The 144179-nt window shown below is 37.2% G+C and overlaps 8 protein-coding genes across 15 annotated transcripts; 1 reads left to right on the top strand and 7 right to left on the bottom strand.

The window, feature by feature from the left end:
- Positions 1-2040: 2040 nt before the first annotated feature.
- Positions 2041-26427, bottom strand: epha2b (eph receptor A2 b). The gene is made up of 17 exons (XM_067370462.1): positions 26251-26427; positions 25604-25671; positions 23782-24430; positions 14607-14762; positions 14100-14435; positions 12779-12903; positions 12481-12667; positions 11772-11871; positions 11224-11279; positions 11004-11129; positions 10052-10237; positions 9478-9539; positions 9144-9353; positions 8829-8978; positions 8542-8735; positions 7986-8141; positions 2041-3930 (listed from the first exon to the last, which is right to left on the bottom strand). The coding sequence occupies exons 1-17, from the start codon at positions 26330-26332 to the stop codon at positions 3822-3824; spliced, it is 2952 nt and encodes a 983-aa protein (XP_067226563.1). The 5' UTR covers positions 26333-26427; the 3' UTR covers positions 2041-3821.
- Positions 26428-53060: 26633 nt separating this feature from the next.
- spen (spen family transcriptional repressor) lies at positions 53061-86042 on the bottom strand. Of its 4 annotated transcripts, none has more exons than XM_067370982.1 (15): positions 85795-86042; positions 82918-83238; positions 77347-77973; positions 69737-69897; positions 69401-69601; positions 69150-69301; positions 68910-69035; positions 67474-67587; positions 64822-64935; positions 64623-64723; positions 56851-64531; positions 54816-55163; positions 54506-54700; positions 53519-53677; positions 53061-53309 (listed from the first exon to the last, which is right to left on the bottom strand). In XM_067370982.1, the coding sequence occupies exons 1-15, from the start codon at positions 85875-85877 to the stop codon at positions 53178-53180; spliced, it is 10515 nt and encodes a 3504-aa protein (XP_067227083.1). In that variant the 5' UTR covers positions 85878-86042; the 3' UTR covers positions 53061-53177. The 4 variants fall into 4 exon arrangements, with proteins under 4 accessions (XP_067227083.1, XP_067227084.1, XP_067227086.1 ...); XM_067370983.1 differs by lacking the exon at positions 85795-86042 and adding an exon at positions 85478-85685; XM_067370985.1 differs by lacking the exon at positions 85795-86042 and adding an exon at positions 84423-84736.
- A 1998-nt stretch (positions 86043-88040) lies between these two features.
- tmem82 (transmembrane protein 82) lies at positions 88041-92227 on the bottom strand. Its single transcript, XM_067370987.1, has 7 exons — positions 92093-92227; positions 91881-91967; positions 90018-90090; positions 89698-89875; positions 89189-89606; positions 88403-88584; positions 88041-88313 (listed from the first exon to the last, which is right to left on the bottom strand). Exons 2-7 carry the CDS (start codon positions 91963-91965, stop codon positions 88233-88235), a joined length of 1017 nt encoding a protein of 338 aa, XP_067227088.1. The 5' UTR covers positions 91966-91967; positions 92093-92227; the 3' UTR covers positions 88041-88232.
- Positions 92228-92605: 378 nt separating this feature from the next.
- Positions 92606-95541, bottom strand: sult1st5 (sulfotransferase family 1, cytosolic sulfotransferase 5). The gene is made up of 8 exons (XM_067370988.1): positions 95419-95541; positions 95021-95173; positions 94812-94940; positions 93543-93640; positions 93331-93457; positions 93127-93221; positions 92825-93005; positions 92606-92741 (listed from the first exon to the last, which is right to left on the bottom strand). The coding sequence occupies exons 2-8, from the start codon at positions 95157-95159 to the stop codon at positions 92629-92631; spliced, it is 882 nt and encodes a 293-aa protein (XP_067227089.1). The 5' UTR covers positions 95160-95173; positions 95419-95541; the 3' UTR covers positions 92606-92628.
- Positions 95542-97659: 2118 nt separating this feature from the next.
- On the top strand, positions 97660-104403 carry szrd1 (SUZ RNA binding domain containing 1). Its single transcript, XM_067371964.1, has 5 exons — positions 97660-97790; positions 99317-99366; positions 99449-99718; positions 102554-102706; positions 102802-104403. The coding sequence occupies exons 1-4, from the start codon at positions 97740-97742 to the stop codon at positions 102666-102668; spliced, it is 486 nt and encodes a 161-aa protein (XP_067228065.1). The 5' UTR covers positions 97660-97739; the 3' UTR covers positions 102669-102706; positions 102802-104403.
- Positions 104404-106623: 2220 nt separating this feature from the next.
- Positions 106624-123862, bottom strand: atp13a2 (ATPase cation transporting 13A2). Of its 4 annotated transcripts, none has more exons than XM_067370954.1 (29): positions 123728-123862; positions 120582-120679; positions 120327-120494; positions 120122-120180; positions 119572-119641; positions 119407-119486; positions 119240-119317; positions 118232-118301; positions 117924-118058; positions 117752-117818; positions 117508-117639; positions 117237-117398; positions 116647-116757; positions 116486-116532; positions 115977-116165; positions 114371-114577; positions 113862-113969; positions 113263-113419; positions 113028-113139; positions 111750-111874; positions 111383-111567; positions 110493-110585; positions 110292-110371; positions 109940-110092; positions 109224-109320; positions 108198-108421; positions 107950-108101; positions 107339-107511; positions 106624-107252 (listed from the first exon to the last, which is right to left on the bottom strand). In XM_067370954.1, exons 1-29 carry the CDS (start codon positions 123744-123746, stop codon positions 107085-107087), a joined length of 3519 nt encoding a protein of 1172 aa, XP_067227055.1. In that variant the 5' UTR covers positions 123747-123862; the 3' UTR covers positions 106624-107084. The 4 variants fall into 4 exon arrangements, with proteins under 4 accessions (XP_067227055.1, XP_067227057.1, XP_067227056.1 ...); XM_067370956.1 differs by lacking the exon at positions 123728-123862 and adding an exon at positions 122795-122960; XM_067370955.1 differs by lacking the exon at positions 123728-123862 and adding an exon at positions 122690-122801.
- On the bottom strand, positions 123612-128770 carry LOC137009066 (succinate dehydrogenase [ubiquinone] iron-sulfur subunit, mitochondrial-like). The gene is made up of 8 exons (XM_067370958.1): positions 128577-128770; positions 127766-127899; positions 127251-127336; positions 126949-127085; positions 126642-126758; positions 126433-126534; positions 126219-126341; positions 123612-124460 (listed from the first exon to the last, which is right to left on the bottom strand). Exons 1-8 carry the CDS (start codon positions 128637-128639, stop codon positions 124380-124382), a joined length of 843 nt encoding a protein of 280 aa, XP_067227059.1. The 5' UTR covers positions 128640-128770; the 3' UTR covers positions 123612-124379.
- Positions 128771-135151: 6381 nt separating this feature from the next.
- On the bottom strand, positions 135152-143797 carry tmem240a (transmembrane protein 240a). Of its 2 annotated transcripts, none has more exons than XM_067372030.1 (4): positions 143521-143797; positions 143146-143252; positions 141168-141376; positions 135152-135556 (listed from the first exon to the last, which is right to left on the bottom strand). In XM_067372030.1, exons 1-4 carry the CDS (start codon positions 143575-143577, stop codon positions 135402-135404), a joined length of 528 nt encoding a protein of 175 aa, XP_067228131.1. In that variant the 5' UTR covers positions 143578-143797; the 3' UTR covers positions 135152-135401. The 2 variants fall into 2 exon arrangements, with proteins under 2 accessions (XP_067228131.1, XP_067228132.1); XM_067372031.1 differs by having other exon boundaries at positions 143146-143336; positions 143521-143607.
- Between the last annotated feature and the right edge of the window lie 382 nt (positions 143798-144179).

The following is a 144179-nucleotide window of genomic DNA, read 5'->3' as shown; positions in this document are numbered from 1 at the left end:
GAAATTTGAGCTCGCAAAACTTTGCAGTCTGAATGTAAAAAAAAAGAAAAAGAAAAGAAAGACATAATAGCATTACCGTTGTTCATGTTGTCCTCGCCGACTATCCATTCACGAACAAATGACTCTTATGAGCCAATGCATTTTAGTGAATCAAAAACATACAGCTTGAAAATTCGCTAACGCTACTTATCCATTCACAAACAAATGACTCTTATGAGCCAGTCCTTTTTTAGTGAATCAAAAACATACAGCACGAAAAGTGTAGTCTAATTCGCTAATTTCTTTAAGTTCTTGTAATTAGTGGTTCAAACGGACCAGTTCACTGAATCGAATCTCTCTATGCTGTTAAAGGGTTATAGTTCACCCATAAATTAAAATTCTGTCATTTATTACTTACCCTCATGCCGTTCCAAAACCGTAAGACCTTCGTTCATCTTTGGAACACAAATTAAGATATTTTAGTTGAAATCTGATGGCTCCGTGAGGCCTGCATAGGGAGCAATGACATTTCCTCTCTCAAGATCCATAAAGTTACTAAAAACATATTTAAATCGGTTAATTTGAGTACAGTGGTTCAATATTAATATTATAAAGCGATGAGAATATTTTGGTGTGCAAAAAAAAAACAAAATAACGACTTATAAGTATATAAATATATAAATATAGTGATGGCCAATTTCAAAACACTGCTTCAGGAAGCATCGGAGCGTTATGAATCAGTGTGTCGAATCAGCTGTTCGGAGTCATGTTATTTCAGCAGTTTGGTGGTTTGACAGGCGATCCGAATCATGATTCGTTATGCTGATTCATTATGCTCCGAAGCTTCCTGAAGCAGTGTTTTGAAATCGGCCATCACTAAATAAGTAGTTTATTCTCGTCGCTTTATAATATTAATACTGAACCACTGTACTCACATTACCCACTTTATGGATCTTGAGACAGGAGATGTCATTGCTCCCTATGCAGGCCTCACAAAGCCATCGGATTTCAAATAAAATATCTCAATTTGTGTTCCAAAGATTAACGAAGGTCTTACGGGTGTGGAACGGCATGAGGGTAAGTAATAAATGACAGAATTTTCATTTTTGGGTGAACTAAATGAGTCAATCAACATCAGACTCACTTGCTAAACTGTCATAATTACAAACATCGCATTGTACAAGCCTGTGTGGCCTAAGTGACGTCAGTGGAACAGGAAAGTGTTTTCAGAGGTGAAGCAAGATATTAAATTTTAATAAAAGACAACATTAGGCTATTCTTTAGAATATTGTATCAATAAATCACAAAATTCACAACATTTTTTTTTTTTTTTGATTCATCAGCATCAAACATGCACACTGAACCACATGAGGCACATATTATGTAAAATTAAAGGCCACTGATGCAGGTACATCTGAACAAAAGATGACGAAGATGCCTAGACAATGACAAACATGCAGACATAAACGGATGCAGGACACTTTGTTCCCCTGCTGTACCTGTTTGACTTCCATGATGGCATTTTAATTCTTAAGCAAGCTTCCTCTGTCCGATTATTTTCATATATAAATATTTACATTCCAACCATGACATTTTCCACCTTATCAAAAGGGTGCATTAGTGGCATTGTTACCTACATCAGTCAACAGCAGCTGATAAATTCAATACTCTGGGTGCCAGACAAAAGCCTCTCTTAATTTGGGTTCAGTGAGGCTGCGGTTATAGACAGGAGGGGCTAAATTGAGAACAAAGTAAATTGTCCTGCATGGGTTATAAGGTTCATTGGTTTCTGTCATAGTTTACAGATGGACTGCAAACCGGCAACTAATTAAATAGGGGCTGCTCTGACCAATTAGATAATGCAGTCATGCAAAGCTTCTGGCTTCCTTGAGTACATTAGAGCTGTATTGACTTGCTCACTGTGGCAGTGGTTAATGTACTACAATGAAGCTCTAATTGGGAGCAGCAACTTCATTTCCATTCTATTGTGCCTTTTTATTGTTGTGGATGAAGAAACAAATAAAGAAATCATAGTGACATTGAATTTAAAGGCTACAAAGATTTTATTGTGACTGAAAGACAAACTTCCATTACAAATAAATCCCAATTCAGTGTCATTAAAACAATAAATAAAGTAAAAAATAAATAGACTATTAAATAAAGTACAAAACAATTGGCCAAATCAAATTTTTTTTTTTTTTTTTTTTTTTTGTGTAGAAATATGCCCATGAGTGGGGTCTGTATGTTTGTACTGAACTTTTCAAATTTCAATAGTTAGAAAAATGTCAGAACTAAGATAGCAGATCAAAAATGACAAATTTCCCTTTCCAAAACGTCCTGCCATTATTACAGTTTGCCAGTATCAACGTCCCATTTGGAAAATATATGAAACAATATCAACTGCAAACAAACACTAAATATGTCATTTCTAAATATGGAACAACTCAAATGCATTCAACATCTAGAAATAATCAGAATAAAGTGAAATTAACAAGGAACTGCAATATAATCCAATACGAGTTAAGGACTCTGATTCTTTCCTCTGTAAAAAACAAAATAGTCTTGAAAAGTAGAGTTAAACATTGAAACAGTTTTTGCATCTGCCCCCATCTGAAACCATATTGAGGTCCTGGAAGTCAGAGGAAATAATCAAGGAAAGTTGAAGCATTTCATCCCAGCATATCTTGGATCAGCTAATCATAAACCAGATCTTCTGAAGATAGTCTCCGCAATTCACAGCTCCAGGCGACTTTAATCCGCTGACACCAAATGAATAACAGACCTTGGTGTATCATCCACATATCTGTTAAACATAACTATCTGTTTGATCTATTTCTTAGTTTGCAAAGACTGTCACTTCAGAAAATCAGAGCCGTGCATTTGTTTGCAGAACACCGCCGGATTACATTTTCCCATTTGATTTAGAATGACAATCTGTTCCAGAGCAATTTTTTCGGTCGCTCTTTGTTCCTTCGATCCTTAATGTCATCATTTCTGTAACCTTTCATAATGATAAGGGATGAGACAGCTGCTGAGATTTCTGATTTAAGTGCTATTTCATGGCGGTGCCTCCGCTCTTCTTGTTTGCAGAGAAAACACAGGATTTAAGGAACGCCTTGCTGTTCCGTTCATCTAAACCAGACTTTAAACTTGATGGTCCAAAGCATATAGCGCTGAGAGTGCAATTGTAATGAAAATGTCATCGTGCGAGACATCAAATCATGGCCAACTCAAGCATGATAGAAACCAGAAAGCATTACAATCACCTTGATCTCAGCGGAACATCACTAAGTCTTACGTTAAACCCATAACCGCCAGCTTTGAGTCTACATTTCTGGTATAGAATGACCTGTTGGTCTGTTTTTCTCTCGTAATGCTGAAGTGTTCAGTCAAGTACAGAGCAATACAGTGCCAGTTCTCCTTCAACACCATTGGAGGAGCAACGTATAAAATCTGAGAGTAAAGTGACCGCTAACTAGCATTGATCACTCTCTGATAAGAATTAAGCATGCATATGAAACTAAACAAAAAATTAAAAAACAAAACTAAAGAAATGACTATATTTTCTTCTAAAAAATAAACATATGCATATGGTAAAAATAGATCTAATATACAAGGTTTGATGCGTACATCAATAGCTTTTTGATTGTTTTACACTTCCTCCATTTTTGAGAAGTACATCAAATGCTACAAGTCTCCACAGCGGTGAGAGTCCATCTCGCTAGGCTGGAGGGTTAAGGCCAGGTCAAGGGCTGTCCCTGCAGTCCAATCCTGAGGCAGCTGAGAGTTTATTCAGTCCATAGCCAAAGGGTTTGGTCCCTTCGGTGCATTTTAAAGACAGTTCACACTGCAAACACACTCAGGGTGCTCGTCTGGTCCTTAAGCCCCAAGATGCTGTAGGCAATCCTCTTCAGATGGCCCGGCAGACGGACTCCGATGTTACGGATATCCCTGGGAAACAGAAAAGAATGTGAGAATGTGAGGGCAGGGTTATTGAAATTTTTTATTTAGTTTATAGTTTGTTTTATCTTCAATTTGACTTTTCATTTTATTTTTTGTTAGTTCTCAACAGTTTTTGCTTAATTTTGTTTTTTAGCCAAAGTTAATAACGGCTCCAAAACTGAGTTTTCACAGTTTTGCCATAAAAAAAGCCATTTTTGGTTCCTCGAACCTTTCTGTGAACAGTTATTAAAAGAACCATTTTGTTTTTAGTGTAAAGTACATTTTAAAAATGTAAAGAACATTTTTTCATTATAAAGAACCTTTTGTGGAATGGAAAGGTGGGTGTTAAAAGATCTTAGGCCCCGTTTACACTAGTGCGTTTTCATTTTAAAACGGTCGATATTTGTCTACACTGGGGTTTCCACAGTATTTCAGTCTATGCTACATGACCAAAAGCGCATGTCACGTGACCGTTCATGCACACTGGGCATGTGCATACAAGTGTAAACAGTTGCCTCTTGTGCATGTAGGCAGCTGCAGTTTTTAAAAAAAGCAGAGTTTAACTGCACAATTTCTGCTAAAAATGACAAAAAAGCCAGTAAAAATTGCAGTTCAGTCTCCATGTTATTGTTTACACGGTCGTCAAGGATACGCAGAGCGAACGTGGGTAGCCACGCCATCATTTCAAAAGTCTCCATTTTGGTCTGTTTATACTGAAACGTATAAAGAGTGTTTTCGAAAAGTCTCCGTGTTCGAGGTTTGAAAACGCCTGTGTAGTGTAAACGACAGGTTTAACTGTAGCAAAACTTGTGCGTTTTAAAATGAAAACACACTAGTGAAACCAGGGCCTTAAAGGGATAGATCCCCCAAAAATGAAAATTTGATGTTTATCTGCTTACCCCCAGCACATCCAAGATGTAGGTGACTTTGTTTCTTCAGTAGAACACAAATTATGATTTTTAACTCCAACCGTTGCTGTCTGTCAGTCAAATAATGGGAGTGAATGGGAACTTGGATCAATAAGAGTCGAAAAACCTTGCTTAGACAAATCCAAATTAAACCCTGCTGCTCATGACGACACATTGACGTCCTAAGACACGAAACGATCGGTTTGTGTGAGAAACCGAACAGTATTTATATAATTTTTACCTCTAAAACACCACAATGTCCAACTGCGTTCAGCACTCGCTTAGTGAGGTCTGATCGCGCTCTGACAATGACAGCGATGTCTCGCGCGATCAGACCTCACTAAGCGAGTGCTGAACGCAGTTGGACATTGTGGTGTTTTAGAGGTAAAAAATTATATAAATACTGTTCGGTTTCTCACACAAACAGATTGTTTCGTGTCTTAGGACATCAATGCGTCGTCATGAGCTGCAGGGTTTAATTTGGATTTCTCTATGCAAGGTTTTTCGACTCTTATTGATCCAAGTTCCCATTCACTAACATTATTTGACTGACAGACAGCAACGGTTGGAGTTAAAAATCATCATTTGTGATCGACTGAAGAAACAAAGTCTCCTACATCTTGGATGTGCTGGGGGTAAGCAGATAAACATCAAATTTTCATTTTTGGGTGAACTATCCCTTTAATGGATCCATGGATGCAAATAAAGAACCATTATTTTTAAGAGTATATGCTCAATTTTATAATAATGAATGTATGAAAAACTAAATCTAAAATGAATTTATGTTCATTTTCGTTCAGCCTGGTTTCACAGTCAGGGCTTAGATTAAGCCAGGATTAGGTTTTAGATCAATTAGGGCATTTAAGTAGCTTTCATAAACATGACTTAGGGGGGAAAAAAAAAATTACCGGTCTGCATCTTGAGACAAAACAATGGCACTGACATATTTTAAGATATGCTAGTGCTTTCAGTTAAAACAGCTCAAACATGCATTTTAGTCTGGGTATACCAGGGGAATGTATTTTAGTTTGGTTTCAAGTTCTGTAATTCATTATTCGAAAATGTTTATTCTTTAGTGTCTGTTTTAGTTTAGCATCAGTTTTAATTTTATGTTTAGCCAAAGTTAATGAAAAGCTTAATAATAATCTATGTATCTAAAATTAAAAATAATTTAGGTCCTTTTTCATATGTTAAGCTGGTTTATATATTTCTTTTCTTTTCTTATCTTTTCAATTTTATTTTCCTTTTTTTTGGAAAATATTCATATAATTTTTTGCTTTAGTTTTCATCAATGATAACACCACTGTGGGAGGGTACTTGAAAATGACACAATCTTATCTCTCAAAAAGTAATTCTGAAGCGGCATTTGAAAGATAACATTTTATCCAAGTCCTAATTACATTTTTAATTAGCGCCTTGATGATTTAACAAGTATTCCCTTCACACATCATGAATCCGAGCTGGCCTGCACAGCCAACACAGGACTTGTAAATAGTTTCTGGTTTTAAAGAGTGCTACCAGATGACACCAGATGGAACAGTCGGCCATAAAATAAAAGACAAACACATCAAAGACATTTCTGGTCCTCCACACAAAGTTCAGCGAGCTTCTAGGCTAAAAACACCCACGGGAGCTGAGCCAGAGGTCTTGGAGCTACGCTGTTACTACACTCCCAACCCCTTCATCAGTCAAACTGCCTCCTCCGTGAGGTCCAGCACTGTCGTCTCTACCTCCACATGTACATCAGCTCTCTCGTTCACCATCCCTACACTCTTTCATCTCATATCCTGACTTTTAAGTCCAATGCTGTTGATGTGAGGGGGAGTAGCCGCATAGCCTCATGGCCCCAGCAGGCAGAAACAGTGGTTCCTGGCTGCAGTGGAAGCACAGGCCTCAACTAACGCTGTTGGGAATGGGAGGGATGAGAGTGTCTACCGAAACAGTGGGAGGAAGGGAGGGATGGCAGAACAGGGGAGGGGGAACAGCATGCCACAATCCACCACATCGAGGCCACTAAAAACGAAGGCTATTCTTTCTTTGCTGCCACAATGTTTTCCGCTCAAACTTGAAGCAAAGAGTTGCATTTTAAGCTGAGAAGACGCTGAGAAGTTTTTAAGTTTTTAAGTAAAATCTTACCGCCTAACTTGATTAAAAGTCTTAAAAAGGTTAAATTGTTATTACAATAAATGTGGTTTCCGCACTCGCAGTAAATCAAAAATGGTCTGCGGTTGTGCGAGATTATCCTTGTAACCGAAGCATAAATTTAAGCCACATTCAATTACCGGATCCCTAAAACAAAAACATGGAAAATATTTATATGTTCTAGGAATTATTAAAAGTTAAAAGATACCATCTTATTTAAATACGATCTTGTCCCGACCAATCAGCCTCAGTGTAGGCTGCATGCCACAGGAAAGAGAACGCTCCAAACACTTTAAATTCCTTCACAAATTCCCAGAACTCTCAAATTATGTTCATCTGGGGCCATTTTACTCAAAAGACTATTTTATAAAATGTCAGAATAGTAGCCCAACTAATTTTGTATTATGTAAGAGGGAAAATTGAAGGAATTTTGCAAAATTGGATACTGTATCCAAACAGTGGCACTTTTAAAAGTATGTAAATATCAGCTAAATTATTATTATTTTTTAATAGTGAGATTATAATAATAATAAATAATAAATGTATTTATTTTTATTTGTGAACATTCATTTATGAGTACATGGTGGAGACAGATCTTTTTAACAGCTAATTTATTTATAAATGAAACTAAAAAGAGACTATTTACAAAATATTTCAGAATTTAAGTTCAATAAGTATAAAACATCATTTATGGGTGAAGAGACATGAAAAAAATAAAAAAAATAAAATCTTTGTTATACTGAAAAGTATATACTGTATTTAGAGACTCATTTTGAGCAAATTCAAAACATTCCAAATCATGTTAACTATAGAAAGATTAATAATTTACTTTTAATCCTAGTTTCCTACTGACCAAGTTAAGCACCAGGATATGACACACCAAGCAAAGCAGAAATCAATTCTGCAGAAATGCACTTTGGACTGTATGCGTGATCTCATCTCATTGTTCACAGCTACGCTTCCCTTGTATAGCGTGCTAAAGGTCTGGAATGATGGCAACTTAGCGTTACTCACTCGCTTTTCATCTGCAGCACCTGTTCCATGTTGACGATCCCGGCTATGCTGAAGTTTTCACTGTACTGGCTCATCTTGATGGACTCTAGCCACTCCGCCACAGACCTGAATGGAGAGCCATCTGAGCCACTGGTGCTGGGAAGCCGAATGGAAACTCTGACAAAGACAGAACACAAATACATTCAGCAAACCACACAGTGAAACCTTTTTTGCCTTTGCTTTGTTGTAAATGTTGGGTGGGAGAGACACACTTCGAGAGGAAAACCTGTCTGTTCAGTTCAAGAATCTGATAAAGAAATGAAACTGTCAGATTTTCCCTCTTGCACACATACAGTGTGATAAACATCAGAAGATGCCAAAACCATTCAGAGGTACCATTGGTACGTGGTGCATGTCTAAACTTTCCCAAGGAATGGGTTTGTTTGAACTACCACTTGACTTTCTTGCACAAAATTGTGTAATAGATGGTGCATGCCTCAACTTCTCTCTGCCGTTCGGGTCTTGTAAAAATTCATACGAGCCTTTTAAGAATTCAGAGCATGTGTTGAGCTCTTACCTAGGGTCAAAATCTGCAATGGCCTTCAGAGAATCTGGGCTCTTGAGGAGTTTGTCTAGTAGACTGACAATGTCACCAAAGCGAGGCCGTTTGGAGCGATCTTGCAGCCAGCACTGTAACATCAGCTGATACACGGCAGAGGGACAGTCCATCGGAGCAGGAAGGCGGAAAGCCTCATTAATGGCCTTCATTACCTAGAAAAAAGATAGTCAGATAAGACATTTTGCTCCAAGGAAGACCCTTTGAGACAAACAGCAGAGTTATTGTTCATAGCCGGTGTGGTGTACCTCATGGTTACTCATGTCCCAGTATGGCCTCTCTCCAAAGGCCATGACCTCCCACATAACAATGCCAAAACTCCACACATCACTTGCTGACGTGAATTTCCTGTAAGCTATGGCTTCTGGAGCAGTCCAGCGAATAGGAATTTTACCTCCCTGTTAGTAAAAAAACATATAAACAAGTGTCAGGCAATCCCTTGTAATTTCCGAAAATCCTGAAATAATAACCAGGTTGTAGTAATGGTAAAATAAAGACATCTGGAGTTAAGTGCAGCTTCAGAGAACATTCGAACCACACATTTATTTGCAATGTGAACTTACGCTGGTGGTGTAGGTTCCTTCAGGGTCATCCTCCAAAACACGTGATAAACCAAAGTCAGACACCTTGCACTCCAGATTGCTGTTGACCAAGATGTTTCTGGCAGCCAAATCCCTGTGTACATAGCTCATGTCTGAGAGATATTTCATTCCAGCCGCAATGCCACGGAGCATACCAACCAACTGGAAGGACGACATCTCGCCATCATGGTCCTGTGAAAAAATTAAAGATTCATTTCTAGTTTTTCTTGATAATTTGGACTAAACTATTTGCTATGTTAAAACACCGTCATCTGTCATCATTTTTCTGTCTCAGTGAAGAACTTGACAAACATACCTTCAGGTATTTGTCAAGTGCTCCATTTTCCATGTACTCAGTCACAATCATGGCATGCTTGACTGCAAAAAACAAAAAAAAAGAGGCTTTACTACATAACAAGTAAAAGCAAATTCTACTGAAATATATTCAAATAAAAGTATAAAAGTAAAAGCAAAGTAACGACACAAAACTATTTGACTATTATGACTATTTGACTATGACTAAGTCTAAATTCTCTACCTTTTCATTCTCAACTATTTAACTATTATATCTCTTATTTTTATTTAATTAAAAAAATAAATATATATAAAATAATATTATTAATTTAATGCAAATATTTTATATTTATACTGTAGTGTAAACTATTTTTATTTTATTTTTGTTCCTGAATTAAACAAAAAAAAAAATGCAAAAATGTGTGTGTGTGTATATATATATAAAATTACTTATGTATCAAATTGACATAATATAATCATTAATCAAATTATTTTTAATAAACAATTACATATTAGTTTTATACAATTTTTTTTAAATGATAAAAATACATTTAAAATATTTTTTTAAAAAATGTAAATAAAAAATTAAAACTCACATTTGGTGACCACTCCCTCCAGTCGGATGATGTTCTGATGTGAGAACTGTCCCATGATGCTGGCCTCACTAAGAAAGTCCTGCCTCTGTTTCTCTGTGTAGCCTGGCTTCAGTGTCTTTACTGCTACCGCTGCTTCCTTCCGACCAGGAACTTTTAGAATTCCACGATACACCTCTCCAAACTCACCTACAGCACAGCAACAAAAAACCACCAAAGTGAGAGACATACAGGCATCAGATAAGCAACATACCAAAGGGCAACTCCTTAATCGTGTCTCATGACAAATAGGGGTTATTTAAAAACATGAAAAAGACACTTGGAAATATAATCAGTGTGCATCTAAATGCTAAGGCCATGGAGAATCCTACCAATGGTTAGCGAGTAGATTCATGAGAGGGGGTCAGAAAGGGCATGAGAATTTGTGTACAACAAGCAGGACAAGGGCCATGTCCTGTGGGCGGCTTGAGAGGGGAAACGTGACCACGGTGCACTGATCTTCTCATTTAAAGTTGACGTTTGAGATATAGCCTATAAACACTTTAGGACTTAGTACTAATTTAGCGGTTGTTTGTTTTATTTTTAAGTCATGATTAATTAACTCAGGTTTTTTTTATAGCAGTACTCCTCCATATGGGATATGAAAAAAAGCTCTAGAGCGGGTTAAGAAAACAACACTAATTCAATTTGAATGACATTGGGAGGGAAAAAAATGTCTCTGGAGGGAAAGAGTTACTACACTAAAAATATTCCAGCTCTAACATGTAAAGCTTGAATTAGACAATTTCTGATGTTCGCCTTGTTTAAGCTGTCACTCCAATGAACTGAAAAAAAGCTGTCACTTTCAATGAACTGTAACATAACTTCAAATCAATGAGTGTTGAAAGTGCCATCTCCCAGAATGCCTTCAAAACAACCCCACGGCGGGTTGTCAAACTGCCACGGATGTACAAACCTGCTCCGATGACTTTCTGCTTTGTGACGTGACTAGGATGGATCTCGCTGGCAAACTTCAGCACTGCAGTGTTGGGGTCTTCGTAAGTGTGAGGATCAACGTAGGTCTTCAACGGCTTCAACTGGTCTGGGTTGACAAGAATATAGGCAGAATTTAAGAGGAGGAAAGGAACAGGGTTTTAAAAGAAGAAAGCTACCAAATGAAATTCAATGCCACTAACCTGGGCTGGAGAAATAAGTGTCCTCTGGCCCTTGCCTGGTGTGAGAGTTTCTTCGGCTGTAGAAGAAAAACAACTCAATGAGGGCTTTATTTTTCAGCAAACCGACAAATTTCTTTTCAGACTTGAGTATGAAGAGTGGCTAGCGCTGGACTGGCTCCTTTCAGTCGAGGAGTGCTTAGAAAAAAAAAGCGGTCTGTGTTTGCCAAGTGGTGACAGAGGTCTGGGTTATCACTGGGAACTAGAAGGGCTCAGGTCACCTTCACAGAACCGCTACAAACCCGCTGCCTCTTATCTTACACAATATGCCTCTCTGATTTAGCTCCTTTCAAACATGCCTCTTGTTAAGATACACTTAATGAGCAGTCAGCGGACAGTCAGCGAATTGATTCTTCCTCAAAACTGGTAAGGAGCAATTTCAGTAAGAGTGTGAGAGCGGTGAAAAGGAAACAGTGAATGGATTTTTAAGGAGAAAGAAAAGGAACGGCTTGAAGGAGTGACTAGGGGAGAGGTACAAAGCTGGGTGTGTGCGTGAAGTGCTTGTTTCTAACCGTTTTCGCACAAGCAGGACCACTACTACGATGAAAAGCATGACACCTCCCCCAATCGCTGCCCCGAGGATCACTGCTGTGTTTCCTGGTTTTTGAAGAGCTGGGAAAACAACAACAACAAAGCAGCCAGGCAAATGAATCACTCAAGAATAAAACAGCACACTCCATAAAATAAAAGAGCAAACAAACATTCTCTCTCACTTTGGTACATGTATGTTGTTCAGGCTAAAAAGAAACAAAAAATAAAATAATCTTTTAATAATAATATTGATAGAATTGGATTATAAAAATAATTTACAATGTATATTTCTCAAAAACTATAACATTTTGAATTTTAGAATTTCTGAAAAATATTTTTATTAAATATTAAAGACCCCATGAATTCGCTTGACAAGCAGCCTGTAGTATTAAGGGGCGGGATATTCTCATTCTAGAAAACATTTGATTGGATATATATCTGCGTAGTGCAGAATGAGTCATCAGCATTTTGGTTCATTTTCCAATAAGAAAAAGACTATAAATTTTAAATAGTTCTGTTAAAAGTTTTTTCAATGTTTAGGTGTGTACGAGCATATAAGTCAAATCCAAAGAATTAAAAGCCACAAAAATATAATTTTGATCCCATATAGTCTTTAAAAAGTGCAAAAAAGCACTAAATAAATAAATACATAATTGTAAATATAAAAGCGAACATTTTCATTTTGTTTACCTTCGGGGAGTGTTGAAAACTCCTGTTCCACGCTGTAGCTGCCCGAGTTTCCCTCTGAGCTCAAAGCTTGGACTTTAAACAAGTAGACAGTGGAAGGAGACAGATTACTGATTTGCACCGAGTTCTTTTCCAGCACCAGCACAGTGTAGGTAGTGACCTTTCCACTGGCCTTCTCCTCATCATTTTCCTGTAGACATGACAATGAAAGGAAGATGATGAAATGGAGAATAACAATGCCACTATCACAGATCAGGATTTGCAGTTAAATATTAGGGATGAAAAGGATATTGTTACTGACCTTCTTGCGATACATCAGTTCGTAACGTGTAGCAACTGGCTTGGCACGGTGAGAAACAGACCACTGAAGCGACAGGCTGGTGGGGCTACTTTCCACAAGGTGCATTGCAGTCACTTTTGGGGGATCTGGGGGTAAAACGGCAGTTAAGTGTGAGTCTGTGAAGTAGGTTTTTTTTTCATTCTGCACACTCAAAACTTTCAAATCTGATCTTTAGGGCTAACTGCACTCCAAAAGTGAATGTCACATGGTTTGCTATTTGAGAAAAGACTTGAGGGGAAAATGAGTTTAATTGGAAACAGCTCGAGTAAACACTGTGCACTTACTATGGCGTCGTGAAAAAAATCTTGAAATCCGATCTGACCGGAGTCACCGTACAGACTATAATTCACAAAATATCTGATTTTAATCGGATTTCAAACCACAAATGGAAGTGGTTGGGTTTGGGTTTGTAAACATTAGATTTTGTGGGGGGGGTTTGCCATTTAGACTACAAAATACTAAAAAGATTTGAGTAAATAAAGAAAAAATTAATCAGATTTTTGCTGCATGTTTGAACATTGCAGCAAACTAAAGTATTTATAATATATTCTTAATTTTTGATTTCCAAACAGGACAAAACAGAACGAGAGAAAAAATTTTCAAATTATTTTTGCTACATGTTTGAACATTGCCTAAAGTATTTATAATATATTCTTGATTTTTGATTTCCAAAAAGAATAAAACAGAATGAGAGAAAAAAAAAAATCAAATTTTTTTTTGCTGTATGTTTGAACATTGCCTAAAGTATTTATTTAATCAAAAATACAGTAAAAACAGAAATATTGTGAACCATTATTACAATTTTAAATAACAGTTTATATATTCTATATTCAATATATTTTAAAATGTAATTTATGCATGTGATGGCACAGCTGAATCTTCAGTGTCATTCTAATATGCTACTTCGATGCTCAAGAAACATTTCTTATTATTGTTAAAAACAGTTATGATGCTGCTTAATATTTTTGTGGAAAGTGTGATTTTTTTAGGATTCTTTGATGAATAAAATGTTCAAAAGAACAGCATTTAAATATAATGTTGTAACATTACTAATGTTTTTACTGTCACTTTTGATCAATTTAACACATCTTTGCTAAATAAAAGTATCACTTTCTTTTTTTATATAATATTTATATAAAATATTTTTATGTAAAATTAAAAAAAAAAGTTGTATAAAATATTTTACTGACCCCAAACATTTAAACAGTAGTGCAAATTCCCACAAAGTTGAAAACAAAATCAAAGTACACTACTTAAACTACTTAAAGTGATCAATACTAACCTGTATAATGTAAAGCGGTGTTGATGCTGCTAATGGCTCTCTTATTGCTGAACTGAGACACTCCGCTCCGTGCCTCTACTGTGAAGCTGTAGTTCAAATGGGGCTCCAGTTCACTCACAGTGACTCTGGTTTCCTTCAAGTCAGAGTTGCTTGGGTCAAAACGCACTTTCTCGCCACAAGTCTGACACGTCCTCCCCTCACACCGCTCACAAACCACAGTGTATGTGATATCACTGCGGCCACCGGTGTCTGCAGGGGGCCTCCATGACAATTGAAGCCTGCCTATTGACATCTGAGCTGTGGTGGCCAGCAGATTCTGAGGAGCGGAAGGTAAACCTGAGTAGACAAAGAGCAAACAAGCCTTTTATTTACCTGCTCACCTATACAGGTTTAGTTAATCCCTAAAGTAAAGAGTGACAGAGAAAGGATACTGTAGGTAAATATAAAATGACAGGAACTAGCTCATGACAGCAATGAATGTTCAAGTCAGACGTTTTGACTTCTCACCAGAGCAAGCGGCTGTCTCGGGGTCCTCGGGTGCTCGATAAAAGCCCTCCTTGCAGGAACAGCTGATGGCGCCACGGCCCGAGGGCTGCGTATTTTCTGGGCAGGGTTTGCAGGCCTCACTGGACACTGAAGATTTGAAGAAGCCTGGCTGACATTCTACCAAAAAAAGAGCAAAAAAACACACATGCATGATGACTTGGATGCGGATGAGAGGAAACTGTGTGCAATTAAACTGTTCACATCGTATATGTCAAGTGATCATCTATGTATGAACACAGTAAATGAACCTCCTTTGAAGATGTTTTTTTTTCCCTCTACAGCTTTTTTTTAAAGCTCTGTGCAAGAGTGCGCAAAGTTGACAGAGCAAGACTAAGCACACTCCTACTCATCCTGTGTGAACCATCCCCCTCATTCTCTACAAACAGGACCAGTCATCCCACATTCCAGCCCGGTACCTCTGCTCTCAAAACTCAACCATGAGAGAAAACTGAACAAAATGAATAAAACCAACAAACAGGATGAATGCTGCATCTAACAAAGGATTCAATACAAAAGTCTTGTGGATTTTTCATGAATAGTTTGCATTAACAAATATTGACATTCAGTGGCTCAAAAAAGTGTTTGGAAACTTAAGTCACACTTAAAAATATATGTATATATTTGCATAATATATAATAAAATATCACAAAATGTGGCATTTATTTGCAGCACAATGACTTAAGTTTCAAATTATAAAAAATATATTGTACAAAATGAAGTATTTGGATATGCTGTAGCTATCAAACCTCATTGAAACATGTCCAGAGTTAATGTGATGAACTACACCTGTGGTTTCTCTTCTAGGTAGGACACCTGTGTAAACTTGAAGGGAAATTACATCATACATGTACTAATAATCGCCTTGAGATAATTTGGTTAAATGTCATTGAAATAAAAAGTGAGATCACACATATTTAAGTCTGACAAAACTGTCCCCACATAAAAAAAAAAAAAAAATGTTGCTTATTTACTGTATTCTATTTAAAAAAAAAAAAAAAAGAATTAATAAAACAAAAATCTGAATTTGCATACATTTAGTCAATCAGAAGTTTAAATGTACAAACAGGAAAAAAAGAAAGGTGTCCACGGAATCTGTCTAGAAACATTCCAAAATGCCCAGCTCATGTCCTTCCGCTGTCCAGAGTCTCATTCACAATCCACCGCCACCCTGTGTACACACACACACACACACACACACACACACACTGCTTCCTTTCTGAAATTTGCTCTTTCGTTTCTTGGTGCATGCAGCCACATACAGGACCATTTATCTACTTTCAGTAAGAGGTGATTTCTGGTTTTTAGTTTCAAGTGCAAGTTTTATCAGTCAAAAGACAGGCTGAGACACACGCAAGGCACAGATTATAGCAATATTACACAATCATGTACACCATATGTGTCTGATCAGGGGAGATATTTATATTTATGTTTTAAAATACTGCCAGAGGCGTAATACTATAGAGATTATTAAACATTTGCCCAGTAGTTTTAGTATTATATATATAAAAAATTAATTTATTATTTTTTTTATTAGAGGGATAGTTCAATAATTAAAATTATCCCATTATTTACTCACCCTCAAGCCATCCTAGGTGTATATGACTATCTTCTTTCAGACCACAATTGGAGATATATTTAAAAATATCCTGGCTCTTCCAAGCACTATAATGGTAGTGAACAGGGGGCGTGTTTTGAAGCCAAAAATAAATGCATCCATCCATCATAAATATAATCCATATGGCTCCAGGGGGTTAATAAAGGCTGTCTGAAGCGAAGCGATGGGTGTTTGTAATAAAAATACACATATTTAAAACTTTATAATGTAAAATAACTACCTTCCGCCAGATGACTGTACACATACTGCGCAAGTCGACTTGCACCAAATGAGTAACCTCTCATACGATGTATGATGCTGGATTTAGGAGTAGCCTAAGCTTAGTCGCCTCTCGCAATTTAAACAAAATATGGATTTTTTTCTTACAAAAACCCATTGCTTTGTTTCAGAAGGCCTTTATTAACCCCCTTGAGCTGTATGGATTTTTTGTTTTTTATGATGGAGGGATGCAATTTTGGGGGGGCTTCAAAACACTCCCCCATTTACTACCATTACAAATCTTTAAAGAGCCAGGATATTTTTAAATATATCTCCAATTGTGTTCATCTGAAAGATGATGGTCATATACACTTAGGATGGCTTGAGGGTGAATAAATCATGGGATAAATTTCATTTTTGGGTGAACTAACCATGGCAATGGCATTCATGCATTTTAAGTGTGGCGAATAGTGTCCAAGTACTTTCTGCAGTCGTTGTATTTCAGTAGCACAGTGACCACAAACCAAATCATTGTTTCCCTTTTCTAATGGTTTGTTATCTGAAGATTTGCCAAACAGTTATAATTACAGAGTAGGGTGCTTCCTCCTTCCTGAATGCTTTGTATCAATTGAGGCCTTGTTTTGGGTTGAGCCACTTGCTCTCCCTCACAGGAAGGGGGTTAACGGTGGTATACATTACCTCTAATATTTGAGAGCATGCATTCTCTTATTTCAAAAGAAAACTTGCAGCATGAAAAGAATTCAGCACGGCAGCGTAGATCGAGCCAATGTGTTATTTATTCCTTCTTTCAAGTTGACTCCTCATCTTGTTTCTGTGCCAGCTGTTGTAGAGACTTTACTGCAACTCATTAACGCACCCCTCTGCGGAGGTGGGGATAGTGTGGGATAGACAGGGGGACTGAGGGAGAGACAGAGAGAGGGATAACGAGTCCTGGTGGGATTTGAAAGGAAAGGGGGGAGTAGGGAAAGAAAAAGAATTGTCCTATTCACAGTGAAGGGGGCCAAACAGCTGCTGCTGCGAACCCCGTTTCATATAGCCCCCCTCTCAGCTCTCCACTCGTAATCTCCAAATTCTTAAGTCCCCTCGCTTGCCTCATGGCCACATGTGAGGGTCTAGCACAACATTCGGCAGCCCATTCACTCCGGACAACAGGCACAGAATGCCACTCGGGGTAGCGAGAGAGAAAACACTTGTTTCGAATAGTGTAGATGCCACATGACGCGTTAATACGCTGGCTGGCTTCTTAACAGCCACGGACAAAAACCTGACAGCGTTTTGGAGGGCTGCTTTAATCCTTTCATGCAAAAAGTTTACAAAAGAATTTGAATGACTCAAAACTTTTATTCAAAACACTTTGTATGTTACGAATCAGATCTACCGACTTTGCAAGCCAAAGTAAAACAAAATAGGTGTAGGATTTACCAATTTTCACTCAAAAAATGCTAGTAAATTTTACTTTTAATTTCACAATTCACAAATTATTACAACAACTGCAACACACAGAATTAAATGCAAAACTTGAATTGAATTTTGAATTGAATGTGCTCCAATCATTTTTGTTTTAACTCTATTGTTACAGTGCATAGTTGGTTGCATTCTAAAGCTACCATGGCTTTTTGAGTCAACGTTTTACTTTCCAAAATCCTGCAGGAATGTGGTTCAGCACGAGGGTCTTTGTCTTCGCCTTTTGGACACAACAGGAAGCAGGAAGCACAAGGCTGACTCGTAGCTTCCTTCCTAAGGCAGCCAATCAAAGCATGCAGGGACAGAGAAGGCGAATGTTGGACACGTTCTGGAAAGGAGAACTAGCTCAATCGCAAAAATCGCAACGAGAGGTCAAAGGAGAAAGACGACTTATGGCTTTTGAGGAACGTTGATTACATTTATGTAATACAAACTTCCCAGCAGAGATGCATAGATGTGTCGGCCGTCTCTCATTGGCCCCATTTCGCTATCTGGCACCGAGGGCCCAGGCCATGAGAGCCTCTGAGTGACTGTTTGTTTATTGTGAGAGTAGCTGGATCCTGCTCGCCGATGACCTACTGGGGTCTGTGAGCCGTATGGGTTGAGTGGAGCAGTCAGAGCGAAGACTGATGAGAGGGTGACGTTAATGGACGGATGTATGGATGGATGAGTTGACCGAGAAGGGGAAGGAGGGCTGAATGAATGAGTGTTTACATGGCGGCGGGACAGCGCGAACCCCTCCAGGACAAGAGTTTGATGGGGGAGTTTCGAATGAAGAAAAGGAAAGAAAAACAAAAGGCCTAGTCATTTAAACCTAGGCACAGAGGGGCTTACATGTAGCCCTAGGCAGAGTTGAGTTAAAGTGTGCTGCTCCGCCAGGTGTTGATGGCCAAGTAAAACAAACACCGCAGCAGAGTGAGTGCGGACAGCGGCCAGGGGCTCGTTTCACAGGGGAAGAAGTTCAATTCAAACAGAGAGCCACTGAAAAAATAAAATATGTACACATAAGAAAATGAAGATAAAGATAGCATGGTGCAATCATAAACATTGGTTTTCTGTGGCCTACAATGAGGTGAAGACAAATTGTAGCTAGATCTAACTAATCTTTTTTTTAAAAAAAAAATGTTGAATGTGAAATGTGAAATATTTTTACCATTTCAAATAACTTTTCTATTTGAATATATTTGGAATAAAAAATAAGATTTTTGGTTCCAAATTTTTATCAATTTTACTGGTAGTCCACTGTATGAAGAATGTTTGGGTATAATTTGTCACAGTTTACTTTATTTTGCTATCCTCACTTACATAAATAAGCTATAGTGTCCTGCACCCACTAGTAAAAATTTTATTATTTATTTATTTTTTACAAAATGCTTATATTTTATTAAATAAAAATTTTGATCTAGTTTTTTAGGAATACACAATATGATTTGTATTTATTTATTTAGCTAAATATAACAAGAACATGTCTGGTTTCGGATGATAATAGTGATAATAATGATCATATCAGTCAATATTGGATTTTTAAAAGTCAATATTGGATATTTAATTGTGGATGCTATGTTTCTGCCTATTTTTAGATTTTGTTTTCAACAAAATAATACAAAAATCTAATGCAACTAAATTCACATCCTAAACTTTTTTGCATAAAAGGATTAAAGCAGTCCTTTGAATTGATGTAAAAAAAAAAAACTAAAACTAAAACTAAAATAAATAGTTCTTGTCAGACAAAATAGCATTTATTTTTTAATGTATTTGCAATTAAGTAATAATTAATATATTGAATAATTTTCGGTTAATCATTATAGGCTAGTATTTTAATATCAGTTCATCCTTAAAAATGCTTGATTTTGGAAGGTTAATATGCATATTACCACATAATAGCTTATATTTTCCACAGAAAACATTTGTACCATCTCTGAATGGTCAGTGGAGTGGTTGTTATGGTCAGATGGGACAAAGCCAGAGCTTTGAGTGTGTGTTTGTATGTATAGGGGGGATGCAGTGGTAACATGAAGCCAGCAGGGAGGGAATGGTCTCTAGGTGTGGTGAGAGCATTAGTGCAAAGGATTATCAGCCCAATGGAACAGTTGTAAGAGAATTACATCTACGCTTTACAATTCCACTCACTCTTTCATCTAGTCGTTAACAGACACAATAAATGCTCTAATCCCTCTCTTTTCACACTTTTCACTCATTCTAAAGGGAAGAGGGCAAGAGGAAGAGAAGATGACAGAGCACAAAAGGACACAAACATTGAGACCAATCCAGAAGATTTGTTAATTAAGAAAGGAGTTAACTAAGAAATCTAAAACATGAATCCAGCGACTGAATGGGCACATCTAGTGTTCTGGTTTGCTCTCATTCTGGCCCACTGTCCAAACTTTGAGATGTCAACACGTATGGGTAAAGTCTGGTTTAGGCCAAAAAAAAAGTGAAGCAAAAACATAAACAAAATTCCTTAACAAGTGGAAAATGAATAAGTGAATGAAGCCAGTGACAATAAAAAACCCTGAGCGGACGAGTTGGAGGGTCACCGAGGATTAGCATGCCTCCGGTTTCCGCTATAGCTTGTCCTGTTTCGGGGACGCAGAGCTGACATAGGGGCAGGAAACTGCTGATCTCACACACTGGCAGCACAATACACTCAGCGCATGCACACTATCCTGAAGTTAACTCCTCTCCTGTAAGTGCTTCAATGTATATAAAGCATCTAACCTAAATTTTCCGCCGCATCGGTCCACCAACTGTGTCACTGAACTAAAAAAGAAGCAAAATTATATACACAAAATTGGCAGAATTGTATGCAACTGATTTTCTTACATTACTAAGGTGGAAAAAATCCACACAATTCCCTCCTTCTGGTGACTCACTTTATCATAGAGAACTTCGCCCACCTCCTTCTACATGGTCATCGTGAACATTTCAAAGAAACTGAGTAACTTCCAGTGAGTATAGTTTCATTTAATTAGTAAGTTTCAGCAGTCATTATACTTAAATTAACAGAAGAACCATGTCATCTACTCTAGTTTCATTTGATGTTGGCACATGAAGTTGACAGAGGATCAAAGAAGTCAAACAAGCCCATTTGGAAGTGCTCATCATTATCTAAACTTGCCCAGGCAATACTGCAGTGGAAGAACCAGGAATTAATTGTTGCGGTTGACTGCTAGTTAAGTAAGATTAGGAATCCCAAAGGTGGACATAAACGGTTTCTGTAGCTTAATAGGTATTAAGAGAGCGAAATAGGCAAAAGAAGAGAGCATAAGTATCATATAAAGCAGAAAATAATTACACCTCAGGGTACAGATCATCACAGCTTTCATCAACTTCGTTTAGGATTCTGGTGGAACACTGCTAAACTATATTTAGCGCAAATAAGCTTGCACAATCATTTTTCACTTTTGTTCATTTGTAACCTAGCAAACTCCAGATATCTCACTTGTGGAGGATTTCTGTTTTCCCCTTCAGTGCTGTCGCCCAATGGCTTGAGGTATTTGAGCGCTCTGTGGACTTTCTCAAGCAAGGAATTCCAAAATTTCACAACCTTTTGACCGTACACATAAATGCATGTGAGTCTGAGTTAACGTTTATTTAAAACACTTTTGCATGTAAACTGGGGATGGTCTAAAACCATCTATTTGTCTTTGGGAGACAGATTGGGATAAGCAAATCTGTTTATTTACAAGACACCATTTGAAATCTCCCAGAAGAGTTACAACAGTGTTTGCAGGGCCGTGTGAAAGTGGATGTTTAAACTTTCAATACATGTCACTTCCAAGACCTGCAGTCAAGGCCAAAAATAACATATTGTCATCAGAACAGCCAATAACAATAAATATAAACCATGCCTAGTTGGTTTAATTTGGGAAAACTCTAGGGATCACAATCAGTTTGGGAGAGGCTATAAAGGTGGGACAAACTAAGAGCAAGAAAGCGAAAAAGAAGGAAAAAAAGACCAGAGTAACAGGATAGGAAGAAGATCCATCCAAAACCAGTACTTATGGCTCTTGAGGACACACACCCAAGTCAATTACTACCCAGCCAGTCACTCACCACACATTATACACGCACAGCTCTAACTTGGTCACCCATAACTCTCAGCTTTAGCTTGTTCCAGTGCAGAAAACGCCTTATTTACAGTAAAGCACAAGGTTTCTTCTACAGAAATGTTGCTATGAAAGATTCAAGATCATTCGACTTCATCAGGGTCTCATTTTTACTATAGATCAACAATATGGAGGCCAGTAGCAGTTTGAAACATTCCAGAAACTATAACTATCCAACTCAGGCAACCTCAGTTTACTGTGAGTGACAGGGTGTGTGTATGAATTCCTAGTGCAGTCTAGCACAGGTCAGGCAACAGACTTTGTGTGGTCAGCAAAGGTATGTGCACTTTTATTCGTTATGACTGAGAAAGGCTCTGTTTTATTAGTGGAAAACAGAATCAGCGTCAATACTGATTAAACCACAGTGCTGCGTGCATGTCTGATATTTACATTTTTAAGAAATCTCACCACTACTGGACAGTTTGCCATCCTTTTTTAAGAACGAAATGTTGTTTGACCCCACCCACGCATTTACCCATAGTTCTCTGACCTGGCTATTTGACAATGATTGCCTTTAATCAACAGTACATCCATCAACATGAGTCAGCTCTGGCCTGGAGCTCTCCCCAGGGAATTCCTCAAGCAGGCAGTAGTTGGGAAGGCTCCTTAATAAACCTAGCAGGAATGCATCAGCGGAGTGAAAGAGGCACTGGACCTGTGGAGGGGGGTATGTCTCTGAACACAGCACTACATTGTTCTGCTACCTTTACATTCCATTCTCCACCTTTCCACTACAATCTCCTCCCTCTCCAAAGTCTGACACTTTATCTTTTCCCATTCTAAACCATGCACACACACCTGTTCCCACAATTCCTAGTCTATAAAACAAGGAATGTGTGCGAACCAAAAAAATGCATGTGCATGATCTTGGCAATGGTAATCTGCTACAATTAAGAAATTCTAACCCAGATTGCCTATTTGAGACTTTGCTATAATTCGTGTTTCATTTTCCTGCACTTTACCTGTCACTGCATGTGGCTGAATTGTGAAAATATGTTAAAGTGTTGAGGTTAGAGGACGTTTAAAACTGACTTATTCTAAACAAGTTCCAACATGCCAGTGCCTCTCATTTCTGCAGTCACAAAGAACTTTAGGACTGTCACATGGTTGATCTCGCTCTGGTGTGGTAGGGACAGAAACATAAGGAGAAAAAAAAAAAAAAAAATAGGTGACATGCCTAATACCAAGAGAAACTGTCACATCCTCAAAGCCAGATTTAAATCTGTCTTTGAAAGGTTCTGCCTAAAGCACAATAGATTTGCAATAGATGTTGACGTCTGAACTTGTGTTTCAAAGAATGCTGGGGGTTATTGGAGTCAAGCGCACAGTGACAAAGTGCAAACAGGTTTCAAAGCACTTGAAAGTTTAACAGTCACAGCATGAACAAAATAGCTGATGAGTAACTTAAAATGTGAAAAAGTGTTTTTCCAAAAAAGAATTGCAAGCATGTATGTTAAAGATGCTGGTGGGCAACTTAAAATGTGAAAAAAACCTGACTTCTTATGATATTACTTAGTCTTTTTTAATATATATCCACAATAATACAAAACATTTTTATAAAATAATAGAGTAATTCATATAATGATGTACTATGAATGAAATGTTAATCACTATTCTTGTGGAAGTTTAGTCAATATTCAAATTCCCAACCCAAACCAGAAATCTTAACTGACAACAGCTGGTGCTGGCTTCGATCTGTAGAAACCAAACAAAGAAACTTATGTCTTACCTTGGCAAGCATCGTTCATGGCTTCGAACCCGGGTCTGCACTGGCATTGGCTCACAGGTACCACCCATTCTCCATCCGTGGTACAATAAATGCGAGGTTGGTCCTCGCTTACGGCATTTTCGACACAACTTCCAGGCACCTCCCGCAGGGCTTGGTTCTCTCCCCCTGCCACTGTCTCAGGGAATGCTGCCAAGCTCTTCACTGTGGCTGGACATGTTTTATAGTAAACCCTGACAGAGTAGATGGCTACGCAGGCCCCAATGTCCTGGAAGGCCAGGTAGAAGCCCTTGCGAGAAAGATTATCCACTACTTTTGTCTCGATGTTCATCTTCATCTCCCCGAGGCTGGATATTTCATCTGGAGCAATGGTGGCCACCTTGCGGAACTGTCCTTTGCGAAAAGCAGTGCCGATGTCTGCGTCAGCCTCGGAGGCGTACAAGTTAAAAGTCTCCTTGCAGATAAGTGAGTCTGCATTGAAAGAGTTGCAGTCACGAACTACGAATCGCAGCTCCACGAAGACCCTAGAAGCAGTGGGGTTGCGCTGGATGAACGTAGTACGAAGCCAATTGTCTTGTTCTCGTTCCTCCACGTTACATATATAATAGTTATACAACAGAGAGCCGTTCACAGCCCGCTGGCCAATCTCCCACTGCAACGTGAAATAATAAATAAAATGTATGTTAGCAATAAAGTCAAAACCAAGATTGTGGAAAAAAATTTCAAAGAAAAGATGCCAGCGAAGGCTGAGGACAAAAATAACATGAAATGTCCTGACCATGGAATTTTAAGTAGTAGTGAGGATGCTGGTCAATTACCCACCAACTTCTGGCAAAGAACAATGCAGCAGTCTTTCTGCATGACTGATGTAATATGCTGTAACATATCTGTTCACATGCAGTGTACATGTGTGTTTTTAGCTCTTATTTCATGTGTCACCATGGTATTAATTACAGGAGAGGTGCATTGTTTTCGTAGTGTGTGGCATGGCAGTAAAACTGTCTCTACAACGAATGCTTCCAAATAAAAGGAACTTTGTGGTTTAAAGCATTTCATACGCTTGAAAGGCATTAAACTCTTAAATAAACAGCAGCTCCTTAAGAGTGCAATTAACTTTCTATAAAATTGAACATGCTGACACCTTGTTCACATTCTTAATTTCTCAGCTTTTTCCAGGACAGTCTAAAGGAAACAATGCTTTGCATTTAATTACTTTGTATGCATTTGTTTTTTCCACATTTTAAGATGAAAACCTTCAGTTTTAGACTGGCTATTGATGGAAGGAAGACTTATCAAGTCTGCACTTGCCATCTCAAATCATTCCCTGCTGGAAAACCCAGTAGCCCTTTTGGAACAAGGTTACACTAAGCTTGTCAACCAGCTATCATTCAATGCCCAGCTTGACTATGACCATTTGCGTTTGTTGCAAGTCCAAATTGGTCTACCAGCTACAATGTTCTAAAACACATCCTTTTGATTTTAAAACCAATTACGCTTCTAAATTCTAGTTAACATTATAGCTTCAGTTCACGTCACAAAAAGCACCATATGCGCCAACCTTTAAAAGTTAATTACACCCTCAGTTTTACAGTCCCTAACACAGGGCTTTAAAATCGCACGAGACTACAAGTGTTCAGCAGGCAGAGAAGTATTAATCCTTCAGGAATGTTTTTGAGGGTAAAGTCTGAATTATCCTTAAGCAATAACGATAATAAAGAAATAATAAAAACCTTTCATTTTAAAATTTGGTGAAACAAACGAAACGAAAAGAAATGCTGCCAAACTAAATCTAAAGGCTCGTACTGTACAAGAGGAGTAAACTCACCCCACGCTCAACAGGCGATGTCAACCAACCCAACTCTGCTCCCGATGCCATCATATCCAACAGCACCTCTGTGATAATAAAGAAAAAATATTATATATTTAATATTTGTGTTCGGATAGACAGTAACAGTAACGCATAAAGCAACAATAAAGTACCCTGAATGCATAAGCATCACAGGTTCCTACTAGAAACAAACGAGGAAATAATGTTTAGCTACTACTGCTGCAAATAAAACACATTTCAGTTCATAATGACAATAATAGGCTAACATTTCATAATAACAGTTTATAATAAAAATTCGTAATTATTTCTCGTCGCTAAGGCTCTTCGCTTATGATTTGCGTTCACGTATGATAGGCTACATTAAATGCCACTTATAAAGTCTAAAATAACCTGCTAAAATGCTATACATTTTCAACATTAAAAAGTATTTCAATTCACAAAAGGGTGGAAAGCACAATTTTGCATCGACGAAGCTTGTTAACATTTAAACTATCTTTTTTTCTCTCGCACAGGTTGATTTAGCATTACACTTGCGTTGCTGCAGTTTTTCCCAGTCATTTTAACGTTAAATACACGGCACAGGATTGAACCTTTAAACCTGAGTAAGAAGTTTTAGAAAGTCTCAGAGAGCAAATTTCACGTACCTTCCTTTTTCTGAAGAGAAATAAATACAAAGTTCATAAATACAGTGACAAATAAAATTCGCTTAATCCGTCTGTAATCCATTTTGCCTTCTGAGTGGACAGTGCTGTTGGCTGCTCCACGCTCAATCCAGTTGCTGTTCCAGTTGCGCTCTCCACAGACTCATTGAGAAACGCGGAGAGTCATGAACCCCGCCCGCTGGAATGTGATCGACGTCTTTATAGCAAGGAGGGGTGGTCACGGGCATTGACATGTATGAGTTCTGTCCTGGGACCCCGCCCCTGACCTTTCTTTTTAACGAGTAACTTACCTGTAAAGTTTATAGTGGACACAATTTTTAACTTTTTTAAGACATCAAATGACTAAATCTCCTCCTTAAATTGATTTGTCATGTGATATGTCAAGGATCTTGATCTTCTCAGCTGTAGGCTACCTAACAATTAAAATCATACAATTGCTTACATTAACTTTTGAACTGATATTCAAATTATTGTATAGACTAATATTTTTTAAATGAGTAACATTTATTTTTACATTAATGTGTACTGCTAAAAAAAATCCCCAGCAAAATAAAAGATTAAAAATGTATCAACTGTAAGCAGAATTGGTAAGAGCTTGAGTACAGGACTTAAATCCTGACAAAAGTGTCCCATGGCAACTCTTAGGAATTTTGGAGTCAAGCTCCCTGTGTTTGAGACCCCTACTTAGCTGCTCCACTGACAGCCACACAGTGGAGTCACCGACAAAAAGTGCACAAGTGAAAGGACTTACTTGACAGAGAGCATTTTACGACGGTAAAAAAAAAAAGTTCATTTAGATAAAAAAACAACAGATGGCATAACATACACTGTAAAAAATGGCCGTGATTTTAACAGTAAAAGACTGTAAAAATGCTGCAGTGAAAAACTGTCAATTGGTTTACAGAAAGTTTCCGTACTATATACAGTGAATAACTTTAATAGATCTAATGGTACATTTAAAATACCGTTAAATTCACAGTTTTTGGAAGTGAAAAATAACAATTCATTCCCACAATTCCCAGCGTGACACTTCACATTTGATATATTTTCATTGAAATAACTCTTTTTCTTCTTAGTTTTTCTCATTTTTTCTAATCAGTTTTGTACATTAGGGTTTTATGTTACATCTAATGTTGTTAAATTAATGTTTATTGCATTTTTAAAATTTCATGCATGTTACCATGATGGTGTTTAGCGTGTGTGTGAATGACACTGTGTGCTCCTTCTATATATTAATATTGTCCTCTTCAGTTTGTGGAAAAGCTGCTTGTGATGAACTTTTATTCATCATGTGACTCATATCACCACTGTGTTTGGTGACTGTCAGTGTATTATAAAGGTGCAAAACAGATATTAGTACTTCATTAGGTTGGTAAATTAACATTATATCAGTTAATGAAATACGTTATTTTACCGTAAATTTAACAGATTTTTTTTTACATTGCTACTGTATTTTTTACGGTAAAGTTCTGGCAACCACAGCTGCCGTTTTTTTACCGTAAATTTTACTGGGATTTTTTTTACAGTGTACATATTACATATTACTAATTAAACTCTTAAATAGCAATTTTGTTCAGTCTCAAAGTATTTCTCTAAGACAAAAATGCTCAGAATACTGTGCAACCCCTAATTTTGGAGTTCATTGCTGCTGTCATTGCACCGCTCTTGTCAAAATATTCACTTTCCACACCTCTGACGACACCATTCCCACAAAATCTTTCACACCGGGGGCTGCTCCCAACATTTCAGAGATTTTTTTTGGTTTACAATGCCATCTCCTTAACTTCCCCCACACTGCTATTCTCACCTCACACCCTTTTTTCACACATTCATATGAACTTGATTTGAGAATGAAAAGTTGCACTAAAAAGCAGAACTAGTTACTTTTGCACAATCATTATTTAAACACTGTGTGTAATCACTTTGAAATCAATTATTTTAATTACATCTTCAGGGCCTTTATGTGAACTAATTAAGTATTCTTATTTTATGTTCCTTGTGATGCAATTTATGTTCTTACATAAGAGCAATTTAAAATGATAAAATGTACACTAGTACACTAGTTACTGGTACAACTACTTACTACACTGTAAAAAAAATCCCAGTAAAATTACGGTAAAAAAACGGCAGCTGTGGTTGCCAGAACTTTACCGTAAAAAATACAGTAGCAACGTAAAAAAAAAATCTGTTAAATTTACGGTAAAATAACATATTTCATTAACTGATATAATGTTAATTTACCAACATAATGAAGTACTAATATGTTTTGTATCTCTATATTACACTGACAGTCACCAAACACAGTGGTGATAAGAGTCACATGATGAATCAAAGTTCATCACAAGCAGCTTTTTCACAAGCTGAGAAGGACAATACTAATATATAGAAGGAGCACACAGTGTCATTCACACACACAAACATTAATTTAACAACATTAGATGTAACATAAAACCCTAATGTACATAACTGATTAGAAAAAAATGAGAAAATCTAAGAAGAAGAGTTATTTCAATGAAAATATATCAAATGTCAAGTGTCACGCAGGGAATTGTGGGAATGTCAATTCACGGTTTTTCACTGTAAATTTTACAATGAATTGTTATTTTTCACTTCCAAAAACTGTAAATTTAACTGTATTTTACCGTAAAATCACATTAAATGTACCGTTAGATCTATTACAGTTATCCACTGTCACCGCAGCATTTTTACAGTCTTTTACTGTTAAAATCACGGTCATTTTTTACAGTGTAGTTAGGGTAGATTTTCCATCCCCGTCCACCGACAGAGGGAGATTTTGAGGACTCCTGAAGCTGGCTCGCCAAATCGAGGTAGAATTTCCCCTACACACCTGACTTAAGTTTACCTGGGTCAGTTAAATAATATATACTCTAGCAAGTCTCCTAATTGACATCGGCTGAGTCGGTCAACGTCTTGACCCTTTTGAACACTATCACTTGGGAATAAGGTTTCTAATGTTCCCGAACTTGCTGCGCAGCAATAAACCAGGCAGACTCCAGACTATGCCTTAGAATATGCTTCAATCACAGCTGGAGGACCTATTATCTATCACAGACAATCCCACCAGCAAAAAGAATACAATAGTTTATATAGGATAGGAGCATGGCAAAGCATTCTACAATATGATTGGTTCTTCATAAGTCAAACCCTTCTGTTACTAGGTAAAGCAAGATCTGCCCAAATCATGTGTTTTTTAATTCATTGGTTGTTCAATATTATCGCGCTATTATATTCAACTGACAAGCTCTCCCTAAGTTTCATTTCCCCTTTTGTTATATTCAGTTGTGATTCAGACACACACTGACTTTGGCCCAAGTTTTGGGGACATTTAGATTTCAAAAGCATATAAATGTTATTCCTGCAAGGAAAAAGAAATGTTAGTTATCATTAATTTAAAAATTCCATCAAGGTGGCAATAACATCATAAATCTTGAAACTTAACAGTCATGAATGGATGCAGAAAAGGGTTGTTTGAAAATGTGGGGGAAGTTGTGAAGGGAGTGCTGTTTAAGGACAGGTGGTAGTCCACTCAACAGCAGAGAAGCAAACAGCAGGTCCATTGTTCCTAGCCCATCAACATACAGCAGCAAGTGTTGCTCAAAGACGCATGTGTGAGCTAATGTATATCTCAGTGAATCACCTCTGTGGTTACACTGAGACTTCCTGCTCTTAAAGGGATAGCTCACCCATTAAAGAAAATCCTGACGTCATTTACCCACCCTCATGTCGTTCCACCAAACCTGTAGGACTTTCTTTCTTCTGCAGAAAACAAAAGAAGCTCATTTTGAGAACAAAAAACATGTACATGACAAAAGAATCTTTATTTTTGGGAGAACTATCCCTTTAAAGTCTGGAATGTTGTTGTATAGTCTATATACCGGGAACCAGCATTATAATCATTAATTAAAACTACTACAATAACCATTTTACTTGAAATAAAATAAATGTTAACTGAAATTAAATATAAAAAAAAAAATTATTTCAGCTAGTAGCAAATGCAACATTTCAAATATTTGTTTAGTTTAAGTACTAAAATAACTTAAAACTAAACTACTGATTCGAAACAAAAGATTCATAAAGCTTTGAAGCTTCACGAAGCAGTGTTTTGAAATCGCCCATCACTAGATACTGTTGAATAAAGTCGTATTGTTACTGGTGCACAAACAGCATTCTTGTCGCTTCATAACATTAAGGTTGAGTCACATGATGTGTCTTTAGTAGCTTTCTGGGCATCTGGAAGTGTAAATTATCTTACTGTCAATGGAGGCCTCAATGAGCCATCGGATTTTATCAAAAACATCTTAATTTGTGTTCCGAAGATGAACGAAGGACTTATGGGTGTGGAACGACATGAGGGTGAGTAATAAATGACAGATTTTTGGGTGAACTAACCCTTTAATAAAAACTATAATAGTATGTAAATCACAAAGGGAAATTCTCAATGAATATTCCATTTTAGCACTGAAACTGACAATGAATAGAGTGTTACATTTATATGGCTTTCAGTTTGTTATGGTAACGACTGAATCGGTATTGACACATTGTGTTTAATCACATGATAAGAGTCATTAACTGGTAAATTCGCCTACCAGGTCAAAAGTTCAAAAAGATGATTTGTTATTGCGACACAGAGTGCTTGGTAGAATATTTACTTCGATCACGGTCAGAGTTCATTTTACTGCAAGATCACAGACTATGCAGGACACAATTCTGAAAGATGCTCAGAGCAAAGACCACACACAGCTGAGCCACATGAAGGGGCTAAAAAGGGGTTTTGCTTGGGAACCATCACCACAGAAAGTTTATGATTCGACTTTAGCGATAACATACGTAATCATAAAACAGAGGTCTTGAATGAGGACAACCTAGAGCACTAAACGTTAGGTGTGGCCACTTTTGCCCTTAACGACAGGCAGGATTGAATAGAGAGATCAACGATTAGTCCAAGTTTGTTTGGTTGAATTGGCGTGAGAGAGTCGTCACTAGTATCTATAGTGCACATACGGCCAACACTTTAAATGTAGTTTCAGCATCTTAGTTGAGCTGCAATGTAGACTCTATACCGTATGTGGTCACAGATGGAGATAATGATGGGAATAGAGGAGATGCCACTGCGGCCCTAACCCTAAAATTACTGCAAGACTGTGTGGTCGGTAGAAAGAGACATAAAGAGAAATTCCACTCCACTGACCAATTTTCCAATGCTTCAGCATCTCTGAAATGCAGTCCGTTCTGTTGATTCGGATAAAGGGGGCTGAAGATGGGGTCTTCACCACTCTTTCCTTTGTATCACAACTTCTTCAAGGATCAAATGTTTATTTTCATAGGTATAATGAGAGTCAGAACTGTGTAATCATGAAAATGAAATTATTATAAATAGCACATTGAGCAAAGCAGGTTAAATTAAAGCAATACGCCATGAGAAGTTGTGCATTACAGTGATTTAATACAAAGCAGAGTGCCTAAAACTTGGTTACTGAACGCACAGACTCAAGTGGCTTATTTTTTTTATAAAATGGTGGCGACAGCATGAAAGAGAACCATGTTCAATAAAGAGTTGCAGTGTTCACTGATAAAATGCCTTATTTAATGTATTGTTTGCATAATTATCCATCGTTTTCCTTACACTCACTCATACCTTTAAATCAAGATGACTTGCAATACAACTTTTCATAACTAATAACTGTTATTATGTTTTTATTGTTATATTGTTGTAATTTTAGTGAATTTTAGGAATCATTGTGTCAAAAGCATAAATATCCAGCAGGCTGTTTGCAGTTATATCAAAGTAGCAACCTGGCTAATTAAAGTGTTTACCCAAAGATGAAAATTCTGCTAAATCAATGGTTACTAAAATGGTTTGGTTACCAACATTCTTCAAAATATCTTTTGTGTGTGTGTGTGTGTGTGTGTGTGTGTTCCAGAGGGGAAGAAAGAATATAGGTTTGTAGGTAAAAACATGAGGGTGAGTATGACAGAATTTTAGTTTTTGGATGAACTGTCCCTTTAAAAATTATAAAGTGCATTTACATATGGGTCACTGACAAATAAGGTTTTTAAAAATGTAAAAAAACATAATGGAGATATAATTAATTTTGACGTTTTATTAAGTGACAACAAGAGATGTGGTTTTTAAATCAATTAACACTGCTTTTGACATGTTTTACAAGATGGACAAAATTTGTCACCAAAAAGTCATTCGGTTTAACCAAAATTTCAGTTTTACCGAATGACGATATTTTCAAACAGGCTGATATCTAGCAAGCTAGCTAGTTATCTTGCTAGCAAGCTAACAAAAGGACAATCAAACATTTTATATTTAGTACAAGTTTTTAAAATATTACAACATTTTCAATGTTTTATAGCGGTTGTACCAAAGACAATAGAATAACACAAGATGTGTCACTCGTTTTGTTTTGAATGGGAGAAAGTGTAACGCGCAATATGGCGGAATAAGTCCCGCCTTCTAAATAAGAGCCAATCGCCGATTGGTAAAGTCATCACGTCACTTCAGCGGCCGTTAGAATCACCGGTTTCTATAGAAACAGTCAGACGCGCGCCTCCAAAGAATCGCGCATTTAGGTCTGCGCATGCGCATTAGCTTGATCCAGCCTGAAAAAAAACAGTTTTTTTGTCATGATTCGAGCGTTTAGAAACTAAATTTATGAGCCGGTTGTTGTTAGATTTCATTGTTGATTTCAAATATGAAATTTAATCGTAAGTTTGGCGAACAGTTTTGGAGAATTTGATGTTTCCCCATTCAAAGTGATTGCATGATGCCCAGGATGCCCGAGAGGCATTTCAAAGATGGCCGCCGAGTGAAATGACTTGTTTTAAAGGGACTTTGGTTGTACCAAATGACCTGATGTTTCAGGTCATGCGTATGAGCAAGTGAAAATTTGAATTTTTCAAATAGTTAAAAGAGAGTTAGTAACTTTGCTTCATGATCATATGGTCCTTTGCAGGTGTCTGAATGATGTCACATCCTGTCACATGATATTGACTGCATGACATGATCCAAAATGGTCCCTTAATATAGGTTACTCCGAATGACAATGAAATGAATTTTTCCAGACATTCTTTCTCATAACAGAGCAATGACTTCTACACATAATTTTAATACCATTAAAATTAATACCATTAAATTTTAATCACAAATGAAATGGCTGTATTGGCATTTGGACGGTTAAACCGAATTACCTTTAAACACTTCAAAATCTTTAAAATACCTTTATATGTAGCAAAATACAATTAAAACTTCTGGATTCAATAAAATTTAGTTAAACTACCCTACATACTTTGGATGTCATATATTGTTTTTTATTATTATTAAGGCCTTTGGACAAAAAAAAAAAAAAAATTACCCATCACATCATTGACCCATACATAGTCATTTAACAGCTTTGAATATATCTCATCCAATCAGAATTGAGACTCAGAACCATGCATTTCTATTTCACAATACAGTACAGTTAGAGCAAATAGTCTAACTGATAATCTGATGCAACATTCCTGTAGATTACTGCAATTTTAATTCTTGCGCTTGGTACCATAAATCTCATTTATCATTTCACTGACACACCCAAACAGACCAAAGAGTCGAGACCGGCAGGGAAATGAGCCGCCACTGATAGTTGGGCAATCATGTGATCAGACAACATAAAGCAGTGCACATATTCACTTGAATGAATAAATGCTTTCTGGGCACCAAGGGCCTTTATAACAACATTCCAATGCTCTGACTTGGAACACAACAATATACCTCCTGTTTAATTAGATATGCTCAAGGCTCAGTTAACACAAGACCAGCAAAAGGGATGTTCTAGACGTTCATTGGAGGTGAATGACCTTGTCACTGGGGAATTCATCCACCAACAAAGTTATCTATGCGAGGGAATGGTTTAAAACGTATGTGCGCAAGAGATGGAGAGATTGAGAGATTGAGAATACAAATAACGACAAATGCAGTACACTTAACTCTAACATAGTTGGCATAAATCACATCGGGGCTTATTTACTGTATTAATGACAGTCTTGTTGAATGGCCACCTGTTGATTCAGTGCTCATGACCCACCCAACATTGAGTGTGTTCAGTCATGCGTCATATCAGATGAGCCCGGCAGCAGGAAGAGATAGAGCAGCAAATAATATGCACGGGTTCGTGTGTCCTAACTGCGTGATTGAATTCTTTGCAGGACTGTTTGTGTGCACTTGTGGTCGGCTAAGTAGTTACGGCTTCATTGCGCTGTATTGAGTGAGCAGACAGCAATAAGGCACCTGTTCCAGCAGTCTGAGCCCCAGGAGGTTAACATTGGTTTATTGAGGTAGGCTTTAGGAACGTCAGGCATGTCACCCCCCCCCCCCACCCCCAACCAGCTGACTGGCCCTTCCTTCCTCCCTCACCCTATAATGGGGCCAGAGCCAAGAGAAAGTGGAAGGCAGCTGTGTAAATTACTGATGGAGGGGGTAACTCATAATGTAGTGGTATCACATAAGGAAAAGGAGGAAAAAGGAGGATCAAAGTGGAGATTAGTCAAAAACGAGATAAAAAGGATTACAACAGATGGAAATGTGTTATCCATTTGATAAGAACAAGGGACCTTAAGTTTTCAAAGTAGCAGCTCAAGGATAATGTATTGTACGGTTATGTAGGTCATGGAAGCCTCATTACTGATGGGAAGACAACAATTGAAACCAATGAGAGATAGCTTGGGTGCCGCACAGAACAGTGTAGTGTGTCCAGCAAGAGTCTGAAACAAAAACAGTAATTCAGCAATACTTTGAAATATTTTACAAAACCAATCCAAATGTGAAAATGATTACAAAGTTCTCTATGTCAACACTTTCTGAGACAGATTGCAAAGGGCCAATGACATATGACAGTCCATGATAAAGAAAAGGAAAAAAATCTGACATGCCAAGTTCGTAGAAATGTACTCTTTGTATTTAAGTTGGTTTCATATGGCTTTGGCTTTTCATAAAGAACATTTTAATGTCTCGTGTCATGTGGTGTAACCATCAAGTAAAGAAATAACATATTTTCCTTATAGCTCCAATACATGCACTATACTTAATGGTTTAATGGTACTTAATATGGTACTTTTAAGGTAAAAAGCTTTTTTTTTTTTTTTTCTTTTTTTTTTTACAAATATCATGAATTATTAATTAAAAAATAAAAATTTTGGGGAGTCGCACCACATGACATCCACAGAGGGGAAAAACAGTATATTTTTGAATAAATTAATAAGTTGGACAAAAAATAAACAAATCAACTGACCCTAAAACATGTCAATCTAAAAAAAAAATAAAAAAATCAGTGACCCAAAAAGTCATCATGTTGACAGCTGGGCAAAGAAGCTCCTCTGTTTTGACAGGTAAGTAGTGGTTTGGAATTGAAGGCTGCAAATCATTTCCTCATTTGTTGACAGATGTCACATCTTACACAGTGCTGTGAATCTGTGACCCATCATCTTCTCATGGGGGCTTTAAATGAGGTACGAGAACATGTCTGTCCTTGCCGGCCCGACTTAAACACCACCCTCAGAATGATTCACCAGATGACAGCAGCCCTCTTCAATTTAAACACATTGGCACATGGTGACCATTTAAAGATGCCTTTCCCTTTTCCAACCCCCTACCTACAAGTACACACACACACAAAACAGGTGAACAATAAACACTGTTTACTACAACCATTAAAGACTACTAAAGAGCACTTCAATACTATATGTGACCCTGGACCACAAAACCAGTCATAAGGGTCAGTTTTGTGAAATTGAGATTTATACATCACCTGGTAAATCTAAATCTGGTAAAGCTTTCCATTGATGTATGGTTTGTTAAGATAGGACAATATTTGGCCGAGACACAACTATTTGAAAATCTGGAATCTGAGGGTGCAAAAAAAAAAATCTAAATATTGAGAAAATCGCCTTTAAATATACTTAATATCCTAATGTTTTTTGGCATAAAATGTTTTTTTTGACCCATGCAATGTATTGTTGGCTATTGCTACAAATATACCTGTGCAACTTGTGACTGGTTTTGTGGTCCAGGGTCACATATGAATAATTATTCTTTTATACTCTACAATATTGAATGGGTTAGAACATTTCCACAGTGTTCAATATTTTTATTAAATACTCGATTTTCTTTTTTTTTTTTTTTTTTTTTTTTGATGTACTATTTAGTAATACTCACAAATCTTAAAAATCACAGTTCTTGTTATTATTATTTTATACTGAGCTGGTCAAAAAGTGTGAATCTGCCCTATGCAAACTTAAGAGGAGAGATTTTTTTAACTGTTCACTTCACGATTGCTGAAAAAGGTTTGTGTAATTCTTGTGAAGAATACTCCATACAAATAAAAAAATAAAAAGAATCAATTAAAAAATAAATAAATATAATAAATCTCTAAAAGGATGATGTGCTTATTTTGCAAATCACCCCACTCATTCTAGAATGATTAATTCTTTGCAAATATCAAGTCATCTGGTGAACATTCCTGTATTTCTTCATGTCGCAGACAAAGTAAATATTGCAATGTCAGTCTTTTCCAATATCGTGCAGCCTTAATGCACACTTGAAAATGTATGGCGCTGAACAGAGGATGCCATATCACAGAACTTGTCTCTTTTTCTTATGAGTGCTTTAGGCCACTGTGCAGTACATGTGACGGTTAAATTAGTGGTGATCCTGTAGCACTCCTATACTACATCTCTTCCTCTTTTTTATGCACTATTTCTCTCTCTCTCTCTCTCTCTCAGCTCCTTCTGCTTGCTCTTACATGTTCCAAATGTTCCACCTTAACCACAAATAAATGAGGTGTGTTGGTAGGGTGTGTGTGAGAGACTTTGAACAGGCAGGAACAACTTATGCAATACAAAATGTTGCATTGTTGTCCTGCATATGATTCTTTCAAGATCACACATGCCCTCTGTATCTGAACAGCAAGTCTCAATTTGAAGAAGACTTCTATTTACCTTTTATCAAAGTATTAAGCTTTATTTTGTTCTAAACCCAGTTGGGAAATGAACTTTTTTAAATTACAGAATGTGTTCATCCATTTTAAATTGGTCTTTTTGCTGTATCGTTTCAAAAAACCTGTTAACAATTTAAAAAGTCAACAAAGGCTTGATTTTGTAAATACAGAAAAACAATTTTCCTGCAAAAAAAGTTGACAAAACGTCAAAATAAATGCCAGACAGTGTATGTAATGAAATTCACTCCCTTTAAGCTAAATAGCCTGGTAGGTAAATACGCCTACACTAGTCTTACTGTCAAGCGCTCTGAATAATACATCCTTGCTGGGACTGCATTTATCTTATGTTGTTTCAACCATTTCAACAAGTCAGAAAAAGCTTACTGTCTGGCTTGTGGATTTTCCTTTTTCAAACTAGGAGTAATCCATTGACTTTAATGGATTAATTTCACAGGGCAACAGATATGCCCAAATGCTGCCTCACCCAAAACTCGGGTATTGTGGGAGTTCTGGGTTAGTCAAATCCATGTTCTAAACTAAACACAAACTCCACACACATGGAGCATTGTGTGATTATGCTTAAAAGAATATTACAGGTTCAATATAAGTTAAAATTGCCCCACTCTAAAAAAAATCCCAGTTCACTTATTTTTCACTTCCAAAAACTGTGAACTTAACGGTATTTTACCGTAAAATTACATTAAATGTACCGTTAGATCTATTACAGTTATTCACCGTATATAGTACGGAAACTTTCTGTAAACCAATTGACAGTTTTTCAACGCAACATTTTTACAGTCTTTTACTGTTAAAATTACGGTCATTTTTTGAATTTACCTTGGCATAGTTAAATAACAAGAGTTCAGTACATGGAAATGACATACAGTGAGTCTCAAACTCCATTGTTTCCTCCTTCTTATATAAATCTCATTTGTTTAAAAGACCTCCGAAGAACAGGCGAATCTCAACATAACACCGACTGTTACGTAACAGTCGGGATCATTACAGTATTTCACAATTGCTAAAACACTAAACCCCATTTTCTGAACCCAATGCTCAGTGGCCTAAACCCATTTGTCGAATCAGTCACTTTGTAGGCAAAACCTTAAACAAGTTCAGGTAGTTAAGACACTGTTTGCAAATCTCATCCACTCTTTTTGCAAAACTCTAAACACATTCTTACTCACTAAAACACATTTTGCACTGTGTTGCAAAATGGTAAATACATGTGGCAACATCCTTTAAACACAATGACTCAAAATTATTCACACTTATTTCTAATGATGTGATCAAATCAACTGTATAAAATATAGTTCAGTTCAGAGTGCACAGGTGACACAGGTGCTGAATGATGATACCAACATTAGATGGAAAAATCTGAAAAGTAGAGGAGGAAGAGTATGTGTAAGAGGATGATGAGGAGAAAGAGCAAGGGGTGTGGAGACAAGGCTGTCAAGGCTGGATCCGGCACACGTTTTTCACTTTGCCTGGCAAGAGACGACATTGCCTGTGATGTGGAAAATGTCCTCAACAATATTCAATACAGTTTTTTACAGACGCTAGGACACATTTCTCAATACTTAGGTCACTTTTGCAAAACTCTTCACACAGTTCTCCTAACCAACTTTCATCTTGGCAAAGCAGTTCATTTCACATTCAAAATGCACTACAACTACCAAAACACTTAATTCAGGTCTCAAATCAACTCATTCTTCCAGAACACTAGCAAACGTTGACAGCCGACAAACACACACTGTCACCCACAAAACAATGACCTGAAAAACACTAACAACATGTAGCATTATACAATGTTTTCTTGTGTAAAACAAGGACACATCTCTGTTTATAATTCACTGCAATATATGTTACTGGAATGAATCAGACATGATGCAGAATTCGTCAATATTTTATGTCGTTTATTTATTTTTATAATTTTTTATAATTCCAAAATACAAGAATTTGTATACACACCATCCACTGATACAGATAAAATTCAATTGATTTTATAGCATTTAATTTTAAGATTTAAAATATATTTCATTACAGTATTTCACAATTGCTAAAACACTAAAATCCATTTTCAAAACCAAAGTTGCAAGTGTACAAACCACTTTATTGATTGAATCACACAGTTTGCAGAACTTTAAACACTTATCATGTGGTTAGACACAACAAGCAAATCGGAATCACTCTTTGTGCAAAACTGTAAACACATTGTCATTCACAAAGCACATGTAGCATTGTGGTGCACTTAACTCAGAATGGCACAACACAGCCCCTGAAAGTGAAACACGAGCAACACACTGTTGTCATCGGTAACACACAAGCACTCAAAATTGAACACACCTATTTCAAATCAGTAATGTGTTGCACCTAATCAGTAATCAGGATATAAAGCCATGTCAAATCCAAATGGCATGTGTGATTTTCACAATGAAGGGCAGTAGAGAAGGAGCAAGTGGAAGTGGAAGTGGAAGTGGAAGTGGAAGTGGAAGAGGAAGAGACAGAGGAGGAGGAGACGGAGGAGGAAGAGGAGGAGGAGGAAGAGACGGAGGAGGTGGAGGAGGAGGAGGAGGAAGAGACGGAGGAGGTGGAGGAGGAGGTGGAGGAGGAGGAGGAGGAGGAGGAGGAGGAAGAGACGGAGGAGGAGGAGGAGGAAGAGACGGAGGAGGAGGAGGAGGAAGAGATGGAGGAGGAGGAGATTGTACATATTTGGTGACATTTCAATGCATTAGGCCTGTCTGTACAATTCTAACAAGAGGTTTTATTTGATAGAACTGAAAGACTGCCACATGCCGGTGGAAGGAGAGGTATGTTCTCACAACAGCAGGAGACCATTATTGTCAATATGGTCCTTCAAAATAATCTCATTCGTCTGCGTGAAATACAACAGCGAGTTGAGGAAGACAACGTGAATTTTTAAGGAATCAACAGAGTCTCTCCACAATTGACCGTGTCCTGAAACGCAACCTGATAAGTCTCAAACAAGCCTACAGAGTACCATTTGAGAGAAATTCTGAAAGGGTAAAAGAGCTACGATATCAATATGTACAAGTAAGTAATCATGTCCAGCGATTATACAGCACTATTGAGTTACTGTACATCCTTACTGTGTTGAATGTAATGTAGCACATGTATACAGAGGCATGAAGCCTGGAATGCTATGTCATTTACGTTACTTCAAAAATTAATTTTCGTTAATTTCTATAGAGAATGTTTCAACTGGATTCCATGGAGAGGCCTCATGAGTGCATCTTCTTGGATGAAGCTGGCTTCAATCTCACCAAGAGGAGAAGGAGAGGCCGCAACATTATTGGTCAACGTGCCATTGTAGAGTTGCCAGGGCAGCGTGGTGGCAACGTGACCATATGTGCTGCCATCAGCAGCTACGGGGTTATTCACCGCCATGTGACATTAGGGCCTTATAACACTGCCCATCTTCTAACATTTCTGGATGCTCTACAGGAAGCACTACTGAGACGTGAACGGAGAGGTGATGAGCAGGCAGAGCATCCCATGTATGTGGTAATCTGGGACAATGTGAACTTTCACCGTGGTCCTAGAATTCATGAGTGGGTTGAAAATAACCCACGTTTTATAAATGTGTGCCTCCCACCATACTCGCCCTTCCTTAATCCCATTGAATAATTTTTTTTTGCATGGAGGTGGAAGGTCTATGACAGAAATCCTTATGCACAGGAAAATCTCCTTCAGTCAATGGATGCAGCATGTGACAACATTGGAGTGGAAGCAATTCAAGGTTGGATTCGGCATGCTAAAGGATTCTTTCCCCGTTGTTTATCAAGGGACAGGATTGCCTGTGACGTTGATGAGGTCCTGTGGCCTGACCATGCCCAGAGGCATGATGCTGAGGCAGAATGATTTCAAGACATTGCTTACTATCGATCTGTTGCATATTTAGTTTGTGACTACATTTTATGCGTGCAAGTACTTGATAATAAAACATTTTTTTCCTTGCTCTGCCCTGAGTGCAGTGTTTTGCATTTATCTCTGTAGTGTGTAATGACTGCTGTGTAGTGTTTATGCATTAGCTGGATGTGTGTGTTATTTGAAAACAGTGTTTGGTTTTGGGTAAAGATAACATAGTTCTGAAGCAATTGTTTGATATAGTAAGACAAGTCAAAGATTTTGACAGTATAGCTTAAGTTTGGTGATTTGTGTTTAAGGTTTTGAGAAAGCAAGAGAAACATTCAAAAAAAGTGTTTTAGCAATTCAGAAATACTGTAAAATATTACTGTAGGAATGTAGCAAATTGCTGTCTTATTCAGTTTTGTATTATGTTATTGTTTTGAACATAAGTTTAACAGTTTTGAAAACAGTATGTAAGCATGTGCAAATCGGCCTGTACGTACAAAGAGTTTTGGCAGTTGTTGTGTCTGAGTCTGAGAAAAGAATTCATGAAATTTGAGAGATGTAGTCATTGAATGCATTTTGTGCCAAAGCAATGATAATTGATCCTCAGTTTAGCCCATATAGACTTCTGTTGTGCTCACTGTGTGAAGAGTTTTGCAAAAGTGACCTAAGTATTGAGAAATGTGTCCTAGCGTCTGTAAAAAACTGTAATATTCAACAATATTATTGATCTGACAGTACTGACATTATAGGATGAGAACTGAACTAAGCTAGCCTAGATGATGACATCACTGTTTTCTGCAGAACTGCTTTATAGAGAAAAAATAATTACAGTAATTTACATAATAATTGATGGTCTTTACAATGTAAGTAAATCATCACTGAACTGACTTCAGCTGAACAATGACACTATTTTCTTTTAGAGCTGTACAGCCAAAATTAACCCTCTTTGCATTGCTGATTATCATGTACCTGTTATCACTGTAAAGCTGCTTTGACTATACTAGACTAGACTAGTATCTGTGTAGTATAAATTGCAATTGACTTGACTTGATTTAGGCCGGACCCAACATGAAGACGTGATGCTGAAGCAGAATGAATCTCTCACTGACTCTGAACTTTGTTTTTTTTTTTGTGTACTGTATCATGCTTTTCATTTAGAGTTTTCTTTGACCTTTTAGTTATTTGCATTTAGACTGCTGTATGTTTGCAGTATGTAAGTATTGAATATAAAGACATTCAATACTACATAATATTGAATATAATACTGTACTTGCATTACATACAGTATACTTTAAATTCACATTACTTGGTATTTCTATACATTTTATGTAATGGCAAAATGTGTTTACTGTGTTACAATATACTTTTTTTTCTGTAACCTCATGTTCTGGATGTTGTGTTTTCCATTTTTTAATGTGTCTAATGGATGATCTGCAGTGTTTATATATTGTTTAATGTGTGTATGATCTGAAAGCTTTGTTTGATTTTGCCATAAGAGTCAGAGGTTTTGTGAAATTAGTTTGAAGATTGGATTTGTGTTTAATGTTTTGAGAAAATGAGTGATGGTTTCAAGAAATGTGTTTTAGCAATTGTGAAATACTGTAATCTGTACGCCCCCAATATTTGCATATGCCAGCCCATGTTCCCAACATTATGAAAGGGATTACACGTCTGGATCTGCACAGGTGAATCATCAGACTAGGTAAGCAAGCAAGAACAATAGTGAAAAATGGCAGATGGAGCAATAATAACTGACATGATCCATGATATCATGATATTTTTAGTGATATTTGTAAATTGTCTTTCTAAATGTTTCGTTAGCATGTTGCTAATGTACTGTTAAATGTGGTTAAAGTTAACATCGTTTCTTACTGTATTCACGGAGACAAGACTGTCGTTATTTTCATTATTAAACACTTGCAGTCTGTATAATGCATAAACACAACTTCATTCTTTATAAATCTCTCCAACAGTGTAGCATTAGCCGTTAGCCACGGAACACAATCAAACTCAAGCAGAATCAAATGTAAACATTCAAATAAACACTGTTCTTACGCAATAAGACATGCTGCATGACGAACACTTTGTAAAGATCCATTTTGAGGGTTATATTAGCTGTTTGAATTTTTTTTATGTTGTTTAAGGCAAGCGCGAGCTCTTGGGGCGTGGAGCACGGGATTTAAAGGGCCACACACCCTGAATCGGCTCATTTATAATGATGCCCCAAAATAGGCAGTTAAAAAAATGAATTTAAAAAAATCTATGGTGTATTTTGAGCTGAAACTTCACAGACACATTCAGGGGACACCTTAGACTTATATTACATCTTTTAAAAAAAGTTCTAGGGCACCTTTAAGCTCAATCGATAACACTTGTGGTGTAGTTTGATTACCACAAAAATGAATTTTGACTTGTCCCTCCTTTTCTTCAGTCAGAAAAGCACTTACAATGGAAGTGAACGGAGGCCAATCCATAAATGTTGAATATTCAGTGTTTCAACAGTATAACCACAAGACATAAACAATAGGCAAGTTATGTTAGAGTGTTAATGTCTGTAACAATGAGAAAAACTATACAGCTCAAAGTCAAACGCAAGTTTACACAGAATTATTGTAAAATTATACGCTTCACATTTGTTTTTAAATTCTTTAAAGCTGACCCAGTTCACTTCCATTGCAAGTGACTCACTGCAACCTTGATTTTTGCATATGTTTTTTTTTTCAAAGAAAATTAAGGATGAGTCAAAATTATTTTATGTGGTAATCAAAATGCCACAAACCGAGCTTAACTTGTATTGAAACCAGAATACCAAAACCAGTCTCAGAAAGTACATCCAGATTCCATTCTGCACTATTCCTTCTTGATCTGATCCCAGTTCAGCTCAAACTGACCCAAAGAGAAACATTTTTGCAGTGAGATATAATTATGCACAAGGCCCATCTTTACTTGTGTCTGAGATTATATTTCAGCCTCAGAGCAGAGGAGATGATGTCACAGGGGAGGTAACCCATTCGCATGGTTTAAGTCACCTGGTGAATCCTATCGCAGCAGCATTGACCTTTTCCAGTCTTTTTCTACGCAAAAAGCAAGCTGACCCCAGTGCCACCCGATCCAGCACTGAACACATCCTGGCCATTGTGTTCAGTTTGAAAAGAAGAGCAGCATCAAATCCTAATGTTTTCTTCAGACTATTCAGCAAGCAAGCGAGACACAACAATGTGGCTTCTGGTCATACGTCATCTGTTACAGCATTTTCGCGTGATCCACAGTGAGGTCTCCTTTTTCCTATGACTAATTCAGAGATAAAAATGGAACATTGCCCATTCAAACAGCTTAATTTCAGTCTGCCCTAACAGAAAGGTCAGAAGGCTCTCATATTCAAATCTTTTTGTTGCTTTGTTTTGATTCAGCTATTCAGTAAACTGTTGTTCAGCTTGACACGGTGCATCAGCGGGCCCAAAAAGACAAAAATCAAGAGGTCTGGTTTAAATTTGCCATCATGCAAGAGGTTCATATCAGATAAATACAGTATGTCATTGAAGTGAAGTGATTATCTAAATGCAGCCTATATTTATGTTATCAAATGTCTGCTTGGCTGTGTTATCAAAGGAGGGTTACATTAAAAGAGGAAAACTGTACAGAGCAGTTTAATCGCCCAAAAGTGTCTTCAGCAGATTTTCATGTCTGTAAAAGTTGACTTTAAATGATATGTGATAGCCTTTCGGAGGTCAAGACCACCATAACTAACAAAAATGGCTATGAAAGGAGCCGTTGTTTTCTGAATGATATTGATAGACCTAGCATGCCTATCAGCAAATTTATGTGTGTGTGTTGTATTTGTGTATCTGCATGTGATTTGTGTATCTCTCCTGAACAGGGTGCAGCTAAAAACATCAAGAAAAAGACTGCTCTATTTTCGTGCACTAATTTTGTACTTAATATACTAAAAATTCTTCTTTAGTACTGATGATCTTAAGAACATCTAAGTACTCAACTGTGCTATTTTGAGACAGTATGAAATATGAACTTAAATGTGCTTTTAATAAACCATCTCTGTATTTAAAAAAATATATTTAGTTACCACTTGTAGGGTTCAAATGTACTATAAGTGGTATACATTTTTTAAATACAGAGATAGTATATTAAAAGCACATTTTAGTTCATATTTCATACTGTCTCAAAATAGCACAGTTGAGTACTTAGATGTTCTTAAGATGATCTTAAGAAGTACTCAAGAAGAACTTTTAGTATATTATGTACAAAATTAGTGCACGAAAATGGAGCACTTTAAGTATATTATAGAAATGTATTTTTTTTCACCTGAGTATAGAAATATTACACTCCATAACTTTAATAACACTCCACCACAACACAAAAATACTCACTGGCATCCACATACGAGGCTGTAGTTTTTTTCATTATTAAACACTTGCAGTCTGTATAATGCATATAATGCACAACTTCATTCTTTATAAATCTCTCCAACAGTGTAGCATTAGCCGTTAGCCACGGAGCATACTATCAAACTATCATAACCAAATGTAAACATCCAAATAAATACAATACTCACATAATCAGGTATGCTGCATGACAAACAATTTGTAAAGCTCCATTTTGAGGGTTATATTAGTTGTGTGAACTTGTTTATGCAGTGTATTATAGAGTCGCAAGCTTGGGGGCGAGCGTTTAAAGGGGAAGCACGTTGAATCGGCGCATATTTAATGATGCCCCAAAACAGACAGATAAAAAAATTAATTTAAAAAAATCTATGTGGTATTTTGAGCTGAAACTTCACAGACACATTCAGGGGACATCTTAGACTTATATTACATCTTGTAAAAAAGCGTTCTAGGGCACAAGCGTTTAAAGGTGCCCTCGAATGAAAAATTTAAATTATATTGGCATAGTCAAATAACAAGAGTTCAGTACATGGAAATGACATACAGTGAGTCTCAAACTCCATTGTTTCCTCCTTCTTATATAAATCTCATTTGTTTAAAAGACCTCCGAAGAACAGGCGAATCTCAACATAACACCGACTGTTACGTAACAGTCAGGGTGTATGCCCCAATATTTGCATATGCCAGCCCATGTTCCCAACATTATGAAAGGCATTAGACAAGGGCAGCCAGTAACGTCTGGATCTGTGCACAGCTGAATCATCAGACTAGGTAAGCAAGCAAGAACAATAGTGAAAAATGGCAGATGGAGCAATAATAACTGACATGATCCATGATATCATGATATTTTTAGTGATATTTGTAAATTGTCTTTCTAAATGTTTCGTTAGCATGTTGCTAATGTACTGTTAAATGTGGTTAAAGTTACCATCGTTTCTTACTGTATTCACAGAGACAAGACTGTCGTTATTTTCATTATTAAACACTTGCAGTCTGTATAATTCATAAACACAACTTCATTCTTTATAAATCTCTCCAACAGTGTAGCATTAGCCGTTAGCCATGGAGCACAGCCTCAAATTCATTCAGAATCAAATGTAAACAATATAACAGTATACAATACTCACATAATTCGACGCATGAATGACGAACACTTTGTAAAGATACATTTGATGGTTATATTAGCTGTGTAAACTTTGTTTATGCACTGTTCAAGGCAAGCTCTGTGGGCGTGGAGCAGGAGAATTAAAGGGCCAGTAGCCCTGAATTGGCTCATTTATAATGATGCCCCAAAATAGGCAGTTAAAAAAATGAATTGAAAAAAAAAAGTTCTAGGGCACCTTTAATTCAGACATAGGCTTCTTTTGTCACATACTGTTTTTTGCCTAGGATAGCCTATGGTAGGGAAGTATGCGATTTTGGATGTAGCCCTAATTTTTCTGGGTATTTAAAGTGTACTTTATCTTTTGGGAATTTTCAGTGTGAAAACACTATTCGCACTATTTATACTACAAAACAACATAAAATAGTGCATAAGTAAGCAATTTGGTACTTAACTTGAAAGAGAGACTGCGTGTTCCAAGAGTGATATGCGTGTTGTCATTAGGTGCTTTTCAATTGGCGTACTTGCACTACTCTGTGCTGTTTATAAATAGTACGAGTAGTGTGTTCATATTTTAAATACCTGGATGATGCATTTAATTAACCAACAAAAAAACAAAAGAAGTGTGAAATGTTGGGCTGTGTTAAATCAATTTTTTATGCCCTTCCTTTGCTAACTTCCCTCCGTCTCGTTCACTCAGATGTACGTTACGTCATTGCTTACGTTGCACGAGTGCCCACTACTGGCGGAACCCTTGCAATGGGTTTAAATTGAACACCCTAGGGCTGCGTTCCAGTTCGTTTTTTTAAATGCCCTTCCCTCACTAACTTCCCTCAGTCTCGTTGACTCGGATGTACATCATTGCTTACGTTGCACGAGTGCCCACTACTGGCAGAACCAATGGGCTGAATTGGAACGTCCTTAGCCCTTGATCACTTGGAATCCGCAATGGAACTGATTTATTATTTATTTTTTCCCCTTACAAAATTGTTTAATACAGCATTCTATATGTATATATGTGTGTTTTTTAAATGTTTTTAAAAAAAATAATTAATATATCATAGAGTTGTTTATGGTGGGGTAAATTAAACGCGACATGCGGTGACGTCATAATCGTGTTGCATTGTGGGTTATGGAGTTGCCTGAAGTGTGAAGTAGACTCGTTCCCTCGGTCAAAATCAAGGGAGCGAGGGTCTGTCCATATAAACTTCCCTCGTCCACTTCACGAAGTGGAACGCACTTAAAAATGGTGGCAGGGATTCCCCTGAGGGGAAGTGTTTAGGGAAGTTTGCGAGTGCGCGAGTGGAACGCAGCCTAAGCCCTTGATCACTTGTGGGTGAATAAGTGTGAGCACTGTGAGTTGCTGTTGTGATGTCACAATTGTGTTGCATTGTGGTCTATGGATCTGCCTGAAGTGTACATACAACTCGGTCAAAATGAAGACGTCGAGGGTCTGTCCAAATAATCTTTCTTCGTCCACTTGACGAAGTTGAACGCACCTCAAAGCACCAGAGTGTGCTTTGGAAGTTTGCGAGTGCATGTCTAAAAATGGAGTAAAACAAACCCTTGGACAACCCATGCACTCAACCATCGCAGCTTTAATTACGTGTGGGAGAAGGAGGGCTTTCAGACTCCAGTGATGAATGCCAAAATAAACTCGGAAAATTCATACGCTACTCGGTTGAGTACATAGTGCAAAAGTACGTAGTGTATAGTGTATTGACAATGGTGAAACGCACAGTTCCACCAACATGACACAAAAAGCATTTGACCAATCAGAATCAAGTATTTAGCACAATCATATAATAATTTTGCTTGGCGAAATTTCACGGGCTAAATCCAGCATTTCAATAGATGTTTTACTTGTGTTGGTCACAAAATGTTTCACGCTACACTATTGACAGTTCCCTGCAAAATTTTACTAACGTGACCGCGCCTTTATCTGCGCACGTTATGTCTATCTAAAAGATTAATTTAACCTCAGTCAAATCATATTTCCTGTCTCTGCATGTACTTTTGGTATTTATTTCAGACTGTCTCACTGTAAATTATCCATATAAAAGTTTCAGTAACCTCTCACTGTAACTGAGGCTAGTCATTCAGTTACTTCATTTCTCAGAATGTCTCCAAACGTTTCAATCCTACCATTTGACAGTTACATTCCTCCACAATTTGTGCATCAACTCCCACCTTGTTATCTCATTTGATATGTGTAGTTAATAAATCGAGGATTCCTAGTATTAGGTTTAAGGAAACAAAAGGAGTGAATACACTGCAGATGTAAATCTATTTGTGATAAGGAATGTATCAGCTCAGCAGCTTGTGAGATAATTTAAATTGCAAGGATGTTTAGCGTGCCCAAATGACTGGTGGAAAGTGGACACTTATCAGAAAAAGAAAAGCCAACCCCAGTATTTTCAGCATTCTTAACATTTTCCTTCTCTTTCTAATTTGGTCTTTTGGAGCCCAGTCACTGTGGTTCATGCCCATAGAATTACAGAGAGCTAGAAGGATGAAAGACAGTACAAATACGTGCCTTGAAGAGAAATACGTTTGCCCTTCATTCCTGCACCTGCATACACACATATAGATGCACCATAACCAAGTACAAAATAATAAAGGCGTTTATCTATAACTGGATAACTGTATAGTGGTCATAAGCAAATACTTCTCATATTTTGTGCTCTAATTTCCATAAGTAAGGGCTTAAGGAGAAATGCAAAACAGATCTTTCTAAAGCGGTCTGATGTGTTTATAAAAATACCATTTAAGTATCTAAGTATCATATCACATGTACTCGGCCACCGACATATGGGCTCAATAAAGCAGTCAAAAACCCTCCCAGCAATTTGAATGGATTAGATATTTGCATGCCTGTTCTTGTTGCAATGTCCTCCAACTGTGGTTTTTACTACATACCAAACGTCCTACTGCTACCTTTGCCGTCGGCCTGGTTTATAACTGTAGAGGAACAATATAGATGCTACTTCTACTTTCCTTTCATTATTTTGGGCCCTCCAGATCCTCATACTTCCTGCAAATGCATCACTGCTTTGCCGGGAGTGGGTGTCAATTAACATTCCTGGTCTTGGTCTGTCATGGCATTGTAAATCTTATATACTTCACCTCCTTTTTTCCATGAACACACCCCTCTTCCTACTGGGATGAAAAGAAAGATGAGGAGAGCGATATGTCTTTGAGGGCTTTGGTATAACCTGTGTACAACTTCGTTTTGTCTTTCAGATTTATAGGTAGTAAAAAGTTTTACTCACTGCTAAACCTAAATCTCAAAGAATATAAGTGTTCTTTCATTCAAGTGAAATGCAAGTTCAAAATATGTATATATTTTATGATTAAACCTGCCATAAAAGCCACAGCTTTGGAGCAAGAGAGTATTCTTGAATACAGGCGCTGTGGTCAGGATGGGATACATTTGGATCATTAGAGAAATGAGGACTGTTTTTTCTGTGATGTATCCTCCAACTCACCACATTCACAAATTTCCCGGTCTTCAGGGTCATGCCAGCCCTACCACAAAACACTGCCCCTGGGAATTCCATGAATTCCCTGTGGAGGAACATCATGCGGGTTTGTGAATTTGATTTATATGGGATCAGCCAAATCAAACCAAGAGCTGGTCAGAACCTCTTTCCTGCTCTCTCTCCCTCATCACATACCTAAATACAAATACACAGATGTTTATTCTTAAACAGTTATAAGTGCGTGCCTTCAAGAGACGCTTTCGCCCTTCATTCCTGCATAATAAACCATCTTGCATACAAGCATAGTCGGCTAAAACACAGGCAAATAAAAAACTTTTTGGAAAGTGGCAAAATATCAAAATAATTGCATTAAAGGCATGTCGTTAAAGGCATAGTTCACCCAAAAATGAAAATTGTTATCATTTACTCAACCTCATATTCCAAACCTGCATTTCTTTCTATACAGAGCACAAAAGATATTTTGAAGAACGTAACCAAACCGATTTGGTTCCTAATTACTTCTATTGTGTGTGTATATATAAAAAAAGAGGGCTTTTCTCAAATATTTTCTTTTATAAAAAGAAGAAAAAGAGTCATGCAGGGTTGGAATGACACAAGAGTGAGTAAATGATGACAGAATTTTCTTTTTTGAGTGCTTCATATAGTATGATACTTCATATTTTTAATAAATTTTAGACTTTTTAAAAAAATAAATAAAATCTATTCATATGTCTCTATTTACTATGGCAGTTACAGGTCAAAAGAGTTTTAATTTTGAGAATTAATAGGTTTAGCATCATCAGAGTCCTGTTCCTGAAGAATAACACTCTCACTGATATATTCTTTCACTCTCTCATTGTCTTTTTGAGGCTTACTGTATAACCACACAAAAGACAAGTTCACTGTAGCCAAAACCCATAATAAACCATTAGATGAAAATACAGAACAATGTTATTGGTATCACAACACTGCCATCAAGTGGCTATAAGGGACACTAACACTGTAGGTCACTGATCTCTTAACTTACTTCATTTCCAATTTCAAAGGCTGCCTTTTAAATGATGAAAAGTTGACCAACACCAATGCATAATATGCAATGACCAACTAAGCTAAATATGATAGCCAAGTATAACAGCGTAAAATTGATAGTGAATGGAAACCAGAGTGAAGCAAAGAAACAAAACACCAACAAGGCAGAGTGTGAATGACCATTTAATGATCTGCAGAGGTGTTAACAAACAAAATTTATTTTACATCTTTAAATGTCCTCATAGAGGAACCGCAAAATACACTCAAAATGATGAAATAAAATAAATCAGACAAAATTTTAAGATCAGCTGTTTTTGTTTTCTCTTTCTTTTGGTATTTTGATATTTTAAAGTTGTATATCAAAAATGTAAGTGCCTTCAAAATGACCATGAGCGAATTTGTAGTAACCCAATGAAACTGCAAAACTAAGACTCATGGTTTACTTTCTGCATCGGTTTTCTTTACATACTTTTGTTTTGTCTCACAAAACAAAATAATGACCCTGACATTAAACAAAAACAAAAAAAACAAAAAACAAAGACGAAGAAAACAAAAGCAACACAAAATCAAAATGATTATTTACAGCTTGGCTCAAGGAGACACCAATGAAGAAAGGAGACCAAAAAGCCAGTCTCTATCATGTCTCCTGACAGATTTGTACATTTTTATCTTTTTTTTTTCTCTCTCTCTCCCTCTCTCTTTACAAAGTATATTTACCACTTGCATTGCACTGTTCTTGTTGGACATTCAGAGGTATGTTCAAAAAAACCAAGAAAGAAACAGTGGAAAACAGAATTTAACACTTTAGGGGTCCTAAGGACATTTTCATCATTTAGGATCCCCTAATAGTTACTAACATGACAATAAAAAAGATAAAAAATAGAGGTAGGGGACAAAAAGCATAAAACAAGGCAATGTAAAAGCAGGCCTTAAAGATCAAGTGACAAATACAAAGTCAAGTATCAAAATAAAACTAGATAAATCTCAATTCATTTAGCTTCTCCATTAAAAATTATGGCACAGGATTGATTTCAAAAACATCAACAAAACAAAAATCTGAAATGATACTCAAGTGGTAACTGACAGTTCACTTTCACGGTTGATGGCAATATGTTGTCAATCTTGTTATGCTTGTCATATGCAGTGTCTAATGACTGCTTTGAAAGTCTTTAAATATACATCATATTTACAACCAGGTCTCTGCCTGATTCACTTTGCAAGTATTAAGAAAGCGAAAAAATTATACATACAATCCCCAATTGAGGCATCAAGTGTAAACTGTACAACTTACATTGCTCCCACATTTTGTCCTTTGGGAGAGACCAAGGATTATATTGAGAGCCATTTCTACAAATAACATGTAAGTAACTTGTTTACTTATGACTGAACAGTAACTGCTTTATATTACATTATTATTTTTTTATTTTTATTTTTTATAAAATGTCTCAAAGAAATTCAATTGAACTACTCTGACTAGATAACATTTTTAGTCTCTACCACAAAAATGGCTGGTGAATGAAGCGTGTCCAAGTAATAAAGTAAAATTACAATTTCAATAACCAAATTTGTACAAACTTGTTTTTCATTTTTTGATTTTCATAACATAGTGCAATGATTGGTCTGATTATTCTTCAGAAAAAAATCAATTAATAAAAAATTTCTTAACTACCATGTCCTAATAATCCCAAAGATCTTCAGTGTTTTAAAAACCATAGATATAAATCTCCAAATGAAAAAAAGGGAAAAAAATGATCAGAGAATTGATCGTTGTGGATAGCTCCATTTATCCCTGTGTACTTTAAGATGATACACAGTTAAACGAAAGTGGCAATGAGTCAATGGATTAAAAGGCTGGTGAAAGAACAAAAAGAGAGTGAGAGTACATGGCCAAAAAGGACATTGAGGTGCTTTCCAGAGGTTTAAAAAACAAACGACAACAACAACAACAACAACAACAAAAAACTGGCAAGTCTCAAAGGCTGGTGTTGGCATGTTGGTGTGGGAAGCTGGGATCTCCCTCTTATACAGAAGCTATGACAATCATAAGATGAGGAGAGATACTGGAGATGCTATTGAGAAGGTCCGGAGCAAGATGAGACAAGTGGCTCTCAGAAAACTCACAAGGAGGGAAAATCTGGACAACATAGGCTGGCTACAAGGAAGACAGAAGAAAATTATTTGTTAGTGGAATGTCTCATTTTAAGTCAGCAGGTGGCTAAATTATTTATTTTCACATATGGAAGCATCTAATCTTTTATGCGTGGTTAGATATGAGCATCTTGCCAAGCTATTTTCTTTCAGGAAAAACTCGCATTCAACTCTGTACTGCACACGATAATTTTTATTCTTGGGAGGACTAACCTGATTTGAGCCTGGGTTTGGGACATTGATAATTCCAGCTGCTTGTTTGGCTTGCAGGTAAGTGATAAAACCAGTTTTAAGAGCATGGGTCTGGTTGTGGACATCCTCTTGGTCCAATCCACAAGGCAATGCCAACAGAAGGCAGTATTCATTTTCAGCCTAGGGAAAAAAAAATAAAAAATCTTTTAAATTCCTAATTTTATCCTAACATTTCAGTAGATTTGCTTAGATTTAATAGATAAAAATTTATTAGATTTACGACAAATCCTTAATATGGTTTGAGAAAGAGCTATTAAAGGAACACTCCACTTTTTTTGAAAATAGGCTAATTTTCCAACTCCCCTAGAGTTAAACAGTTGAATTTTACCGTTTTCGAATCCATACACTTTTAGTATAGCTTAGCATAGATCATTGAATCTGATTAGACAGTTAGCATCTCGCTCAAAAATGACCAAAGAGTTTTGATATTTTTCCTATTTAAAACTTGACTCTTCTGTAGTTAAATCGTGTACTAAGACCGACAGAAAATGAAAAGTTGCGATTTTCTAGGCCGATATGGCTAGGAACTATACTCTCATTCCGGCGTAATAATCAAGGAACTTTGCTGTCGCACAATGGGTGCATAATATTGCATCTGCTGCACCCATAGTATGGCAGCAAAGTTCCTTGTTTATTACGCCAGAATGAGAGTACAGTTCTCAACTTTTCATTTTCTGTCTGTCTTAGTACACAATGTAACTACAGAAGAGGCAAGTTTTAAATAGGAAAAATATCAAAACTCTTTGGTCATTTTTGAACGAGATGCTAGCGGTCTAATCAGATTCAAAGAACTATGCTAAGCTATGCTAAAAGTGGTACCGCCAGACCCGGAGATCGGCTGAATGGATTCGAAAACTGTAAAACTCTGTTTAACTCTAGGGGAGTTGGAAAATGAGCCTATTTTCAAAAAAAGTGGAGTGTTCCTTTAAATTAAGACAGGATACTTACAGTCATACGTCTTGCAACTCCCTCAAGTTGTGAGACCTCCAAGCGCATTCTCTGGGCAATGCGAAGAAAGGCACCTCCTTCTGGTGGTGGCAGTGAACGGTGAGCCAGAACGTTGTTACCAGACACAAAGTGTAGCTGTACAGCTGCAGTGTCATTCTTAAGTGCCAGGTGACCTTGCCAAATAATTGGGTATTTCTGCTCAAAGATAAAAACAGTTAAAACCATAATGGCAAAAAAATTAATAATTTCAATTATACTTCTGATGGAATTAAAAATGAAATAGATATAGTAATAAAATAAGATTACAAACCGTTAACAACTGCACCATATCAACGGACCGAAGTCCTGTGTGGTCAAGTTTAAAGTCTGATCGCATCTGAGAAGAGGCTGAGGATGGACGTGGCATCTGGTTAGAAACAGGTCCTTGAGGTCCCTTCTGCACAGTGATAGGCAACTCCAATTTGGGTGTTATAGTCACTGGAGAAGTGTAAGAGGGAGAGCCAGTCTCACCCTGAACTCGTGATATGTGAGACAAATCCATGGAGTTTGGGTGTCGAATGTGAGAGCCGTCAAGTTTTGATTCACCAAAACTTCCCGCAGACTCAACAGAGACGACAGAGGGAACCTTCTGTCTCTGACATTGATCAACTTGTGAGACCTAGTGAAGAAAGCACATCAAGACAAGATATAAATAAGTGAGTACACAACCCATCTGAAGCTTCAGACAGTCAGCAATTACTCAATTACTTAGAAAACATGTTAGGGTTCTTTAGAGATATAATGTTCCAGCAAGTCTGCTTAATCAATTACTTAAAGGAACACTCCACTTTTTTTGAAAATAGGCTCATTTTCCAACTCCCCTAGAGTTAAACAGTTGAGTTTTACCGTTTTCGAATCCATTCAGCCAATCTCCGGGTCTGGCGGTACCACTTTTAGCATAGCTTAGCATAGTTCATTGAATCTGATTAGACCGTTAGCATCGTGCTTAAAAATGACCAAAGAGTTTTGATATTTTTCCTATTTAAAACTTGACTCTTCTGTAGTTAAATCGTGTACTAAGACCGACGGAAAATAAAAAGTTGTGATTTTCTAGGCTGATATGGCTAGGAACTATACTCTCATTCAGGCGTAATAATAACTTTGCTGCCGTTCCATGGCTGCAGCAGTGCAATGATATTCCGCAGCGCCCGTGAGCCCCTGCTTGCACAGGGAACGTGCCTTGCAACCATGGAGACATTTGTGAGAGACTCTGTGTAATATCATTGCGCCTGCTGCAGCCATGATACGGCAGCAAAGTTCCTTGGTTATTACGCTGGAATGAGAGTATAGTTCCTAGCCATATCAGCCTAGAAAATCACAACTTTTTATTTTCCGTCGGTCTTAGTACACGATTTAACTACAGAAGAGTCAAGTTTTAAATAGGAAAAATATCAAAACTCTTTGGTCATTTTTAAGCGCGATGCTAACGGTCTAATCAGATTCAATGAACTATGCTAAGCTATGCTAAAAGTGGTACCGCCAGACCCGGAGATCGGCTGAATGGATTCGAAAACGGTAAAACTCAACTGTTTAACTCTAGGGGAGTTGGAAAATGAGCCTATTTTCAAAAAAAGTGGAGTGTTCCTTTAAGAAGCATGTCAAAATTATTCAGGAAAATAAGATTTTCTTATCAAGGTGATAAAATGTTGTGTAGCAAAAATGAGTACACCCTCCTAAAAGTTACACCAGAAAATGTATTATTTCGTTTTATTTAGTAAGTTTATTTCCAAAGCCTATATTTACAAAACAGAGATTCTGGGAATCAATAGAGACGAGTTGAGCAACACTCCCTATTAAAGATCAGGGAATTTAAGGAGCTCATCATCGAGGAGTTAAACAGGACAGATGTGACAATTTGTCATGAACTTGTACACTCTGTGCCAAGAAGGGTCAGAGCAGTATATTCAAAATTAAGGAGGGCATATGAAGTACTAGAATATTATACATTTGTTGAATTAAATCTAGGGTGTACTCATTTCTGCAATCCTTAATTTAAACAAAATTGGTTAATTTACTTATTTTATGGCTATTGATGACATACATTTATATTTATATTTATCAATAAGAACTGAGAAATATATGTTTAATACATTTTAGTTTTGCCATCTTTCCATGAATTGTATTAGTGATCATAAAGAAAATATATTTTTTGTATTTGTTCACAGGGGGTGTACTCATATATTATACAGTGCTGTGCATATATATATAAAAAAATCATGGCTAACATAACTAATAACTGGTTTGCATAAATTATATCAAAACTCTATAGAGCACATAATTATATAGAGCGCAGAACAAATTCTCACCTGAGACGCAGCAATTCCACGATTAGTCAAATTAATTCCAATTACTGAATGACTTGGATACTGAGAATGGAAGCCACGCATTTCTCTGTAGTATTCAGGCATGGAGTTTGGATTTCCAGGATGAATCATTTGAACTCCTTGAGAAGGTACCATCACAGAGCCAGGGGTGTGCCCCATTATCCTGCTGTCTGAGTGAGGGGAGGGAGTCATCTTCAGCTCTATTGCTTTTGGTGCATCCCTCACTATTTGTGAAGTATTCTTTACCACAGGGGAAGCTTTAGAAGAAGCAGATGATATGTGTGAAGATGACTGAATTGCCTCTGGTGTTCGAGTTTGGCGATTTTCTACAACACCTGGATGGTCAGTCAAATGCTGGTGCACAAGTAAATGCACATCTCTGGCATACTGATCTAAACGCAATGCCCTGTGATGCAGACCTTTGAATTCAGGCTGCATTACTACGCTTTCTGGTTGTAACTGTGGTGCAGAAGCTCTACGAAGCCCTTGTGCGAGATTCTGCATATCATCATTGCTTGTCTCAACCTGGCCACCACCAGATGAACCTGCATGTGACTTCAGTAAATCTCTGATCACTGCAGGTTGAGGAGTCGTGGAACGTTTTGGAGGTGCAGATCGTGGCGATAACAGGTTTTCTGAATGGATTCCATAACCTATTCCAGATAATGATGGCGTACTGGCTCTGACATCTCCTTGGGACAAATGACCTATGGGCATAGACTGGGTGACACTATGAGGGGGCATTATCACTGACTGCTCAGCATGGTGTATATTTGACACATACTGAGATATAGGGCCAGCTGGTCCCAAAACAACTGAGCTGCTAGGAGGGCAAACTTTTTGAAAGGGTGACGTGGAATGGCCTGATGACCTTGGAGAATGTGAATCTTGCTTGGGTTGTGTGACCACTCTTTCATGTGGAGCACTTGAACTTAAAATGTGATTGCCTACCAAAGATGGATGGTGTGGGCTTAAAACCGGCTTAACATTGAAGGTCTGGGATGGTTTTATATCAGCTTTCATTGACATCGATTCAGTTACTCCATTTTTCTTAAAATGCTGCTGCTGTGTAATTGATTGACTATACCTTAGAAGTTGAGGATGGCTTGTGGACTGTTGAAAGGCTTTCACAGAACCCCCTTGTTGACCAGTGTGGTAGGGTGGTTCAGATTTTTCAGAGCTAGGACTTTCATGATTAATCGAGGAAATAACAGGCTGAGCACTGAAGGTTTGGCCAGATAATACTACCCCTGCATGTCCATAACCTGTAGGTGTCTGTGATCCTTTTGGTGTAGAGGGGTGAGATGGTGGTTCTTGTTTTATCTGTGATTTTGTTACAGACTGCTGAAACTCAATATCAACTGCACTGGCTGGTGGGATTTGACTTATTTTAGCAATGATCCGCTGTGGTCCCTCTGTCTTTTGTCCAGAATAACTCAACACTACGACACCCTCAGATGTATTGACCCTCAAACCAGTACTTGACCCTGTGTTACAATGTGTGCTTTCAACAACAGGGCGCCCAACACTTCCGCCATCCTCAGAGGGGTTAAGTCCATGATACTTGCTATTTTCACTCAAGCCTGTACGATACTTCTGCTTGGGTAAGGACATTCCAGAGCTACGGTTGCTTAAAGAGATCCGAGGAGTGTCCTCAAAATCAAAGGGCATAGGGATCCGACTAATGACTGAAGTAGCGGTCGAAGTTATAGCCAGTTTCTGCTTTAAGATCTGCGGAGTACCACATTGTTGCAGAGGAGGTGGCTGTGGTGGTACTGTACAAGGTACAAGTTGAGTTATGGGGCTAGGTCTATCTTCAGGTAGACAGGTCTTTAAAGGCAGCACAACCTCAACTGAACTTTCATTATTAGACATCCGTGGATCTGCTAATGTGGTTGTGAACTGCATACCTGGGACTGCATTTCTATTTGAAGCAGATACATACTTTGGTTCCATTAGAATTTTTCGCAATGTGCTGGAGCTTGGGTCAATATCAGAGGCCTTTGTGTCAGGGGGCATGGGAGGATTTGCTGGAGGTCCCCCACCTCCTGGTGTAGACAAAGACACATTAACTTGAGGTTTAGGGAGAATTCCTTTCTCCTCTGTCCTGGTGTTCCACTCAGGTGGTGTGAGAGGAGTCTTGGAGGATGCAGGTGAATTCAGGCAGGTTGTAGGTGAAGTAAGGGTAGGTGCTACTGGCTCAGGAGATAGCTGTTGTGTCCTTAGATAAGAAGGACTGTTATTTCCAGAGTGGAAGGCAGATTCTTGAGGTTCAGGCTGGTCAACAGCAGGCTGTTCTGCTTCTTTTGGTGTGTCCAAAATCACTGTAGATGTAGCTTCATGTTTGCATGCAGCAGCAACAGTGACTACAGCTGCTGCAGCTGCTGATGTCGCTGCCTTAGGATTGGCAGTTTGAATCTCTTCAGGGATAGATTCTGGAAGTTTGACAGTAGTAGATTCAGGTTCCAGCACTGCATCCTCAGCAATTTCTAATTTTCTGTTCAAAGAAACCTTCCGACCTCTGGATTTCTTTGGAGTTTTTGGCCGTGCTCTTCCTCCTTTTTTGGCTGCCTCTGATAATGGAGATTCTGTGAATGAAGTATCTGTTTTACATGTTTGATAAGATTTTGAATCTGGAGCTATAACACCATCTTGTGCAGACTGTACAACGGTCTTTACAGTCAAGTTCGTCTGAGGTTCAATAACCTCACTTGATACGGGCAAAACATGTGTCTCTGGTGTGGGAAGGAGGGCTGTGTATGTTGTTGGAGCAGAGAATCCATCTGCATCTCCAGATATATCCTCAGCAGTAATGGAATCAATTGCAGCAGCCAGTTCAGTTTCACTTGCTGGATTGGCAGGCTTTTCTACCTCTGTATCTTCTGCAGGTTGTACTATAACAGGTGGTGTTAGGATTGGTGGTTCAGTACGAGGTTCTTTGTAAGGTGCTGGATGCTGTTCATCAGTAAGTTTTGAAATATTCTCCACTGCCCTTTCCAGTTCCATTTGATGGGCAAGCAATGCAGCCACAGGATCAGTAGGAGGCTCCATTTCCGAAAAAGACTCCTCCTTTTCATCAGGACTGTGAACATCTTCCTCTTTGTGGTACACTGGGATGTTTGACTCTTCTTTTACTAACTGTGGGGCTTTGGTTTTAAAAGACCCTTCAAAACTTACAGCTTTGTCATCATCTGAATGAAGGGCATTCTTAACTGCATCCACAGTGAGATTAACAATGTTGACAGGCTTATCATCAGGCATTGTTTTGGTGTTCCGTGTTGACCTTGATGCCCTGACTTTCTTATCTAATGGCTGTGTTTTTTCTACAGGAGTAATTTCTATATCAACATCTGTTGATTTTTCCTCACCAGAATGTGCAAATTCCTTTTCTCTTTTAGATATGTTATGTTGTTTGGTATCTTCTGACAACTGCCCAACTTCCATTGAAGATTCATCTTTGGATTCAGCTTGGTGATCTAGGGCAGGTGACACATCAACTCCTGCTCTGTCTGACTGAATGGGTTCTGGGCTACCTGACACTTTGTCCAATTTCAATGTTTTTCTGCTTTGTCCTGCTCTTATTGGTGAAGACTGTCCTTTTTGAGATCGTGGAGAGCGCCATGCCTCTGCTGTTTTAGATATTTCTCCACTACATGTTGACTCTTTATTTTCAGTGTCTTCACTTTCAGAATTTTTGGTATGATCTCCCTTAATTGGAGACATATCATCACCTCTTCTGCGAGTCTTGGGTGGACGACCTCTTCTACCAAGTGTAGTTACCATATGCTGTGTTGCAGCTTCCTTATCACTACAGCGCTTACGGGTGACACGGGGAGGTTCTGTAATCTCTTTTCCTGATTGTGCAGCTTCATCCTCATGGGGTGTTGCATAGACAGATCGTACATTCCGTCGCTGCCGTGTTCTGCCATGGTTTGTGTTCGATTCATGGCCCTGCTCTGAATCTGTAGCATGAACAGGAGATTTCGTAGAGTTTCTGGAGTCAGCAATGAGTTTTGTGGAGTCTCCTCTGGGGGATGAAGATCTTTTTAGCTTTTCCCTATCAATGCGTTCACTCTTTCGTGTAGGTGGTTTCTCATTAGCAACTTGAGGGATTGGTGTTGGTGAGACAGTTTTTAGCTTTTTACTCTTAGGCTGTTTACGTGGTGGCTGTACCTGTTCAATCTCAGGTTCTGTGTCTGGCAGCTCCACATCTAGTGGGGATGCAACCTTGTGAAGATAATTAACAGGTTCCATTTTTGTTTCTGAAAGCTCTGCAATCTCTTGAGCTTGACTGGGCTTTGGAAACAATGGAGAAGCTGCCTGAAAAGGATCACATTCTGGCTCAACATTACTTAAAGATGCACCAGGAGTAGGAGGTTTGACATCAATATCCTGTTCAGCAATTGGACTTACAGTTCTTTTGGACTCACTCAGCTTTTCATTAGGTTCTTTGACAGTTACAGCTTCCTTTATCGTGGGTTCAGGGGGTGTAGAACTCACTGCAACAGCCGTGTTCTCCTCTAAGTTAATTAATGGAGAAGAATCTATTGGAGCATCTTCTGACCGCTCATTCACAACTGCTCGACCATCTATATTTATTAATGTAGAGGCCAAAACTGGCTTATGCTGCACAGAAGTCTCTGAAACTTTAGGGAGAGACATTGGTGATGTTGTAGCTGGACTATGACTTACTGACAACTCTTGGGAAATTTCTGATACATTGGGGGATGGCCCAAACACTTCATCCAGTGCCTTCTCCTCCTCCATCTGACCAGTTACACCAACTCTTTCTGAAATGGGCAGCTGTTGGTTCTTATCTCTTTGTTGAAGTTCTAAGAAGCGGCTATGAAAAAGTACTCTTGGTTCTTGAGAGAGGTCTGTTCCTCCTGGCCCGGCTTGTTCCCCTTGGGAATCATTTGTAATACTTTCTCTCCCAACTCTAACTTCAGGATCGTTATTTTTCCGCTCAAGGTGTTGAAGTCGCCTTGAGTCCTGTTCAAAGATAGAGCTATGAAGAAAGCGTGACGCAAAGAGCTCTTGTCGTTCTTGTTCGTCAGACTTGGAATCTTCCTTTTTTTCATCTAATTTTCCATCAGAATCAGAGCGAATTTTCTTTTTTTTCATGTACCAAGAAGGAATAGGTCTTGGAGTGGGTTCAGACTTCTCCTTATCTGTACTATTCCGAAAGCTTTTGAATTTTGAGTCATGACCAAGGAAAGACCAGTTTTCTTCCCTAGATGAAGAGAGTGACTTAGCACGCTCGAGCAGAGCTTTGGTGTCTGGTGTAATGGTCTTATCCAATGCAAATTCATAGAACTTATTCTTTTCAAGAGACTCAGAAGACTTTACATCTGAAAGTTTCTCCTCAGGCTCTCTTTTGAAAGAGTTTAGCTTTAGTGAAAGGTGCCTACTTTCACTATCTTCATCAGAGTCTGACTGAACCTCCCCAGGTTCCAATTCATGTTCAGGGCGTTTTCGGATACTTTCCCGTTTAACAATGCTGGTAGGGAAGCTCATTTCTCCTCTCAATGTGCCCTGCCTAATATTGCTCTCCCAACAGAACTCCTCTTCTGTCACTGATGCTTTCACTTTCAAAATCTCTGCATGTGGTGAAAGCCCTTGGTGCACTGCGTTGTCAATATTATATTTTGATACATCAAAATGCAAACAATTTTTATCCATTGCCAAAGGTGAATCTGGCTCTTTGTCCAGCAATTGTGATGCATTTCTCTCCTCAGCAAAGGGTGTCCCTGGAAGTGAAGCAAGTCTCCTTTCAGGTTCATCATTTATCTGTCTAAACCTCTGATAATCTTGCTCTCTTTTAGTGCCAAAATCAAATTCAAATGCTCCTAAATTCTTTCGCTTAGAGGGTGGTGAATCACCAGTTACATCTTGAGGTGGTTTTCCTAACTCGTGCACAAGACTTCGATACTCAAAGTCTTCTACATCAGTGCTGGGTGTGCTTTCAGTTTTATCAGATTTATCACACTCTAGCAATTGTTGCTGTAGACGACGGTTCTGCTCCATTTGTTTTCTGCAACTCTGTGAGTGATCAATGTCCGAGAGCAATCTTTCCTTACTTTCAGAATCTCTTTCTAGCCTTGAGGAGTGTACGTGGTAGCTAGTTATGTGCTGCTGCTCTTGGTCTCTAGAAAATTCCATATCTACACTTCCATCATCAGAGACTGCAAGACTGAAACTTGGTTGACTATTAGATCCAAAAGTACCTATCTTTTGATCAAGACTATCTAAGGAATCTATTGCCTCCTCAGTTGGTTCCCCAAGTCGAGCCTGAAGGTCTAGGCTGAGGCCTACTGACATTACAGTGTCCAGCTCTTCTTTTATAGTACTCACAGTAACCATCCTCTCTGGCTTCATTTTTTGTTCTCTCTTGTGCGCTTCTTTTCGTAGCAACTTTTTATCATAATCAATGTCTTTCAGCAAAGGTTCATCAATAAATCTCCTTAATTTTCCTTCCTCCTCCTCCTGACTTATCCTCCTTAAATTTTCAGCCTTTCCAGATGTTTCTTCAAAGCGCCTCTTTCGTGCAGCCAAGCGGTCAGCATCCACCGAAGAGCTGGTGTCAAATGCAAGATCAGTTTTGAAGTATTTTTTGTTTTTCACCTTGCCCTCTTTATCCACAACCTCAACTTGACTAGCCAAGCCTTTCTCCTTGAGATGTTTTCCATGCTTAAAGAAATCTCTAGCCTGAGTGTCCATGCGGAAAGGCATACTCTTGTGATCAACTGAGGGTGGGGTGGTTGGAGACCGAACAGGATCACTCCCAACCTTTGTTTTTTGTTTCTCACAAAGGATAACATCTATTAATTTCCCTTCCTTCTCCTTTACTCTTGTCAGCTGTACAACACAAGGTGGCAGATCAAGTTTTCCTTTTCCAGAGTAGTCTTTGATAAATGATTTACTGGCTTTACCTCGAAGAGTTAAGCTAGCCTCTGGGCTAGTGTCCCTGTCAAGTTCAAGGTCTGTCTCTGATGATGGAACAGTGGGGGATGCAAGTTTTAATTTCCTCAACTTCTGCTTCTCAGTCCTGTCCTTGTCTCCTTTTTCCTTGCGTCCAGCACGTCTTTCTTTTTCTCCTCCATTTCCACGATCTGCCTCAAAGACTGATTTTTCTTTCTCTGGTTTATCACTCCTATTGTGCCTCTCCAAACGAATTTTATCAGGCTTTTCAAAGTGTGGTGGAGAAAGTGAGCTGCAGCTGCCACTTCGCTCAGATGAGCGGCTGTAAACATGATGTTCAGAGTCACTGGGAGGACGTTCAGAAAGGGATGGGGAAGCAGCAGGGCTAGCAGGACGACGTGGATGGGATGGGCTTTGATTGTGTTCAATTGTTCGTCGACCATGGTCACGTTCACGATCCGTTTCAAACCGCTCCCTTTCCCTCTCACGTTCTCTTTGTAAGTAGCTGTACTTCCGAATATCCTGTTCATATGGGTCTCTATAATCCCTGTATTCACGGGGGTCATCATAGTATCGTGGATCATAGTAATCTCCCTGGTAAGGATCCCATTCTGAATAAAACTCTCGACTTCTGGCAGGATATTTTCGACGTGGATCCTCTGTGTAGGAACCTGGGGTACGCACATTCTCATAGTATGCCCGCTCAGCTGTGAACTCATGATATGGCGGCCGGCGCTCATCTCTGCAAATAAAGAAATAAATAAATATAAAAGGATATAAAAGGCACCCATGATTCTGCGCAATGAAAGAGGTGTTAACATATAACATCTCACCTTCGTTCAGATATGATTTCATAGAAATCTCTTATGTCTTGTCCAGATGCCTGCATTGAACGGTAGAAAGCCATCTGGCTTTCCTGGTTGGCAAAGTCAACCTACAAACAAATTTAATTAACAAATGTTAGACAAACAAAAAGTGAGTTTTTCAAGTCACTCTAAAGTGCAGTGGTACAATTCATATTATATTACAGACCTTTATTTTATTTCCTCCAATCTTCCAACCCTTTGTTTCCTTGACAGCGGCCTGCGCATATTCTATATTATTATATAAGATAAGGGCCATTCCTTTCAGTCGGTCAAACACAACCTAAATAAATAAAAAATGAATATAAAGAAATCAAGTGAACATCAAATTGTAACGCATTTACTCTTTTAAAATGAGAGTATAGAACTTGAGTTTAAAGGGTTAGTTCACACAAAAATGAAAATTCTGTCATTAAAGGGTCATGAAACCCCAAAACCCTTTTTTGGAGCTGTAAATAGATATGTATAGGCTGCACATCATTGAAAACACCAAAAAGGTACTCATTTATGTTATTCATAAGTGAAAAAATAGTTATTTTTGCATTTTTCAGAGCGATTTCAGTCTTCCGGTTTGAAAAGCTGAGTCGGAGCAACGTCACAAAATCTGACGTAATCGTGTACTTTCGGCCGAAGTATGGGCATGGTTGAACATGCTGACATTTTTGAGCAATTTTCGACATATATTCATGACATAAAGCTCATTTAATCCAATCACTGCACTGTAGTATGCATAATATTGTAATTGTGGTATTATGCATGAGGAAGTATCACTTCTCTCGCCTCGATCTCTTGTCATTCAGAGACATATTGTTGGTGTTCCCTTCCACAATGTGTTTTCCTGCGACACGACCAGAGCAGAGGTTTGTGTGCATGTGGATTGTTTTGCTGTAATCTACCAGCACAAATGGAAAATATGTTCGCATGAGATCACATTACAGCAGAGAATTCATTCTCCTCTGCCTGCTCTAGCTGAGTTCAAACACGCGAGCCGTATATGTTTCCTTCAGCACAGCAGCACGTGTGGTGTTTGTATTTTGCCTGCGATGCGGTCAGAACTGGAGTTTGAATACAAACACATGAAAGATACAACTGTTATGATATAGACGTGGAGCACGCATATGATCGGTTTCAGCGCGGAGCTCCGGATGAGTTTAATAACACTCGTCACGTGGCTCATAGCTCATACAGAATAAAGTATCCGTGTTTAAAGTTTTTATTTCACACATTCTCCTGCACCAAACATTAACCAGCACGGTGTAGTTATGCACACATATTTCATCAAGTCGTCTTCAAATGAATTATATGTGCAAACTGGACACTGATACAGTGGTGTAGCCTATCTGAATGCGACGACACGGTTATTCTAATAGACAAAAGACTGATTTTGAGTGCAGTGCTCGTAAACGTAATCAAAGAAACCTATTACCCCTATTAAATATTCTTTCGCATTTCTCCCTTGTGCTTGGGAGTTTGTTGTAATTTTCTCAGTGCTCATATATTAATATTCATTATTCTGTATAATGAGTGTGTTCTATGTCTGTGCTTTATTGGTTGTTCTCTCCCCTCTTCTCCCCCTCTATACTCCCACTTTTCCAGAGCTTTACACGCCCATTTTTGCAGCTCAGAGGTGTGCACGACCAGGGTAAAACAGGGGGGTTTCATGACCCTTTCATTACACACCCTTGTGTTATTTCATATCCGTAAGACCGTTGTTCATCTTCAGAAGACAAATGAAGATATTTTAATGAAATCCATATCTATCCCTCCATAGAGATCTAACATAACTAGCATTTTCAAGGTCCAGAAAGGTGGGAAAGACATCATTAAAGTACTCCATGTGACTCCAGCGGTTTAACCTCAATTTTATGAAGGTACGCGAGTGCTTTGTACAAAAAAAATTTAATTTACCACTTTATTTACAAAATAATATTATCCAAAGCATGTTCACACAACAATGTTAGCTCTTGCGTAAACACAAAACAAATACATGCATGTGCGTTGTGTTGACGCGAGTTAAAGATCACCATTTTCATAAATAAAGTGGTAAATTATGTTTTTTGTGCAAAGCAGTCAAGTAGCCTCAAAATTGAGGTTAAACCACTGGAGTCACATGAAGTATTTTAATGATGTCTTTCCTACCTTTCTATTGCATCTATTGTGATCTCAAAATTCTGGCCAGTTGATAATACATAGAATATCAAAATCAACCACAGGCAGTAGATCCTTCTCCTATTTAGCACCTAAACTTTGGAAGTGTCTTCCTAGCATTGTTGGAGAAGCAGACACACTGTCAGTTTAAATCTAGACTAAAAACACATCTCTTTAACCTGGCATACATTGACAACAGCCAGTAGCACAGATCCTCAACAAACCCCTCTCCATACAAGTGTAATGAATCCAATCTTCAACCAGATGGAACTGGATTAAATATTTTGAATGTTCTGATCCAATCGGACTTCTGACCTGTAATCTCCCAAGGTTTTTTCTCCATTCGGTCACCTGTTGGAGTTTTGGTTCCTTGCCACTGTCACCTCTGACTTGCTTAGCCCTGCTATCACTGTTAAGCTGCTTTGAGACAATATGCATAGTAAAAAGTGCTATATAAATAAAGGTGAGTTGACTTGACTTGGATCTCTATGAAGGAACAGAAAGCTCTCACATTTCATTAAATATATCTTAATTTGTGTTCCGAAGATGAATGAAAATCTTACAGATGTGGAACAACATGAGGGTGAGAAATTAATGACAGAATTTTTATTTTTGGGTGAACTAACCCTCTAATAAAAATACAGAAACTTTAAATTATGCACAGGATGAATACCTTTACAACATGTCCATAACGACAAAAGTGCCTTGTTAGATACTGTTCGGTAATACTGGAGGACAAGCCGTCCAACCATACACATGTAGTAGGCATACTCTTGCCAAAACCAAGCTGTAGGAAAGAAAATTAAGAATTAAGCCAATCATCATGTCCTGTGTAATCTATAGGTTTTAATTCTAATGAGTAGAACTGTAAAAATAATTGTAAACACTCGTTTCTTCTCTAAAAAAAATATTCTACTAAATTAATTGTGATTGTATGTTATCTATACTGCTCAAAAAATCAAAAGGAACACTTTTTAATCAGAGAATAGCATCAAGTCAGTTAAACTCCGGGGATATTGATGTGGTCAGTTAAGTAGCAGAGGAAGCTGTTCATCAGTTTCAGCTGCTTTGGTGTTAATAAAATTAACAACAGGTGCATTAGATGGGCAACAATGAGACAACCCCAAAACAGGAATGGTTTTACAGGAGTAGGCCACTGAGATTTTTACCTACTCATCTTTTCTGACTGTTTTTCACTAGTTTTGCATTTGGCTAGGGTCAGTGTCACTACTGGTAGCATGAGGCGATACCTGGACCCTACAGAGGTTACACAGGCAGTCCAACTCCTCCAGGATGGCACATCATTATGTGCCATTGCCAGAAGGTCTGCTGTGTCTCCCAGCAAAGTCTTAAGAGTATGGAGGAGATTCCAGGAGACAGGCAGTTACTCTAGGAAAGCTGGACAGGGCCGTAGAAGGTCCTTAACCCATCAGCAGGACTGGTATCTGCTCCTTCGAGAAAGGAGGAACAGGATGAGCACTGCCAGAGCCCTACAAAATGACCTCCAGCAGGCCACTGGTGTGAATGTCTCTGACCAAACAATCAGAAATGACTTTATGAGGGTTATCCTGTGCTTTTCACAGATGAGAGCAGGTTCACCCTGAGCACATGTGACAGACGTGAAATGGTGTGGAGAAGCCGTAGAGAACAATATGCTGCCTGTAACATTGTTCAGCATGACCAGTTTGGTGGTGGGTCAGTGATGGTCTGGGTAGGCATATCCATGGAGGGACGCACAGACCTCTACAGGATATAAAATGGCACCCTGACTGCCATTAGGTATCGGGATGAAATCCTTTGACCCATTGTCAGTGAAATTGACTAGCCTGCTGCAAAATTTTCTCACTTTGATTTTCGGTGTGTCTTTGAATTAAGTCCTCTGTAGGTTGATAAATTTCATTTCCATCAAACGATGTGGTATCCTTTCATTCCTGACACATTACCTAGTCCATTTCAGAATAGATAACCAGCATGGTATTTTTCCCCATTGAGATCTGATGTGTTTTCAAAGGGTTCCTTTAATTTTTCTGAGCAGTGTATATGGAACTAAAAAATTACCTTTAGACAACCATATTTTGAGTCGCTTGATTAATCTGATCCCATCCTCACCTTTAACCTGTTGTTGCCAAGGTATTCACCATCCATTTTCTTAATTGCTTTGCAGACACTTGCTATGTCACAATACTGGAGAAAGGCATATTGTGGGGAACCATTTACCTTTTTTATATCGATATCCTGGTTTAAAAAAAAAGTACATAAATAAGAGTTGACAATACATATTTTTTTGTTTGTTTAAAAAAAAAAAAAAAAAGTGCAGAATTTTTAAAACATTTTCAAAATTCTACTTACAACAATCTCTCCGAAACGCTGAAATATATTCAGCAGGTCATGATAGGTTGTGGTTTTCTCTAAATTTCCTATGAATAATGTCCTCGTAGCTTTGGGGTGAAACTCGTCTATACGTTCATCCAAAGGCCGGAACTCATTCTCACTCTCCGTTTCTATTTAGCAACAGTTTAGAGAACAATGTTAGACCTAATGCTACTTCTAAACCTTCCAGAAACAACAAAGAATTGTGCACTTAATGCTGGAAAACCCACCTGGGCCATGCCAAGCAGTGACATCAATTTGCATCCCAAAAAACAGCTTCCCTTTAGATGCACTTAGAGCTTTTTCTTGGTCTTCTTGCTGGCGAAAGAAGACTAATCCATATCGTTCCTCAGAGGCACCATGGATCTGAACTGATGTGACTTTGCCATGTTTCTTAAATTCATGGAAAAGACCGTCCTTCAGGCTTGTATCTAAAATTGATAGGGAGAGAATAATTACATTAATACTCTTAGTACTGCTTAGTAATGCTGTCTCAACAAAGTGCGTTGCATTACATTTGTTGGGCGATACCGTTTTTGAATTTGACAAACTCATAAAAGCCTCACCTGTTGAGCGCACAGGGAGGTTCTGCACTTTGATACCAAAACTTTTGCGAGGTTCATCTTTGTCCAGTGAAGGTAGGGGTTGAGCAGAAGGGGCAGGTACAGCTGCTGACTGAACAGATCGAGCTGGAGATCGATCACTGGAGCTACTGCTGGAATCACTACTGTAAGAAAAGCACACAAACATGATTAGAATCGTTCCTTTAAGGGAATTTACAAATTCCAGTTTATGCATGCAGTTTATTTTCCCACCTCAGAGAGGCACTATTGCAAAAAAAAGAGACGGTGTCTGCCAGTGACTGAAAATATCATCAACACTAGATTATCCAAGTTTCAAATAGTGAAACTGACACTCCTTTATTTCTCTACATATATTATCAGTTAGCCACTGACAAGAGACAAACAACTGTGCAAGCAAAACAATGATTACATAAAAAGCTAAAATTACAAATAATAATTTAATAATAAAAAAAACATCTATTTGAACAGAAAGAACCAACCACTCAAGTATATATTAAACATAATAATAATAATAATAATTAAATAAATAAACGCATTTGCAAATCCATCTTTCTTTCATTATGCTTATACATTTCAAATGCTATATAATATCTTGACTGCCTAACCTTGACATTACAGTGGATACTTCTTTCCCCACTATGATTCAGCCATTTACATGGCTTTGCTTTTGTCTGTTTACATCTTTGCACTGCCCTCTTTTCTCACTCTCTCTCTCAGAAGTGCGGCTGATAGGGGCTGGCCTGTGGGAGTGGGCAGGGAGCCAGCAGTGGCTAGAAATTTCCAGTTCCAACTGGATCTCACGGGGGTGGGGGGAGTTCAAGTGGGCAGTGTGAAAATACATCAGCCGTTGTTTCTTAAAATTCCCCTACAGCATTTTCTCCTCAAAAAGCATTCAATACAACTAACATATAAGAAAACAATCTGCTTCATTTTTAGAAACGAACCAACTCTGCATTCAAATAAACAAAAATAAAAAAAGGATTGCTTGAGTCATAGGAAATGCATGTTCAAATTTAAGTCAGTTATATTTACAAATAAAAACTGATTGATACAAATACACTGGTTAAAAAAAGGCACCAAAGATGACCTTGCATAAACAAAAGCAAAAACATTTAAATCACAGAAAGACAATTTTCTGAAACAAAACAAAAATAAATATATGACAGCACTTAATTCCTATGGATGCCCACCCTGTAATTTGCACAAAACTGACACAAAATGGTTGTGTGAGGCATACTTAGAAAACCTCCAACAAACAACAGTTGTTGAAAACTGGATATCTGTATTAATTGCTTTGGCTGCACCAAAAATAAAACAATGAGCAGTACAATCTCTAATAAATTTCCCACATCTCATTACAAATGAAGGTCTGTGTCGATGTCCTAAAGCTACGGGCCAACCGTCAATCAAAACGCATCATGCACACAAAGTTTTCTGAAGTATCAGTCATTGATGTCTGACCCAATGCCTGTAGCCAAGCCCAGTCAAGCTCAGTCAGCATCAAAAGGCCCGGTTTACACCTGGTATTAAGATGCCTTTTTGGTTGATTGGATCACAAGCAGACGAGAGAGACACATTTACACTTGGAGTTTTAATCAGTCTCTTTTGTCCATTTTCAACCACTTCTGTCCTGATTTATTCAAGGGGACGGACAAATGCTTTAAATCTAATGTAAATCTTTTGATCTAATGGACAAAATAAGCTAGCGCAATTTACATATGAACATGACCGGAGACGAAAAACATACAGCGAGCAGCAGCTTTCATTTCTGCTCTGATAGCCCCAAGACCACGCTGAATGCGGTGAGCGTGTTAGAAATCAGGAATGGTGAGAGAACATTGTGCTTGATAAGTTTGTCTTCAAACCAAACTTGGGTCTTCAGCCGACAAAGTTTAAATCCCATCTGGCTAGCGCGCTTCCCATGATGTTTATGCATTAGGTCCATAGGCAGAGAGTAGGCTGTCTTTATAGTGGCTGTTCGAACACATTCGACCATATGAGTTTCTTCACTACAAAAGCAATCCAGCTGAATGCGTTTTCGACTACCTCTGGACGTGGTTGAAAGTGGACAAGTTCCAAGTGTTTTACACCTCGTATACACCTGTATTTAGTGTCGTCCACTTGTGATCCAATCGGTGTAAACAGGGCCAAAGGGTGAAAGTACGCAACGTCAACTAGGTCAGTCAACATCTCATTTTTTTAAGGTTTGCTGACATAAAATCATATGTTTGGCACAAAAATTCGGTCTGATTTTCATTTCTGATTTGTCTGTTCAGACCAATGAAAAAGAAATGGCAAAAGGTACAGTGGTACACAAGGGCAGTAGTATGCAAACTTTCCATTTCTGACACCTGCTTGTCACGGAGAAGAAAAGAAGTCAAACAGCTTGTTCAGATTTTTGTATTCACGGTGGTATTTATCAAACAACATCAAATAGGGTACAGTAACGTGACAAGAGAGCCAGTTCTGGATTCTTTTCCCATTCGCTGTTGCTTAGAAAATGCAAGGATGCAAATGTGAATGCAAATGTGTGTGCTGGTCTGAAATTAATTCAATAAAATGCTTATGACACTAAATATTCTTCTTGGTGTGAACAGGCTTTAGATTCTCATGACCCTTTAACATTGAGGTTGTCATTGGTAAACAATGCAGCTAAAAATACTACCTTTCTTGACATTTGGAACATTCAAGTATGATGTTGTTGTTAAAAACTGGTTTTCAATTACTTCCTATAGCTGGTAATGATTTATGAGAAAGTTACTTTGCACCACATCTACATGTTTTTTTTCCCCACCATTTCAATAAACATACTTCCTGGTTATGCATGTTGACAACACAGATTTTTCTTGGCCTACCCCTCTATGAACTTCACCCAGCTGCTTAGTGATAACATGCAAACGATTCACTAGGCGGTTTTTATGATGTACATTTTTACAAAAGATTTCTAACCAAACATTTAATTGGATTCATTATTAAATTAAATTTACAAAAGCACAAAAGGCTTCTATCATACAGATATGGTTAAAAAGGAAGTAGAGGGGTAAAACTTAACAAAATGCATTCCCTTTGATATAGTCACAACAACTCTTTGGTTTGAAACATTTCGGAGAGCTCTGAATTTTAAAATTAAAGGATAAAAAGAGATTCCCACAAAGATAAAGTTATAGTATAAAACCTGCTGGGGGCAGTGCTTGACCAGGGGTGAGTTTCCCGAAAGCATCGTTAGCCAACTATGGTCATAAGTCCCATTGAACTCTATTGGTAACGACGGAACTTGCGACCATAGTTCGCTTTGGGAAATGCACCCCAGAGCGGTTATGGCCTACACAGGTATCTGCTCCAGGGCATTCCAATATGCAGAGTGCTTGAAGCCAAATCTGCAACTTGTTCAGGAACCAGAGAAAATAGAGTTCCCTTTGACTTGAAACACTCCAAAAATAAAATCTAAAAGTTTCATAATCCAATTGGCTGCACTAGTTATACATTTTTTGACATGCCATAAATACTTGACATAGTCTGTGTGGTTTTAATTGATTAAAGTACAACACAATCAATACTCAAAGTACTCAACCAATGTAGTAAAACAAAAGGGGTTAAAGGTAAATAAAAAGTTAGTAATCAATTATTAAGAGCTTGAGTCATCCTCAAACACTGGGTGACCGCACACTCACAATCTCCATGTAATCTGTCTGAGCTTGACCAGTCTTGAGTAAAGTGGCCACATGTGACAGAGTCAGAGACCTTTCCACATAGACCAAAGGTGCATCTACTACATCAGGGATGGGCAACATCGGTCTTGGAGTGCCGTTGTCCTGCAGAGTTCAGATTCAACCGTAAGAACCAGACCAGAACAGAACAAACCAGAACAAGCTAATTAATGTTTTCAGGATTACTAAAGGCCCAGGACACACTAGACAATTTTCAAATCTTAACCAAATTTAAAAGACCACAGAAATAATGACAGTTTCAAATTGATTTTTAACATTATAAACCTCTGAATGCACAATTTGATGATTTGACCAGACTGCGAGACCACACACACTTGTTGATTGTAGGAACAATTTCACAGTGAGACGAAATCTCACAGAGACTCGCAAGATCAAATGTGACTTGAGAAGATAAACAAATGGACGACATATTTGATATTTACGATTTGAGATCTAGATCGGAAGCAGTTAAATAATCATAATGACACCACAAAATAGAGGATTTTTTGGAAAAAATAATTTGCGACAAGCCTCGAATCTGGCCAATCGTTCGGGGGGTGCAAATTGGGCTTAAAATCTTCAAGTATGTGGCCAGCCTAAGGCTACAGGCAGAGTTTTCTTTTATGAGGGTTGGAGCTAAACTATGCAGGACAGCGGCACTCCAAGACCAACATTGCTCATCCCTGTACTACATATTGACTTGAATGGGGTGATGAATACTCATAATAACTAAAGCATTTAAGTAAAAAGTTTTCAAGTTGATCAACTAAACAATATTACTCATTGTACGTGACAGAAAAGTCATTTAAAAACATTGCTGGTTTCTTTTAAGAGGAACTGTAGCTTCTAGCATCCTGTGAAAATGTATAACACTAAAGCTAAAAACAAGCATCTTTAAAAGAAAAACAGAAAAGGCTGAATTGGTGACAAATATAATGTTGAAAGCTGAATGGCAACAGAAGCATATTAACTGTTGCTGACTAACTACTTAATTTGCAATCAGTATCCATGGTTACTGACTACTTCAGAGAGCTAGGTGATTACCAAGACCACCGAAAACAAGGCCATTATGTAAGCATGTGGCTTGAGTCTGAGATGTATCCTACTACAACCACCCGTCATGCAATTTACAGTAATATAGCTGAACAGAATCTGAAAGGCATGCTAAGTAATGTCACTTCTGTGCCACTTTCCAAACAGATACCTCAGACCTACTGTGGCGACCAGGGCGGGCGACAGCCGTGAGGTAACGGCGCGAGGCCGGTGACGCGAGTGTTAATGAGCTTCACCTGGGAGGCGCACCAGCCTTGAGTCCCTCACGGAGGAGCTCCGGGAGCATAAGAGGAGGAGCGACTACCGTGAAGGACGAGAGAGGACCAGGCCTGGACTTTATTTTATGTTTTATTATGTTTGTGTGGCCGGCAGATGTCCGCGAGGGTCTGCCGGCATTACTTTCGTTTTGTTCTTTGTTTATTTTGAATCAAACTTTTGTTGAAAGTTCGCCGGTTCCCGCCTCCTCCTTCCCACATTTACAAACCGTGTTACACCTACATCAACCAAAAAGATAGTCCTGACTCAAACTCAAAGTTGAGATGCTCAAACGAGATGAGCAAACAAATAAAACAATAGCCATGTTTACCTGTACACTTTTTTGTCATTCTGATTAAAATCATTCAGAATTAAAAATTTGGTGGACTGTTTACATGAGGCGTTATCTAATCCGATATGGTGTTTACGTGTGCTGCCGCTTTCAATCTGAATGACTATGTTACATGCGCACATTAGCTTATGTCCCGTTTTCAACCTTTTATTCCTGTCAACATGGAGTTCTGTTATTTCTTATGTGTGCTACTTTTATGTAAACTGTTGCTCTTTAGCAAAAGTGTGAATTTATAGCATATTACTGCTGGAAGGTCTGAGAAAAAAATGGGCGCAGGAAGCGGATCCGTTTGGTGGCTGTGCATCTCTAAGGAGCATGTCAATGCTACCCCTCCCTCCTCTGAAAAGCAGAAGCGTGTGGATGAAGGTCCGTAGTAATGATACACTGAGATCCTTCAGTGTATTTAATAAATGTGTTTCAGTTTTGGTCCATTTTGATTTTGCATTCTGACGACCGCTGACCGCTTGACGTGATAACGTAGACGCAAAGTAATCGGTTTAACATGTTTACATGGCAGACTTTTTATTTTGTTAGAAAGGTTTATCCCACCCCTCTCATACGGATTACAATTTCATTAGGTTTGGGCATTTTTTTTTTCCGATTGAGGTGTTTATATAGAGCATTTTCATTTGGATTGGACTTTTAAACCGATTATAATGCTCCTGTTTTATAGTGCCACGGGATCACAACCTATGAATTGCTTTCCTGCCTATGCATATTAAGGCTTCTGTCCGTAAGATTTGCCTCTTAGTCGCCATCTCTGTTTGAAACCTGCAATTGCAGTTATATGCAGAATTATTATCTTTATGTGCATTGTGCATCAGCACAGCTCCTCAGCACGGATGAATCTAATGCTTGCTGTCAGTCACCATACCGGTGTGGATACTGTACTTCGGAATCACAGATTGTAGTCTTGAAGCATGACCAAAGTTGGAATTTTCTCCAGAAAATGTCATCTGAACAAGTAAGTAACATATCTGCCACTTTTGTTCTGACCAACTGAGGGGAAAAGCATTAGGCCTACAATAAATCGTGCTGCTCAAATCTAACGATCACTTAGCTCATATTGTTCAAACCATGCAAATTATTATTGTTGTTATACTTTGTTCTCAAATTGTTAATGTTAACAACATTAGCATTGCTTGACTATGTATTTAGTGTGTATTAGCGTTACCTGTAGATTTCAATTTCTGTAGCTACTCTGGAGTCCAAAGTCTTTTGAATTTTGACTACAGGTGAATCTCCAGTTGTCACTGATGATTGTCATTTGGACCTTTCTGGATTACAATCCGCCATAAAAATGATGTTTAATCATTTCAGCTGCTGTGAGAAAAGGCTATAGATGATCCGCTATATGCATAGTCTACTAGCAGGGACTCCTTTCTGTCTACAGACGTGACGTAATGATGCAAAGACAAACGGCTGCATGCTCTAATTTCCTGCAGAAATCCGCCAGTATCGATTTATTATAAAACATTATTACAAGCTTACTGTTGTGAATCAGGCTAAGATAAGGAGATAGTTTTGAACACTGGCTGGTTATGTACTTGCTCAAAAATTGATTTTGGATCATTTTTAACCAAAAAAAGTTACGGACTGCAGCTTTAATTCAGGATAAATTATTTTAACACTGAAAACTGCACATTGCACAGAAGAATTTAGTACATAATCTTCAAAAGAAATATAGCTCAACAATACGGATGACCCACATGAGGGAATTTTGGGCCAGTTTACAGAACCACTGAAAATGTTACATTCTTAGATGTTTTACATCCATTTTTGTGTCTTGCAAACTTAAATGTTTGATTCTCCACTGTTGCAAACTCTGCTGATTTGTCATAAAGATAATGTTATCTAACAGATGAGGTTTTGTGGAAATTGCAAAAATGACGTGATAGTCTTTAAAGCATCAGTTATAATGGAAACTAAACTACAAACCAATGTTTTGCATCATATGCCCTCGTTTTCCAGCAAAAGTGTGTTCATGAATTTATGCAACATTTAATGAAAAATTACTTTTTTAATATTATTAGAAAATATGTATAAAAATAGATTGCTAAAAATAAAAATGTATGATTCTTTTGCCATTGAAAACTTTGGCAGGCAAATAAAAATCTAAACTTGGAAAAAAAAAGAAGTTGTTGAGCTCTGACAAATGTATAATATCATGCAAATTTACTGCCATAGATATGTGGAGATGCACCAAAATGCTTCACTGCACATACCTGCCACTGCCACTACTGCTGGTGCTGCTGACGGAGTCAGAGCTGGAGGAGCGACTGCGGGATCCTGAGCCACTGCGGGAGCGTGCCGGCCGCGCTGCCTGACTCGCCAACCTCTGTGGTGATGGATTGTGTGATTGCGAAGAGTGTGGCGATCGACTGCTACTGTGGTGGTATTTCCTATCTCCTCGTCTGCCTCTTTCTTCTCTGTATAAATCCCGATGGACCACACTAGCGAGTGTGAAAGTTTCACGGGCACGCGGCTCATAGCGAGTCTCTGTAGTCTCAAAACGACTAGGGCTCCGGCTTCGAGAACCATAGTAGACAATGCCTCCCGGTGTCGAGCCGCCACTTCCCACTCCGGCAGTGCTGCTACTGCTTCCACCAGCACTGCTGCTTCCTGCAACGCTCCCTGCAACACCAACACTGGCTGCTGATGAGCCGCCTCCAATGCTGCCACTGGCAGAACTGGCACTCCCGCTGGCTCCACTGAGGGCCCGGTCCCTAGAGTCTCTGTAATAATCGGTCTCATAGTGACGCTGGCGATCAAAACTACTGGTGTTGCTGCTGCTACGCTCATGATGTCCATAGGAACTGTGATCGTAAGATCGCTCCCGACTGTCCGCAGCCCTACATGACAAGGAAAGGGATGGAGGATGGCAAAGAAAAAATGGAAAGAATGACATGAATGTTATTTTCATCCCTGACAGGTATACGAGTCAAGTGACATGCGTTGAAGAGGTGATTTAATCAAAACAGACTGAAAGTGCATGTTGGAAAGATGCTGTCTTAGATTTTTCATTTTATTGTAGCATTCAATACAAACATTGATACCAGGTCAGGACAACTAACTTTTTATTTATTTGGGATTTTGAGTCCTTTTTGCAATTTACTCTTTTAGTATTTCTGAAATAATACTGAATCTATATTGAAAACAAAGGGGAAGAAAAATATGCATGACAAAAGTCATGCATGCCATGGTCAGTCACATTCCAAGTTACACAGGGTCGATGGGGGGAAAAAAAGACAGAAATTCATTTATTTTACAATGGCAGTTCACTTTTTTTTTTTTTTTTTTTTTTTTTTAGATAGTTAAAATTAATTATTTTTTTTAATTGCATAGCCTAAAACTACTGTTTTTCCCTTTTTAGTGAGAAATTGCAATTACATTATCCTTACTGAAAATTTAAATTAGATTGATTTTTTTTTTGACCAATTAGATGCAGGTAATTTATCCTGTATTACCATGAAAATAATGAAGCAAATGTCTTTTGTTTACAAATTCTAGACATCCTACTTCCCTCCTATGATAGCATGACTGCATATTACTGCTTCATTTCATGATTTCTTAATTAACTAACAGGAATGATGTTTCATGAATAAAATTAAGCCATTCTCAAAGAATAAAATCAAAGCAACGGGTTATAAAAACTCATTTTGGAATAAAGGCCTTTTGCAATAATAAGGTCCAACATAATTTGTTTTGGTCATGAGTGTGATTCTTTTTTTCTTTTTTTTAAAAGAGGAACAAAATAAACCCTGAGTGAAGAGGATGCTATGATACACTAACGTCTGTGCTAGCTTCATTTTAGTAGCCATTTTGAAATGCTTGAAGATTATATTTTCAGTAGTCCTTTTCCAACTATTAAACATAACTGCAACCATTCCGTAACTTTTCTCAAGTCAAATAGCTAGATATTTTGAAATTGCTGGGAAATAAGCAGTACCAGATAATTTTATTTTAATTCATTTTATGGGTGAGGTCTGATAATTTTATAAAACACACCAGTTTTAAATTAGTAACTAAACGACTATGAGTAATCGACAATAGATTTTTCAGTACCTTACATTGATAAACCCTTGGTTTTTAAACATTTACAAGTTATTAGATTTAGGGCTGCCCCCTAATAATCGACTAAACATTAGTTGACTAGAAGAGGCTTAGTCGACCAAGATTTTATTAATCGGTTAGTCGCAGAAGCAAAAAAAGAAAAGGAATTGGTGAAGTCGCACAGTCCATGAGGGACAGATCGATAACGGCGCGTCCTTGTGGTAATTACAGTAATCATGCAAGTAGTAGCAGCTTTACATGGCTGCTCACTCTAACGTTAACCTAGCTAAAGGTGCGCTATTATTCAATATTCGAGTGTTTGTGCGGAGTGTTGAGGCTGAAGTGTTAGCATTCTTACTGCATGGCGGCGCTGCCGCGATCACTTGCATTTATTTCAACTTAAAATACTCCGTAATTTTTTGTCATACAGATAAGAGTAATACATCATTCCAAAATGGTCTACTTTTATTATGTACGCTCACAATAACAAGACGTTGTGCCTTTGTAAAATAAACAAAACAAACAGGATGCGCTTTCTGCTGTCTCGGTCTCCCTGAACAACAGCACGTCACAAAAATGAACCAAAACTACTAGGCTACTTGCCTCACAGACATGAAAAAAAGTTTGAAATATCTATTTCTAAACAAACCAATAAACTGCGGAGATGATGAGTCAGCATCGTCAACATCTTCATCTTGTTTATTAATAAACAATTAAAATGTCTCCTTGCTTTTTTTCCGACACATTCATAATCATTACTTTTGCCAGTGCTTTGCGGCAAGCTTTATGCGTGCGCCTGGGCGCGAGGCTTATATTCCACCACCCAGTATATATTTAAGTAATTAAATTAATATAAACGTGTGATTAGTCGACTATTGGCTTAAATGAATGAATACTAGTCGACTAGAAAAATATTTAGTCGGGGGCAGCCCTAATTAGATTACAAATAAAAGTAATTATTTCATGTACTTTTTCGAACTTCGAAGAAAATATTAATATGCAATAATTCATGATAGGTAATCTATTACAAGTGTAGTGTTCTTAATCATGACAAGAAGCATTTTGCCTTAAGTCCCCTTAACCTCACAACAGAGCCACCAATAGTTTTTTATTATTATTAATAATAATAATAATAATAATAATAATAATAATAATAATGTTCTTCATACAGCATTATATCTGTTCTTCAGAAAAAACTAATATTCTGCAAATATACTGACCACCAACCATTAATAACTGTATGGTTGCCAAGCAACATAGCAAATTTACACATTAATATATTAGCTATTTATAATATACAGTAACTACAGTACAGTAAATGTTATCATTTTTTAATCACTAAAAGGTTGAAATAATAACTGACCTGTTAAATTTAAAGCTTGAGATACAGCTTCTCCAGAATAAGTATCTGTTAGTCAATGACAGTGAGTAATAGTGAGCATGTAGCAACAAATCTGACCTAGTTAATCGGTTTGGTTTCCATTAGAAAAAGATGCTTTTGTTTAGTGAAAGCCAGCTGTGTAACTTGACTGTGATCAACCTTACAGTACATATAGTCCACTCCTGTAATTTCCACAAGAACTGACAAACAGTGGTGAAACATTTCATCACAACACTCCACAGCTCATTTGCCATCTCCTCCATTTCCATAGAGCTGTAATGTGTTTGGTCAGCTTTGCTGTATTCTTTAAAGTCATTTGAACCTTTTTTCGTGATATTCCTCAAACACTATTCAAATTATTCACGTAGGTAAAGCAGAGAGGCAAAAAGCCAGGGAGTGTAAAAGAGAGTGAGAATCAGGAAAGGGACAGCAAAGTGAGGTAAAAATCTGCAAATGCCAACAAGCTACTAAAAACAGCCTGTTTAACAGCTACATCTGTTAGTGGGAGATGGAAAAAAGACAGGGGATCAAACTAGGGGTTAGAGAACAGCTAATATACACAGGGCAGAACATACCAACCTTTTCAGACAGCGGTAACCCGACCTACAATTCCAAATACAATTTAGGGAGACAGAACTTTGTGAGCAAAAAAGGGGGTTAAAAATGTAGAATGTAAAAATGGTAAGAAAAAAAACCAACGAAGTAATCCTTATCTTTGAGGATCCAACATAATAGTTCGGCCAAAAAAAAAAAAAAATCCATGCATCTTAAAAAAAAGAAGTCAATATCGATATGGGAAAAGCATATGGAGGTAAAAGTCAGGCGGTAGAATGTCCAACTCAGATTCAGTGCAAAGAACTCCCATCAGATCAAAAACAGGCTGGAGAAAGAAATCCAAAAACATAATAAATCCATAATTTGGTTCTTCATAGAGCATTACTTCTGTTCTTCATTTTCATTAGTCCTTTGAAACAAAATTTCTCTGTGGATTTTTAAAAATATGAAGATGTAAAATTGTTCTGCATGATGCCTCTGAGACTTTAAATCCCTCTTCAGTGCAGTTAAATTAATTTGAATCTTATCCAGCCACCAACATACGGCTGAAAACAGTTCACTTTCCAGATATCCCATCAGAACAAGGTACCAGTGTTCTAACCGCTGTGACGTTAATAATCCAAGTCAACTCAGAAAACATGGGTGTTCGATCAATGTTTTACAAATCCCAGTGGAATTTCATTGACGTTTGGAAAAAGAGATCAATAATCCATTGGCATTGGAATAGTCCATTAGAAGCAGCTGACTTTCATCTTAGTTATAATGTATCCACAGTCTGCTGTAGTTCCAGATCCGTTATGGGGCTTTGTAATCCACTGGGATATTTCACATCCAAAGTGAGAAGTCTTCAGCCCCACAACAGCAATACCTCCATGCTTTACTTTGTGGATCCAAAAATCAGTTAATTCTTCAGGAGAGTATACCATATACTACTTTAAATCCATTCTTTTTTTCTTTGGCGTTCAGGGAAAAAAGCAAAAATGAACTTAAATGGTCTATAAATAAGTAATGAATAAACAAAGAGATTTGCTCACTGTGTTTCTGTCACATTCTACCATGTTGATCAATGGCAGAAGTCTCCCATGTAATTAAAAGCAAAACCCTAACACCACAAATAATCCCGAAAAAAAAAAGAGAAAAGAAATTGTAGTGACAGAATATCCTTGTCATTGGGTAATATTAATCCAGTGTGATTAAGAATCCACAGAACATCCAGAGCATTCCAGATCATCGAAGGGAAAGAACTGATCCTAAACCACCCATTTTATTAATCCAATTACCAATCAATGGGTCTTAATTGATCAACACTGTAATCGTGTTACAATAACAGAGTAAAAACACATGAAGTAAGACATTAATCCACCTTGGGCGGTACAGTACTCCAGAATAGGGCAATTCCAGGTAAGGCCGCGGTCACGGATGCGTTTTCGCTTCCAGAAATCCCGGAATATTTTGATATCCGAAACATGCCCTGGATTCTCTTCGCAGCGATATCCAACTCTGAGAGAATCCCCATGCAGAGGCACGCTAAGCTCTACATAATGATTATGAATTTCGATGCATGTTCACCATGCTTTGACAAACTTCAAAACTGGCTCATCTTTACACGGTGAGCGATGACAGACCTCAACCATCAAAGTGTGATGCCCAAATCACTACCCTCCAGTGTGTTCACTTAATTTCCCATATGTCCCCTGCCCCCAAAACAATAAATTAGCCCAATTAATGACGGAAATAATTGGGAGGGAGAGATGAGTTACAAGAAACGAATGGTCCCCCTGCCTTCAGAAAAACTATGTCCACTTACCCGTCTAGTCTGCGTTCAAAGCGTCCCTCTCTGCTGTGGAGTGACACAGGGGGCCCATACACAGGGCCCCCCGCCCCCCTTGTGAACCCTGAAACATCCCGCCCACGAGTGGCTATGGACAGGCTATCATCCAGGCCTCGAGCTGCACTGGGAATAGTTCCGGGCTCATTGTAATCGGTGCGCAGGTCCCTGTCTCCCATCTTGTTGACAGAATTATGAGCTTTCTGAGCACTCTTAATGTCCACAAAATCCACAAAAGCTGCAACTCCACCCTCCGATCCACGTTTTGGAAGGACCTTGACACTCTCCACACGTCCATACCTAAAAAAAAGAAAAAAAAGAAAAAAAAAAAAAAGAGCAAACAGGTATTTACTAGTAGCCAAACACAAATGCAATGCATGATGCTTGCATTAAATTACGCTGATATGAATAACCATTGTGCATACTGCCAATCCACAAAGAGCAGATTTGATTGTGCAAAAGAAAGAGTGAAAACAAACCTGTGTGCCAGTCATTTGTGCAATATGTAAATAAGTACATTCAAATAAAAACAAACTGCCTTCTGCATCACCACACAAAGATGTACCACTGTATGACTAGTATTAACCATATGCCAGTAATTCCTCCCTTCATCTGAATACATCCAATAATTATGACAGGAAAACAAATATCAGATTTTGATGGTCTGTTTCTGGAGCACCACAGCATTGCAAAACTAGTGCGGTTACGTTACACCATTAAGATGCATGTATGAATGCCAAAAATCAGTCAAATGTCATCACTGTCAAATCATTCAGGCTTGAAACCTCAGTATGATGTCTTGTTCTGCTCTATACCTCTTCAGGCCATGTTTGATGAACTTATGATCTAGGCTTAAGACATATAGGCTTAAGCTTCATGTAAATATACTAATATCAATCATTAAACCAAACAAAACATACATAAATAGAAGACAGGTGTACATAAGGGTTAAAACAACACTTGGTAAGCAAAGTATGAAAAAGACTAGGCAATTCAAAACAATAGGCATTCAAATGGAGGCTCTAGGTGAGCAGCTGTCTGACACACCAGTTCTCACACTTCACAACACAATCTCCGTCGCCATTTTACAAACCTATTCACACTGCTTATTCATTCTCCCGTCCCCCATCTTCAATAAGTACCTCTGCCGCACTGACCTGAGCTTTGACAGTCACCGTACACAAATCACTTCGGGGTACCATTTATTTAATTTAATTTCATAAATATATAGCTGTATTTCTCTCCTATGTGTATTTCAGAAAACAATTTCTCCTTTAATATTGCTCACAAATGAGCACGAGCGTGTTTTAATTTAGTTCCCGTTCAAAGGGCGACCGTTATTACAATTCAAAGCTAAATAGACAGGCATTTGAACAAAAGGCTACCGTAGAGGCAACAAAGCGCTTGGTCCAAGATGAATAAATTATTTACTCAAATCTTATATGTAGGTTCATCTCATATTATAGTGCGAAGTAATATCTTACGCTCATAAACTCCAGCCTGAACATCTCCAGCACAATACAGGCTATACAAAAACACCACTATAATGAGTTGGATCACACCTGCATCTTTCAAAGACTAACGTTACGTCTGATCGTATTTGTACAAATACGTAACTGTGCGTAATGAATGTGGTCAATAATTCGTTAAACAATGTTTAGGTAATTTAATATGTACATCTCTTAGAATACACATTGTTTCAAGGCAGCTTTACAAAAAATAACGTTCATGTTTAGAATATCTTCATGCATTATAGTCGCATTTAGCATATAGTTTGAGACTTTAAGCAGTTGAGATTTGCTATAGTATCGCTTTATGTGAGTATACTGTATGTATGCGGAGGAAGTTTGATATGTTTATATATAGAGAGCTGGGCGATAATACAGTTTACGTTTTATAAACAATAACGCAGCCGACTTTAAAGTTGATGTGTTCAACGTGTAAGTTAATATACAATCTCGCCACCTTATTTCAGACGAGAGATCAGGACAGATTCACACCATTTGCTTTCAACAAACCGTGTTATTCTGATTTCGTAACCCGTGGATTCGATGAAAAACGATACCTCGCATTACCTGAATCCAAACAGGTCAGACATTGGCATAGGTAACTTATGTGGGTGCAACGTGCAGACATGGGTGTTTTTAACACTGAAAACGATTAAAATAATGTCTTGCTGCCATGAAAGACAAAATAGCTGAATATATATTCACATCACCGCCATACACAAACTTCTCACTGACAACTTAAAACGTCCGATTGGTGCAGCAGTAGGAACTGTCGCCACATGCTCTCAGACTAGCATAATGATCATTTGCAGGATGGTCGTGAACGTTTTCATACATGAACTCGTCTTAAAAGTATCCCCACGTTTGACTTCTTATAGATGCAGCCACGGTCACCGCTTGCCTGCCATTCATGACATCTGAGCCGAAGAGGCTCAAAACAACACCCACTGTAATGCCTTTAATAGTAGACACCATTTAGCCCATTCAACTCGCAGTATATTTTTCAACCATCCAACAACAGAAGTTACTACCTTTATGTTGTGTTACTGACGTCTGGGGTGCAAATTAAAGCAAGCTGAAGCCAATATTTACGCAGCTACAAGTAATGCGCTTGAAGGCGACCCTCCGTGCTAATTAGCAACCTAGCGACGACTGCGACTCTCGAAAGCTAACTCACTAGCCAGCGTACATTAAGTGAGCCAAAACAAGCCAACTCAATAACAGCGAAAGTTGTGGCACACATTTAAGGTGTTAAACTCTGCACCGGTGTGCTGCTATTGTTTTCCCCCAATTACTTGAAGGAAGCACATTGCTGGATGTTGTCTCGCTCTCACAAATCGTCACTTACCGTTTGAAGTGCTCGATAATTTTTTCCTCTCGTACATTTTCTGGTAAATTCCCCACCCATAAATGTCTGGTTTCCCGGACCATACTGCGTTTTGGTGTCCCCCGATCATACAGAAGATTTTACTGAGTTAAATCCGACTGAATGTGTGTTACGGTGGGGCGAGTAGTTCCTCTGACTCGACACTACGATTGGACCCGCTTGCACTTGAAAGCTGTGTTGACTACGAGAGCCTGAACCTTGCTGTCGAGGAGCGCGCTCCGGTTCTTGACGAGATCGCGCATATGCAATGAGCACTCGGAATACCACATGGATCAAATCGGACAAGACATATTGAATATCACCTTTAAATGTTAAAATGTGCATATACGTTGGATTTATGCCCTGGTTAAGGTTGCAAGGTAAAAGTCAGACTTGGTTGCCTTTGCTTTAGTTTGACATTTGACAGGCTATTTGAAGAACAGGACTTTAAATATGCAAGTTAATCATAATCTTGGGGTGTACAGTGTTATGTGACTTGTGGTTTACCGCAAATTATTAATGACTCAGTGGCTGGACGGTGTTGACAGTATGATTCACTGTTGCTGCTTTGTATACGTTTGTACATCCATTTGTTTTCCCAAAATCCAGGTGGAAACCATCTGTTTGATATACGACTCACAAGTCAAAACAAATCATGAGTGCCTATTAGAAATAATTTTGACAACTGGATCTATCCAGATAACCTAATAATAGTTCCACCTGTATTTGTGGGAGATTATGGTCAGACATCTCCTCGACCTAACTACAAGAACGATATCTTTTTATAGTTATTGAAAAGACAAGCATCGCGTTGAATGTAAGCTTAATGCCAGTTTACAAGGGTCCAACATTTAAATAAGAATGATTAATAGTATCCAGCTTGCGGCAATCAATACCATCTTAAAGAAAATGCCCTATCATATAACATTTCCTTATTAAAATAAACGTTTGACTGTTTTCCAGCCATGCACGAGGAGTAAGGTTTGATTCACGCATGCGCCAGAATGCGGCAAAACAGGGACCGCAATGGATGAATCGCGCATGCGCTTTATACGCCCACATAGAGTTTTGACAAAGAGCAATTACAAACCCTCTGACTGGCAGAAAATTCTGGAACTTGTACTGAGGTGGAGCTGGTTCTCAAGCAAGCCACATACTAATCTTGAGTCTTCACGGGAATTGCATGGACTTTCTGGATCTGCCTAAATCCTTATTATTTATGGAATTTAACTAATAAAATGTAATTCTTTGACAGTGCTTTTGGAATTGGATATGGGATTAATTGCACAATGGAAATACAAATGCGCAATTTAGGCCTATACAGTATGGTTGCATGTTATACAATAAATTAATCCCCTTGGATACTTGGACACCAAATGTTCCTTTTTTTCTCCGCTCCTAAACAATTCAAGACGGTGTGGCAATCTTCTAAGGACAAGAAGAATTTACTGCTTTACTAAGTTACTAAAAAATATAATTGTAATCTATTTATTCGGCAGAGGAAACGACGGGTTTGTAAACAAAAAAGGACAAAATGTGGAATGCGTTTGGGAGAAATGTTTTGTCCATGTATGTCTGAGCGCATGAAAACATCTTGCATAGCCTTACTGTGAAGAATTAAACACCCACAGATTAAATACCAGACCAGAGCGATTTACAAAACAGATCACACACTCGATGTTCTTTATTGTTCATTTGTTACTTTTTGGCGCCAGATACCAAAATAATGTTTTTTTTTTAAATATGACGCCATTTTGAGCATAGCCAAGTGTAGACAAAACCAGCACAACAAAAGAAGTGACAGCGCCGCGGCCATTTTGTTTCCAGTGGAGCTATTTTGGGTTCAAGTTCAGTTTAACTTCTTTAGCGCTTGGCCTGGGTGCTGCTGCCAAGGGATTGACGCAACTGAAATGTTATAGGGCTCAAAAGATGTTAAAAGCCACCACGAAATTATGTTGTGTTATATAAAAGTGTAATTGCTGCTTTGAACTGTTTTTGTTGTATTTTATTTATATTATAATGCGTGGGTGCGTACAACTATTTGCTTCATAGATAGGCTAATCCAAAATCAATATTGTGACAAGAACTGAATTAGAAAACTGGGATTATAAATAATGTATAGGCTAGGTGTAGAGGGAATTCAGTTCACTATATAGGCCTATATACAGCGAATGGCTGTATATATTATGATAAAATTTATTCATAAGAAGGCCTTCATTTCATGCAGTACTAAAATAATGAGGGAGTAATGCATTTATTTTAAGGACAGAATAGCACATCTTAAATACTTAAATGTACATTTTTTAGACAAAACACAGACCCTCGTGGGGTTGTGTTTACAGCCTGGTATTTACTGAAGCAGCAATGATTGTATTTTGTAGAGAATATATAATTTAGGTTAAGTGTGTTTTCATCCAAGATCAGTCAAATTTTTCCAGTTTCTTTTGTTCTCCCTGGTTTCCAGGTCTTTTTAATGGGCCTTTAGGCACGTAGGTGGCATGCTGCAAAAATAAAGTATATTAGTTATCTAACGGATGATGTGGGGATCAAACAAAGACATCAGCAAATACAGTTCATTATTAGTGCTAACCTGATATATGGCTTCCAAAAGGTCTTGAGACGGTAACAGGCATGCAGCTTCACCATTGAAACAGATTAGAACATGGAGTACATCTGACCACCTGCCCACTGTGATTAGTAACACGAAAAGGCCACCCAGTCGCACAACAACTGTATTGAGAATCTGCTGGCCAGGCTGTTGACGGCAATCCTCTGAAAGAATCAGTATATATTCATGATTAGACTCAAAAGATGAGCAATGTTGGCGTGAAATGTACTTACATGCTGTTCAAAAGTCTGGGTACAGTAAGATTGCATTTTTGTTTTGTTTTTCCAAAGAAATTAATACTTTTACTTAGCAAGGACACATTAAATGAATCAAAAGTGACAGTATACTGTCTGAAGATAATTATAGGCTAATGTTTAAAAAAAGTCTTCTGTTTCAAATGAATGCTGTTCTTTTGAACTTTCTATTCATAAAAAAAGGAAAAGGAAAATATATCACATTTTCACCAAAATATTAAGCATGCAGCTCAACTGTTTTCAATATCGATAATAATAATAAATGTTTTGTGAGCACCAAATCAGCATTTTACATGCTGGATCATGTGACACTGAAGACTGGAGTAGATAATGGCTGCTGAGTATTCAGCTTCGCCATCAGTTACAGTTTAAAATATATTAAAATAGAAAAGATATTTTAAAATGTAATAACATTTCACATTATTACTGTGTTTACTGTATTTCTTATCAAATAAATACAGCAAAAAAAAGTGTCAAGGGAATTCCACTAAGTCAAGTAATTTCTTTGTCTTACCATTCATATACACAACCAGAAGTGTGTAGCAGATTGTGAGTGGGGTCCAAAATCGTAGAGCCTCACTGGTTGACAGAAATTGTTGGTTTATGTTTGATATGGCAGCGATTCCAGACACACTAAAAGTTATAATTAGGGCAATGCAGAGCCAGGTTAATATATAAGAGCTAGTGGTTAAGAGTCCAATGCAGAGTCCACAATAGCGCTGTGTGCTATGTATTAGATACATTGTCTTTACATGTCTCCAAACTTTGCTGCATCGGCTTGCCAAGAACCAGCTCAGTCCAACTGCAAGGAGGAGGCTTAGCCAGCCTTGTGGTGCCCCCTCATGGAGGAAATTAAGGCTGCAGGTTAGTGCGCAGCCCAAAGAGAACTGGCACTGGACAAGCAGCAGTAACAATGGGTCAGTTACCGAGTCCTAAACAAAAAGAACAGGAATGTTTTATCTAGAATGGTTACAAGATGTAATGCAAAAATGTATGAAATGTCACAATGAATTGTGTTCGTACTGATCCTCCTGTGATCCGTGCTGAAATGGCTCTAAGGGAGAACTCTAAAACTACCAGTGATGCAACACGGGACCCCACAACGGAAAGAACCGCTGTAAGGATCCAGAACTGGATTTTCTCTGTTAGACCATCATTAAGTCTGTTCTTTTGTTTAAGGTTTGTTTCAGGATCTGCAATACTTAAAATGACAGACAAGTGAAATATGCACAAAAAAAAAAAAAAAAAAATCCACATACCATCTTCATAGCTTTATATGTATTATTATCATCAACCATACAGCATGGGCTTAATAGCAAAGCACACATAATTAATATACTTACCTTTGTGTCTCAACAAACAAGTATGTTTTTAAAAGGTTACGGAGAATCCAGATTCCGCAAGCACCCACAAGCCCTGTGATTAACATAAACCCCACAACAAGCATTACAATTTTTTAATGTTTTTAAAAGAAGTTTCTTATGCTCACCAAGGCTGCATTTATTTAATCAGAAATGCAGTAAAAACAATGATATTGTGAAATATTATTACAAATTAAAAGAACGGTTTTCTATTTGAATATATTTAAAATTGTAATTTATTCCTGTGATGCAAAGCTGAATTTTCAGCATCATTATTCCAGTCTTCAGTGTCACAAAATCCTTCAGAAATCATTCTAATATGCTGATTTGCTGTTCAAGAAACATTTAATATTATTATCAATGTTGCAAACATTTGTGCTGCTTAATATTTTTCGTGATACTTTTTTCAGGATTCTTTGATGAATAGAAAGTTCAATTATCAACTTTTATTTGCATTCATTACATTAATTTATTAAAACATTTATCAAAATAGAAATCTTTTGTAACATTATAAATGTCTTCACTGTCATTTTGGATCAATTTAATGTATCTTTGATAAATAAAGGTATGAATTTCTCTCTTTTTTAATCTTACCACAAATGTTTGAATGATATAATTGTTTCCACAAAATGTTAAGCAGCACAAGACATACTGTAATATAATAATATATCAGTATATATTTATATTATATAATAAAATACTTTCATATACATTATATATATATATATATAGTACAGTCCAAAAGTTTGGAACCACTAAAATTTTTAATGTTTTTAAAAGAAGCTTCGTCTGCTCACCAAGGCTACATTATTTAATTAAAAATACAGTAAAAACAGTAATATTGTGAAATATTATTACAATTTAAAATAACTGTTTTCTATTTGAATATATTTCACAAAGTAATTTATTCCTGTGATGGCAAAGCTGAATTTTCAGCATCATTAGTCCAGTCTTCAGTGTCACATGATCCTTCAGAAATCATTCTAATATGCTGATCTGCTGCTCAAGAAACATTTAATGTGTACAATTGTACAAAATATTTGTGCATAATATTTTTTTTCAGGATTATTTGATGAATAGAAAGTTCAAAAGAACAGTGTTTATCTGAAATCTAATCTTTTGTAACATTATAAATGTCTTTACTGCCACTTTTGATTGATTTAATGCATCCTTGCTGAATAAAAGTATTCATTTCTTTCATTTCTTTTAAAAAAAAAAAAAAATTCTTACTGACCCCAAACTTTTGAACGGTAGTGTATAATGCTACAGAAGCTTTGTATTTCAGATAAATGCTGTTCTTTTGAACTTTCTATTCATCAAGGAATCCTGAAAAAAAAAAAGTACACAACTGTTTTCAACATTGAAAATAATCATAAATGTTTCTTGAGCAGCAGATCAGCATATTAGAATGATTTCTGAAGGATCATGTGACACTGAAGACTGGAGTAATGATGCTGAAAATTCAGCTTTGCATCACAGGAATAAATTACTTTGTCAAATATATTTAAATAGTACACAGTTATTTTAAATTGTAATAATATTTCACAATATTACAGTTTTTTTACTGTATTTTTAATTAAATAAATGTAGCCTTGGTGAGCAGACGAAACTTCTTTTAAAAACATTAAAAATCTTAGTGGTTCCAAACTTTTGGACTGTACTGTATATATATATATATATATATATATATATATATATATATATATATATATATATATATATATATATATATATATATATACACACACACACATAGTCCAAGCACATAGACAGATCATTTGCTTTTCAATATTAGTTATATATAATCAATTGAATGAATTAACTCCTTTATTAGAAATGAGTCACCTTGTAAAACACTATGTACAGGAATAGCACTTGGTGTTAGCCACGTAGGAACACTTGGCACAAACCAGGAAATGAAGGACAACATGCCTATGAAAGTGAGAAATTGTTTAATGCACTAATCACTTGTTTACATACTAGTCAAATTGGCCACACACACACACACACAAACAAAAACAAAATCTTAACAAATCAAAATCATCAATATCACTGACCTTATTTTGTTATATTCAGTCGCGTTGTTTGCGAACCTCACTCACGTAAGACCTTTATCTTTTGCAGATATGAGAGTTGGAGATTTGGTAGGCTAGATCTCAAAGGTCACTTAGGCCTTGATCACTTTTTACGACTGTATGAAGATTTGATTTATTACAGCCACAAAGTTTTAATGTATTTTTTTGGCCTCTTCCTGTGATTCAAAGCTTTGAAAACTATTATTTTTTTATTACATTTCTGCCCTCTGTTGGGGATTATTTCCATTTCTGGGTACAGATAACATGTATGTCCCATTGATTTCATGAGCACTTGAACTTTACACTGCATACAAGAGCTTTGAATGTGTAACAGCCACCCATTCACACTACATTAATATTACATTTTGTTGGTCATCAATGTACAGGTAAACACAAAAATAGGAGCAAATGGGATTACATATATTCAACATTAATAATTAATAATATTTATTTAGTTGTTTATGAAAATGTAATTATGTTTTCTGGGCTAGGAAACAGACACACTCCATTTGAATCTTTCATACTGTGAACCGTACTGGAATAGGACAATCAGCCATTAATCTGCAGTAATGTTCCTCAAAAGCAGCATCCTCTTCTGCACTGAAGTGATTCTTCCAGTCACCAACCTCACCTTTAAAATAAAAATAAATAAATATTCAGGAAAAAATAATATCCAGAAAAGATTAAATCATTCATTCGTACTTTAAAAATAACCTTTTCTCATGAACTCTGAGGCTGTACGATCAAAGATTGTGTCTGGAATAGTTGAGTAGTTTGCCATGGGGTTTTCTCGCATAGCAGAAAACACTGTCATTTGCACAATATGATCTATCATACTTTTCGATAACTGCTTTCCAAGGAATTGAGCAATGCGGATTACTTCACGAACAGGGTCCTGAAATGATAAATAAGTTATAGGCTACAATTTACTCAAAATACTCAAGCAATAAGTACTGAGACTTTTTATAGAAAAAATAATAGGCTATGTATGAATGTTTTGTAGAAAGCAGATTGACCTCTTTCATGTCTTCAAAGAATATGTAAAGAATTTTCTTGTTTTGCCTTTCCCTCCAGTATCCTTTAACATGGTCATACCAGGATCCCCAACCCACTGAAAAAAAAATGATTCAGTCATTACGAGTTCATTCAAGCCATCATCATTTAGTCCGCTAACATTTAACACGACACAGAATAAGGCAATATAATGAATTATGACTTACATTGCCCTGTCATGAACTTTTCCAGATATTGCTGCCAAGTGCCAGGCTCTGGCTGGGTAAGATTCATGCGGTCAAAATGATAATATGAAACCACAGTGTCTTTCGGATTACGGGCCATATATATAACCTATGGAGAAATGCAGGAGGGGTTGGCATTCATATAAAATAATGTTATATTTTTAAGGCTACAGCACATAAAAACTTCTTTTAACCTTGCAACCAGCCTCCCAGAAAGAACGAGGCACAAGTTGGATGGGAAGATGAGTTTTGATAACACGAGGGGGATCCATAACCTCCAGCTTAGTTATACCTAAAACATTACACAGTTTAATCATATACTTGCATAAACATATAGGCTATATAACCATTACGCCTATATGGAAAGTCCCCTTAAAGGTGCCCTAGAATCAAAATTTGAATTTATCTTGGCATAGTTGAATAACAAGAGTTCAGTACATGGAAAAGACATACAGTGAATTTCAAACCCCATTGCTTCCTCTTTCTTATGTAAATCTCATTTGTTTAAAAGACTTCCGGAAAACACGCGGATCTCAACATAACACCGACTGTTACGTAACAGTCGGGATCATTAATATGTATGACCCCAATATTTGCATAATGCCAGCCCATGTTCGAGCATTAGACAAGGAAAGGCAGTATTAACATCTGGATCTGTGCACAGACAAGGTAAGCAAGCAAGAACAGCAGCGAAAAATGGCAGATGGAGCAATAATAACTGACATGATCCTTGATAGCATGATATTTTTAGTGATATTTGTAAATTGTCTTTCTAAATGTTTTGTTAGCATGTTGCTAATGTACTGCTAAATGTGGTTAAAGTTACCATCGTTTCTTACTGTATTCAAGGAGACAAGAGCCGTCGCTATTTTCATTTTTAAACACTTGCAGTCTGTATAATTCATAAACACAATTTCATTCTTTATAAATCTCTCCAACAGTGTAGCATTAGCCGTTAGCCACAGAACATAGCCTCAAACTCATAGAGAATCAAATGTAAACATCAAAATAAATACTTTACTCACATGATTCGATGTTTGCACACAGCATGCATGACGAACATCTTGTAAAGATCCATTTGAGGGTTATATTAGCTGTGTGAACTTTGTAAATGCGCTGTAATATAGTCGAGAGCTTGTGTGGCAGGGAGCACGCAATTTAAAGGGGCGGTGCGCTGAAAAAATGAGTGTATAGTTAATGATGCCCCAAAATAGGCAGTTAAAAAAATTAATTTAAAAAAATCTATGGGGTATTTTGAGCTGAAACTTCACAGACACATTCAGGGGACACCTAAGACTTAATATTACATCTTGTGAAAAAGCATTCTAGGGCACCTTTAAACCAGTGTTTGTGTGTGTGTGTGTGTGTGTGTGTGTGTGTGTGTGTGTGTGTGTGTGTGTGTGTGTGTGTGTGTATGTGTTAAAGTTACCAAACATTTTCTTTTTTGGTTCTATAAAACATACCAGCACTTAAACCATCTGGGGAGGTCATCTCTAAGAACGGCATGCGCTCTTGAGTAGGCGCGCGCCTGCACCTTCCAACATCCCCTTCATTCAGGATGTGATCCACTACTTCCTGTGTCCATGTAGTTCCTTTTACAGACGATATGGTTTTATTATTTAAACTGATTTGTGTTGTTTTAGTCGTGTTGTTTCCTTCTTCTGTACTCTACCTGCTTTAGGATATGTGGCAATGAGCAAATCCTCTTTTGACGCCTGGAACTGTTCCACTCTTGCCCAGTACTTCACCACCCGCTCTGGTAATGGGATACCCTGAATTTGAAACAACGCTTCCCGTGTTGTCCCATCCATATTTCCCTTACTAGCTGTGATTAAGCAAATAACCGTTTCATAATTGTTAACCAAAACATGGTAATGTGTTTTATATTATAGAATAATTTTTGTGAGTCCAAATCGTTTCAAGGCTCACTATGATTTAGCATTATTGATTTTCTGTTGCTGAATGTTAAACGACTTAGTAGCCTAGTACAAAACGAAACACGAAATAATTAATACGCTGATTTTTAAAAAAAAAAAATTAGCCTATTATTTAATTCCTATTAGCAATTACCTTGAGAACTTTGGACTGAAGCAGACCGGGCACGTGATGATGGATGTGTTTTATAGTCGGTAGCTACTGGTTTGTACACATTCTTGCTTTGCAACGAAATGCGCAGTAGAGTGCGCACTTGTCCTTCTGACGTGCTTTATCCTCTGAAACTATTTTAAAACCATTTTCTGTCGTATTATTATTATATGGTAATTATATAAGATGTTAAAACTACAGTATACAAACCCTGGCAAAAAATTATGGAATCACCACACTTAGAGGAAATGTACTCAGATTTTTTACTTTTTAACAAACAAACAAATCACAGATATAACCAAAAAAAAAAAAAAAAAAAGTTTTCTTAAATAGCTTAACATTCTGGCTTCATTAAACATGCCTTCAACAAAATCACTTATATTTTTTTTTATTAATGGCATGTCTTTTTACAGATCAAGTAGAGGAAAAAAATATGGAATCATTCAATGTTGAGGAAAGAATTATGGAATCATCATCAGCAAAAATAAAAAATACAATTAGTATTTTGTTGCTTCTATTCTGGCTTTTATGGACTTGCAATATTCCCCATCAATCTGTTTCCAGCGTTCTCGAATAGCAGTTGACAACAGCTTTGCAGGATGAAGCCTTAGACCATTTTTTTTCAATTTCCACCATAAATTTTCAATTGGATTGAGATCCGGAGTGTTTGCTGGCCATGTCATTGAGTTGATGTGCCTTTCCTGAAGAAAAGCTTTAACACTCTTTGCTCTGTGGCAAAGATGCATTGTCATCCTGAAAAAAATTGCTTCATCATCACCAAACCTATTTTCTATGTATGGGATGAGAAAAGTGTCCAAAATTTCAATGTACACCGGTGCATTGACTGCTGAGGTAATGACTGCCATCTCCCCTGGTCCTTTACCTGATATGCAACCGCATATCATAAATGAGTTGGGAAATTTGATTGTTTTCTACAGGCAGTCATCTTTATATATTTTGTTAGAACGGCACCAGACAAAAGTTCCAGCATCAACTCTTTGGCCAGTGCAGATTTGTGATTCATCACTGAATATCACTTTCATCCAATCATCCTTGATTGCTTCTCCTTAGCCCACTGTAACCTTGTTTTCTTCTGTTTTGGTGTTAGTGCTGGTTTTCGTTTGGCTTTTTTATATTTAAATCCCATTTCATTCAACCGGTTTCTTACAGTTCTGTCACAAACATTGACTCCTGTTTCCACCCATTTGTTTTGTTGTGCATTTTCTGTTTTCAAGGCATATTGTTTTGAGTTTTCTATCCTGACACTTTGACATCTTCCTTGGTCTGCCTGTGTGTTTTCCTTGTATAACCTTCCCATTCAGTTTATACTTGCACCAAATTTTAGACACAGCAGACTGGGAGCAACCAACTTCTTTGGCCACACTCCATGTTGAAATTCCTTGTTGAATGAGTTTTATAATCCTTTATAATCCTCGTTAAGGTGTGTAAGCACTCTATTTTAACTGATGACTAATTAGCACTTTTAGACTTGTCCTGGTATTTGTTTTAGAAATGGAAATTAAAAGATGATTCCATAATTGTTTCCACAACATTGTATGATTCCAAACTTTTTTCCTGTACTTGATCTGGAAAAAGACACGCTGTTAATAAAAGATATGTCAGTGAAGTTTTTTGAGATATGTTTCATATAGTCATAATGTTAAGCTATTGAAAAAAGAAAAAGAAAAAAAAAAACTTTTTTTGTGCCATATCAGTGATTTATGTGTTTGCTATAATGTAAAATATCTGAGTGAAATTCCTCCAAGTGTGTTGATTCCATACTTTTTGCTAGGGGTTGTAGGACTAAAAAATAATAGCATTTCATTTGTACCTATATCTATAAAATATTTAATATCCTTTTACTTAATGAAGTGTAAGAGCACTTTATAAGCTACTTACTAATAAAGATGTAATTTAATGCCTAGGCTGTTTATTATTATTATTATAAAAGAGTAGTGTGTTCTGTTTTGTTGTTGTCATTTGAGCTGAAGTCTGTGCTGTTTATGATGAATAAAAGTAGCTTATATAAGTTGAAGAGGTAAAATCAGTATTATATGAGCTATTTTAGGCTGTTTACTATTCATTTTCTATGAAGTTTGTCATTTTTGCAAACTTTCCAAATTTTGGGGGTGAATTTTCGACAACAGTGAATGTCCAGAGGCCACAGTAAGTCTATCCTCCCTGCAGCAGGTGGCGCTACCGTGTAAGACTCACTAGCTCACTAAGCAGCTCACTGACGCTGTAGAGGGAAAATGTGCGTTAGCGTGTGGACTGAGGGAAGCCCCTAGTTAGCCAAGAGTGGAAACATGGATGATGAGGAGGTCGCCGAGAGCTGGGAAGAGGCCGCCGACAGTGGGGTAAATATGCGATAGCTGCGCTTTCTCCGCGCTTGCACAGACTGTCTTTTCAGTGTAGGCAGCCTCGCGTTGAGCATTAGAATGATTCATCCCACTGGCTTCATGCTAGCTTGCTAGTCACGCCTGTGTATTTAGAGTTGGGCGGTAGGCCGCAGTTAAAGGGAAACTGGTCCCAAAACAGATGTTGTGGGATATTTTTACTTTAAACCAGTAGGTATAAATAGAGACGATTTTGATGATGGCAGCTGGTGAAGCGGCACGTTCGTGAGTCACGTTAAACAATTTGTGTTCTAAGCAAATGACATAAACTAACTGCTAACTAATGCTAGTTAGCCGGTGCAACTTCTGTTGCATAAAAGGGAGAAATCTTTCTTTGCCATCGCGTCTGAAACCAAAGATGGCTGCCGAATGGACTGAGACTTGTTGGATGTCATAGACAAAGTATTGTAATCGTGTCTTATTATGTGTATTCAGAGTTTATTTTTATGCGGAAATACGATTTGAAAGCAGCTGAGTATCGAGGTGGGATAGTCCCCATTCAGACAGTCAACAGGCGGTTTTCACAAGTTTTCAGTTTCTCTTGGGGTCTGTTGTAAATTATACTGTTTGCAAATTCACATCTTTATTTAATATAAGTATTTGTTGGGATTTGGGATAAAAATGGAAGGTTTGTCCAAAAAAGAAAGTATGGCTCTCGTTATAACTTTCTGCTTCTTGTAGAGATGCGTGGATCTCGTGAGCCGTGCTATTGTTTTGCAGATTAATTTGAAAGAATAGTTCAGTCAGAATGAAAAAAAAAAAAAAAAGAAGCTTTTCATCACTTTACAGGCCTTTTTTCTTCTGTACAAAATAATATATGTTGAGGCAGAATCTTATTGACCGGCAGTCTCTATTCACATTCATTAAAAATTTTTCAATACAATTAAAAGTAAGTCGTGATTGAAAGTCTCCTGTTGTGTTTGACAGAAGAAAGTCATACATGTTTACAACGAAAATTATGAATAAATGATGACAGAATTTTCATTTTTGGGTGTACTGTCTCTTTAACTGTGCCCTTTAACAGTGAAAAAGCCCAATGGTGTGAATTGCTTTACCTTGTCTCCTGTTTACTTAACCTCTGATTTAGTGTATATATCTGATAAAGCAATATGGCATAATTTATCATGTCTGCTTTCAAATTTTGAACTCTTTTTTTTTCTTAAAGGTTGGCAGTAACATCTACACCCCTGCCATTAGGCTCTGTAAACAAGTTTCCCTCCATTTAAATGTTTCCTCTGTCTCTGTTTAGAAAGGCCATATATTGTCTACCTACTCAAGCAGCACTCTGTAATTCGGCCCTGTCATTAATTTAGCCACTGCACTATGGATGTATAAATAACTTTGTGAAATTGAAAACTTGCTGCGGCTTCAGAGGCCCCCTCCTTGAAGCGGCATGACTGTACTGTTTTGTAAGATTGCCTCATGCTATAATATCTCCAATAGAATGTATTTTATTTAATTTTTGTATGTCTTGACTTTGAACTTAGGAAATGGAGAGAAGACTAGAGGAAAAGCTTCGAATCAGTCAGAAAGAAAGGTATGTCAGGTCAACCCTGTGTTTTGAGTGCCTGTTTTGTGCCTTGTTTTACTCCTAATCATCTTTTTTTATGCTCTTCCAGACTTTCAAGTGGCAGTTCGAGCCGTTCTCCAATGAGAACAGCGATCGTAATCCAGGATGACTCCCTTCCCGCGGCACCCCCACCACAGATTCGTATTTTGAAGCGGCCCTCCAGTAATGGATCTTTAGGATCGTCTGTGACGCAGACTCGACCCTCCCCGCAAGTAAAATCCTTAGCTCAGCGAGAGGCAGAATACGCAGAGGCCAGGAAGAGAATCCTCGGCAGTGCTACTCCTGATGACACACCACAAGAGAGACCCAATTCAGACCGGTAAAATACTGACATGGTGAATAGAGCAAAACTTCTCATGGTTCTGGAAGCTAAAATTTATTTTTTTATGATAATGCATAACCTTTCCCATGCGTTCTCACCATTAGATCTGAGATTGTGCTGTATATGCTTCGATAATCTCTATTCAGTTTTCACAAAATATGGTTTAGATTAGGTTCAGAGGTCTCACAATGCTTGGTATCAATGTTCTCTGTCAACTCAGGTTTTTTCCAGAGTTTGTGATTAAGTCTGAAGCACGTGCGGCAAACAGCCAATCCCACGGAACATGGAGAGCATCCTTTTTGACTTGTTTTTGTGAGAGACATGGCACAATTCATTTCTCTTCTGAAGATTAAGATTATTAAAAATATAATGCATTTATTAGGCAGGAATAAACACTGCTGCAGCAAAAGTTTGAGAAGGCAGCAGAAAGAAAATATCTGACTAAATGCATGTGAATCAAACAAATAGACCTAATAATTTATATGGTTTCACAAAGAGCTCAAATGAATGCATGTGAATTTAATCTGTTTTACAAACGTCATATGTATTTATTTTAATTTAAAAGCAAAGTTTAACATTAATGGTCAATTAATATAATATTTATATGAATAGGCCTATATAATAATATGAATATATAATTATAATTCATATAATATAAATACAATCAATAATTAGCAAAAGATTGGAAATTTTCTCTAAATTTCTTTCACTCTAAACTGCTTTAATTTGGAGAGATATGTCCAGATTTAGTGTATGATCTCTAACCCAGAATAAAACCTCCTCTGGAGCAGGTTAGCCGTGTAGCGTAAGTTACCATGGTGATGAACACAGCTAAAAAACCAATCCACCTTCTTGAGCCCGAAAAACCAAAGTTTGCTCAAACTATCTCAAACTTACCTGGGTAGCAACTGAAACCGGCTTAATGCAACAGGCCACTGATGTCACTTGGAGAAGACTTTACAGAGTACTTGACTCTTGCATTGTCAGTAAAAGTTCTGGACCAAAAAAATGGATGTAAATAACTTCACAACATTTCTTTCCCTCAAGAGGTGCATCAATTTTTGGTCAAGATCTTGTATTGACAATGCAAGAGGTGAGCACTCTGTAAAGTCTCCTCCAGCACATCCCAAAGACTTTCAGTGAATTTAAGGTTTGTGCCCTGTTGCATAAAGCACCTTAAGTTTTTCCCTTAAGTATGACTTATTTATGACTAAATCACTTAAGGCGTGATTTCCCCTTAACTAAGGGAATGATTTAGGGTGTTGCATATAATTAATACAAAATTTATGAGCCGGTTGTTGTTAGATTTCATTGGTGATTTCAAATATGAAATGTAATCATAAGGTTGGCGAACAGTTTTGGTGAATTTGATGTTTCCCCATTCAATGAGATAGGGCATGATGCCCAGGATGCCCGAGAGGCGTTTCAAAGATGGCCGCCGAGTGAAATGACTCGTCTTAAAGGGACTTTGGTTATACTTAAGGGTGTTGCAGAAAATAACAGTTAAGTTTAAGGGAAACATGAAGGCGATCTTAAGGGAAAACTACACTTAAGGTGCTTTATGCATCCGGGCACTGGACTCAGAGGTGCCAATTCATGTGTGAAAATGATTCTTCATGCTCCCTCCCAAACATTCTTTCACAATTTGAGCCTGATGAATCTTGACATTATCATCCTGGAATATAGCCATGATGTGTCTTCGTACATGGTTGTTTAAGAAATGAAAAGCTACAAAATCCATCAGTTACGGTTAGAAGAACTGTTGCCAAACATATAACAAGCTAGAAACCTAATAATCACTGTAATAATGATCCAATCATAGACTCTTAAAGGGGTAGTTCATCCAAAAATGAAAATTATCCCATGATTTACTCACCCTCAAGCCATCCTAGGTGTATATGACTATCTTATTTCAGACGAACACAATCAGATATGTATTTAAATATATCCTTGTTCTCCGAGCTTTATAATGGTTGTGAATGGGGGCCAGATTTTGAAGCAAAAAAAAAATGCATTCATCCATCATAAAAGTAATCCATACAAGTCCAGTGGGTTAATAAAAGCTTTCTGATGTGAAGCAATGGGTTTTTGTGAGAAAACATATACATATTTAAAACTTTATTAACTATAATAACTAGCTTTCAGCAGATGGCTGTACTCGTCGATTTGCCGCAGAAGAGTAATCTCTGACCCGATGCAGTGATGAATGCGGAAGAGCAGAGGATGAATTAGAAGTTTAAAATGATTTTTTAAATTATATAAGAGAAGAGGAGCTTGAGTTTGTTGCCCAGCCCAATTTGTTTGAATTGCGAGAGGTGTCTAAGCTTACGATATTCCTACATCGCGTCAGGTGGTTACTCATTTGGCGCAAGTCGACTTGCACAGTATGCGTACGGTCGTCCGCCGGAATCTAGTTATTTGAAGTTTTAAATATAGATATTTTTCTCACAGAAACGCATGGAGTCGTATGGATTACTTTAATGGATAATGCATTGTTTTTTTTGACTTCAAAATGTGGCCCCCCATTCACAACCATTATAAAGCTTTGAGGAGCAAGGATATCTTTAAATATATCTCCGATTGTGTTCGTCTGAAAGAAGATATACAACTAGAGGATGGCTTGAGGGTGAGTAAATCATGGGATAATTTTCGTTTTTTCAATTAGGTAGTGTATTTAAGAAATAGGCTAATTGAAATCTCTGGAGAGAATATATGCAAAAGTACTTCCAGAACCAAAGATGAAGCAATTTTGATATTTATGAATGGCTACTTTTAAAATGTCAATTTTCTATTTTTGATTGTATATTTTACACGTTGTCTATCCTCAATCAGATCTCCACGTGGAAGCAGCCATACACTTTCAGAGGAAAACAGATCAGGAAACCATGTGGTTCGACAGCCAGCAGGTCCAGATGGTACACAAGGCTTTCACCACCAGCGCAGATAGGAATAGCAGCCTTTCCTGGGAGGAAGGGAGAGGCGATGGTGGGTCTCCTACGATACGGTTGAAAATCTAATCATTTTTATCAATATTTAGGATGTGAGTTTTTCAAATAAGTATAAAACCCTCTCAAATCCAGCACGGCGTGTGTGGAATGTAACGGGGGGGAAAGAAACATGATCCAGAGGAGCGGATGGGGAACGTTCCCCACTTTTTACACTGTGATGAGGACCTCGCTTCCGGACACTGCTCACTGTGATGTCCAGCCCCCACCCCTGAAAATCAAAATGAAAATAGAGAGAAACGAAACAGAACTGCAGAATGATTGTTCCTTCCTCACGTAACTCAGCCGTCACTGGCAGCCAGCCTGAAAAGTCATGCAAGCAAGCCCTATGAAGAGACATTTGAAACTGAAGATAACAAGTCCTGGATGTGCTAAAACCGATAAAAGGATGGTATGAGGCACCAGCTTCCTTCAGCAATAATTCTAGAAATATCACTAATTATTCAGACCTCCCTTCCACACTGTTCTCTCAAGCTTTTGTATTGCTTGTGTTTGTCTTTTGTTTTAATTTTGCTTATTACCGGCTCGGTCTGCTAACTGCCATATGTTTTTAAATGGGTAAGAAACAGTGAGGGTGTAATGTGGAAACTTAAGCTGACTTTAAGTTCTTTATTGTTTACGGTTTTCTTTTTTTTTTTTACTCATGGGTCTTCCTCTAACTGTCCTGATTTCTACATAAAGTAAACATAATAAAAAAACTAGTAGAAAATTAAATGAGTGCAGCAAATGGCATTTTTAAACCGTTTCTATGCCTTTTATATGATTTAAAAAGGTAGTCATTTTTAGATCTGTGCATTTTTAAGTGAAATCCAACGGAAAGATGAGTTCTGTAAATATTTGTTGTGCTGGGAGAACTGGAGGGAGTGAAGCGGGGGGGGGGGGGGGGATTTTGCTGGCTCTTCTCGCCTCACTTCCTCATCAAATCTGCTGTTGGCCATTTTCTTTTCTCTCTCTTTTTTTACTTATGTAGGAACTCAGGTTGTTGTGAGGAAATATGAGCGAATGAATGAAGTTGTGTATCAGTGAATAGGTTTTTAACTGAATGATGGTGCAATGTTAAGCTTACATGAAGTATGGCTTCAAGATCATTTGAAAAACACCTCTATGACTGGATTACAGAATATCCTATAAGAGATTATTTAACTTTATTGAAACCTAAGAGAAAAGTGTGTGTCACACCGGTGGCTTAACAACGCAACTATTGGAGTGTTAAGTCAGTTGACCTAGTTGCTTTGGCTCTTGCAATACAATGTCTATAACATGGAGAGCCATACTACCTTTTTTGACTGTAACTCCTTGCTTTTTTTTTTTTTTTTTTAAATTTCCTTCCTAAACCTTCCTCTCCTGTGATGTCCATGAATGATATCTCTGACTCCTGCAGTTTATGGAAATACCCTTTAATCTGATATGTCATTGTTCACCCATTGTGCTGTAACAAATCAGACCAGACGGGTTTGTCATGCCCTGCCTGAGAACACAGAAATCTGCCTGTAAATACTTTTCAAAATGCCCATTTAATAAAGACTTTTTAAATAATGTCTCTGGATAACATTTTTTAAAATAATTAAATTCTTATATTTTTTTTTACAGAATGTTGCAGTGTTTATTATAAAGGATTTATCCGTGCATTTTTTTTTTTCAAATTCATATGCCTGAAATCCAGTCCCACTCTACTTTTCTAATTCCAGAAGCCATTTCACTGATTTACATTACAAATTTAATTATATGGAATAAAAGATTATCGCAACTTCTGTTTCATGCCAACTTTAATTGGTTAATCTTATATCAGTGATTCTAAATGGGGAATTTTTAATTTTGTCTTGCCTCATGGCATCTAACAGTTTATAGACAATACAAACTAGTCCTCTTCTTGAAGCCGCTACATGCAAGAAGAAAAAGTCAGCATCAAATGAAAATTCACCATATTTTCTAAATGGATGTTATTTATCAAATCATCTGAGATTATTTGACAGATGCCTAATCACAATAAATCTCTGGCTAATTTGGTTCTTCAAATGAATTTGCAGATTTAATTAAAATATCTGGATTAAGTTGTCTGATTTTACTGTATGTTCATTGGAAAGGGCAGATATATCTACACTCAAAACCATGATCGGCAGTGCAGTGATTGGCTGGCATCAAGACAGCAACGTAATGACATATAATTAAAAGAAAAAGCAGGTAAAATGACATGTAAATGTTTGTTACATGGGTTAATTATTTCCTTTTTCACAATTTGTAGTATTTTACTTCTTTGTCAAGAGTAGCCTACTGTAATTAGCAATTCATTTTATTTTACACATTAAGTGGATAAAGCTTCTTAAGGGTCGATAACATATTTCTAATGGCACAGCAGGCATTTTTTACATTGTATTATTTTTTTTTTTAGGTTATCTGCATATCCTGCACTACATACAGTTTATGACATCTATAATAAGGGTAGCTTGATGCAATGTAAGGCTCCAATACATTATGAGAATTCATATTCACTGACTTTCATATTACGTTAAAAAAAAAAAATACAAAATACTATGGAAGTCAGTGAGGCTTATCAACTGTTTGGTTACTATCTTTCAGCAGAAGAAAAAAATTCATATAGATTTGGAACAACTTAAGGGTGAGTAAATGCCAGAATTTTCATTTTTGGGTGAACTATCCTTTTAACAATCCTGGATCACGTCAAATCATCAACAGTAAAATCCTAATAACTGAATAATCCATGTACCAAGAATGGGCCCTAGATTGTGAAAATATAATTTTGCCCTTGAATGTTTTACTATAAACATTTTTTTAAACCTTGTGATTTTTAATCAAATGTAATAACTGGAACTTCTGGTGAAAGCATCAAATTTCTCTATGGTGGTATATGGTGGATGTCTCCAATAAATTTAGTAAACTTAAACTCCACCCCTTTCTTACAACTGACTGCATGCCATCATTCAGATTTGCCTCCACCCAATCAACAACACTGGGATATACACCACAATATGGTAGGAAAGATCTGTTACTTAAAGGGTTAGTTAACCCAAAAATGAAAATTCTGTCATTAATTACTCACCCTCAAGTCGTTCCACACCCATAAGACTTTCGTTCATCTTCCGAACACAAATTAAAATATTTTTGATGAAATCCGAGAGGTATATAACTAGCTCGTACGATAGACAGCAATATAATCAACACCTTCAAGGTCCAGAAAGGTACTAAAGACATCATTAAAAGTAGTTCAACCTTAAATTTTATGAAGCGGCGAGAATACTTTTTGTGCACAAAAACTAAAAATATTTTTTTATTCAACAATCTCTTTCTCTTCCCTGTCATTATCCTTATGTAGGTGACGCAGTAAGCACAGTGAAAGCTTCAGTGTTTACGTCCGAATGCCGGCTCAGTATTGGTCAAAGCTGATCACGTGAGCAGCACCATGCATGTATATGATGCTGATGCAGGAGCCAGCCAATAATGAGTCGGTGTACTGACGCAGAACCTGGAAGCGCTGGACGTAAACAACTTATGAGAATGACACAGAAAGGAAGATATTTTTGAATAAAGTCGCTATTTTGTTGCACAAAAAGTATTCTTGTCGCTTCATAAAATTAAGGTTGAACCACTGCAGTCACGTCGACTGTTTTAACGATGTCTTTAGTACCTTTCTGGACCTTGAAAGTGTTGATTATATTGCTGTCTTTGTATAGACGAGTCATATAACTCGAATGTCATCAATAATATTTTAATTTGTGTTCTGAAAATGAACAAAGGTCTCATGGGTGTGGAACGACATGAGGGTGAGAATTCTTGGGTAAACTGACACTTTAAGGGTCACAAATGCCACAGAGAATAAAGTAGGTAGCATGTATGCATTATTTTGTAAATATGACAACTTGGGACAATTTGGATGCTTTGGTAGAACTTTTATGGTCCATGAAAGGAAATAAAAAAAGATTAAGAATGACATGCTCAGTATTTTGTATTCATGTTAGTAAGAGAGTTAATCACTTCTGAAGGCAATATGCCCTTTATTTTTTGTATAAACTGTTAATTTGCATGTATAAATGGTTAAATATATTACATATTTTGGGGAAGTATGTTTCCACCCCTTTTCTAAATCAGTCAGCACACTTTCAAAATACTTAAAAGTTTTTATTCATTATTCATGTTTTATATCATTAGAAATACCATCACTAACAGTGATCTTTACTTCACTCTTTTTACTGTGTGATAAGATTTGTGCCATATATAATAGGCAGACAAGGATGGCATCTGGTACGCATACCTCACTAGTGCACTGAGAGGTGGTATCAGATCTTTGGCAACCCTGGATGTGTGCGTTGGGAGAGGTGAAATGCTAAAGCGGGAGGTAGGTGTTAGCTAACACCTATGCCGGAGCACTGTGGTGGGAACACGGTCTGGTTCAGGGGCGGCCATGAGGGCGTTTCTGCAAGCTGGACGTCCAGACGTTTGTACAGCTTTTTGGACTCGCGTTTTCCTCTGAGGTTGCGAAGGCAGTTCAGGGCACCTCGGTCAATAAGAATCTGTAAAGATAAATAGCTTGACTGCAATTACTGATATTGGTATCATGTTCCAGATGCCATGTGTTAATTAATACATTTGTCTTTACCTCAAGCAAGTAGCATATGAAAAAGTTGAGAGCGGCTACAGCCACCAGAAGTAGTTTATAGCCCATATCAGTGATGTCATAGAGCTCCAGCACACGATGGATGACGGCATGACGGAAAAGCACTAGCCAGCTCATAAGAGCAAGGAAGACCAGAAGTGCAACTACAAACAAAACTAAGAGGAAGAAAAAATAAATAAAAAAGAACTATGCATAAATATTAGACATCATCTACAATGAGAATTTATTTGAATAGCTACAAATTATAAAATGATTATTAGGAATGGGCCATTGATAATAATTACTTCTATAACTCTTATTATTATAACTTTATCACTGTGAAATCTAATTTACATTTACATCCTTAGGCAAAATCTGCATTTAATAAAACCCAAACCCCAATGTGAAGTTACAAATTACTCAAATTATCTGGATTCAATCAGATTTACTGAACAGAAATTTTTCACAAACATCTTTTTTTGAAGCAAATTGTGATATGTTTACTCCATTATTTTATGTTGCTTTATAATAGCCTATAAAAAAGCCTATTTTCTGTAATGCAAGCCTATGTTTGCTGTGTTAAACAAGGGTCAAATTTTACAGTAAATTCTCACCATTGTAATACAGTGGTTTTTTGTAAGGATATCCTTTAGTTATCACAATGGACATGATGATATACTGGAACCCCGATACAGCAAAAATGCTCGTGTCCACCATGTTGGGCAGGTTTGCAGCCCCCGTCCTAGTGGAATTTAGAGGCACATACCTGAAAGCAGTCACATAGTTATAAAACAACAATTATGAGGGTGCAGGAAAACCTGCAGGTTACCTGAAAACTAGGTCACTTAGGTCAGTCGCTTACCAGTCTTGTGAGACCGTGATAAGTAGGGCAGACACTTGAGCAAGGATGAGCAGCACAGTGTGAACCAGTAAACTAGCAAGGACTGGCAGAGACAGAAGACTGGCAGCTGGTCGCTGGGGGTGGAGTTCATCGCTTGGACCTCCCCGCCCCATCACTATAGCCAAAACGGTCACCAAAACTAAATCAAAGAAGAGGAACTGCAAGTCTCCCAAGTTTGTTTTCTCCTACAATAGATAAAAGAAATCATCAACTTGATTGTTAAAGGGATAGTTCAACCAAAAATGAAAATTATCCCATGATTTACTCACCCTCAAGCCATCGTAGGTGTATATGACTATCTTCTTTCAGACGAACACAATCAGAGATATATTTAAAAACATCATGGCTCTTCCAAGCTTTATAATGGTAGTGAATGGGGGGACATGATTTTGAAGCCCAAAAATTTTTTTTTCCATCAATCGTAAAAGTCATCCATAGGGCTCCAGGGGGTTAATAAAGGCCCTCTGAAGAGAAGCAATGTGTTTTTGTAAGAAAAATATCCATATTTAAAACTTTATTAACTTTAATAACTAGGATCCGACAATGGCAACCCTTGACCTGACGCATGACATAATGAATGCAGAAGCGCAGAGGATAGAGCAAAACAAAACACCGGTCACGATTTAGAAGGGTTTTTTTAAAGAGAAATGTCGGAGGATTTTGATATAAGAGAAGAGGAGCTTCAGTTTGTTGCCCAGCCATATTTGTTTAAACCGCAAGAGGCGTCTAAGCTTACGATACTCCTACATCCTACGTCATACATCGCGTCACGGGTTACTCTAGTGATTTTTTGGGCTTCAAAATCGCATCCCCATTCACCACCATTATTAAGCTTGGAAGATATAACTCTGATTGTGTTCTAAAAGAAGACATGTTTGACATGGCTTGAGGGTGAGTAAATCATGGGATAATTTTAATTTTTGGGTGAATTTTTGGTATTGATTTTAGCTCATTAAAAATATGTAAATTGGACAGGCAAACACTCACAGTGTAGAGAATAAGTACAGAGGCAAACTGAATCAGACTGTACAAGGCCATGTACTTAAAAAGACCAAATGATGTCACCAGTGAACACCTGCCTTCCCTGTTTTCAGACAAATTAGACATTAGATTTAGTTAGTAACATCTATTATTATTATTATCATTATTAACAACAATAACAAAAAAAAACCATCATTGTAGTTTATTAAAATTAATTATTTAAATATTTGTATTATTATTGTAAATTATAACATTATATATTGCTATTATAAAGTCAAGAATAAAATATTCAAATACTATTATTATTATTAAATATTTGAATTAATAAAATAAAATAATTAATAGTGATTATTATTATTAATAAATATACACATTATACATAACATTAATATATATTGATATTATAATTTAAGTCAAAATACAAAGTACTACTACTACTAATAATAAAATTGATTATTATTAATAATTGTTGAATAAAAATAAACATTAATATTATTGTAATTATTAATAATAATAATAATAATAATAATAATAATAATAATAATTGTTGTAATAAAAGTCATTATTGTTATTTAAAATAATTATAATAACAACAAATAAATATAAATGCATACATAAAAAAATTATATATTGATGTTATAATAACAGTCAAGAATTCATTATACAATTTATGGCTAAAAAGCTGAGTAATGTACACAGTGCGGCAAAAGTGTGTTATTTACTTGATGAGTAAAGGCACGCAGCTAATGTTGTCAGACTTGGATGTGAAAGGAGACGCCACAGAGGCCTCAGCCTCAGACAATGACACACCGACATCTGCAGCCCTCAAGGCTCCACAGTCATTGGCTCCATCCCCACACATACCGACCCTGTAACTGCACACGAGTCAGGAGATATGGCCGTTATATTCAGCGTTACAAACCCCTGCTAACAAATTCTGACGCGATCACTGTATTCATTGTTTATTTATCAATGATGTTGTATAAATCTACATTTTTTGTTGTCATTTTTACAGATCACTGTTCTGTTCACTACTGCTCTTTATTGACCACACATTTCAAATACTGAACTCACTTGAGACTCTGCAGTGCTTTTACCAGCTGGGTTTTCTGTTCTGGGGTCATGCGGGCATACACTGTACCCCTCATCAGAATCTGCAACACAGAAACAATGAGCACTGTCAATTTCCAGAAAACGCATTTGAAAAGTATGGTGCCCACATCACCAGTCTAAAATTGGAATGAATCAATACTTGTAAAACTTTATCTAAGTCACCTTGGGTAGATATTCTGGAAAATGATCACAAAGTGCTGCAAAGGACATTCCATTTATAGCCAAATGATAGCCGGCACTGTTCTGGTAGAGACCCTTATGGTACAAGAAGGGAAATATTAATCTCTTTGCTGTTCTTAATTAAAGGGATAGTTCACCCAAAAATGAAAATTTGATTATTTTTAACTGCAACCGTTGCCGTCTGTCAGTCAAATAATGGGAGTGAATGGGAACCTGAACAATAAGAGTCGAAAAAACATGCACAGACAAATCCAAATTAAACCCTGAGGCTAGTGACAACACATTGATGTCCTAAGACATGAAACGATCAGTTTGTGTGAGAAAACGAACAGTATTATATCATTTTTTACCTCTAATACACCACTATGTCCAACTGCATTCAGCATTTGCTTAGTGAGGTCTGATCGCGCTCTGACAACGGCAGTGATGTCTAGCACTCATTGAAGTATATGTGCGAGACATCACTTCCGCTGTCAGAGCGCGATCAGACCTTACTAAAGGAGTGCTGAACACAGTTAAAGCATAAATGCTGTTTGTTTTCTCGCACAAACCGATCGTTTCGTGACTTAGGACATCAATGTGTCGTCACGAGCCGCAGGCTTTCTATGCAAGTTTCTATGCGACTCTTATTGTTCAAGTTCCCATTCACTCCCATTATTTGACTGACAGACGGCAACAGTTGGAGTTAAAAATCATCATTTGTGTTCTACTGAAGAAACAAAGTCACCTACATCCTGGATTTGCTTGGGGTAAGCAGATAAACATCAAATTTTCATTTTTGGGTGAACTATCCCTTTAATAAACACTCTGTATAAGACATTACTGCATGATATGTTAATAGTAACATCTGTAAAGCACTTAATAGGTCAAACCTGTGTTGGAATATCAATAGTCTCATGAGTATTAATGGTGGCTACTGCACCATCTCCTTGATGAAACTGCAGCGAGGCCATTGAACTGGCAGTAGGGGGCGATGCATGAATGAAAATAACCTTCTCATGTGACAGCACCATTCCACATGCGCGTGCTACATTCACAGCAGTGAGAATATTGTCACCTGACCAAGCAGAAAAAAAAACAGCGTGACAAATCATTTTCACTTCTCTGTGTCTATAAAACTAAGAAAGAGAAGCTAGTGTTTAGTGTCAGTTCAACTAGGCCAGACAATCAAAGCAAATCATGGTTATAAACATGCACTATAAGGGTTTTTAATATTGCGTTTGTTGTTTTTGGACATACCTGTAACCATAACAGGCCGTAGTTGTGCCAGTTTAAGAATACGAATGACATCAGCACTCTCTGGCTTCACCTGGTTCTTCATTACCAACAGACCCAGGAAGTTCATGTCTTTCTCCACCTCCACCCTACAAGCAAACATTTATCAAGAGCTGATGCTAATCAGGGCTCCACATTAAGTATTTTTACTGGGTTTCAGAGAGAAAAAAAGATGGTTTAATTGTCAGAAAAGTAAATTCACTTGTCCCAAAACATTTTTAACAACAAAGCTCCGGTATATTTTATTATAAAATGAGATGAGGAAGCAGGAATGTAAAGCATGCATCTGTTTCTCTCTAAATATCACATTTTATAATAGAATTTACGTATAAAAATAACAACTAATAATTAAATTCACTACCATTCAAAAGTTTGGGACCAGTGAGATTTAATACCTTTATTCAGCAAGGATTCATCAAATTAATAAATGAAAAAAAATTACATAAAATATATTTATAATGTTTTCTCTTTTCTTTTTTTTTTTTGGTATTTTATTTTAAGAATATTGAAAAATATGTAAAACGGTTTGTACAAAAATATTTTTTCAAACTTTCAAAACTTTTTCAACACTGATAATAATAAATGTTTCTTGAGCAGCAAATCAGCATATTAGAATAATTTTTGAAGGATCATGTGACTCTGAAAAAAGGTGGATGGAACCATAGCTAATGAATGAGACACCACTTGTCTCTTTTACAAAACAATTTTAAAATGCCATAAAAACACTAAGCTCTAAAGCACTAAAAGAAGAAGAAGAAAAAAAAAAACTCTAAGGTCAATGAGAACACCTTTATATACACATGGGCCTTAAACATCTCAGAAAATGCCTTGAGCATTTTTCATTGACAAAAAAAAAAAAAAAAAAAAAAAAAAAAAATTGCATACAGTATAACAAGGATTTTTAACTGCAGAACATTTATTAGAGAGTTGTTGTTTACTTCAGACAGGATGTTGATGTTTAGCAAGGCAGCAGCAGAGATCTTATCAGTCATTGCTAACCTTCTACTGAATACCGCTGCTTTGAAAGCACATGATGCATGCAAGATTGCAATGAAATCAAATGCTCAGTAATGAAGGGTTGACTTAAACCAGTAAAAAGCTTGTGTTAATGTTAACAATGTTAATGTTCTTAATGTATTTGTAAATAAATGCAGCCTTTGTAAGACTAAAAAATATATTTTTTTTAAATCTTAGCTACCCCGAACATTTAAACTGCGGTGTATATAAAACAAAACAACTGACCTTTCAACAGTGCTTAGGTCAGTATCCTTATTGAAGTGCTTGTAGGCAAATCCAAGGACCCTGAAGCCCTGGCTCGCATACTCCCGGAGAGTGGGTGAAAAATGAGAAGGCACTGTCACAAGGAGAGCACAAAGAACGGAGCACAAAAATAAATAGGTAGCATTTCATACCCTCTGGCTTGCTCTTCTCAAGGTGATATAAGAATCAGGACAAGTTTTAAGAGTCAGGTCCTCACCGCTTTCTCTAAGGCAGAAGCTGGCCACCATCTCAGGTGCTCCTTTAAGGAATGCGACAGGAGAAGCTCCACCTGGGCCAACGGTCACGACGCTCATCCTTTGCAGAGAAGAGGAGAATGGGAATCTCCGCACAATTGCTACTGGCTGACTGACAGACTGAAAAACATAAGTGGATAGGTAAGATTAAAACATTATCTTTATCCAATGTCTGGCATGGTGATCTTCGCTTTGTTTTCAAGAACCAAAAACGAACATTCGATCATCATTTATACATCCACATGTTATTCCAAACCTGTATGCCTTTCTGTGAAACAAAAGATATTTTGAAGAACATTGGGATCCAAACAACACTGAACCCCATTGACTTTCACTGTATGGACAAAAACAGTTGAAATACTTTTTAAAAATATACTATTTCGTGTTCCACTAAAAGAGAGAAATTCAAACAGATTTTGAACAAAATTAAGGTTTGTAAATGATTTTCATTTCTGGGTGAACCATCCTTTTCATTCATAATCAAGCCCCAAAAGTGCAAGTCATTTCCTTCTGTTGTCATACCCAATGACTGTTTTCTTGTTCTGTAGATGCATCAACTTACATTTCCTTCTGACTGGAGCTCAGGTGCAGGAGGTCTCATCACTGATAGTACTCTGTGTCTCCCAAATTCAGAATCATGTCCCATCTCATTCTCTGGCTCAGTCAGTTCCTGTCATTTTGCATGAAAGATGACATCAAAGTTGCCATAAAACTGATTAAACAAAACAATTCATACATGTCATACCTGAAATTCTTAAAGAAATGAGATGCAAATTACTGAAATCATGTCACAGCTCTCCATCATGTCATTCCAAACCTGTATTACACAGATCACAAAGGAAGATATTCTGAAGAATGTTTGTAACCAAACAGTTTTGGTGCCCATTGACTTTCATTGTATGAACAAGGAAAAAAAGAAGAAAAAAAAGAAAGACATTTTTCAGAATATCTTCTTTTGTGTTCCACAAAAGTTTGGATCGACATGAGGGTGAGTAAATGTTGACAGAATTTTCATTTCTGGGTAAACTCTCTCTTTAAGAACATGATGCACTGTGAGAAACCAGTCATTACCCATCCAGTGGATTCAATCATTTTGAGCTCCAGTGGGTCTCCAAGTGCTTGACCCCCCAGCAAAGCTAAAGAATGGCAGGAGGCAAGTGCAAAGAGCATCATTCCAGGAGGGAGAAAGAGAGGGTCAGGGACCAGTTCGCCAAATACCGCTCCGTTCGCTTCCATGACGCCCCACACATCCAGACCCTCCTCTGTCAGAGTGCCAGTCTGAAATGAACACAGAGAAACTGTGAAACTGACTCAAAATGTAGCTATTGTGAGTTTCTCAAAGCTGAGAATTTAACTTGTGCACAAAATTGGAAGATCACATAAAACATTTGTAATTAAAGCAGCGTTTCCATCCCAAGTGTTCAAGAGAACAAAATCACTCCCTGGGAAAACTGGTGCAAAATATCCGTAATAAAAATGGAAGTTGCTGCAATCAGGGAAGCCTGTGTCTCAGAGCGGGCAAATGAAACGCAATAACGCTGTTGTGTCATCTTTCGTTCGGATGCTTGTATTTGTGAACGCAATCGTATGAGATTCTTCTGGGAGGTCATTCTGATGACAGACTTTGACTCAGGCATTTCAAAATGATCAAACCAATCACATCCACTGTTAAGGCAAAGTCACATAAAGTTTTTGTTGTGCATCAAAGAATTTATTTGATGTTTCCATTGTAGTTTGTGCATGTCTTGTTTGAGCACACAAGTTTTTTATGCACATTTTTAGAATTTATGCACATCTTGGCATTTCCATCCAGTGTTTTTTTTATGCAATAAATATGCACATAAAAATAGGTGGATGGAACCATGGCTAATGAATATGAGACACCACTTGTCTCCTTTACTAAATAACTTTAAAATGCCATATTGCAACACTGTAAGATCAATGAGAACACCTTTATATACACACGGGCCTTAAACATCTCAGAAAATGCCTTGAGCATTCGTCATTGACAAAAAAAATAAATAATTGCATACAGTGTGACAAGAATGTTTGACTGCAGAACATATAGGGAGATGACATTTACGATGTTGATGTTTAGCAAGGCAGCAGTAGAGATCTTATCAGTCATTGTGAACCTTCTATTGCATAATGCTGCCACAAATAAACCAATTTTCTTTGCTTGATGTATGATGCATGTAAGATTGCAATAAAATGAAATGCTCAATAATGAAGGGTTGACTTAAAATAAACCAGTAAAAAGCTTTCTTTTAATAATTTATAAACACACATATATTAATATATAGCAGAATATTTAATATATATTTTATTCAATATGACAACAATAATAATATTGCCAATAAACGTATCAATGTTAGATAGATTATGTGTAAAAAGAACACTCCTACAGTCAACAGAACTGACATAGGGAGTTAAGGAAGGAAGTTCTCTATTGGTCTAACCCAGGGCACTAAAGATGTAATCATTACACAAACAGAACACCTTCACAGAGTAAATAAAGTTTATTTTAACAGCCTGAAACTCAGACTTTAAAAGGCCAAATATAGGATAAGGCAAATGCTTGAAACTACAGTGGCTGTATCACTCATCAGGACACCATTTTTAAAGAAGCAATTGAGATCCCAAAAAAAAGGCATTGCACGAAACCTTGATCTCTTACCTTATCAAAACAGAAAATTGATATCTTGCCGCAGATATTAATGCGAGGTGGGCTAATGCAGAACACCCCATGACGCTTCAGGCGATTCTGGGCGTAGATAGCGGCTGTAGTTATAGCAGCAGGAAGAGCAGGTGGAACTATTATGGTCACAATATCCAGTGACCGGATGAGTAGTTCGTTCCAGGGCGTCTGATGACAAAAGAAGTGGATACGCAGAGAAATTAAATAGTATAATTATTTGTAAATAAAATGTAATTTAGGAGGAAAATAATTTGAAACCAAACAGAGCGCAACAGTGCCCATCCCCCTTTTCAGCGGCACTGGATCCTGAAGTATTTTTTCCATTCATTTTTCCCAAAGGGATAGATTGTTAAAGCATTATAAGCCATGAACAAAGCCAATCAGCTACGAGGTGAATCACAACTCTACAAACTTTGATTTGAAGCAAAACGCTATTGAAAAGCATACATAAAAGACAAAGCCCACCAATGTTAATAAGAAATACTTACATTGCTCCTTGATAGTATCACAAGGCTATAAACAGTGCCAACCAAAGCTGAAACACAGATATTCACATCGATAAAGGCCCATATTCTGCATTATGAGACTAACACATAAACAAATGTCATCATATCACATACCTAAGAGGCTAGCAAGTAAACAAACTTACCCAGAAGTCCTAGAAAAAATAGGAACCTCATAGCGTCCTTGTAGAAGCGAAAGTCTAATGGTTGAGGGTAGAGGATAGAACTAATAAGGTCTCCTTTGGCAGTAAAAAACCCTGATGAACAGAAACAAAAATGGTTCTCATGAGAAAATAACAAAAGAAAGTAAAATCGAAAATCATTTTATGGCTTCTCTGCCTTGTAGCTAAGATCAAGTGTATTGTAGACTATAGAGTATTTAATATAAATCAATCAGACATTTCTGTGCACTCAGGCAGTTGTAATTTACAAGCACTACTGCTCAAAGGTTTAGGGTTTTATATGCCGATTTGGTGTTCAAGAAACATTTCTTATTATTAGTATTAAAGTTGAAAACAGTTGTGCTGCTTAACATTTTTGTTGATTGCATTATTTTTTTCAGGATTCTTTGATGAACAGAAAGTTCAAAAGAGCAGCATTTATTTGAAATGGCATAAGGATGCAGAAGAAGTCACTTCTGAGCAATTTAATGTGTCCTTGCTGAATAAAAGCATTAATTTCTTTAAAAAAAAAAGAAAAAAAAAAAAAAAAAAGATTGTATTTCTTTATAAACCACCTGTGCGTGTTACAACAGCGATGGCCCCATTCCCAGCAGGACCACCTCCTTTAGCCTGGATGATCTGTGTGCCACAAAACAAAGTGTGTCTGCGTTCAGACTCTGGACTGTAGGTGGTCCCAGAAGTAGACAATGGCGTCTTCATCACTGGTATGCTCTCACCTGTCAGTGGGTAAAGAGGCAGTAGTGAGAACGGAAGAACGGAAAAGCCTCTAAATACATACATATTTAGTGCCATATACAATTTCACAGGCCGTTTGCATTCTCTCACCAGTCAGCATGCTTTCGTTCACCATGCACTCCCCAGCCAGCAGGGCGGCATCGCAGGGCAGGAGCAAACCCTCAGCTGGAATCAAAACACAGTCACCTGGAACCAGCTCCTCAGAGTTTACACACTCTTCCTCTGGAAAAAAAACACACAAGCAAACATGATTTCACATAGAGCAAAAGAACATTTGTGAAGAACGCCACTTTGATGGCTACTTATTTTTGGGGTTTGATGAGCCATGTCTCACCTCCGGTGTCCCTGCGCACAGTAACGTTCACTACCAAACGGGCCATGCGGCGGAGAGTGGTGCTTTGCTGCAGAGACAAAAAAACGACGTATTATTATTAAACACTCACTTATTATATGAATTCACAACAAAACAAAAGAGCTCAAAAGGAGTGGAAATAATGTACGCATACCTTACGAATCTGATAAAGGGACACAGCGATTGAAATTAAGGATATGATGACGATACAAGCAGCATAATAATAGTATCTGTCTGACATCCACAGGATTATGCTGAACACCTGAAATATGTAGAACGGATTGAGCACCTGAAAAAAAAATAAAAAAGTTGGAAAGCAGATCAATATATGAATCTTCCACAAAGTATTTATTATAAAAATACAGGGTATGCCACTATTTATTCATTACATAGTGTCTGTAATAGCAAAAGAATCATTTTACAATGCATTTAAAATACAAAAGTAGGGAAGAAAAGGTCTACCTCCTCAAAGAGAAGTTGCAAGTAAGACTTCACAGGTACATCAATAATATTGGCCCCAAAAATTTGTTTTCTGTAGGACAGAGAGTAAAAAAAAACCCAAAAAAAAACAGTGATTGTGTGTGGCATGAATTATATTCACATCATGTCATATAGGCTGCATTTACACTTAATGCACAGATCGGATCATTTGACCATATTCGATTTTTTGTCCCGTCTGTTTACATTCTCTTTTGACACGACTGATATCCGATATCTGGGTTTATTATTAATCCCTGCCCAAAATGATTCGGTTGGTGATCGCTTTACTACGCAACATGGTTAGCCCTCTGGTTTTTAATGGCAGTACTAAAATTATTATATAATTCACATCAGCTGGCCATGATTATTTGCCAGAATGGATGTTATTTTTATGAATTCTAATGAATTAACAAGCAAGTGTGTGAGAAAGAGAGAGAGAGAGAGAGAGTATAAATGAGAGTGTGAATTACAGCATGTCTATATGTAATAGTGAAGCTGTTTAGCCTATAATGTAGGCATCAGTAGCAAAGCAGTTTTACTTATAAAATTCACGGGTCAGAGGTTGAAAACCAGTTTCTATGCTCTTGAATGTTTCTGTGTGTGTGCAATTTCATAACTATAAAGTTTCCACTTCTGTAAAAATAAGCTGCGAGTTTTAGTGTGAACGCATACAGGCACATCAGCTTCATAATATGACATTAAAAAGCTATTTTTGTGGTCAAACATGTTGCCCTTGCCTTGTAGTGGCTTGGAATTCAAAGGGGAATCGGATATATGCGTTTAGACGTCCAGATATCGGATATGCATCTGATTTAAAACCACATTTGGAAGTGGCTCCGATCAGATGCGGAAAAAACAGATCTTGTGCAGATTTTTGTGTTTACATGTGTGCAACAAATTCCGATCTGTGTCAGATGAGAGTGAATTTTTTTTTTTTTTTTTTTTTTTTGCCAGTGTAAACGCAGCCAGAGTCACTGAAAGGGTACAGACCTTGTGCTTTGTTCTGCTAGACTCAGTCCTTGCTGTCGGCCATGCAGCTCAGCACAGGTCCAGCCTTCATTGAGGATACTAAAGACAGATGATCATTTACAACCACACAATTTCAACCAGCTTTATAACCATATAACCATGTAGAGGCTATAAATACCATACGGTACCTTGCTTTGCAAAAGACTCCTTTCCTGGCCATCCATATGTAGCGCATGCCCTCAAACACATAGTATCTAAGCAGTGTTTTCTAGATGAAAGAAAAACATGATATGATCAAGCAGACGGACCTGAAATGTACATAACACCCTCTATTTTGACTGTGCTTATGTTACCTTTTCACTGTGTAGCTGCACAGTGTCTCTCCATTCATTCTCATCTGCCTCTCCTACTGCAAACTCCAAACTGGAAGAGAACAAATAGCTCTATTTAAGTATTCTAATATGTAATAAATATAATAATTAAATAAATAAATAAATACAGCAAATAAAAAACTTCATTTAAATTAAACATAATTTTTCCCACATTAAAACAATGACAATTTAGGCCAGAAAGTGCTTAATTGTCATGAAAATAATGTCACAATGCAAAAAGTGGGATGGCTTGAGGGTGAGTAAATCTTGTGGTAATTTTCATTTTAAAGTGAACTAATCCTTTATGTGTGAAATTTAATATACATTTTGTTTTATATACAGATGTATATAAATATGAAGGCTTTACATCTTCACAACTGTTAACAAAACATAGCAAGTAACAAGTTACCAAATTATTTTAAAATGCAAAGAATGGTTACACACGTAGCTGGTTCCTTTTTGAAAGAAACTTATAAAAAATATAAATAGAAAAAAGGAGAAGTTTGAGTAATAAATGTACTGTGGGTCTCACCTGCCTTCCTCAATCTCCTCTTTAAGCACGTCTACAACAAACTGCTGTTCATATCTGTCCTGTCATAATCAAATAATAAAAAAAAATACCATTCCTTATTATGGAAAACTGTGAATTACTGTAAATCTAATCCCATTTGTCAACATTTTACCAACCACTATTTAAATTTTCAGTAAAGCAGATAGCCTGCATATGGAGAGAGTACCTTTAATAGTAAAACATCCGCCATTGAAATGGGACAGGACTTGCACCGGGCCAGGATGCCAAGGCGAGGGCGCCAGTTGAAGAGCACTAGCAGCAGGCCTAAAGAACATACCGCCCCAATGCGGCACAACCACACTTTCCAGCACACCCATCTGTACCCCTGAACATCCTGGGACACAAATCACATAACATCTGATTATAAATTGATCAGTTATAGAATAGCAAGAAATGCATTTGTATTTTCCCAACATGGTACCATATGTGAGATGGCACTGAGCTCCTTGGGTCTTGGATCCTTTATGCAGGGTTCTGTGTCTGGGGGGGAGGCATCATCCAGCCCCGGACCACAGCTTCCTAAAAGACAAGATCCGTAATTGGTCCTGTTGAGTAGCAGCTCTTAAAGTTCACTAAGACATTAGTGCAAACACAATATATCAACTTTAAGTACACACTCCCTTTTAGTAAATAAAAGAATACACTCTAGCATATGTCTATGACATCAATAGGGTACGACATTGATTGTAATATTAAAGTCCCCATTAAATCAAAATTAATAATTCTATTTTTTTATCTATCTGCACGCGTTTTTTTTATTTTTATGTATCCTTGTAATCTTTAATCAAAATTACTTCCCCTCCCTCTTGCAACCACATCTCTTCTCTGATGACGTGTTTACTGGCATGAGGGCGGGACGACTATAATAAAAATGTATAATTCAGATTTTGATCTTCATATCCATTTACATATATTATATATATCTTCCAAGGTTTTTTTTCCCTCCTAGGACTTTTTTCCCAGTGTTAGCACGCTGGGTTTTTCTCCTAGGGGTTTTTTTCCACCCCTGGGAGTCAGCCGACATTGGCTTAATGTAGCCCATCTTGTATATGTTACATATTACCACGCTTGCTTGTACAGCTTATTTTTAACCACTTCTCTTTTTTCTGTATTTCTAATATGTAAAGCTGCTTTGAAACAATTACAAATTGTAAAAAGCGCTATATAAATAAATTTGACTTGACGACCTGTCACTCACTTGACATGACATCACAACAATAACAAAACACAACCATCCAATCAATTCCTGATTAACAAAATCAAGTCCCACCCTACCGTTTTTCTTGTTCGAGAAGCCGTTTCACTTGTATATACATCACAAAAGGGAAGAAAAGTATTTCGCAACTTCCGTTTCATACTGACTTTAAGACAATGGCTGCATCCGAAATCACATACTTCTCTACTATATAGTATGTGAAAAACAGTATGTGACAAAAGAAGTGTCCGAATTCACAGTACTCATAAAAGAGTAGGCAAAAAGTACCCGGATGACCTACTAACTTCCGGCGAGATACTTAAGCGTGCATACAATGGACACTTTACTATCCCACGAGGCCACGGGAGAGGATTTGTGAATGCCAGGGAAGCAACACCACTGACATTGGTAGGTCACATGACATGAACATGGGGAATGTAGCATCTGGATTACAATCATACTATATAGAACATACTTTTTAGTGCTCGCAAAGCAAGTACTAATCCAAAATAAGCACCTACTCAAGAGAGCGTGCAATTTCAGACGCAGCCAAACACTTTTAACAAAATACATCCATGTTGTATGTAACAATCTGGCAAATCGTCTCTTGACACTCTGTTGCATAGATCATGATGTCCTGGTGCCATATGAACTTCACAAATGTGCTTAAGCAACAGTGATATTCATCTAGATTTGAAAAAAATAATAATGGCTATTTGCTTTCATCAGTTTCGAAGGTTTGCAAATATGCATTTTAGAAGGTTAAGCCTGAGAAACTTGTGATCCTCCAGTATTTCCAGATTACAGAGGATTGTAAATGGGAAGAATCATACTGAAAACTTCCTCTTTTTACTTTTCCAGATCATGTGCTTGCTTTGTGATGCTTCTTCTGCACAAAATAATTGCTGACTTTCACTTTATAAATGCTTCCTTCAGACAAAAGTGAGAAACAACTTTTATAATGAACAACTTTTTTTGCATCCCAAGATTTAATAATATCTACATCCGTACTTGTATGAAATGTTAGTAAAAGAATTGATAAAACACTATTGAGTGCTCTCTTAAGAGGCTTATGATACAGAGCTTGAAATACAGGTTCAGCCACGCCACCTCACTAGAGTAGAGGAGACAACAGATGAGGTGGAGTTTCAGCAGTAAATATGCTAGAAACATAATGCCCCTTTGAAAGCCTTATTATTTTACAAGTTCAAATCAACTGACTTCGACTCAACATAACGACAAGTATGCCCAAATTATCATAGCTTCAGTCAGTTCTAACAATTGAAATTGATTCAATTTAAAACAGTATGTGCTGAAGAACATAAAAACCTTACCACCCTTTGGTCTTATCTCTGATGCAAGTTCCTACCAAAAACATTCACTACGAGATTTGTCTACGACTGCAGCTTCAACTAGATGAAAGATCCACATTACAGTACCTGAAAGTGAGACAGGATACTCCCGTTCAGGTAAGCCAACTTAAGCAGGAACTCGACAGCTCCGCCTACATTCTTCTATGAGCCGGTGAACTATCAATACCAGAATACACAGGTAAAATAGGCCTACTCATGCGTGTCCGACTCACTTTCGCGAATCGGCTCTTTCAAACAGTTCGTAACAAGATTCGGGACAAATCGATCCATTTATTTGTCATGTCTACATAATTAGGTTTTCAGTCTCGAATAAGTTTTTAAGACTTATTTAGTTCAGTTTTTGCAGCCATGATTCAATTTATGAAAACAAATGACTTTAGTTTAGAACCTAAAAAATGCATTATATTTAAATCACTTAACTGAAAAAGTGCATGTTTATTAACATGTTTCAAAACCATTGCGTTTTGAAATCCAACTCTGTTTTGTATAGGAGTTGATAAAAATGTCAGTTAAGTTTGTTTTGTACGAGAACCGAACGATTCAACAATGAGCGTTTCTCGTACAAAACAAACGGTCTGTGAAGCCGTTCGATCGATTCATTGAAAAGATCCGACTCACAGAACAATAATACATTTCTAGAGTTTTGTACACTGCACATCAGATGACCTCAGGTTGTTTTAGCCTATTTAAAAAAAATCCTATTTAATCTAACCTTCAGACGTCATGCATTGACCAAATTACTAAATCTACAGATAGAATAACAACTTAAGAGATTTTCGCAGCAAAGTAGCTACATGTTCTGCTCTGATGACATTGAATAATCAGAACTGAACAAATGTCCGATGTTCAGTTTTATTCATATCTCATACGAATGAAATTCAGATTGTATACACCGATTCTTTATTACATTTCAGCCAATAAGACTTCATGGGATACGAGGCTTGAGATATCTAGAGATATTACATTCAATATAGACATGTACAGGCGAATTGCACTTACCCATACCTGGTGAATCCATCTATGATCTAAAACGTGAGTGCTCAAGCACATACTTTTGCTGTAGTCATTATTTCACTACACACTACCGCAGAAACTAACAGTCTCTGCTTCAAGTGTCAGTTTTATAAACGTGACGCCATAGCCCTTCTTCCTTTACGTTCCTTTGTCAGCTCACCCATTGAACACCGCCACCTGGAGGACATAACGAGACTTGACCTTCTCTAAAGCTAATTTATTCTGAAAAAGCATGCGCTTCACATCTTCTCCACTATTATAAAACATGCCTGTCCATGTTAGGCAGAACACAATTATAAACAGATGACTGTGATCTTAAACATTCAGATATCTGAGTATGTTTTATAGCAAGCAAAGTTATAGGGCAGTACATCTACCACACAAACTAGTACACAGATTTTGTTATTACATGTTAAATATGATGACATTTTTTACAGCTTCCTGTATTCTGATACTCATTACAGTATAATAACCTCAATCCATTTTTTTTGTTTTACATCAGCAGTAACTATAGGTCTCCACTATCAAACAAAGTAAAAACTAAATATCCCATATTAGCAGAACACTCCATATGGGATTTACACATTTACACAATAATTTAAATCATTAAGTACATTATATTTCCAGAATGTACAAGTCAGATGGCTGTCGATCTCTTTTCTTTATAAGTCGCCATCATTTTCTTAATCTCTGCTATGGCCTTTCCGGGATTGAGTCCCTAAACAGAGGAGAGGACAAAACAGATTAAAACGTATCCAGTAACAAATGGGAGACAGGTATTGCAAACAAACGTTTACTTAAAGGGTTAGTTCACCCAAAAAGAAAATTCTGTCATTTATTACTCACCCTCATGCCGTTCCACACCCGTAAAACCTTCGTTAATCTTTGGAACACAAATTAAAATATTTTAGTTGAAATCCTATGGCTCCGTGAGGCCTTCATAGGGAGCAATGACATCTCCTCTCTCAAGATCCATAAAGGTACTAAAAACATGTTTAAATCAGTTCATGTGAGTACAGTGGCTCAATATTAATATTATAAAGAGACGAGAATATTTTTGGAGCGCCAAAAAAACAAAATAACGATTTATTTAGTGATGGCCGATTTAAAAAGACTGCTTCAGGAAGATTCGGAGCACAAATGAATCAGTGTATTGAATCAGCTGTTCTGAGCGCCAAAGTCACGTGATTTCAGCCGTTGGCAGTTTGACACGCGATCTGAATCATGATTTGACACACTGATTCATTTGTGCTCCGAATCTTCCTGAAGCATTGTTTTGAAATCGGCCATCACTAAATAAGTCGTTATTTAGTTTTGTTTTTTGGCGCAGCAAAAATATTCTCGTTGCTTTATAATATTAATATTGAGCCACTGTACTCACATGAACTGATTTAAATATGTTTTTAGTACCTTTATGGATCTTGAGAGAGGAAGTGTCATTGCTCCCCATGGAGGCCTCACGGAGCCATCGGATTTCAACTAAAATATCTTAATTTGTGTTCCGAAGATTAACGAAGGTCTTACGGGTGTGGAACGGCATGAGGGTGAGTAATAAATGAAAGAATTTTCATTTTTGGGTGAACTAACCCTTTAAAGCTGCAGTCCGTAAGTTTTGCCTCTTTGTCGCCATCTCTGTTTGAAACCTGCAATTGCGGAATTATCATCTTTACGATGTGCATCGGCAAGGCTCTTTAGCATGGATGATCCCAAATTATACGTCTTGGAAGTATGACCAAAATAAGAATTTTCACCAGAAAATGTCATCTGAACAAGTAAGTAACAATTCTGGCACTTTTTTTCTGACCAACTGAGGAAAAAAAGCATTACAACAAATCGCGCTGCCAATGGTGATTAAATTTAGCGATCGCTTAGCTCAGATCATGTCAAACTGTGCAAATTATTATTATTGTTATATTTTGTTCTCAAATTGTTAATGTTAACAACATCAGCATTATGTAACTGTGTATTTAGTGTATTAGCGTTACCTGTAGATTTCAATTTCTGTAGCCACTCTGCAGTCCAAAGTTTTTTGCTTTTGTCTACGAGTGAATCTGCAGTTGTCCTTTTGACCTATCTGGATTACAATCCAACATCAAAGTGATAAATTTAATTATTCCAGCTGCGGTGAGAAAAGGCTATAATTGATCCGCCTCACATGCGATATAGCCTACTAGCCGGGACTTCTTTATGTGTACAGGCGTGACGTAATGACGCAAAAACGAACAGCAGCAAGCTCGTATTTCCCGCAGAAACCTACCAGTACTTCGAATTAAAAAACATTATTACAAGCTTACTGTGAATCAGGCTAAGGTAAGGAGATACTTTTGAACACTGGGTGGTTATGTACTTGCTCGAAAATTGATTTTGGATCATTTTAGCCCCAAAAAGTTACAGACTGCAGCTTTAATGTCCAACGACAGAGAGATTGGTCCATCAAAGTGAAGAGCGGCTACAGTTTGATGGGAAGATGGCCTACCTTAGGACATGCCCTTGTACAATTCATTATTGTGTGACAGCGGTAGAGGGAGAAAGGGTCCTGTAATTTGGACAGACGCTCTTCTGTAAAGTCATCACGAGAATCAATCATCCACCTATATGCCTGCAGGATTCAACAGACATCAGCAAGAGTGTTCAAGAAATAAAAATAACATTGTTCAAATAAGAAACATTCTAAAGAGAAAAATAAATACCTGCATGAGCACAGCTGGACCAAGGTACTTGTCTCCATTCCACCAGTAACTAGGACAACTGGTGCTGCAGCAGGCACACAGAATGCATTCATACAGGCCATCCTATGAGCACAGGGAAGGGTGTTTAAAAAAAAAAAATCATTAGCAAGGATTACAATCGCCCTTCACACTGACAGAATCAGTAAAATATTCAGCAGAAAGTCTCGAACCAGCTTTTCACGGTCCTCGATTGTCTGGAGGTACTGCTCTTTTCCCTGCTTTGACTCATCCTTCTTCTTTAGATAGGGCTCGATGGACTTGTACTGTGCATAAAAGTTGCTCATATCCTAAAACAACAGTTGATACGATTACAGATACATTCTGTTTGTTTATTTAATAGGGACAATGCACATTAATGAACATTAATATAAAATACAAAATGGAAACATGCCAATTTATAGCAACATTGCTAATTTACATTGACTGATTTAAAGATAAAGATAAAGATGGATATTTAGTTAACAGTGGTTTACTCACAGGGACAAGATCTTTCACAACATACATGTGAGGTAGAGGGTAAATCTTTGACACTTTGCTGGTATTTGTATCTATTTTGTTTATACAGGCTAAAGTGTTGCCCCCATTGATGTTCATAGCACACGAGCCACAGATACCTGTAAAATTATATGCAGAAAATCACAAAAAAATACACAACATTCTGTCATTATGTAACATTAATAGGACACAGATATGTTAAGTTGTTTATTTTGTGCTCTATTTATTTTACATATTACATAATACATATTTTATTTCTATTTAAATATTTTATATTCCTTTACCCTCTCTACATGAGCGTCTGAAGGTGAGTGTCGGGTCCATGTCATTTTTAATTTTGATGAGGGCATCAAGAACCATTGGACCACATCTAGGATGAGAAAATGTTTTGAAAAATTTTAAATTTATATATATATAAAATGCATACTGGTTTGGAAGGCATGAGAAACAGTAAATGATGACAGAATGATTTTATTTTTTATTGGTGAACTGTTCCTTTAAGGGATAAAATTCTGTCATCATTTACTCCCCCTCAAGTTGTTCCAAACCTGTATAAGTTTCTTTGTTCTGCTGAACACATAAAGTATTCCAAATATATTTGGAAGAATGTTCTGCTTGGTTACAAACATTCTTCCAAATATCTTCCTTTGTGTACAGCAAAACACAGAAATGTATACAGGTTTGGAACAACTAGAGGTGGAGTAAATGATGACAGAAATTTCATTTTTAGTGAACTGTTCATTTTAGTGCAACATTTGTACTTAATGTCTAGCATTTGTGTAAATATTGGTGTACTTACGTGTTCAAATCAACCTCATAGGTTTGCATGCGGGGCTTGTCACCTGTTATATCAGGGTCCCATCTATAAATCTGAAATTTCTTTATTTTTGGCTCAGGGGCAGGGGCAGCTGCTGTCTGGGCATATCGCACCAGCTGAAGTAGAGCGAGGAAAATAAAAGATAGGTCAACATAAGACAGGTGATACTAAATGTTATGAGTTTACTGACATTTTTACACAAACAAGATAGCATTATTAAATAAAACACATAGCATCCCTCCAACTACAAATTATTATATTAAGTAAAATAAAGACATATACAAGTATATAACTATTATTTTCATGGCCTTGTAGAGTATGCAACTGTCTTTGGTCTGAAAAAGCTTAAAGCCTCGCCACCTGCAGGTGTATAAGAGAAGTGCGCGAGAGTTAATCACTGTTACTCAACTCACATTGAAATGAACTGTAGTGTACAATAGCTTTCAATACCAGTCCTCCATACTATAAGGTCAGTTTAATTATAATAAACTTACACAGATATAATCAGAAAAGAAAAACCCAACTGAAGACGACGTTTTAATATGCTGCGCAACAGCGTTTTAATACGCTGCGCAACTAGCTCTGCCTAATAAACATGTCACACCTGCGCAGCGCTTCCCAAAAGCATCGTAAGCTTAAGCTGACGATCAACTTAGCCTTACAATGCTTTTGGGAAACGCTACCTTGGTAAGTAAGTTCCCTATAAAGCACGATGGTCTCACACATCACACATAATCATACATGCGCACTTTTTTTAGGATGCTGACAGTCAGAACTCGTATAAACAACGTACCACCAATGTCCTACAGCTGCGAAAAGCAACAGAGCTGCGAGTAAGAGAAGTGCATACGAACATCTTCCACGTCAGTGTTGTTATGAAGGAGTTTCGTGACTTAAGCGGCTTCTTCAACAACAGTTTCAAGTATGTAATATGCCATCTGCTGCTCCTCCTCCTAATGCCAGCGTGAGCGAGCGTAGATGGGCGTGAATTTGTCCTCCGACAGTAGCAGGACAAGTAGGCTACCTGAAGCATCTTTCAGTAAACCCACAGTCATTCAAATAATGTGGAAACATTGTGGTTTCCCGGACTGGGAATCTTAATTTGTCTTCCTAATTAAGGTGAACGAAGGTCTTGTGGAACTACGTCATGAGGGGGAGTGATAAATGACATAGGCTAATTTTAATTTAACGGTGAACTAAACCTTTAAATCATAAAACAAATACTCATAGGCTATCTGATAAAGCCCTAATTGAATGCTGAACCCTGTAATGTTGTTAATTTTAGCTTAGTTTTTTTGTTATTGGATTTTAATATGATTATTTCTATCAGTTTTATAGATTCTTTATTGGCATCTGGTTCCATGAAGAACCTTTAACATTCCATGGAACATTTCCATTGAACAAAAGGTTCTCTATAGTGGGGATAAAAAGATCTTTAGATTATTTAAATATTCTTTACACTAGAAACAAAATGTTTTTTGTTGTTTTTTAAAGCGGAACTCAGTAAGATTTGCGAAGCTCCCCCTACAGGTTCCTTCAGTGAATCACACTGTCGTCAATAGAGGGTATGCATAGACGTCAGTTTCCCGCCAGAACGCGCTCCCTCAGCTGGACTGAGTGGCAAAAGAACCTGCTGCATGACTGGCTTTAATAGGGGAAACTGCGAAAACGCGAGTAAAACAAACGATTACACTAAAGGTTGGACTCGAAAGTTTTTCTTACAACTTGTCAAATAAACCTAATCAATGGATATTGACATTGCAGCCAGGAATCGTGTTTCCTGACATTATATGTGCCTGATTTCGACGCAGGGGAAACATAAAGCAAAGCTGCCTGTGGATATTTTATATAACTACAATATAGGTAGGTTTAAATCCGAGTAACCACTTATATCAATGTTATATATATCGTCATATCGTCCAGCCCTAAAACTTGTATAGTTTTTGTCAGTGTCTATTTAAAAACACACAATTATATGCAGAATATAAGATGGTAAATATTTAATTGATGAGTTGTCAACACAATACAATATATATGGTATGATTTTACCTCAAAATCCAACAATTTTGACACAAAATGATAACGGTAAAGCATGTTTCTCTGCCTGCAGTCCAGCCGTTTCTGTGAATTGCAGTGATCCATTTGCTTCTTTTTTCTGTAGCTTTCGGCAGTCTTTAAATATACCTAAGGTTTTGTGTCAAAGCTTTTTGTACAGTAAAGCTCTTTCCCGTTTTGGAAGTGTTTTGTGTGTGTTTCGCGATATTCACGCTGAAAACCAATGCTGCATGACTGTCTTTGTGCCACTCAGTGGGCGTGACCACAGTCGTAACGGTCGAAGGTGACGTCACGTGCATACCCTATATACTCCAAGCGCAGCTCTTCACTACAACGACTACAACGCTCACCAGCGCAGTAGTTTTGCAAATACAATACAAGAAATCTCGATTGGAGGTGGGTAATTTTCGAAATTGTCTTATAAAGTCATAATACATTGTTTTTGAATGACCGTAAACCATTTTGTCACGTGAACGTGAACATGAGGCGAGATTGTGTCGGGTCGGCGCAGCTCAACTTGCAAGTAAAGTTACTGTTTTCTGGCGTAGACGTGCCAGAGGGGGTTAGTGCTCGCCTCAAACACACCACTACAAGTCAATTAACCATTGTAAGGACTTAGAAAACTATTTATGAAGGTAAAAAAGTTGCTTAGTTCTGCTTTAATTAACTGTTTACTAAACGTGAACACAAAATGGTTCTTATATGGCCAAAAAACACATTTTGGAACTTGTGTATATAATATAATACAGTAGATTTTTAAAAAGTATTTTTCTATTTTTTATTTTATGTTATACATTTCATCATTATGTGCGGTCCCCTATACTGACAATGAAAAAGGAAACTCTAGAAAAAGTGGCCATATTAAAAAATAAGCATATAAGCAGTCGCAAGGGCCATAATCTGTACCTCATAAGATGATATGAGGAGCAACTCGCATATCACACAGCATCAAAAGGTCTGGATTCACATAGTAAAAAAACCTGACCTCTTGGTACTGTAAGCAGCCTTAAACCAAATTTGAATCAACATTATGAAACTAAATAGAAAAATATAGCAGGAATATACCATGCCCTTGCATAATGCTGCATATATTTAAGACTTCATAATAGTTATATGAAATTCCTGACTTCTTTATTCTTCATTATTAAGAAACTGATATCAAGATGCCTCATGTGTGACTGTGTGTTTTTGTTGTTTGTTTGTTTCTCCCCATATAATGAAAGTCAGTGTGCTCCAGTGTTGTTTTGGACATCCACTGGCTTTCATAATATCTTCATATGTGTTCTGCAGGAGAAAAAATACATATGGGTTTGGAATGACATGAGTAAATGATTGTTCATTTTTGGGTGAACCTTTAAGTTTAGAGAATAGAGAGCTAGTTCACCCAAAAAATTAAAATTCTGTCTTTAATTACTCACCCTCATGTCGTTCCACACCCGTAAGACCTTCATTCATCTTCAGAACACAAATTAAGATATTTTTGATGAAATCCGAGAGGTATAGGACTCGTCCATAGACAGCAATATAATCACCACTTTCAAGGTCCAGAAAGGTACTAAAGACATTATTAAAACAGTCGACATGACTCAACCTTAATTTTATGAAGCAACAAGAATACTTTTTGTGCGCAAAAACAAAAACAAAATAACGACTTTATTCAACAATATCTTCTCTTCTGTGTCATTCTCATACGTTGTTTAGGTCAGAACGCTGACTCATTATTGGCCGGCTCACGTGATCAGCTTTGGCCAATACTGATCCGGCATTCAGATGTAAACATGGAAGCCTTCACTGTACTTACTGCGGCAACTGCGTAACTATAATGATAGGGAAGAGAATAGATTGTTGAATAAAGTCTTTTATTTTTTGTATTCTCGTCACTTCATAAAATTAAGGTTGAACCACTGCAGTGACGTTGACTGTTTTAACGATGTCTTTAGTACCTTTCTGGACCTTGAAAGTGTCATATACCTTGCAGATTTAATCAAAAATACCTTAATGTGTGCTCAGAAGGTGAACGAAGGTCTTACGGTTTTAGAACGACATGAGGGTGAGAAATTTCATTTTAGGATGAACTAACCCTTTAAATCATAAAACAAATACTAATATCTGATAAAGCCCAAATTGTATGCTGAAGCCTGTAATGTTGTTGTTAATTTTATCTTAGTTTTTTGTTATTGAACTCTTTATTCATTATTCAGGTTTTTGCTGTACAAAATGTAGCTGATCCACAGCGAAATACTAAATGCCAAATGCAAAGGTATTTCTGCAGATACTCATCACTTTAGGAAGGAAAACAGAGTGAAGAGAATTTTAAAACACCTTTGACAGCATTTTAAGATAACCCCATAGGAGCAGAGCACAATGCCAGAGCAGTCCATTGCCTTAACAGCTCAGCCACCTCGTTGTGCATGCCAACAACAGCAGAAATCTGGGATGTGAATGGATCTTGACTGGGATTTTCCTCCCTTGTTTGAGAGACATCAATAATTACGGTTGAAAAAGCATTTAAACATCCCTTCAAGGTAAAACTGGGATGGTGTTTATCGGCCTTGTCTCATTTCCACCCAGAGATCTGCAGTGACTCCTGGATCAAAAGCAATCTTATTCAGGCCTCAAGTGGAGTAGTCTACGTTTATCTGTCAAGTGAGTCCCACTTCTGCCAGAAGAGCTTTTAACAAATCCCTTTGACCTTATAAGACAGAAGGATTGTATTTAAATCTGTCTTTTAAATATTGTCCTCAATAGTTAAACAGTTCAGATATTTCATTTCGCACCTATAATGGAGCACATTTACAGCCTTACATGGTTTAATGTCAGTCAGTGTAAATCAATGTCTAACACACACACACACACACACACACACACACACACACACACACACACACACACACACACACACACACACACACACACACACACATACTGGTTTCCATCTTTTATGGGGACTTCCCATAGATGTAATGATTTTTATACTGTACAAACTCTATCCCCCTATACCTACATTACCTAAACCTACCCATCAAAGAAAACTTTGATGATTCCTGATAATTTACTTACCCCTATGTCATCCGAGATGTTATGTCTTTCTTTCTTCAGATGCTGCAGTTTGGACCTTAAACCCATTGGTAACTGTTTAAGTCCACTAAATAGAGAAAAATCCTGGAATGTTTTCCTCAAAAACCTTATTTTCTTTTTGACAGAAGAAAGAAAGACTTGAACATCTTGGTCTTGGATGACATGGAGTGAGTAAATTATCAAAAATATTTTCATTCTAAAGTGAACTAATCCTCTAAATATTCCAAAACTTTGACTGGTATTGTACATATATATATATATATATATATTTATTTTTTCTTTTTTTTCTTTCAAGGTTGCTGCATTTTCAGAAGATGGTGTTTATTTTTAGTATATGGGTCACTGACCAATAAGTGTAAAAAAAACCCTAATGGAGATATAATTAATTGTGAAGTTTTATTAAGCGTTAACAATGAGATTATGTGATTTTTATAATCAATTAACACTGCTTTTGTCATTTTTTACAAGATGGACAAAATTTGTTACCAAAAATGTCATTCGGTTTAACCAAATTTTCGGTTTTACCGAATGACACTTTTGGTTATACTGAATGACAATATTGTCAAACAAGCTGTTATCTAGTTAGCTAGCTAGCAAAAGGACAATCAAACATTTTATATTTAGTACAAGTTTTTAAAATATTACAACATTTTCCATGTTTTGTAGTGGTTTTACCAAATGATTTTGTTGCGGGACATGCGTATGATCAAGTGAAAACATGAATTTTTCAAATAGCTAAAAGAGAGTTTGTTACTTTGCTTCATGACCATGTGGTCCTTTGCAGGTGTCTGAACTGAATGATGTCACATCCTGTCACATGATATTAAACCCATGACTTGATCCAAAATGGTCCCTTTATATTGGTTACTCCGAATAACATCAATGAAATTCACTTTTCTCTACATTCTTTCTCATTACAAAGCAACGACTTCTACACATAATTTTAATACCATATTGATATATGATGCCAAAATGAAAATATATACATTTATTTAATTTTTAGATATTTTAATCACAAATGGCTGTATTGGCCTTTGTACAGTTAAACCGAATGACCTTCAGGCACTTCAAAATCTTTAAAATACCTGCAAAATATAATTAAATCCTTTTGGATTCATACTTTGAAAGTTTTTTATTATTATTAAGGCCTTTGGACAAAAAAATGACCCTTCACGTCATTGACCCATATTGTGTTTGCTTTTGATTTTTAGCCTATTTTTTTGTCAGTTGTTTTTAATTGAAAGCATCAAAGTCTATCTATCACTTCCTCATCATCAATTTTTTCCACCATAGCATTGGATCTCTATTAAACTCAGCAGGTCACATGAGTTTCATTCATGTTACCACAGGTTTTGGTTGCCATACAATATTTTGTTTAAATATCATGAATATTACTATTTTGTTTTTTTATATTAGCAATGGAAAAGTTAGTAGTGATTATGTAGCTTTCCCTCAGCATGTGTGTTATGTGTGATTGTCCCATGTACATCTTCAGTCTTTGAGAAATGACACATCCCAAAACTAGGGGTCACTGTTGTGCTTCAATGGCACTTTTAATAAAACAGACATTTTATCTTCACAACAGCAATGTCTGGACATAAAGAGGAAGAGAAAATTGGGTCAGGGCTCTCTGTGCTGGCAGGCTGGTTGTTCTTGTTTGAGTATGGAGTAGTTTAAACGTAGACCTGGAAGGGCTATTGGACACAGTGTAGGGAAGACAAGGCAAGTGCTAGCGGCTCTCTCACACAGGACAGATGACGTTCAGAACAGCAAAAAGAGCCCTGACCGCTCATTTCAACCTTCCTGCACTCTCCTTTATTTACAGATAAAATTAATACATTCATTAATTTCACGTAGTAACAAAGCTAATCATTCTTTTTTTTTTTTTTTTAGAGTGATCTCTTTTTCATCCATCCAAAAAGTTCACATATCACATCTGCATTCAAAATTCTTTCCTCTTTATGTTTTTTCTCTCTTTTTATACAGTTACCTCTTACTCATGTGTTCATTTAAATCCCATAAAACAATATGTATAACTATTTACATGATCATTAATCTCTAACTATACCATCACAAAACCATGACCTCCGCCCTCCCACCCCACCCGCTTATCACCCCCCTCCCAAAAAGTTGTATCCTGATGAAAAAGCTAAAAAAGGTGGGAGGGAAAAGCAAGGAATAAACATGAATTGACTCCCAATGTCTCATAAAACGATTTCTTGCATCCTCCCCCATTCTAAAAGTGCATGCCTAGAATCAGCAATTGAAAATAAAATGCCTGTACAGAAAAAAACCTTTCTAAACCGTTCGCCAAATGTGGCAAACGTGGACACAGATCAGCATATTGGCAACAATAATCTTCTTTCTTCTTTTGGCAAATACTTGAGTGGTTCTTGAACGTCTAAAAGATGTAGTGGAACAATTAAAGTGGGTCTCTGAGGCAGCAGCTGGTAATGAAGCAGTTTTGGGGAAACTGCTGTTAAAGTCAGAGGTGGCGGGGGCTGGGATGACCATTGTGATAGAGCTTCTGCTTGATGTGCACCATGTTTCCGCTGGAATCCTCCAATTGCCGAAGCTGTGCGCGTCTACGGAGGTCCCGAAGGTTGCAGAACTGAGGCAACCACGACCAGGAAGGGGTATCTGTGAGCGGCACAGAGAAATAAAACGCATTAGCATCGGTCAAACTGTGGTGTTCCATACATTCTTAATAACTAAGCTAATGAGATGGTTAAGAAAAGGAAAAAAAATCTACATTTTATAATGAACCAGCATGTCTACACAATGTGTTAATGGAAACAGCATGTGGGTCCAGACGTGGAGACTAGGGTAGAGGTATAACAAAACCACAGAGAGTTCCTCAGACAGCCCCGCCTCTCACAACTAGCCCTGTTGGAAGTGTGTCAGTGTGTGTGAAAGGGAGGCGATGGGAGAAGGGGGGTTATTTATAGCATTCCACGGGTATGCCATCTACTAGGACTGTCGTGAAGGGTATACAGAGGAAGACAGTGAATAAGGGTTTTTTAAGCCGTATAGCTGGAACCAAATAAAGAAGACTTCAATATAGACCTGGATATTAAACGGATGCAATAGGCAGAGTTCTTGTGTTATTCGTAACAATCACTTTTATTAGCATTAATAGCATTTTTATTAATATATATAAAAAAGATATATATACATTTTAATATAAATTAGATATTAGATATAAATATATATTTTTTATATATAAATTTAAATATACACAACATTTATTATGATGTAAATCAGTTATCAGATATATTCTCGTAAAGAAAAATATTTTTAAGATAAATATATACATTTTTTATTATTAATATATGGGTATACATATTCATAATATAAAATATGACAAAAAATTTAAAATGATTCATTATTACAGTATAAATTAGTTATCAGATATATTCTTGTCTGAAAAGAAAATTATTGTTAAAATGTAAAAAATGTATAAAATATATCAAATATATTATTATTAAAATATGGATATACATATTAATATAAAAATATAAACATTTAAAATATTTAAATATTATGAAATAAATCTGTTATCAGATACATTCTTGTCTGAAAAGAAAATTATTGTTAAAATGTAAAAAACGTATAAAATATATAAAATATTTTATTATTAAAATATGGATATACATATTCATATGAAAATTTAAACATTTATAATATATTTTCATATTACGAAATAAATCTGTTATCAGATATATTGCCCCTAATCTGACCATAAAATTATTTTTAAAATGTGAAAAATATTTAAAAATATAAAAGCTAAATGTATAAAATATTATTTATTGGGGATGTAACGATACCCTCATGTCACGATTCGATACATATCACGATACTGAACTCACAATACGATATTATTGCGATACCTATGGTAAAAGGTTAACAAAAAATTAACTATTAATTAAAATGCTAAATTTGGTATCACATTGGGAGTGGAATTTAATAGGCTTGGACTTGGTGCTGATAACCCAATGCACAGGACAATGTTTGATACCAGAATAAAAATATTCATGATTCTGAAGCTGAAAATACAGAAAAATAAGAATATGCTTGCACTCTGTTATTGATATATTTAAAATAATGTAGGCCACTTTTTAAGACATTTGGCATTATCTGGACCCACAAATATTCCCCCATTGCATTATTATACATTATATTCAACAGTAGTTGAATGTAGTACTGACACTAAAACAATCACACAGTAATTTTCATTTTCGGTGAACTATACACAATACATATTGTCACGATCCATATTGTTGCATTTTTGTATTGTGATATATTGTGACATGATATATTGTTACACCCATAATATTTTTTCATTATTACAGTATAAATCAATTACCAGATATATCACTCCTGAGCTGAAAATTATTAGGGGCTAAAGAATAACAGCAAACAGTCAAAGCAATTCTAAAATAGGAAATGAAAGCTAAAATTCAAGGTATGTGCTTGAGTGCACTGTATATGTATTGTGTGTGTGAGAGTATGACTGCACGCTTATACGTCTCGCCAGCTTGCCTTCTCTTTCCAGCTGCTCTTTGTCTATTTATAGCACTCGCACAGTGCAAGGGTGCAAGTCTCTGTGTGTGTGTGCTGGTGGGGGTGGGGGCATGACAGCATCTCTCTCCCACCTTCCTTTCCATCAACCTCACCTTCACTCCCTATCTTGGTGAGGCTAAATGAGGCTGACCTGCCATCAACGTCACAATTTCACAGCTGTGGTGTGCTTTACTAGAGGGGCATCCCCAGTATTTTCTCAGTAGGTCATATCATATGGAGATACCATTTTGTGGTTGTGCTGCTCAAAAAAAAAAAACTGGTAAATATTTTTACACAGAGCTCTGGAATACTTGATTCTGATTGGTCAATTGGTGAAATCCGTGGTCTGATGTTTTCTCACTTTTGTCATCTTCCTGTATTGACCTTATGTAGCCCCGCCCCTTTTCAGCACTGAGCTCACTGTGTTCTGTCTTCCAATTTGTATTTCCACAGCATGAAGGTAAGATCTTACGGATTTATGAATGAAACGCTCATTTTAAAATCGTCTACTGACATTTGTTATGACATCTGCTTCAAACATTACAATTCTCATAATAGCTTTCGTTAACTCTACAATAAGTAAATCTACTTCAACAGCTAATTGCACTTTCACAGCAATGCCATAGAAATATACAGAGCTACCGCCAAAATGGAAGTTCAAACACAAAATTCTAAAGATGGCTGCGAGTTTTTTTCTCTGGGACATAAGGTCAATCTGGCGCTGCTTAAACATCTCTCATTTGACACCTCAACTCATTTTTTCTAATTTCATTCAAATTCAGCTGATGCCACTTTGCATCTCAGTTGTAGCGAAAATTACCTTTTTCAGTTTTAATATTGTTGGAATATTTTTGCTGTTGTTCGTCTTACTACTTTTGTACTTTATAATGGGCTGGGGTTTTTTTTTTCGTAGCAGAAGCTTTGAGATAATATACAGGTAATATTATACAATAATTTTAAACTCAAACACATTTTTTATTTATTTTATGAACAAGCCCTTGTTAGTAGTGGCCATTTTATAAATATATATGTAAGCAATAAGGTGTGAGAGGCTGTGCTGTATCGTGAATAAGTCAGTTTCGTGTCTTGCCTAACAACACCCTTCAGCCGTGACTTATTCACGATACAGCACCAGCCTCGAGTACCTTATTGCTTTTATAAAACGGTTACCACACAATACATATATTAAAGACAGAAATATGTATCAATGCAACTTTCATTAAGTAAACTTTTTCTAAAAGCCTTCCTTCCGCCGGAAAAAATAGTCCCTGACCATGAACAGCAACAGAAGTTACATTATTACACCATTAGATGGCGGCAAAGACTGTCTTTATGAGTGTGTCAGTCAGTAGCAAAGACTTTTATATTGAAAAGACTGAATTGTTGTGAACACGGAACAAGACGCAACTGACAAATGCTTTGACTAGCGCTGTCAGTCACGGGAAAACCCCTTAACTGTTAAAAGGACAAGATAATACGATGGACATTTAAATAGATTTATTTATTATGAACATAGGACTGAACTGAAGGAAAATGCTAAATCTGAATGCAGGAAATAAACTCACTTACTCGATCTTTTTCTCACAATACTGTCAAAATTCTCATAATACAGTAAGCTTCAATGAACAATATCAATTGAGAACATACAGATTACGTTGCTAAGAGTGGTTGCTAAGGGTGTTGTGTAGTGATACACAGAACCGTTGGGTGAAGCGGTCATAGCCGTGTTTTATCGTGAATAAAACACAGATACTGACCAATCAGAATCAAGGACAGGAACTAATCATATATATATATATATATATATATATTCTTCAAAGCTTTCTTACTTTCTTGATCTATCACTCACCTTGGCTCACCATTAATTACTAGTTCATCCAATGAATACACACTAATCATATTAAAACTAAAAGCATTCCATTTTAAAGCACTATTTACATATTCTGCCACAGCTTATGTACCTCTTTACTCTCAAAGGACCACAGACAACTGTTATAAACAACTGCTGTGTTGCCTGTGATTCAGTTACATTGAGTGAAAACCTGCTGTTAGTTTCTGCAGCCACAGTCATCATCTTAATACATTCATTACTGAGGGTGATAATAACAGGGCAGAAGGGGAGCGCTGACAGCTGATGAAAATGAAAAATGTAGGTGTGTAAATGTTTGGGGACAGAAAATTGAATTTTGGGAGTGTTTGGAAAAAAACATGTTTATTAACATAAAACCAATACAGTGGGACACATTTTAAAAACGTATTTAGAAATGTATAAGGATTTAATTCTATACAAATCACTCTAACTGTACTGTATTTTATATTATAAAACCACTTATATAATAATTCAAAAGTACAGTTTTTACTCTTGTTCATTTAATTTTGATATTTTACTCTTTGAGACACAGCTAATGTACTTTATTAGCTGTATGAGCACAAGCTGTGTTCATGTTGTCACTAACATTTAAAGGGTTAGTTCACCCAAAAATTCTGTTATTAAGTACTCACCCTCATGTTGTTCCAAACCCATAAGACCTTCGTTCATTTTCAGAACACAAATTAAGATATTTTTGATGAAATCTGACGCACATCCAACACACTGCAACGTTATTACCACTTTCAAGGCCCAGAAAGGTACTAAAGACATCGTTAAAATAGTCCATGTGACTACAGTGGTTCAACCTTAATGTTATGAAGCGTCGAGAATACTTTTTGTGCACAAAAAAAACAAACAAAAATAACTTTATTCAACAATTTCTGTTTTTCCTTGTCATTCTCCTTCACTGTTTACATTGTAAACACAGTGCAGCGCTTCCAGGTTCTGCGTCAGAACACCGGCTCAGTATTGGCCGACGCTGTTCACATGAGCATTACGATGCATACTGACAAAGGAGCCGACCAATAATGAGCCGGTGTTCTGACGTAGAACCCAGAAGTGCTGCACTGTGTCTACAATGTAAACAGCATAGGAGAATGACAGGGAAGAGAATAAATAGTTAAATAAAGACGCTATGTTTCATAAGTTTGAACCACTGTAGACACATGGACTATTTTAACAATGTCTTTACTACCTTCCTGGGCCTTAAAAATGGTAATAACGTTGAAGTCTATCGGAGGCCAGAAAGTTCACGGATTTCATCAAAAATATCTTAATTTGTGTTCTGAATATGAACTAAGGTCTTACAGGTTTGGAACAACATGAGGTTGATTAATTAATGACAGAAATTTCATTTTTGGGTCAACTAACTCTTTAAGGCACTTGTTCTTCACAGTAAAGTGTTTGACGTCAATTCTTTAGTTTTTGAGATACAGTATTAGTACCTGAATACAATACATCCATTTAAATCTTGCACATAAAACATGCCATTTATTGAGCATGGAAATAACACTCAACCACATTCAACCTGAAAATGATCATGCTAAACAAAATATAATGGCAACAAATAAACAAAAAGCATTATTGTAAAAATTTCTGTTCATAACATTAAATAAATTGTCACGTAAGGGAAGAATTTTGATTTTGATGCATAAAAAGAAATGCATGAACACTCACTTTCTCTATATAAGCTAAAATTTAATTTTCAGTAACCAAATCCTGGTCTGCATAGTTCCTACAAGCATATTCTTTGTCCTTTACATCTATCCACATGTATGCTCTCCATAAACTCTTGGTTACAATGTTCTTCCCACTCACCATAATAGCGACTGGCTCTCCAGGCCCTCACAGCACAGTGCAAAGCTCCATCCAGCCACAACAACAGCCAGCTGATACAGAAGCCCAGCAACAGCCCCAGCATGAGGTCCATCTCCTGTTTGGTCACACTGTCACTCACAAAGTAATTCTCAGACGAGTCCACGAGCGAATGATCTCCATCATATGGAATTACGTAGTGAACATGATGCCTAAGGCAGAGAGTGGAAAACTGTTTAGAGGTTTACATTCAACAACAGAGGTGAACATACATGAACAGTAAATATACTATAATAAAAGTATAAGAAAGTGAAACAATAAATTAGGAGATAGGACATATTATTGCACAAAAGGTTGCTTTGATAGCGCTTTCAGCAGGGTGGAAAAACATGCGTTTTCTATACTGATATTACTTGGATCCAACTGAGCTCAGTCAAGCTGGGTTTGTTGTCTTGGAACATATCAATGCATTAAACATATGGCACACAGCTGTCGCAAATAATGCATTTTTTGTTGCGCTGTGATGTTTATGGCGGTCTATGGGAAAATGTTTCAACAGAATTATAAGCAAGTGTCTCAGATAAGTGTTAAAAAAGACTTTAAGCATGGGTAACTCTTCATCTGGTTTTGTAACTTAAAAACCGGACCGGACATGACAGCTTAATTCTTGTTGTATAGAACTAATTCATGCATAAGTTTAAGTTACATGCAGTGTGAGTGCAAATTTATTTCTTTTTCTGTAACATGTGATTTTAAAAAATGTCCTACAATAGTTTGAACTCTCATTTTTTTCCAGTTAAGAAGGAAAAAAACTATAACAGTAGTAACATTTTAAAAAGACAAGTCATACAGATGTTGATTTACATGTGAAGTGAAAGAAGTTAGACAGCTCATGTTTGCAGATGTCAAAGGACTGTATGTATGAACAGATTAACTGACAAAATTATGTATGCATCTATAGGGAATGTCTATTAATGACAATGATCAACACAAAGCATGATAATATGGTTGATCTGTTTAATTGGTTTTAAGTTTCATGAAAAAAAAAAAAAAAAAAACCACATGAGAGTTTTATGCCTTGTTTCTGCAAATATCAAGGACAGTAAGCAGGTTTTCACTGACCATGACCCATTTAAAACGCTCTTGGTCCTGATATGTGACACAGAATATACTCTATGTTTGGAAAGTGGAAGTAAAACCTGCGATTATCAGATCTCCACCAACAGTAAAGGTGTAAAAACATGCACATCTAATCGAGAACAATTATGAACTGACCTAATTTACTGTCAGATATTCTTACATCAACAACTTGTAATCAACAGTTGTAGCTTGAACAGAAACTGTTGTGCAAATGATAACTAACAAAACCGAGCTTCAGTAATATTTAATATAAAAAATAGGGTATATTAGCCTTGTAGGTCTATATAAAATACAAAATATGTATGTAAATAAATAAATGGAGTATATTAGTCGTGTATGACTTTACAAAATATAGACTATCTGTACGTAAAAATTACAATTTTTGTACTACACTAAACAAGTACTGTCTTAAAATCACATTTTTATTTAAATAATATTAACGTAATTGTGTGGCCAACACACAAACCCAAAAGAACAACATCTCTGGCTGTGGTTGGAGAAAAATCACACCTTGATACGCAGAAAGAAAAAAAAAAAACACAAGCAGAAAAATCAAGGAGAATTCTCATACTGAAACACCGACGCAAAGCAACAGTAGCTGCTCAGTATTGATAAACCAGTCGAATTACGCCCAAATTGTGACAGAAACCCCACGAATACACATATAAGGCCTTAATGTGACAAAATCCATTTGGATAAATGAGATGAAATGGAAAACACTGTGTTTCGGGGGCTGGAGAATGGCTCAGGCCTATGAGCTGTTAGTAATAGATGGGGAAGCTGTCAATTTCTGGATCTCGTGCTAGAATTCAATTCATTAAAAACGTTTGGTTTTTTTTACCTTCCACAGTTGCAATGACAGACGCGGTCTTCCCCTCGTAAATGCGGTAAGATGTAGTTGTGAAAGCGGTCCAGGAGTGCGTTCATGTCCATTAAACACGCTATCGCCTGCAAAGAACCATTCGAGTCAACCGGGACATGACAAGCAGTATTGGAACACAGCAACCGCTACATGACCTGGTACTGTGACCACTGCAGGGGAAAATACACATTACATTGCCACATCAGCCAGTAATAGACACAAATAGGGTTGTGCTGTTTAATGAGATTTTTAAATGGACTTTCAGCGGTCCACGCTCTCGTTAAGCCCCGATTTCACTTTGAAAATGACAGAAATGCACAATTATGAAGTGCTTAGACAGACTAAAGGTCTTACCATGACAACTGAAGCACCGAGGATCATAAAAATCATGGTGGTTGTGATCATATGCATCAAAACTTCCGAACTCGCCTTTCCTCTTCCCCAGTCTGTTCAACAAATCCGGTTAAACTAAAAACATGCCGTCCCGGGAGAAGACGCTCATGGATGCGCCCTCGCCGCTACACCTGCCTCATTCCTGAACCCGCCAGATTGGGAAGTGTTCTTAAGGCGCATAGGGTTAGGATGACCAGATCTCGCTATCCCAGCGTATGAGCCTACACGCGCATTCACACAGTCTTCACCCACATCCAGCGATACGTTCCCCCAGTGCTGCAGTTGAATCCGCCTCAGCTGTGCGGTTGGGAGGGAGCTGAGGAGAGCGTCCTAGTCTGATTACTGATGCTACTGCTTTTGCGCTCCGACGTCGCTGGTAATGTCTTGCGAAAAAGAGCAATGCCAGTGTCAGCTAGTTCTCTGATATATCTGTCTAATAGTTGACATCTAGAAGACCTGAGATTCGTCGTCAAGGCTTTATTTGAAGAAATGTGTAGTCGGCTTTACATATCTGCTGCGATCGCCACACTGTATGTGGCAAGCCGCTTTAATATTCATTCCTTACTAAGAAACTAGGCGCTACTTTATATTTAAAATATATATTATTTACACACGCACGC

This window comes from Chanodichthys erythropterus, chromosome 20 (assembly GCF_024489055.1).
Source record: "Chanodichthys erythropterus isolate Z2021 chromosome 20, ASM2448905v1, whole genome shotgun sequence".
In the NCBI taxonomy this organism is placed as follows: Eukaryota; Metazoa; Chordata; class Actinopteri; order Cypriniformes; family Xenocyprididae; genus Chanodichthys; species Chanodichthys erythropterus.
Note: the sequence above shows the minus strand (reverse complement) of the source record. Positions and strands in the feature narration are given on the sequence as shown.

Bases quoted from the DNA above. Each gene is read 5' to 3' on its own strand.
- epha2b (XM_067370462.1), bottom strand. From the start codon at position 26,332: ATGGATTACAGACGGATTAAGCGAATTTTATTTGTCACTGTATTTATG. The intron at 25,672-26,250 runs GTACGTGAAATT...TTATTATCACAG, and splicing joins TTCTCTTCAGAAAAAGGAAG to AGGTGCTGTTGGATATGATG. The intron at 9,354-9,477 runs GTATGTTTGTCA...ATTTTTTCACAG, and splicing joins CACTTGACAAATACCTGAAG to GACCATGATGGCGAGATGTC.
- spen (XM_067370982.1), bottom strand. From the start codon at position 85,877: ATGGTCCGGGAAACCAGACATTTATGGGTGGGGAATTTACCAGAAAAT. The intron at 69,302-69,400 runs GTGGGTTTTCCA...GTTGCTAAATAG, and splicing joins CACTGCTTGGCATGGCCCAG to AAACGGAGAGTGAGAATGAG. The intron at 64,724-64,821 runs GTCTGTAATATA...ATTTGTTTGTAG, and splicing joins TTGGAGGAAATAAAATAAAG to GTTGACTTTGCCAACCAGGA.
- tmem82 (XM_067370987.1), bottom strand. From the start codon at position 91,965: ATGTTGTCCTTCATTTCCTGGTTTGTGCCAAGTGTTCCTACGTGGCTA. The intron at 90,091-91,880 runs GTGACTCATTTC...TGTTAATCACAG, and splicing joins TGTACATAGTGTTTTACAAG to GGCTTGTGGGTGCTTGCGGA. The intron at 89,876-90,017 runs GTAAGTATATTA...TGTCATTTTAAG, and splicing joins TTGTTTGTTGAGACACAAAG to TATTGCAGATCCTGAAACAA.
- sult1st5 (XM_067370988.1), bottom strand. From the start codon at position 95,159: ATGGATGGGACAACACGGGAAGCGTTGTTTCAAATTCAGGGTATCCCA. The intron at 93,641-94,811 runs GTATGTTTTATA...GTAATGTTTTAG, and splicing joins CCCAGATGGTTTAAGTGCTG to GTATAACTAAGCTGGAGGTT. The intron at 93,222-93,330 runs GTAAGTCATAAT...TTTTTTTTTCAG, and splicing joins AAAGTTCATGACAGGGCAAT to TGGGTTGGGGATCCTGGTAT.
- szrd1 (XM_067371964.1), top strand. From the start codon at position 97,740: ATGGATGATGAGGAGGTCGCCGAGAGCTGGGAAGAGGCCGCCGACAGT. The intron at 99,367-99,448 runs GTATGTCAGGTC...ATGCTCTTCCAG, and splicing joins CGAATCAGTCAGAAAGAAAG to ACTTTCAAGTGGCAGTTCGA. The intron at 99,719-102,553 runs GTAAAATACTGA...ATCCTCAATCAG, and splicing joins GAGAGACCCAATTCAGACCG to ATCTCCACGTGGAAGCAGCC.
- atp13a2 (XM_067370954.1), bottom strand. The intron at 113,970-114,370 runs GTAATGACTGGT...GCAAAATGACAG, and splicing joins TGATTGAATCCACTGGATGG to GAACTGACTGAGCCAGAGAA. The intron at 109,321-109,939 runs GTAAATAACACA...GTCTGAAAACAG, and splicing joins TGCGTGCCTTTACTCATCAA to GGAAGGCAGGTGTTCACTGG.
- LOC137009066 (XM_067370958.1), bottom strand. From the start codon at position 128,639: ATGTTCGTATGCACTTCTCTTACTCGCAGCTCTGTTGCTTTTCGCAGC. The intron at 127,086-127,250 runs GTAAAGGAATAT...ATAATTTTACAG, and splicing joins CAGACGCTCATGTAGAGAGG to GTATCTGTGGCTCGTGTGCT. The intron at 126,759-126,948 runs GTGAGTAAACCA...CTGTTGTTTTAG, and splicing joins TTGTGAAAGATCTTGTCCCT to GATATGAGCAACTTTTATGC.
- tmem240a (XM_067372030.1), bottom strand. From the start codon at position 143,577: ATGCATATGATCACAACCACCATGATTTTTATGATCCTCGGTGCTTCA. The intron at 143,253-143,520 runs GTAAGACCTTTA...GGTTCTTTGCAG, and splicing joins TCGGTGCTTCAGTTGTCATG to GCGATAGCGTGTTTAATGGA. The intron at 141,377-143,145 runs GTAAAAAAAACC...TCTCTGCCTTAG, and splicing joins TGTCATTGCAACTGTGGAAG to GCATCATGTTCACTACGTAA.